This window comes from Thermobia domestica, chromosome 9, assembly GCF_964235325.1.
Source record: "Thermobia domestica chromosome 9, izTheDome1.hap1.1, whole genome shotgun sequence".
Lineage (NCBI taxonomy): Eukaryota > Metazoa > Arthropoda > Insecta > Zygentoma > Lepismatidae > Thermobia > Thermobia domestica.
Window position 1 is genome coordinate 246,704,742 of NC_137462.1, and position 144,179 is coordinate 246,848,920.

Genomic DNA, 144,179 nt, shown 5'->3' on the forward strand with positions numbered 1-144,179 from the left:
TTAGAACAAATGAGGTACGTTATTTTGTCAGGTTATTAATGAAATATTTATTTATATGAAATATGAATAAGATCACGTGAGTCTTTTTTGAGAAAATCGTCCGAAAAAAACTTACTTACGAAAATAAATCATCCCTCATAGATTTTTCTATCAAATGACTTATTCCATAATATAGGGTTATTAATTAAATATTTAATATGAAATAAAAGACAATCATTAGATCCGTTTCCGAGAAAATAGTGTTTTTTTTTTTTTTTTTTTTTTTTTTTTTACCGTCAGTAAACTACCCTTAATTTTGTGAGTAGGAAGATTTCGAAAAACCCTTACCTAGTCGTACCATAAATACAAGTCCAAAGTTTTAAGTATAAAGTGGTTAAGAGATATTTTAATATCCTAATAACGTATGTTCCATGGATACGTTATGAACCAAAATCACAAATAATTATTCAAAACAACCACCATTAGCATGCACACAGTCCACTCATTAATTGCATTACGCAACACATCAACTGGAGAATCTGCAGCTGCTTTCCAAAAGGGAACGCTCTAAACTTTCAATATTGGGATGCCTCTTCTTGCAAGTCATTTTCCTGAAGCTTGGATCACAGTTTGTAGTCCAAAGGGTTTAGGTCCGGACATGCAGAAGTCCAATCTGAAGTGGAAATGAAGTCGGAACATTTGCCTTCAGCCACAGCTGGGTTGTCCGTGCCTTGGGTGCTGGGGCTGAATCCTGCTGAAAGCTCCAGCTCTGTCTATGGAAGAGGGTGTTGGTGAGATTCTTGACTAGTCTCTCAAGCACTGTCTCGTGGTACACTTTGGCTCAAGTTTAGACCCCTTTTTACAGAAATGGAGCTACATTGTGCCCTCGCAGCTCACCCCACTACACCATGACTGAGGCAGGATGCTGACCTCTTTGAATCCTTGGAGACTTTTCACCAGCTTCCGGTCATTTTGAGCATTGAAAGTCTCCTCAACACTGAAAGTATTTTCATCAGTGAATTGAATTCGACGAGTTTAGTCTATGGGCCGGCCAAGATTTAAGTATAATTTGGGGGTACTAGATTTCCTTCAAACCACAATTGTATTGGTATCGTGAGGACCACGAAAAACTATGATGGCTGTCTCGGAACAGTAGCTTTTCAAGATGGCATCGAATCAAAGGTGGCGCCCAAGTAGATTTATAAAACTGTCAATATATCGGCTCCTAATTATCTAATTTTAACGTACAAAAAAAAAAAAAAAAAAAGATATATCATTATATTTGCAATAAGTAACGTCCTTATCATTTTGCCGTATCTTGGACGATACATAAGAAGAAGAATAAAAAATAAATTTCGAAGGGCTTTAAGATTTATTTAATCTATATTAATCGTGACAACAAAAGATTTTATGAAAAAAAAAAATACTTTGGGCAGAAGAAAAAAGACATTAATTAGCTTTCGTTTGATTTCTTTGTGAACATTCTATCAATAATACAGCCGGAAATATCAAGATTTGAATGTTCAAAGGTCCGCGACGTTAAGAATACTCAAGTAAAAATCGATCTTTATAATAGATTTTCCCTTCTGCAATAAGCACGTAACATGGGCTGCATTTCATATTATTTTACTCTTTTTAAATGTAAACTTATCTTGCAAATTTTAGTTCTCCACTGTCTGAAACCCAACCTCTTCGTTAACTGTATATTCCTCAGGATCTGTTTGATGAAGGTTATCACAGTCTGCGAACTTACAAGCAGGTGTATACTTCATGGTAGTAAGCAAACAAGAACAGCTAAGTAGCTTACAGGAACGAGAACAGTGGCAACTCAAAAAGCTTAAAACAGCATTATTCTCGTGTCAGCTTCTTCTTGAGAGGATGGCAGGTCTGGCACTTCATTGATATCTTTTCGTGTACTTTTTTCCAACACTTGTTTCCATACATTACGAACAAAATATTTTCCTTTCAGATCTTTTTTTTTCTTCTTCTTTCTTTCTTTCTTTCGCTGCCAACTTTCTGCTAGGAATCTCGTTAGCTTTTCTTGCAGTCACTACTTCTTAAGAGTCGCTTTCAGTTTCTTTTACCTTATGTACACTCTTCAAAACATGAAACGATATCCCTTCATCACCACCTCTCAAAGTTCTTCCAGCGGACTTTGATTTCTCTTTATAAGTATCAAAAACTACTTCTATTCTGTCACTGAGATGACCTACTTTTAAAAACTTCTAGCAGTATTAACTGAGATATTTCATCAAAAGTACATTTTCTCATGTAAGTTATGAATAAGCTCCATTGCGTCAATAACTGTTGCAGATTTACCTTGCGGACGGTCAGTAGGTGAAACCATATCCTCAAGAAAGTTCGCTAGTGTGGCTGTATTAATCTTCCTTAAAGTACCATCAGGATTCGCTAGACTCCATGGTGAAGGACCCAAAGGAAAATTTCTTCCATGTTTAGGTTACGGTTTCTGATATCAAAATCATATTCCCTAAAATATTTCTGTCTTTTAAATTATTTCTTCGTTATTGTTTTACGTTAAGTAGAGTCAAAGAAACATTTAATCATTTCTAAACGATCATGTTGGAAGTCTTCGTAAGCTTTTCTCTCCTTTCTGTCTTGCTAATAATAAATCATTTTGAACTTCTGTCTGCGTTTCTAAGCCTTTGAAATGTGCACAATGTTGAGGAATTTTTGTCGAAAGGGTTGATCCAGTCATTCTACAGAAGCTTAACTAAGGCCGAGACTTATTCTTCGTCTTTAGGTATACAGGTCTTCTGAAGAACCGGATGCTGGTATTTCTTGTCTGGAATGATTTCCACAAATTTTCGCATCTTCTCAAGTGCTGAAGCTCGATATTCTGCGGTTAAATAGTATTTACTGACTGCTCCAAGCTTTAAACTGAATTCGTTTGTCCCACCTGCTGTCTGTGTATCTCTGTTTACTGTCTCCTCTAAAGCCTGATCAACGGAAATTCGTGCGAATGGATTCTTTGATTTACGCTGGACAGAACATTCTACAGACATCTAGAACTCAAAAATGGAAAGATTTGTATTTTTCAATTGGGATAGTTCAGCCAGTTGAATTGATAAGTACCTGGCATAATTCATTTTATCTAAAGAAAACACCATGGGGTCATTTCTTGCAAACACGAAAGGTAGGGGGACCAATTACCTTCCTTACGAGTTCGAATCAAGCCCAATAGTAACTCCACTAAATCTATGTAAAACATTCAGAAAGACGAAAGTACTCTATTCTCATGTTTCAAATGATTCATATAGCCTTCGAAAAGAAGAAAAATTTCTTTGATTTTGTCGTCTCCGTACAAGGTTCAAAACTGTTCTGAGATACAGTATGTTTTCGACAAATGAATAAAATGACTAATTTAATTCTGTAACTGTTAGAGGAAAGCTGAATATTTTCGACTTCGACATTATCCAAGAACTCATTCCAATTTATTCTCATTAAGGCTTCGTAGACGCATTCGTGGAGTCTTACAGCACTCTTGTATTGCTTTCCGTCTAAAACTTGACAAATGAAGCCAATTGCAATTATTTGATTCTACTGCTAAGTCCAGCATTACCAATAACCTCCCAATATTAGAAAGTATGTTACAAAATATGTGAAAAGGTCCCATCATTATGAAAATACTGTCAAATTCATTGAGATGTATCCATTTACTTTCTTTTGCTTTTGAAAAATGGCCTAATCTACAACAACAAAAATATTTTCCAAATTTAGCCTTGACTTTATTTTGATTGCACTTAGTCAATATGACATAAACTGTTGACTTATTAGTTGCTGGGTGATTTATGGAAGGCAAATAAGCTATTGTATTTGGTTAACGTTGTTCCTGACTAGTATATTAAATCCTGTTCAAGAGCTAACTGCCTAATTTCCAGAGTTGTATGGCCGACTTAGAACCCAAAGTAAATTTTTCCGTTTAGATTCCGAAAACAAGCTAAGGCAATCAGGGATTGGGTGTATTGTATTGTTGGGAGCCTCAATCTTCTTACCTGCAATACATTTTGGTAAAGGTGAATGATGGACTACCATGCATCTTTTCTTCTTCTCATTAAATAAGGTCTCAGAGATAGACACGAGTCTGACACTTTCTTTTAATCACAACGCCATTAACTCGGTGAGTTTATGGAAACATTCCGCCTCACTATTCATTGTTTACTTTGAATTGCAGTGCTGCCGCGTGCACCTTTGAACATTCAAATCTTGATATTTCCGGCTGTATTATTGATAGAATGTTCACAAATATATCAAACGAAAGCTAATTAATGCCTTTTTTCTTCTGCCCAACGTATTTTTTTCATAAAATCTTTCGTTGTCACGATTAATGTAGATTAAATAAATCTTAAAGCGCTTCGAAATTCATTTTTTTGTTATTCTCCTCATGTATCGTCCAAGATACGGCAAAATGATGATGACGTTACTTATTGTAAATATAATGAGCTATCATTTTTTTTTTTTTTAAGTACGTTAAAATTAGATAATTAGGAGCCGATATATTGCCAGTTTTGTAAATCGATTCGGGCGCCATCTATGATTCGACGCCATCTTGAAAAGCTACCGTTCCGAGATGGCCATCATCGTTTTTCGTGGTCCTCAGGTACCAATACAATTGTTGTTTTGAAGGAAATCTGGTACCCCCAAATTGTACTCCTCTTACCTATACTGGCCCATAGATTAGTTAAGCCTTAAGTAAGCGCTTTGCGTTTAGGAGTCTCTGGCGTTTCATTTCATTTGTCAGTAGATGTCCTGGGATCCCAGGCCACTGCTTAACATGGGAAACATAAACACTTTCGCTATCTTTAGCTCACGAGGCATAACTCACGTTTCCTTATTAGATTTCGTTGGATACGCACTGCCACTGCTTTCACATGTTCCGATTTTTCACATTTCCAGTCTGCGTTGGATAGTGCAGTAAACGATTTTTTTCTAGTTTTCAGCTTCTGGAGGATTTTGGAAATCTCCCCTAGTGGATTGCCTAGCTTGTGCAACACTATCATGGCCACACGATTTTCATAGTTACCCCATTCAATCATGAATACTTAAAACCGACACTTTAACACTTTTTCAGCTCATCCAGCAATGACTTACGCTTCATGATACCGCTTTTGACGTCGCTCGCTTGTGCGGGCGGAAGTACAGCCACTCTCAAAAGTTGGGACAAATACTAGGTAAAAGCCTTAAGTTTAAAATTTAGTGCAGATACGTTGAACGCCTTCTAGGCGAGTAAACAGATTTACATCGAGACGAATGAACAGACATCCATAAATAACTTTTTCGGCTTATAGGGGCGTGTAAATACGTTCGGATCTTGAATTCGATTTCCTTTTTTCATGATCATAATACTTTCGTCTCGCATATCGTCGCTCGAAAGTAAAATGAAAACTGCTCTTAAAGAATTCGGGAGGATGAGTCATTTCAGAGATCTTGTCTCTCTTTTTGATAAATAAATAAATAAAAAGCACATAGACAAGCCTTATTAATGTTTATTTAATGAATGTTAGCTGCAATCACAATCCAATTATCGCCATATAATTGTTCCAGTGTTGACAACTGGGACATCACACCTTAAGAAAATTTGCTCACTTCAAAAAGCTGTAATTCGCGAAGCACTGGTCGATAATGAACTTTAGTATGTTTTTTATTCATGTTAAAGTAAACAACGTGTCAAAACTTCAGATATTTTATTTTATTTTATTTATTTATTTTAAAGAAAATGGTTAGTTTTGAGAAATCGACAGTTTCTCAATTTTTTTTTTTTAAAGAAAATGTTTGCCCACAGAGCCGATATAAAATTTGTTTCAGAAAGAGTTACAACGAGATCTTTCGAATTACGGAAAGAGAATTTTAAAATTCGAACCGGAAGTGGTCAATAAAGTTCGCGAACATCGACTTTTCGGATAAACTGACGTTCAGTTGTTAATTGCTTTTAAAAGCTACGTTTGTGGAAACCAAACTATAATAAAATATAACTATCACATACATATATGTATGTATTACAACAAGAACAGTCTTCACGGCTGAATAGTGGGGCTCCCAAGTTGACTATTTTCCATATTGACTTCAATTCACAAATCGTACTTATCGTCTTTGATGACCAGTTATTTGGTGAGATTTTTGTTTTTCGACGAAACGAGTATATATATATATATATATATATATATATATATATATATATATATATATATATATAGAGAGAGAGAGAGAGAGAGAGAGAGAGATTTTAACATTGTTGGAGGTGATGGTGATACATCCTCGGCCTGAATTGAAATTGATTTCTCTAGATAATGATAGTAATCTTAGTACGTATTTCTTTTTAACTGTTTTAATCAATAAAGAACCAAAGTAAAATATGCATATGTAGAATATACTATAATTTTGCAAACTACAAAAAAGTTCCATTGCGTTGCATAGCGAATATATATATATATATATATATATTGAATTCTACTCATCCCATTATTACTTTCTCATAATAAATATCATTATCCTTTGCTGTAAAATTATAAAATTATTCAAGGTAAACTTGCATATTAGCATGAATTGTGTATGAATATAAATATTTGATTTCAAGTTACCTGCAATCGGTATGACAAAAATAATATAATAATAAGTAAAATATTTGAGTAGTAAGATGTTTCTAATGAAGAATGGCTTTATCTTTTTAAATATATTTTTCACTTGTGCACACTGGTAACAACTAGCTGAAATATCCGTTCTCAGGACGGGAAGAATATGTTTATGGTAATTATGAAAGGTATATTCCAATCCTCTTTTCCGCCCCTTATGATGGTATTTGGATCGAAATGAAAAGATAGAAACCCACCCAATTCGATCGAATTGCTATTTTCAAAAAATCCTTTCATATGGTACGGCCGTTAATGTTTGCGAAAAGTCTACCCCTCCTCCCTTTGAAATACACATTTCAGTCTAAAGGTACAGCTAATGATAAATACCCAGGCCAACGTAAGCTATATTAAAAAAATAATTTTAAGCGTTCAGTTGTGTCTTCTCTTTCGCTATTTTATGAATACAAAATAGGGATTTAAAATATTACAGAAGTGTTCTTCTTTTAGACGGGGAGTTGTCAAAAACCTTAGGGTACATCTCAACATATTTTCAGTAAATATTTTATACACCCAAGTTCCATCTGCTTAACTTAAAGAACTCGTGAGATGCATATTTTTGTCATAAATTTTGAAGACCTCTCCACTTAAGATATGCAATATGGTGAAAGTGACAAAATAAAAGTCCGGCTCGAGTCAAGTACTAACTACTCAGAAACTCATTCGAAACGGTTCACCCGTTTTCCCCTGACGAAACAGACAATGTCGATGTTATTTTTATATATTGAGAATAACATAGAAATTGCCTCCTCCTCAGAAGCAGAATATTCTAGAATGCTGGAGCATGTGGCCACTTGCTTTTAGTAAGAATTATATATGTTCCGAACATGAGGGGTTCGTGAGATACTCTATTATTGGAATAAATTTTTCATCCCCTTTGTGAACTCTCTGTTTCACCCCCTTTGAGATACGCATTTTAATGAAAGTGACATGATCAAAACCCAGTTGAAGTAGGTACTAACCATGCTACAAAAATTAATTTCAAACGGCTCAGCCGTTATACATATATATGTCAAAGTTCCAATTATGGTAAAGAAAGACTATGATATGTATTAGCACGGTATGTACAATTCTGAAATAAAAATTGAGTATTGAATGTTAAGTAGATTCAATCTTTCTCTTCAAGTTTGCTGTACAATTTGAAATTATTAAATTAGTACGTTGTCAAAATTGGCCTGTTGACTGCAATTAATCAATCAATCAATCTATCTATCTATATAATATATATATATATATAAAGAAAAATATATTGTTTATTTAAACTAGTATTATTAAGATGCAAGTTTCAGATTTACCGTAAATAACTGTCCCAGAATGGTCAGAAATTTTGTTTGGGTTTTAGTTCTGTCGCTTTTTCACCCACCACCTTCGAACATCGAAATGTGACCTAAGACATACCTGGAAGATCAAAAATAGTCCCCTTTAGCATCGACGACCTTCTGCCAATATTCTGGAAGGCCATGGATTCAGTTATGGTAGAACTTGGTGGGGCGTGAAGCGAAGAAGGTATCAAGTGCATTTTGCATACCTCTACTAGAGATTTGAATTAGCATCCTCTAAGGTGATTGTCCAAGGAATGAAAAGTGATAATCGGACGGTGCAATGTCTGGGGAGTATGGCGGATGGTATAGTGTTTCCCATCCAAGGCGTAGAATGGTCTCCCGGGTCATCCTAGCTACGTGAGGTTTAGCGTTGTTCTATAACAAGAGGATCTCTTTGCGATTCTGAAGTGCTGGCTCCAGAGTTTTGAGTTTTTCTTGAACGCAGCTCAATTGCTGACAGTACACGGTTGCATTGATGCTCTGACCAGCTGGTAGCAGTTCCCGATGCACGATGCGCGAGCAGTCCGCCAAAAACACAAGAGGACCTTCTTCTGGTGTAGTGCTGGTTTCGGCTGTTTTGCAACCGGTTCATGGGTGCTAACCAACGATGACGGCGCCATGGAGCTTCGTACAGGACCCACTTCTCATGTCCCGAAATGGGTCCTTCCTCAGACGGGACAGCGAAGAAACATAATGTGTCTGTTCGCGTTGCCTTCTAGCCCGTAGTCAAATCATGTTAGACCCATCGACCCAACTTATCGTGCTTCCCAAGTTGATGGAGGTGGTGCAGGATGGTTTCTCCACTCACACTGAATTGTAGTCCCAGTTCCTCATATCTCTGGTTACTGTTCGCCTCAATTGCTGCCTAAAGATCTTCATTTTGTACATGTGTTGGTCTTCCGGCACTTGAGTGTTTCGTCACCGTGTTTGAACTTGTTAGCACTGTCCGCATAGTCACGACACCCTCACCAAAGGCCTGGCATATCTTCCGCCCCGTTGCAGCGACATTTGACCCTAGTTTGAACTTGTACAGCATACACGCCCTTATGACTCTCTGTGGAGGTCCCCTGTTCACTCTGTCCTTACGCAAATTCACGGTATAACTGAACTGCCACAACCAGGTAGTTTGTTGGATATACCCACACCAACAACTGACCTTCGCCTTATCTCCATTCGCATTCAGCTCACGGTGTGAGGGCCAATGGAATACAGACCTAAACAAAAAGTGACAGAACTTTCTTGGTTACCTTTATAAATCACGTTGATGTAAATTGATCGCCCCTGTTCGTATATGAATTAATTGTTAAAAATTAAGATTTCCAAAATATGCTGTTTTTGAGTAGATAAACTATAACATTATTATACATATTCATGTTACATTTATCTAACGTTGAATATATACTTGACTCACGTCATTATCTACAAGATCTGTCCGGAAAGAAACCGATGATAATTATCGTTTGTGTAAGTTATTCAGATTCATCTTCCTAAAAATAGTTCTCTGCACTATTAAAACATCATTCCCAACGCGTTTTATACTGGTAGAACGCATCCAGAAGAATACTACTCACAGACAAAGTTGAGTGATGAGACGCATCATTAAACATAGAAGGAAAATGTCATAGAGTCGCAGTTAATGCAACACACTAGCTGCAGAACTTAACTATCATCTCGAGTGCCTATTTCTATAATCTGTGCGACGAGAGCTGTATAACCTCAACGTTAGCTATAGGGTTGCAATTTCGAAACTTCTAGAAAGGTTGTGCCCACGATAGAAAGCAGGGACCGCCGATGATTGAGAGAGTTGGATGAATCTTATTTCTGAGTTTGTCTCCAACATCTGGGCGGCTTTAAATATTGCCAAGAGCTCCTCCGTGGCTAAGCGGTTAGCGTACGCGCCTATGGCGTGGGGGACCCGGGTTCGATTCCCGGCGGGAGCTCATGTGGTTCGGATTCCACGTTAATCAGTAGGTCCACGTCTCATATAGCCTCGCTGCTGAAAGGGACGCTAAACTAAAAAACTCAACTCAATATTGCCAATACCGAAAGAGGTTTATGGTCCGAATTGTCTTTCTGTACCGTTCAACGTAGTTCGCTTTCTCGTAATAGCTAACGAACTAACTTTATGTTGTAAAAATCTTGAAGGTTCGTCGCAACAGAGAAAATTTTCCCATTGAGTGTTATCCTTTGGCGATCCAAATTAGTTTGGATTATTACTCAAGTTTATCAAACACCTTGTTTTATACAATATTATTCTTCCCATTTGATAGTCTGTGCATAGGTCTTCTTCCGTCGGGCTTCCTAACTGCAACTCTGTGCATTATATATGTTTTTCTCTTGCAACTATACCGTCTATCTTAGAAGTCTCTTTTGTATTATCTGTATGATATTTGGTAATATGTAACTGTTGTGTAAGCATCTTAATTCAACTGCTTATTTGTTGCTTTGTATTGAACGACTTTCTGCCATTAAACTTGTATTAATATCCATGCTTACTTTGTCCTTAGTTACGTTATTTCTTGTAATAAAGATACTGTTATACACGTCAATCAAATATGAATATTTATTTAAGGAGATTACAGCTATTCATTCTTATAATGTTTTCTTATGCTTAAGGAAAGTAAGAAACCATTATCTGAGAGCTTGTAGACAAAGTTGGAAGTAAATATTTTATTGTTCCTCCTAATCTGTAATATTTTGTGCTTCTTTCCAGAAAAGTTGTGTTTTTATGCGACATAGCAAGCGGAAGAATTTGACGACTGCTGACGTTAATCATGCATTTCATTGGTCTGAAGTACCTCAGGCATATGGTTATTCATTGAATGAAGATATGAAATTTACGTTCGTTAAAGAAGCGAATGTGTTCGTTGTAGAGGAAGATGAAGTGGATTTAATAGCTGCAGCTTTAACTGATAAAATACCTTATGAAGAATCTAAATATTTTATCAAGGGTAGGTCTTAATCTTAGAAGTGTCTTAATTTAATAAGCTTTCGTTTATTCAAAATTTCAAGTACAGTCTAAAACCTACTTCGCACTGAAAGGTGTAACAATAAAAGAAATGGGATGTATTTAAGGTAGGAGGTAGACTAGGACGTACGTATTTAAAATACTATCACCAGGCTGCGTGCAAATCTTAACTCTTAAAGATTCCGAATTCTGAACAAGAGGATTAACTGGTCAACTGTTTTTATTATTATTTATTAGCGAACTTAAAAAGTTATTACTGAATTTTCTGTGTCTATATGTATATATATATGTGTGTGTGTGTTTATTATTTGCGAATTTATCAATTCTGAGCTCTCCATTCGACAGAGCATCAAAAACCATCTCAAAGAAGTGACGGAATTTTTCTCGTCACTCTTACCGTTCCCGAGATATGGGCAAAATGTTCCGATTTCGGGAAACTTAAGGAGCCTTATCTCGGGAACCGGAAGTCGTAGAGATATGATACTTTGCGATTTTTTAATTTTAATTTTTATTTATTTATTTATTTTTTGAGTCGTCCATTTTGAGCATGTGTCTTCGTAAAACAGCGTATCGTAGAACGTTTTAACAAAACTCTTGAACGTGGAAAAAATTTACTACTCATGGAAATTATAAATAAATAGATATATTACAAGAATTGTTTAATGAGTAGAATAATAAAGTATATAGAACAATTGGTAAAAAGCCTGTAGAAGTTAATAAAAAAAATTAATTCCTTTCAAGTTCGTTCTGGCAATGCTCTTGGAGCATTCTAAACTGGGTTTATTTTGCAAAGTATTAGAGGTATTTGTGCGTTTATTTTATATTTGCGAAGTATATACAAATTAAAAGGTTGCAGAGAGACTACAGATTGCGAAATAAGTTAATCTCTAAAATTAAATTGTAGCAGTTATGAAATGCGTACGTATGGTTACGTTGAAATATAGCTGTATTTAGAAAATATTTCTTTCCTGGTAGCTTAGAATAAAAAGATGGATTTCAGTGTAGTTTTCTGTAAATTAAAAGTAATCTTACGCACTTTGTCAGTGCATTGAACTGCAATAAATCATTTATTCAGAAAAGAAATTTAATTACGGTAACACAACTTTCAATGTATAGTAATGAGAGGTGTCCTCGATTTTTTTACGACATACAGGGATAACATAATCACTTTAACGTTTTATTGTAAACTTTATTGCGTTTAAAAGTCCTCCTGACACTTGTTTATTATTATTATTCAGAAGTCACGTGTTCATCCATTGCTTCTGGTTGATATTTTTACTGTAGATGAAATGAGATATGATTCTATATACGTTAAGATTTTGATTCATTACTTGAACTAGTTATTTTCTTACAGGAATGTGGATTATTCCTGATCCTCCTCAGGAAACAGTTAACCCTCCAACTGAAGGTGAGCAGAAGTGTTCCACTCAGCCACAGGAAGCAGAAAATCCAAAAATGCCGCCCGAATTGGTATCGTATTTTAAACAGATTACGAAAATCATTTGCGGAAACTCGGATGTTCTGTTACAGGTTCGTTTGTTGCTATATTATGTTGTACATTTGCTAGTGAATATGGGTACTAATACCTTTCGTTGTTTTTGGCGTAGAGAGAATATATTCTTTTGCATAGCACTCAAATATATATATTCTTGTGCATTCCAGTCAATAAACTCATTCTGAAGTTAAAGGGATTGATATGTCTTTTATACATAGAGAATATGAAGATGTATCGAATAGTCCGCTAATAGTGTATGTTTAAATGATTAATTTTGTCTTATACATCAAAAAGGTTAATTTCTAACGAAAATATAGTAACAATTTTATTGTTGAAAAAATAAACAATATAAAAAGGAGAAGATTAGAGAGATTGGCTGTAGACCTGTTTTCCGTAATTATTCTTGATTGACCATCCGCAGTCGAACATGCATTGGAGTTTTTAAACACAAACAAACTATTTGCTGAGCAAAACAATATATTCACATAAAAAACTACATACGTGTTACAGTTTCGCCAACTAACATTTTGGCTTCATCAGACACTATGAGATACATGAGAAATGTGCAGTCTTATATACAAACAAGAGCTGAGACATCTTGCTTCTGATTGCATTGGAGTCATTTAATAAATTGGATCACATTTAAATAATAACAGTGCATGCCCAAAATATCTGGTTACAAAAGTTCCAAATATAAGAAGTAAAAGTAAAGAGAATTTGCATACCAATGTCCTTCGTCTCGTGGTACTCACTACCTAATATTTTTAATTGCGGTTTTTTTTTTTTTTTTTTTTTTTTTTTCACTATAACTGCCGATTTGGTGTAGTGGTTCAAGTCACAGAGCCAGGATCGAAAGTGATAAACTGTATTTCGGTGTTCGTTGTATTCAGTGTTTCTATGCAGATAACAAGCACGTTAGTTTTCCAAATATTCCGAGACCATATTCAATCCTTACCTGGTTGTTAGATATAATTCATAATCGTGGATTTGGAATGTGCCACGTGACAAATGTTTTACTTGCCTCAACATTTGCCGATCGTTTTTTCGGTAAGGGACATGGGACTGCAGGCGTTTAAAAAGCATATACAGATGGTTGTGTCCATCTCAATATCAGTACCTGGGGGGAGGGGAAGGGGGTCACAATGGCTCAGTAATAGAGCGCTTACTTCTGGTGCATAGGGTCTCTGGTTCGATCCACGGTCAAGTAAGTTTGTGGTGAACAACATCGTATCCGTGGATTTTCTCGGAGTACTTCTGTTTCCTTCTACAATCTCTTTCCACCAATTCTTCCATTATCATTCAGGCCTTAATCACCCGTCTCCCTTTTCAGTATCAGTGCCTTCGTAAATCAAGGAAACAAGTCTGCACCTTCTGAGTGTCATTCTGTTTGTAGCTCATCTATGCTGAAATGTGGATTCTATGATGCAAATGAGGGCCGCGGTGGCTCAGTGGTAGAGCGTTCACCTCTGGTGCTTGGGGTCCCGGGTTCGATCCCAGCCCCCGCCAAGTGAACTTTGTGGTGGGGTGGGTTTTCTCGGGGTTCTCCCGTATCCTTCCACCTTCTTCATTCCACCATTTCATTCATTACTTATCATCACCGTCTCCTTTAGCCTAACCGGCATAACCGTAGGACGTAAAACTCAAAAATTTCATTTCATTTCCTTTTCTATGATGCAAATGGATTTCTAGTTGGTGGACAAAGCAAAGTTGTTGACAAGGATTGTTGGTAGAGGATATCATTACGAAAGGACAAGTATGGTGTATTCAAAGTATAATGACGTACAGACGTGTTCAAATTATTAGATTCAACATTCAGTTTCAGAATATTTTACTGTCCTTACAATATTACGTGAGAAAACACGTTCGAACTTAGTCCAAATTACTGCTTTGTAACTCGGTCCTAATTTCTACTGGGTGTGGCATATGCTTTTCAATATCAATAAAACAAACCTGTGCGTGACATTGAAATATAATTACTATACAGTGTGTATATCCAAATTGGAAACAAAAATTAAATGGAATATTTACAAGAAAATGATCTCTCACACAAAGATTAATATTTTGTATGAAATCCCTTTATTTTTTATTAAGTCTTTTATCCTATGTGGCATGCTATGTACGAGTTTAGCACATTTTGCCTTCAATTCAATATTATGATACCACCAACTGTTGATCTCCTCGATCAATTGATGTTTGGTTGTAATGTGTTTCTTCTTTAGCTTTTCCTTCATGAAGCTCCAAAGGTTTTCAATCGGGTTCATATCAGGACTATTGCCCGGCCGCGGAAGAATATTTATGTCGTTGTCCCCAAAGAATTTTGTCACGGCCTGCGTGGTTTTATTTCGTCAGCCCAAAGAATAATTCGAACACTTTCAGGCAAAATGTCTGCATCACACTCAGTCATTTTTACGCTTAAGTCTTTAGAAGTTGCGTTTCTGTTTCCCAGTGCCAATGTTTTTAGTTTTCTGATACCTCTTAGCGATAGCTTTGGTTTTCGCCCACACTTCCTAATCCAATTTTGCTGATACATTTGTTTCTTGTTCATTGCAGGGGGCACGGTGGCTCAGTGGTAGAGCGTTCACCTCCGGTGCTTGGGGTCCCTGGTTCGACCCCAGCTCGCACCGTGTGGACTTTGTGGTGGACAAACACCGTGCTCGTGGGTTTTCTCGGGGTTCTCCCGTTTCCTCTCACTTTCTTTATTCCACCGTTTCACTCATCTCTCATAATCACCGCCTCCTTTAGCCTAACCGGCATAACCGTGGGACGTAAAACTTAAAGATTTCATTTCATTTCTTGTTCATTGCTTCAGAGATTCTACTCACAATTTTTGCCCAACCCCAACTCTACTAACAATTTGTTGTTGTGTATATATTCCTTCCGCCAGAAATGTTTTGGTAACTTCCATTTTACGCAGAGAAATGTCTCTGGCTTCTCCTGTTATTTCGCGATTACAGGACTTCATAGAATAAAAGATTAGTACACAAAACACGTCATGATCACTTTAAACTGGCCCATTCGAACTGTTGAACGCTTTGAATGTCGTAACTGCCTACGACTGCAATCACAATACTTCAGACTTCAGTTGTTGATAGAAACCACAATAGCTGTCTACAACTGAAACACCACTTTCAGAACTCTCCTCCCCCTACTAATGCCATCTGCCGTTCAACGGTGATATCTCCACTTCAGCTGTACAGTAAACAAATGAAGGATCATGTATTGGTGGTTTAATCCTTAAATTAGATGTTCTAGAACTCCGAAATTAGGACTGCAACATCAGCTTTGCCGTTTGCGAGCGTGAGTAATAATTTGAAAACGTCTGTACGTCAATGCACGCTGTCCAAAGTATTCAAACTTATGGTCTTAGACAATGAGATTGCTGGGAAAATGCAGCTTTAATGTGACAAAATAGCATGTAATGCCTCTGCTTCCGCATGTGGATCATAGTCTTATAGTTCCGTATGTAGTTCAGTTTGATTTATTAATTATGTTCTGCGCCATTTTATGTGTTGTGAAGTGTATTTCAATGAATGCACAATGTGTAGCAGATAATTTAAAAGAACAGGCTTTAGACTGACGTATGATTCAGTGGCTTTTTCTGGTGACTTTGAAAAACTATCCATATGGAAATCGGTGAGTCGTTATGCACAAATTGCTCGTATTCGTTTTGTAGAAGCAACAAATCAACGACGAGAGGAAGAGGAAAAGAAACAAAAAGAAGCTGAAGATTAGAAAATAAAGATCATTCTAAACAAGCTTGCAGCTAAGAAGATTAAAATAATGGAAGATATGCGCAGTATTAATGAGGAAATGCAGCATTCAGATTCGATTTTTTTTTTTTTTTTTTTTTTTTTTTTTTTTTTTTTTTTTTTGAAATTTGATTTTAGAATGAAGAATTCAGAGAAGTAAAATGAATTAGAAAGTACGACTGATTTTGTTTTCTAAAGATAAGTTGTTAATCTATCGCAGCCGCTTTTATGTACATCCACCCTTTCTCGTTGATTATTTTACTGTAAATTTTTTCCTTCTTATGTGGCGAAACTTTGATCATGTGGCTGAAGTTACAGATTCAAGTTTCAGGGAAGATGTTTAATTTTTTTGATTTGTGCGGGAATTTTTATTATATAAATTGTGTAATTTCAAAATAAAATACATTGTATTTGTTTTTAGGAAAAACATATACTACATATTTATCATCGTTGTCATGTTTTCTTGGTCTTTTCTATCAACATGGGAAAGTCTATGTCTAACTACTTATCAGGCAAAATAAAAAAAAAAATGATAAAAAACTGGGAAACCGGGAAGAATCAGGGAATACCTTACCCGTAATTTTTGTAGCTACCCCGGATAGCAAAAAAGTAATCGTAGGCGCTATTGTAGTTTTTAAGATTAAACATAAGGAAGAGCATTTAATAATGAAAATGAAATGCTTACCTTTATCAATTATTATCCTCAATTTATTACGAAAGTGTTTCAGTTGACACTATGGTTAAAAAGAGACGTAATTTTGTTCTCCTTTTCCCAAATAAATCTAATTTTCTTCCCAATACAGTTTCTCCTGTTGAAAATAATGACCTAATTGTCGCATTTGTACAATCCGCGGCAAAAAACCTGCAACATGAGTATATAAGTTTATTGTGAAATGACGAAGTCTTTTGCTCCAAAATAAGTGTGCACAGGAGGAGGCCGAGGTTTATCCTGGCGTGATTCGTTCTACTTAGAAGTTATGTTCATTCCTTGTGCTGTTAGGCGTAGTTTCACAATAAACTTACATCCTCATGTTGCAGGTTTTTTGCCGCGGATTGTACAATTTCACAAATCTAGTAATTCTTGTTTGTAATTATATCAATTGTTTTTAAAAATATTTATTTACGGAACAGAGTTCATCAGAACACTAATTGTGCAAAATCCCGTATGTGAAACTCACACTTCAATTATTTAAAGAATAATTTAATTATAATCAGTTAAAAATATAGTGTATTTTAAAGATTCTTTTGTTAGATAATGGTCCCTGTCTCACCTCTTATTACAGTGCATTATTTCGATTTTTTTGTAACAAAAATTACAGAATGCAATGCAGTTGTATTGTTGGAGTCATTTAGAGGTTAATCGTAATTCATATTCATGAATGTGATGTTATGTGATAACCAGAGTAGCCAAATAAGAAATAAAATATTCAGTGATTGCACATTTATATATGAACCACCAGATCTGGCTCACCTTTTATCAGTTATTGAAAACTTTTACTTGAACACCACTCATTCTAGCTTTGGAACTTCTTGTATAAGATAAAAGAAAAGACAATTTCTGACCAAAGCATATACTATTTAATAAATAATAATACAGTTTCGGCAAAGTATCTTTGCCTTCATCTTTGCCATCAGATAATGTATCTGATGAAGGCAATGTCAGTTTGCCGAAACTGTAACAATATTATTTATTAAATAGTATATGCTTTGGTCAGAATTTATCTCTCACTTTATGAAAACTTTATTTTCATTAACGCAGCCCATATTCCGCTCTGACCCTATGCTATCACCAGTCTTTGGTGAAAATGTGTATTTGAATTGCAGAGCGGAAAGAAGGAAGAAAAGCACACTTATTATCTGTTATAATTTTGTGTTGTTAAATATACTGAGCTTACAGTTCTTTAAGTATTTTAATTTGCCACTTTGTGAAACAGTTGTTTGGAGTGTAACGTTTCATTTCAGCACCAAAGCGATATGAGACTGGGACCAACAGTTTAACATGAAATCTAATTGGAGTCGAAGCCGAGACCATGTATGGTATCCACTGAACGATGGGGAAGCCTTTTTCTTCTTATTGCAAATTCATTTGTAGGTATTATATAATTTCATTTTTTTCGCATTTGCTTCCATTCCCGTTTTTCTCCCCTCTACTGTCAGACTTTTCAATGAATTATACATGAGAAATACGTTAATTATACTGATGAAAGCATCTTATTAACACTTCCATGTCATATGTTAGTAAGATATTTAGTTCTATTACCTTCTATTAATCTATTTCATAGCATTAAAATGTCGATAAATACTATATTATATTGCTATAACGAAGGAAATTGATCTAAATTGTGTACTAGTTTTTTAAGTTTATCCTGCTTAAAATCTTGAGGTAGATTTCTATTTGCCAAAATTGAAAATGCCACTTCGTGAAAACTTGCTTTTAAACCGAACACCACATTATAATTAGATCTGAGTGTAATACTTTATTCGCTTTGCTTACTTTCATTTTGTATTTTAATTAATTAATTGCAGGATTCCATTTGTTTGAATAGTTTAATAGTTCAAGAGCAGTGGAAATATTTCAGAGTCGTTGTACGCGAAAATATTTGTTACTCAGTTATCACGTCATTGTTTCTTTATCGTGTTATATCATTTATTGTCACTTTCACTCTTCCTTTTAATAAATAACAGACCTACCCCTGTATCCTGTGAATTTTCTTTTATTCGTGAATAATACAGGTTCGCTCTGTGACCTGTTCTTGGCACCAATTTTTTGAATCAAAAGATCCATTATATTTCAGTCAAAAGTTTTCTTGTAGGCTTTATATCTGGAGAACTACATATAGTGTAGCCAAACCCAAACTATCACTTAACTCAATATGATGTACTTATTCCTTAAGAAATATGAAAACTCGATTTAGGGACCATTCAAAAATCTTGTGGCACCTGATCCAATTTTGGATCAAAAGATTCATTATATTCAATCAAAAATTTCTTCTACGCTTTATATCTGGAGAACTACATGTAGTGTAGCCAAACCCCCAAACTATCACTTAACTCAGTATGATGTGCTTATTCCGTAAAAAATACAACTCGATTTAGGAGCCGTTCAAAAATTTTGTGGCCCTGATCCAAAAAGTAATTATTGGCCAAGATCGCAATCTTTTGATGTATTTTTTGGATCATTCCTAAAATTCTTGTTTAAATAATAATTGTTGAAAGTCGTTAGCCTGGAAAATTTTAAGAATACAGGATCGTCTGAAAAACAATTACTGGTGTATTACTTGTTAAGAGTCTTCATCCTGGCGAAATTAAAATACCGCTAATTTCACAGTAATTATGTGATATCTTCAAATAGATAAAAGATAATTGAAATATGAAACAAGAGCACCCTAGACAATATTATTTTGCGTAAGGTACCGTTATCACAAGTGAACTAGTGGCTTTCCGTTTTCAGCCGTTTAGAAACGCGAAAATAAATGCCGATTTTCAAAATGGCTCGACATCGAAAGCAGATAAGTGAGTCGTGATAACGGTATCTCATGTAAAATAATATTGTCTAGGGCGCTCTTGTTCCACATTTCGATTATCTTTTATCTATTTGAGGATATCACATAATTACTGTAAAATTAGCTGTATTTTAATTTCGCCGGGATGAAGACTCTTAAGCGGACTGATATTCACGAGTAAAAGAAAATTAGTCACGGGACATAGAGGTAGGAGTATTGTTTATTTATTTATTTATGGATATGACATGTGTCCTATAGTCCCCATTAGCAGATATCTGTCTACTATTTTGATATCGAACATGAAAATCGTAAAAGTCAAGTTACACTCGGCCCGATGTCTATAGAACTGCTGTGATTAATCAAAGATGAACCAAAGTGGCAGGGTTCAACTGTTGTAAATTTGGTCAATTTTCGACATGTTATTTAGTACACTTGATAGAGTCAGAAACATGAATAACATTTGCATTTCAGTTTGTTCTGATAACGTGTAACTTACTACAATCTATGACCTAGTCCAAGGGAAGGCTTGACTATTGCCAATACGTAACGACTGCCTCCCTTGAACTCACCTTCTTGATCCCTGATTCGACGTCCTGGCAACCTCGAAAGGAACCAAGAAGGGAATTCTATGCGCAACGGAAAAAGAAAACGAAGAACCAGAAACTTACCTCCAGCGGATGTAGATTAGAGAAAAGAGTACTAGCTCCAGTTAGTTCACCCTTTTTAATAAAGCTTTACCTTAAATATATGTATATATTTATATTTTACCTTGATTTGTCTTAAGTACTTCGAAGAAAAAAAATCATTTCTAGATATAGTTTATTAACAATACTTCAATTCTTACTACTCCATCGCTGTAGTTAAACCCAAATATTACAATCAGAGTAAGGTGCCTTGACATATAAGATAACATATGGACATCAGAAAAGAAAAAAAGAAAAAATCAAAAGAATACAACTAGGATTCTGCCTGTCAGTTTCACACCAAATTTGTTTACAATACAAACCATTATCAGACTTCCATCATTCAATTTTCATAACAGAACTGTCAGTAAGCCAATAGTTTGGAGTAGATTGTACTGTAAGTGTTAGAAAAAGTTACTTGACACTTCGTCACGCCGCTTAAGAGAAACACTTGTATTTTAGTCACAGGAAAATTGAATAAACACTAAGAACTTCACATTACTCATCATATGTACGGCGCAATAACAAGAACAGAGTAATTCTCGCCTGAGCGAGCGCCAGCTGAAAGAAGTGTTACCGCTTCCTGGCTCAGTTCAGGTGCCGAAGTCAACAACCAACGAAGGAACGGAGGGAATATTTACTGAACATCCCCGCTCGGCAGCTCCAACCATGGGCGCACTTTACTACTAACTTTAATGTCATAATGATAACGAAGTCAAATATTATACACCTGAAATCTCAATCACCACTTCAGCATGATCGAACTCCTGTTCACACACTTCACATAGCTCAATACGCCGTAACAACTTAGATAATAACGTGTACAGCCGAACATTCAACCGGGCCGACACAGCAACTAGTGACTTGAATATTGATAATAATGTTCCCTTCCGGGCGGACAAGTTGGACGGACAATATAGACAGTAAACAGTAGGTGGACAATCTACATTTGGTAGACGATGGACAAGATGATATATAGTACACTTAGTAGACGACGATTGGATGAGATATATATGTATTGACTGGGTAGACGTTGGATGGATGGATGAGAAAATATATATATAGACAGACAGTTAACTGACAGATAGCGAATGGACTTAACGTAGCTTAGAATGTCTATAAATTCAATAAGAGGACAACGTTAAGTCTATTTACTCTTAACAGAGAATAACCCACAGGCGGACAAAACTTCTGGAAAACGTGTAAACTCTATTTAAGAACAACACCTGTAACTTGGCAACCTTACCAATCCAGCCATATGAACATATTACAGACAGCGATGAGCACTGGTAAATACCATCAATCTATGATATACGAAACTTTACTTAAATTGGAGCTTTTAACAGTAAGTAATAAACTGATAATTCGGTTCAACACAAGACTTAATAGACGTCACAGCAGAGAGAGAGAGAGAGAGAGAGAGAGAGAGAGAGAGAGAGATTAACACAACGTGTGACTTACATGATGAGAGGGCTGACTAGGACTGTTCGAGGCCGTGCACAGGCCAGGCCCCCCTGGGACAAGGTTCCTCCCATAGGAACTCTTTACTCGGACATCGTGTCGTGTGTGAAATACGGTTGTAAGCTATACATTTTAGTACCCACAAATATTATTTTGCACATATAGAGAACGACAGTACTTTATTTCCGTTTATCTCAACTCTGATAGACCACTGTAGCTCTCAAGAAGGAATAATAGTTTCATTTAGCACAATCTTGTTCCATAATAATTTAACTGAACTAAATATATCAATTAACTTCCCACGAGTTCTGGTTTCAAGATTCGATATTTCCAATAAAGAAATTTAAATTCACTTCACTTCGATGTTTCCAATGCAGAACAGTCACCGTAGATAGACTTAAAGTTCATCACATTACCTGGAATGCAGCTACAAGAGAGGGAAAATTGCCATTATCGCTGCATAAATCCGAAGTACAAAGGAATCACCATGTGCTCAGCTGGCTTACCCTCTTGACATTAGAATCATCCGCCTCTCACCAACAACACTGGACGAATAACATTACTTTCAGTAGCATGATTCCTTCGAGAATCATGTTAAATATAATAGAATGACAGGATGAGTCTTAACACTTCAAATAATTGAATTTCTTTCACCAAGGAAAGAAGACACAATAACAAGTTCAATCTGGTGTAGGTGAAGTACACAGTGTATATAAAAGCAGTCCGCGTCGCTCCTCTCTCATTCTTTCTGACGGAAATTTCGGTGAAGTCTTTACCTGCGCTTGGTTGAATGAAATAAAGATAGTTTACACAAAATACAAGACCTGAATGAATAAAATATAGAAAAGAAAGAAAACTACAACATTAATTCGAACTCTAAATCAACGTTAGAGACTGGCCTCATTCCGTACTTCCCTTATGCCTGTATATTCTCCTACTCTGTGCAACTCAAAGAGAAGAAGAAGAATAACATTGGCAAAACAGACTCAAGAGCAGTTTACCACGAAAGCCACCGTCCAAACACAACAAAATCTGCATAACAACGCAATTGTTGCGAAAGAATAATAAACATAGGAAAGCTTTGAATTGCGCTATTATAAAAATACGATAATAATATGAGTAATATAATCCAAAATTTACATTGAGCCTATTAACTTGTCTGTAACAAACAGGGTATGTTACACTTTCTTCGTCATAAATTAACAGATCGTATATGGTGATTCCTTATGCGACTTGTGTTACATTTGCAATGATGTTCTTGCCTTTCTATAAAATCCTGCTCAGGTATAAAATTTTCTGCATGTTACAAAAATCATGAGACGAATAAAAACCAACTGTAGCAGATATACAGGGTATTCAGCAGTAATGTCACATAATTTGTGAGGTGATTCTGCATGTGAAAATAAACCGAAAACGTCCTATGAACATGTGTCCGACTTTCGATCGTTACGGAATTGGAGCGGATTGAAGAATGGCGCTTTGGTGGACAGAATAATGGTGAGACAGTTGACTGATCCATCCTACAAAAGGTGTTCAAAAAGTCCTCCACTCATCTCGGTGCACTTGTCAACGCGTTGGAGGTTGTGTTATGTTGCACATTAAACATCATCTTGGTGGGCTTTAATGAGGGCAGCAGCGTCGCTGATACGAGCGACAAATTCTTCACATGTATTCAACTTCGTAGCGTACACATCCCCCTTTAACTAGTCCTATAAACAGAAGTCTAATGGAGTTAGGTTGGGTGATCTGGGAGACCAGTTAATGAGTCCGCCACGGCCAATCCACCGTAGAGGATATGTGTTATTCAGATACTCAGATACTGGGATACTTGTCTGGTACAGTGAATCGGTGCTCCGTCATGTTGCAGGTACCTTTGCCGTCGTTGCTCTAATGTTACGTCTTCCAAAAAGTACAGGTAGGTCTTCTGTCAGAAAATGTAAGTATGTTGGGCTGTCATACGATTTGGCAGGAACACAGGCTCCACACCTCTTGTAGGATGGATCAGTCATTTGCTCCACCTTTTTCTGTCCACAGCGCCTGCACAGCATTTCGGTAAGTAATATTCACACTTGTCTTTATAATCATTCATAGATGTGTTTAGTCTTCAACCCGCTCCGGTTCTTTAACGATCGAAAATCGGACACATGTTCATAGGACGTTTTCGGTTTATTTTCACATGTAGAATCACCTCACAAATTGTGACATTCCTGCTGAATCACCCTGTATATATGATTAACAGATTAACAGGCATTTTTTTTTTAAAGAAAAATGTTTCACGGTTTTATCGAATCTCGTAAAGTTTCTAATTTACTTTTTGCACGAATTGTATGGGGGTAAGGCCCCCTTTTTCACTCATTCAGTAGATTAATTTCACACATTTAAAACTGCGGAAAAGATAGTGCTATAGACCGTAGTAGTAGAAGTGAAATCTATTTTTTGGTAAACCAACAATCGTAAATGATCTAAATTTGTTCGGGACGGTTTTTGGAAGCTATATATCAATTTAAAACCAGGGCATCTACAGTCAAGAAATTCAGGGAAAAAATAAATGGTGAAAAATGAAATGAAATGAAATCTCTGAGTTTAACATCCCATGATTATGCTTGTTAAGCTAAGTGGGACGACGTACTAAGCAAGTGAATGATAATGGAAACATTGGTAGAATGAGAAAGTGGGAGAAAACTCACAAGCCACAGACTTACTCGTCCGGAGATTAAACCAGGGACTTTACACACCAGAGGTAAGCGTTCCACTACTGAACCACCGTAATCAGGTGAGTTTAAAGTTCAAGTCTTATTAAGAAAACCCTGGAAATTATTTTGCCGCTAAAGAAATACGTGGAAGCACCTGAAAGCAAATCAAAAACTGATAAAATAAGACATGCTTTAGACGACAAACTTTCTTCAGTTTGCGTATAGTTGCTATGAAACTATAATCATTCCTAGTATCTTTGCAGACAAACGGCTTTAACAAGGAACTGTATGTTGCTTTTCGAAACATTGCAGATCACTTCATTTAAAAATTTACAATGGACAATATATGTGTATATATAATCGTATGAAACCATTTGCTGTTGATATATCAGACACTAAAAATGTTGTTAAAGCATCTTGATTTGGATTTAATGCATCTTCTGGTCTAAAAGGTCTATAGAACTTCAGGTTGCTCATCTTAAAGATGATTGTAAGAGTTAATAAAATCAGATACCTTAGCGTATTTGTGTTGTATTTAATCATGATAATTTCGATGTCACACTGACATCATCATCAACGCGTCCATCTTGAATTATTTGTTGAGTTGCTGATATATAGTACATATATAGTGCTGTCTTCCTCTTCCAACTGGAATTCTATTCCTTCACGTTCCACAATATAAATTGAGTTTTCACACATTAGCGAGTAGACTAAATACATTTTAAATTAATATTAGAAACACTATTGCGTACAGTAAGAACTACGTTGCTTTCAAATCCACATCACCATCTTACAATGTTTCCAATACTATTTGAGCAATTATTAAAAAGTATGAAAAGTTGTTGAGTCAATTTGCACTATGACAATTCACGAAGATTGTTTATCTTTATTCAAAGTGTTGCTAAGCCTGATAATAAAGTTCGGTTTTAATGAAGTGCGCCCTGTAACATTTTCTTTAATTTTTATTTATTTATTTATTTATTGTAAGAAGTTTCTTCTTACACTGTTTACAAAGGTGTCACAGGAGTTCTTTAAAATAAAGTGCAGAACTGTCCGTGGTGCTTCATGCGTCTCACCAGAAATTATGGGTAGTGAATCTTTGGAAAACTGTTCATGTTTACTGCAACTCTTGAGGAGCTCAATTCAAAAAGTATGTGACATTATGAGCAGATTCCGGGTTCGATTTTCGGTGGGCAGGTCCAAGTTTCGTATAGCCTCGCTGCTGAAAGTTATGCTAAACTAAAAATCAAACCTTCAAGCGGCACTACGTTTGTCGTTGCGAAACATCAGTAAAAGACTCCTGGAAGTTGACCATAATAAACTGAGACTTAATGATTTCTTATTGAGTACTGTGAAGAAAGAAAGGTATCGAATAAAGCCTTGATAACATTTACCATCTTCTCCTTACAATGTTTCATGGAAAAGCTGCTGTTGAATAAGGATTTTTCAGTAAATAGAGGATGTTTAGTAGAAAATATATTAGAAAACTTTTTAATTGCTCAGTGGCCATTGTAGGTGGCTGTTGAAACAACTTGTAATCTTCCAAAACTAAACATATAAAAATCTATGATACAGAGCTAGAAATTCATCATGAAGAGAAGCACTGAAAGAGAAAAAATACTACAAGCTGGGAAGCAGAAAGAGCAAAATAAAATAGCATATGACCTAAAAGTCTTGGAAGGAAGGGAAAGAGCACTAATGGTTGCAAAAAATGAAGCCATTGAAACTGTTGACTCAGAAATGATGGTATTGAAGAAAAGCTTAAAAAGTATTTATTGAGTTATGGTTAAGATTTATGTTTATGTGAAGTTGTTCTGTAAAAATATTAAAGTGGTTAATTGCTAATTTCCAATTTTTCTAAATAGAGATTGATAAAAAATAAAGATAAAAAAGTCAGTATTTGTGGTTTTGTTCTTTTGGTAGACAACCTGAAACAGCATGCCAACTTGTAAACATTGGCATCAAGTGCGGGGCTGTTCGAAAGGATTTTCATGGCACCTTTAGCCCGTCCCCCAAATAGGAATCTTCCCTCTCATTTTCTACTCATTCCTTTAATGATTAGAAACAAAATAATTTGTAATGAGTAAGATGTGTTTTTTCCTGGTTATGTGACCAAACAAATTTACCAATTTACCTGTTTTATTATTATTTATTTATATTTCATTATGTATGCTACTGAATGGTGCCATCATTGTCATCGTAACTTTGAATTTGATGATTTTAGTTCAGCGTTATTAATCCTCTAAGTACCCTGAATTGGACTTAGATTGATCAGTACTTAGAAAATTGATCAGTAGTATCACTATATATAAACTAGTCAAATCACTACATAACCAAGTAATTGGCTTATGCGAAAAATTGGTAACATTATTATTATTACACTAAATTTGCAACAAATCATAATGTTATTAAAAATTAACAGTGTAGGAGAAATTAAAAATGGGATTAGCAACTTCCTTGCAGGTGTTCTATTACCTTGCTCGCGGGACTATTGACACAACGCTAACCAGCTCGAAGTGGTGGTGTCTGGGCTGTTATTCAACCCTCAGTGAAGTCTCCTTTTTATTTGATTATACTATAAAAATATATCCACTCTACTATTTGAAGCAAACTTCAGACTTAGAATGAATTGTTCCTTCCTTCAACTTCCTTCTTCTTTCTTCAGTTGTCATACCACTAACTACTACATATTCAGAAGAAACTCACCTATGTTTAGGGTTGTTGAGATCCCTCTTTCGCATTGTTTCTGGGCAGGTGCACTTGTTTCTCAGAGCTTGCGGACTCGTACATTGATGGTTAGGCTACACAGGAACACGATGTTTTTATTTTAAAGTATTTTTAGTTTAAAAGTAAATGTCTTGTATTTATGTTTCTTAAATAGTAACTCAAAAAACCAACTTATATTTGCAGATTGTGATCAATGACTTGAAAACCAATAATAAGATCAGTGCGATAGCACCATTTATTCTAAATGCCATAGCAATGGGACTACGGAAGTTTCAGCCTGGAGAAGTACAATTGTTTAGACTATTGCAAGTAGCTGATTCTTTAACACAGAATGTTTATATAGATCTGAAGGCATCAATGAGTGTGAGTATATTTTGTTTAATAATTCCCTTTTCTTCTACTTGTTATTCCTAAAAGCGAAAACCTTTTTGTTTTTTCTCTCTTTTTGTGGTAGGGAAGGGAACAATTTTTGCTATTTCCTATACCTATTAAATAAAACTCATGAATGCAACGAAATATTTGTTAATGACGAATTTTCAATGAAAATCTATCTTCGTCAGTAGCCTGTTTTTTGTTTTATTATTTAGGATTTTTCAAAATTTTACCGACAGGAATAACTTTACTGATAGGAAAGTTTCTCACAACACAACTGAAACCACAATAAGTGATTTAAACAGGAACATTAGTTTATTTGAAGTTATTATATTAGTTACAAATTGTCCATCATGGTATAATTGATATGTTTTGTTTTCAGAATGTTACACGTAAGTTTAACTATATGGACTTTTTCTCTTATGTAATAGAAGCCATGATATGATTAAAATAGCAGCGTGTGTGTTTATGTACAAAAAATAAGTCACTGACGAAGGTTGGGGATCCTCATTGAAAATTTCGTCATTTATAAGTATTTAGATGTATTTCTCAGTTAAAGCTAATAGTTTATAAACATTTAAATTTAGTTCCCTTAGTTGTATTTCCCGTTTAGTGAAATTAGGACTTTATCGTTCCTTTGAAAGCTTTTTTATCAAATTGTAACTTGTGTATACTGTTGTTATTATTATACTGTCAAATAAATAAATTGGTGTACACAGTTATGGCTATTGGAAAAATACTAAGTTAAGAAAGTAGATGATGTTGTATCACTGTGTATTGCGAGCGGTGATTTAGAAAGAAATATAAATAAAAAGCTTAGTACTCGCCGCAGACCAAAAATTCTAAGAAGCGGTTTCGGAAATTACGATTTTCATCAGTTTAGCAGTTGGAAAGAGTGAATTGGATTAAAACATTAAAAAGGAATACAAAATATCGAGTAAAAAACTCTCGTCAGACAAAAGTTAAAACATGTTGTTCATCTCCTACTGATCACTGTTCTAGTATTTCTGTTCAATCGGCGGAAATGCGTGATAAAAAAAACGGAAAAAATTCTACAAATTATTGTATGTCGCCTCTGTCTAAATTAAGTTCAGTCTCTCTTTGTGAATATAGTAATTTTCTTTAATTCTACGTTCTATCACCCTTTTTGATCTCTTTACCGAACGTGATTTAGCGTTCAATCCTATAAAAAATCCTACAAATTATTATATGTCGCCTCTGTTTAAATTAAGTTCAGTCTCTCTTTGTAAATATAGTAAGTTTCTTTGAAAACACATTTCCCTAACGTTATATCCGGGAATCCCTTCTCCCTCCATTGCACTTTCCTGAAATAGGCGTATTTGGACAGAGAGCGTTCCATGTCTCTCTGAATCGCTGCAGCTTCAGTTGAAATACACGACTACAAAATTAATTTTTCTACGCTTTCGGCAGCCTGTATCTCCGAAACGAAGCAGTTTTGAAGATGTGTTCACTGGATTTTTTTTTTTTTTTTTTAATGAGTAGAATCACCTTCCAAGCGTTGTAAGCGATATTTAGTTAGAAACATCCTGTGTATGTATGTATGTATGTATATGTACTAAGAGAGTAATTTAATTTTTCAGGTTCACAGATTTCTGTCGTCTTTGTTGTATTGTACTATGAACTCTACAGATGTAAATGGCCAGTGTTTTGATGATTACTATTTGAGGAGATACGGTGCACAGGTACTGAGAAAGGTATGCCTATTTCTTTCTTTTAAATTTGTTGAGAGTATCAGGGATGTACATCTAGTCATGTGAGTAGTGAACTCCATTGGTAGAGCACTAACATATTTAGTGCAAAGGATTGTCTTAGTGTGAGCTTGTGGTACTTAAGATTGCGTGCGTTTTCTCAAAGTTCTTCATTTCTTTTTATTGTAATATAACTTATTCATAATCAATTTTACAGCAGGTAGTACATTAAGGTGTGCATTTCAGCATTTTAATTTATATTAGAAACCAAACTTCGTTACCTGTGTAGTGCGTCGCGAAGTTTGGAGAAGATCTGTGATATTTCGTTGTACAGGTTATTTCCTTCGGATTATTTTCTGAACTACTGCTTTTCCATTATTTTATTTTATTTATTTTCTCCTTTTATGCGGTAAAAGTTAGCTTCTATACTTAAAGGCAAAAATAGAGTGCTGAGCCTGTCCCATTCTGAAATGAGATTACTAATTACAGAGAAAGTTAACTGTTTATATCCGACCGATTTGGAAACGCTGCTTTCACTTATGTAGTTAAACGGAGCCATGAAACCGGCGTCGTTATCAGTGTCAGCTTCGACGTGCCGGAGTATCTTTGGTGTTAGTGAAATGTAGCTGAAAGTGAGCTGTTATTATCGCTCTTCACGCATATTTTTCATTCAACGGTACAGTAAAACAGAATCGGGAAAGTGATTTTACTATTGGAAGGACCATACCCAAAGATATCGTGGCAAGACAAGCATAATTGAGACACATATACAAACATTCAACAAGAAGGGGCCTGCTCGAGGCCAGTAGCAAAAGTATTGACTGAGATGCTTCGTGGAATTCGTCGACTGGCAGATCAGACTCCATGACCTCTGTGTAACATGGCTGAGATTAAATCTGTCGGAGTTCACTTCAACCACGTCTTTCTTCACTGTCTTGGTTTGGATTCGTGCATAAAGCCTGGGTTCATAATCTTTCTTGTTACAGTACTGAACGTAAGACGAACTGTCGCAAACTACGAAAAACATTTGTCGGAGACAAAGTAGAAGATTGTTATAGTGGATGGGACAGTTATGTACCGTGACACATCATGCAAGGAACGTGTCTTTCTCACAAGAAATCTGGCTTGTCATCTGATACTCTTACGAGGAGAAGTTGGAGGTACGGAAAGATAACAAAAACATAAAGGTGAATTCTGCATCATCTTTACTATTATTACCTCCAGCTGTCCCTCGTTTGTATGGACTCAACAACATTGTTCCCGAAAACTCATTTACTGCGAAGTAGGAGGTATCAAATTAATTCTAATAAAAGCATTGGTTGCGTTGTATGGTCTATATACACAAAGTTTCTAACTCTTTAATATGGGAAATCAAAATACACACGGATATTGTTTGAATGAAACTGAGAAAAGCATAAAATAAATTTAAACCTTTCGTTCTGACTTGCCATCTGTAATACGTATTATCGAAGTAAGCAATTCTCGTAGGAACATAAAACAAAAACTGTTTTGACGGTTACAAATGATGGCACTAGAGTTCTCGAAACGCCATGGCCATCAGACAAGTCCGTGTGTTACAAGATTCATAAATTGATGAATAGGAATGGTGTGCAGTGTGTAAAGTGGTCACACAATAGATATTATAGTATTTTGCAATTATTGACAAAGTTCTTGGCCACACAAATTCAGAACTTCCCATTCATCTAACTTACATGTCGTAACATAAGAATAAACCTCTTCAATATATTACCCATACACTGCAGCCTATTTTCTTATAGTATGTTTCTTATCGTATAAGTATGTAAAAAATATGTGAATTCATTTCCTGCAGGGTGGATTGATTTAAATCAGTCTGATTTAAATCACGATATAAATCAAGATTTAAATCGCTTGATTTTTTTAATAAAAATCGTTGATTTAAATCAAATTCCGAAATAAATTAATTTAAAGTGAAAATAAGTAAAATCCCGTTTCTGTTCTGTTATTTCGATTATGGAAGTTAATAATCATAATACAATGAGACTCAAATGTACAGTATAGTATGAAAACAAGTGTCATGCAGAGGATGATGAGGGAAAATCCCGTTTTGAACAGGTAAGAGAGCAATCCTGCTTTCTTCTTTTCGTAACATTGGGTTTGGGTTTTAAAATCGTTAACTATTTCAACGGGGAAATCACCATCAACATTTAAGACGAAAATTCCTTTTTGTGCGTGTCTATTTATTTGTTCCTATCCCCTCTCAAACAAAAAAAAAAAAAAAAAGTTTTAGGCGAAATTTATGTATTTCATGTCGCAAGCTAGTTCTGAGTTTTTAAAAATAGGCCCCTGCCAAATATCAGTAACTTTTGTGAAAAAAAGTGTCATTTTGATAAACATTGCTGTACTTTTTCCTTAATGCTTAGCCTTTTAAATTATATCACCTATTTTTAGGTGATAAGATAGAATCTTCATTATTCGATCTTCATTTTTACTTCGTTTTCTTCAAGACTAGAGGCATTTAGAACACGTTACATATGCTTTCACGCCTTTCTGCGTTGAGGCTTAGTGTGTGATGACATCATAAATTTAAAAAGATATTTTTTGTTATGATTATTATTATTATTATTATTATTATTATTATTATTATTATTATTATTATTATTATTATTATTATTATTTTGGCAGGTTACATTTTGTATTCAGAAGACTGAAATTTTGCACACTCATTCAGTGCATCCCTTAACAATTTTCAGATGTTTTCAGATCTCTGCGTGGAAACAGCGGGGTCCAGAGGGGCAAAAATGTTTTAAAAAAGGATATTTTTAACAAAAATTGCTTTTTTCGTGATTTTCCCGCCTCAGATGGAGACATATGAATGGACCGTTTGAAATTCTGTTCTATTTTGAAGAAAATGATGTACATACTATGCTCCTAGGATAAATAGGGATGTCTCAGGAAACTGTTACCTGAGATCCTGTTTTATACGGGAATTTGAGGTATTTGGGGAATATTATTTTTCGCAGGCTTAGAATACTTTTGCACCTACAAGATTGAAATTTTGCACATTTACTCAGTGCACCCCCTTCAGTATTTTTCAGATTTGTTTCAGATCTCTGCCTTAAAACAGGGGGAGAGGTCCACAGAGGTATTTTTTTTTTTAAAAAAAAAGATTCTTTTAACAGAAGATTCCTTTTTTCGTGATTTACCCGCCCCAGATACATGATGGAAACATTTAAAGGGTACCATTTGAAAATTTGTTTTATTCTGAAGAGAATAATGTACAAATCATGATCCTAGGATAAATAGCGATTTCTGAGGAAATTTTTATATTACATCCGGGTCATCTGGGGCATTTGGGAATGTTCTTAGCTCACTGTTAAATAATTTCCTCGCCCTTACTACTCAAGATAGAAGCTTGAAATTTTGTACACACATTTAGTACACCCTTAGTATTTCCCAGTTGATTTTGAGATCTGTGCGTTAACACAGGGGAATTCAGAGGGGATCAAAATTTAAAAAAAGGTAAAAAGAAATGCCGATTTTTCTCAAAATTTCCCTCTTCAGGAACATGATAGGGAAATGTGAATGTTACCGCTTCAAAAGCTGTTCTATTCTCAAGAGAGTGATGTATGTACCATGATCCTAGGATAAATATGGATGATGCTGTAGCTGCTTGACTGTGAAAGTCCATAATTTACCTTTAAAAAGAGCCATAATTTAAAAGGGTTAAGAAGATTACTTGGGATTGATATAGGTTAACGATTGGAGATAATTCAAAATTCAACCCCAGTATTTTCACTTAAATGGCATAATTAGCATTTAATACTAATTCCTAATGCTTTTTCTTCAGTTCGCGACTTGTATTATACGAGGAGAAAGATTTGATTTAAATAAAAAAAAATCGATTTAAATAAAAATAATCAACAAAAATGATTTTTTTTAAAAAAATCATGATTTTTTTCCACCCTGATTTCCTGTACTCTTACTGACTAATCCGTTTGATTAGTTGTGTCTTCCTCCCCTACCCGTCTCTTTCAACCTTTTCTTCCTTCCACGTGCAACCTGGCAACACTATCATGTGACTTTGTACTGCAATATGGCATCAAGCTGGAAGCTTCATAGTTAACTTTCGTTGTTTCAGTTTTGCTTTCTGTCTAATTCTCTTCACATCGAAAGAGCATGTAGTGTATTGTTTCTAGTGTTGCGTGATGTTTTTGCTATTTTCTGGTAAGTGTATATTGTAGTAAACAAAGGTATTTTCAAGACAGAACATCTCGTCTTGAAAGTGTAGTAAAAAGAAGGAAAAAAAGAAGAAGATTGTAGGCGAAAACATCAAATTTCACAATCGATAATGTTGCACAAAATTTCAATCAAAAAGTCACCGGTCAGTCTGCTAGGACATCGCCGTAAGGAATCCAGAGCAACTTGCACGACACGAGTCATTTGTTTCGATGCAGAAGGCATTATCAGTTATCGTGCGTCATGCAAGGAGTCAGTTTGACTGAGAATGACGCACATAACAAGAACTTAGTGAGCTCGATAGGGGAGTCATCGTCGGCTGTCATATTGTAAGTTTGTCGAATCGTGTCTTTAATGCCCAATTACGCCACCCAAAATCAATGGTGGGTGATGTAATCCTGAAACGGAAACGTCACGGTGTCATCAGTATCCCTAAACGGCCCGGATGACCCAATAAATTGATGGACAGGGACCGGAGAGTTTTGAAACGAATGGTATCCGGTAATTGCCGTCAAACTGCATCTGTCATTCAGCACGAGTTCCACACTGCATCGGGCACATCAGTTTCGCTGAACACTGTCAGAACAGAACTGCATGCACTTGGTTTCCATGGTAGAGCAGCTGCCTACAAGTCACACATCACTCCAACGAACATGACCAGTAGGTTGGCATGGTGTAAGGTTCATCGAAATTGGACCCTAGATCAATGGAAACATGTGTTATGGAGTGGTGAATCATGCTACACGTGTTTCATATCAGATGGTCGGGTATGGATGTGGTGATAACCTGGGGAACGCTTCTTACCAGACTGCATTGTACCAACACTGAAATTTGGTGATGGTGGTGTAATGGTGTGGGGTGCATTTTGTTGGGTCGGCCTAGGCTCGCTTGTTGTGCCTGGTAAGATGACGAGTGCAAATTATCTGGACATTTTGGACAATTCAGTGCTTCCCACTTTGTGGAAATTCTTTGAAATGGACCTATGTTACTATCAAGATGATAATGCCCCTTGCCATAAAGCTGCCAATGTTATGTCGTGGTATGACGAGAACAATGTGTAACGACTCCAGTGGTCTGCTCAATCGCCTGATTTGAACCCCGTGGAACATCTGTGGGATGAATTGGAGCGGCATTTGAGGTCCATCAACACGGCAGCTACGGTGCACACGCTTCCATTCTAACCTTGGGGATTTGTAATTATGGAGTAATTGATACAGATGCAAGTCATGCGTGGTGGCTACCCTGTGTTCACCAGATGCCGACGCACTGACAAGTTCACATCCAGTACAGTGTTCAGACAAGTCCACATTGTTAAAACATTTTACATGTCGTCACAGCCATGCGGACAAAATGTCTTGTTATCCCGTGGTCTGGAAACAATACTAATTTACTGCCAGATCATTGCTACTTGCGCTTCCCTTATATCCATTGCTTCCACACAAAATCAGTGTTGTGGCGAAATGCCCTATACATATACCAATTCATAGTACGAGAAGCCAGTTTCCTGTAAACCGATCGGACGCATTAGTCTGTTTATATTGCTTCCTTTGATGTTATTGAGGCATAGTGATGTTTCCGCACACATTTTTATGTTCGCTTGTTCACGCTCCGCTACCTGAGGTCAACGTACCTACTCCCTCGCGTAGTAATTCAAGCATCGAACCGAGGGCCCTGCATGATCCACCCAATCTTATTATCGCTGAAATTGTAATCGTTCTCATGATTTTATGCCGTACAAATCTTAGTTTGAATGCAGTGATGCTACAATTTTCACAAATAGGAGTGTGTTATTGATTATTGTTTGTATCATTATTCTTACTCTTGTTAATACATTTGTAGGTAATTGTGAGATGGTGTCCAACAGAAGTAAGACTTCAAATGGATATTCTGGAAAGCTTAGTTAAAAACTTAACAAATTGGGATCTACCTCCTGTAACGCATTATGGTGCCTTAATGATACTCATAGAGTTAGGAAGTGAGGCTATTGAGCATTATCTACTGCCAAAAATTGAGAATTACCTTGGGTATCTGGAGCTGTTGCAGCCTCAGTCAATCAGGGAAACCTTTGATCTGTTAGAAGTAGAAGGTGCAGTATTGGTAAGTATTTTTATTATAAAAATCAGTGCGAGTCGAACTACAAGGTAACCAAAAAAGTTCTTGCCTATATTGACGTCGCATTAATCATACGACAATCAAGTTAGTCTGACAATCGACCTCCAGTAATACATTCACGTTTCGCACTCACAGCAGTCATAGCTTGTTCAGTGTGGAAGAGAAATGGAGATATCGAAGTAGCTTCTTCGCGTGTGGTGGGCCTGTCAGCTGCCGTATCAAGTCGCCGCATATTCACGCGTTTCGGGAGAATGTCGTGAACGAACGCCGCTAGGCATTGATTCTAGAAATTCCGAACGGGAGATGTGAGCCTTTTGGACGACCATATATATTGGATGACGAGGCCCTGAAAGCAGCCATCGAGGAGAGCAGTGGTCTGACGTATGATGAACTTGCAGGGACGTTCCATGTTTCCTCTGAACTTGCATGGGATAGGGAAGTAATACAAGTTAAGCAAGTGGATACCCCATACATTGTCAGCAGCCAACAACGAACAACAAGTGGCAGTCTGTTTATCCTTGCTCATTCGGCATTTGAATATACCCATCTTGGATCAGTTGCTCACAGGTGATGAAAAGTGGGTCTTCTGTGACACTCCCAAGTGTACCAGACACTGGTTGTCGCCACGTGACTCTTCCTCACACCTGAAAATTACCTCTACAAGAGAGATTATGTTTTCTGTATGGTGGAATTGTCGGCAAGTGATGCGTTACGAGCTCCTTCCACCTAGTCAGACAATCACTGCTGACTTCTACTGTCCATAGTTGCAAAGGGTGCACCGCGCATTGTGGCAGAAGGAGCTGGTGTTGGTGAATCGCAAGAATGTGCTGTTCCTGGACGATAATGCCAAACCACATGTGCCAAAGAGGACCTGGAAGACCCTTGAGCAACTTGGCTGGGAAACATTGTGCCATGCATATTCATCGGACCTTGCGCCATTAGATTATCACCTGTTTCATTCCCTTGACAACTACCTCCGTGGGAGATCCTTTGCAAATGAGGAAGATATGTGGAACACACTTACGAACTTATTTGCATCCAAGACCGCCGAGTTTTATCACTAGTGTATTGTGCAGCTGCAGGAACGTTGGCAGGAGCTGCTGATGGAGTTTACTTCGAAACCTAAAGATATGACTTTCCACTATATTGCTCTTTGTTTATCATTGTTTTAGAACGGCAAGAACTTTTTTGGTTATCTCCTATTTTTTTATTCTCAACTCTAAATGAGTTTTGATTGGCAGCATTGTGTTTAAGAGGTTAACATATATATTGCTAATAGATATCAATAATAGCAAAATATGTCACATTAATATTTATGATACATACGTCAAACATAACTTTCCAATGCTTTTTTTTCTTCTTCATTTATTTAATTTCAGCCAGTGGCATATATATTTGCAGATTGCCACAGTTACATGTTTTGCATTGTCACCATTGGAATTTTCAATTCGTAAATGTAAGCTTCAGTTTTTCAAGTCATATTTATAATTTTATTGTTTCAACTACGCTTATGTCTCTTTTCCATTATTTACAATGAAAAGATTATTCTGCTTGAGTTGTGTATAACAAGAGATTAGCACGCGACAGGGCAGAGGAGATTGAAGGAATCCTTGCACTATGAATCCAGAGATTGAAAACAAGGGACAAACGCTAGTGCGGTTCTCACATAGTTCTTTCCGAGTTGTTGTTGTGTTGTTAATTGCGTACTTTTGGAGTCAAATTTTGTCCTTGTGGAGAGGCAGTTTACATTCGTGATATTTTTCTATGTTCTATTGAAGCTCAAATATGAGAAAGCTTTAATATAAAGAAATAAGACACAGAAAGGTAATTACAATATTAGGGAAAATCGACTTTGCCCAATATTGCAGAGTAAACAGAATTAGCTTTACGCAAGTATGATAAAGCTAAAAATTAAAAAGGAAGAAAAAAATCTTAATTCCTCAGCAGTGGGTAGGGGTAAGATAGGTATTAAGTAGATAAGAATAGAAATATTTGGTATGATTTTCCTACTAACATAAGTAATTTTGATGGTGTTAGTTTGTTTCTTATCATTGTGAAATAATGTGAAATCGTGTAAATTAATAAACGATTACGTCATATTATGTTTTATTTAGTTAAGGATTTTATGATATATAAGCTCCAATAAGATTCGTTTTGTTCCTGAGTGTTGTGTGTGTTAGCTTTCTAACAAGTAAATGGAAAAACTTGAAACCTTGAAACAAATATCTATATATTAGAATGCTAGGTTTATATGTTTGTTCCCAATCCTTTCGACAATGAGTTCTCGAAAACTATATGTGTTAGAAACGTTCAAGTTTTCGCTGGTCGATTCCAAATTTTGTGTAGATTGTCCAGTTCTCATTCAAATTTTCAAAAACCATGTCGTTATTGTTCTATTGAACATTTTAGGGGCCGTTTTGAGCACATAAGATTAACATTATTGCACACCGAAACTACGGTGTTAGACAACTAGTAGAGAAATTACGTATGGCGGGTTGACGGACATTGCAGGCCCTTTGCTTAAATCTGCATAAAACCTATTGCATGCTGGCAACTTCAAAGACTTCAAGAGATGCAATGAGGCGTACTCGGACAGATATGGATTTATTAGAAAAAATATTTCCACTTGATATCGTGGTACTTCTACAAATTTGCTACAAACTAACTCCAACATTTATACATAGCAGTTCACTTCCTTTATGAGTCTCCTATCCTTTACTTGTGTGAGTAAGGAGATAACAGAACGATGCGCTGAGTAGGCAGCACGGGTTCAGCTAGTGCTTAATTAAAATATTAACTCTGAGATTCTAAGGTGGTGTTTTGTAATTCGTGTTTCATTATATCCTTTAGTGTTTATTCTTTTTACTTATTCGTATATTAATATACACTACCTAAACTTAAGATAACTTCATTTCGAGGGTGGCACGGTGGTAGACAGCTTACCTCTTGTGCATGGTGCCCCTAGCTCGATCCCCGGACAAATAAGTTTGTGGTGGACAACATTGTGTTTGTGGGTTTTCTCGGGGTACTCCCGTTTCCTCCTATTTTCTCATTCCATCACATCTTCCATCATCATTCAATTGCCTTCATCATCCTCTCCCTTAACTTAAAGGGCGAAATTGTGGGACGTTAAACTGAACGTTTTCATTTCATTTCATTTTCACTTCATTTCGAACGTTAAGTTTCTGAATGTTCTATTTTATGTGATTAAGAATTGATTTCTGTCGCTTTTTGTGGAGGTATGTTTTCACTTGGCCTTCACACCGTAAGTTGAATGCGAATGTAGATAAGACGAAGGTCAATTGTTGGTGTGGATATATCCAACATACTACCTGGTTGCGGTAATTCCGTTACACCGTAAACTTGCGTAAGGACAGAGCGAACATGGGACCTTCACAGAGCGTCATAAGGGCGTGTATGTGTACGAGTTCAAACTGAGGTCAAACACCGCTGCAGCGGGGCGGAAGATACACTAGGCCTTTGGTGAGGGTGACGTGACTACGCGGACAGTCCAACGGTGATTGAACAATTTTAAAGACGGTGACGAATCACTCGAAGACGGACCACGTGCCGGAAGACCAACATATGTACAAAATGAAGATCAGAAGTTGAGCTGTGCTCAAGAAAAACTCAAAACTCTGGAGCCAACATTTCTGAATCGCAGAGGGGTCCTCCTGTTACAGGACAGCGCTAAGCCCCACGTGGCTAAGATGACCCGAGACACCATTCTACGCCTTGGATGGGAAACACTATTGCATCCGCCATACTCTCCGGACATTGCACCGTCCGATTATCACCTGTTCCATTCCTTGGACAATCACCTTAGAGGACACCAGTTCAAATCCCTAGTAAAGGTGCAAAATGCACTTGATACCTTCTTCGCTTCACGGCCTACTAAAATTTTACCGCGATGGAATCCATTTCCTTTCAGAACGTTGGCAGAAGGTCGTCGATGCTGCTGGGGACCATTTTTGATCTCCCAGGTACGTCTTAGGTGACATATCGGTGTTCGAAGGTGGTAAGTGAAAAAGCGACAGAACTTTTTTGGTTACCTTTATAATATATTGTGTCTCGGGGAGGAATTTTGGTTAATTATGAAAATCATTGCTCAAATAACTCTTTAATACGAGAAATTCGCTGAATGTAAGAATTTTGATTTCCATGAAAGTCCTTTGTTTTTCTTTGTAATCAACACTTCTGCTTGAGTGAGAACTTGTACAGAAGGCTGTTTTAGCCTTATGGTAGTGAAGTACAGACCCGTGCCCTAGGGCGTAAAAACCCCGTTTCCACCAGCAATCATGTTCGATGTGAAAACACCGTTGATAAACGATTGCACGACATCGTAGTTTCTACTGAAGGAGATCTCTATTGAGCACTGCCTGATCCAATTGCGCCCACTCCTCCTTGCACACTTTCCAAAGGCTACCAAGTGTGGTCGGACGACGCTTATTGATGTTCCGTTTGAGGAGGCCGAAAGCACAGAAGTCCATAGGGGATGCATCTGGTGACTTGATGGAGATGTCTCGAAATGGGATAGCCTTTACACCTGGCTGCTGGCCTTGTCCTGGTGGATGAACACTGTCAGTGTCATTGCCATACAAAGCCGGAGCATGTTGGCGATAGATGGGTTCCAGTACATGCTCGATATAATACGCTGCATTCACCTTGACATTTGATGACACCCGGTGTATTGGAAGCTTTCCTTTTGCACAGAAACCCGTCACTACCATAAATCCCTTTGGAAAACTCCTTGCAAGAGCGACCGTACTTTGCATGATCGGTTCCATCACTGCGGCGATAGTAAATTGCACGCATCTGCTGGGATCCTGTCAAATAGACCCATGCTTCATCTAAGGTGATTACATAACGCCATTTGTCACCTGCCAGGTAACCTTCATACAGACTTTTGCATGCCACCCGCCGTTCTGCGATGTGCGTTGGCTTCAGAACATGGACCCGGCGCTTGTGTGCACTTCTGAGTCCCAAATTGTCGCGTATGATTCGGTGTACAGTTACAGTTGACCGTCCAACACGCCTCGTTATGTCACGTTGGGTGGATGGATTCTCCTGGGTCACAAACCGACGGACCTTGGCAATGACGTCTTGACTGCGTTGTGGAGCCGGTTGCTTCTTTTGCCCCTTTTGACGACTCATGGCAATGGTTTGCATTGCGATGGATGGCTGCATTAATTCCCTTATCAGACACTGTGAAACCTTTGTTCTTGTACTGTGTTCTTATTCGGCTATAGCTGCAGCCTATATCAGAAAGTGCTACGATGTAGCCCTCCCAAAAAGCGTCGATTTTCGGCGGCATTCTGCTCACACACATCTCTCCTTTGTACGGCTTGTACACAAGTGCCTGTCTACTCCGTATTGCGTGCGTCACGTTGCTGACGCGAAACTAGCGCCTCTGGTGGCGACTGCAAATTGCTACCATAAGGATGAAACAGCCTTCTGTATGTTTTCCTTGTTCTTTTGAATGGGAAAAATAATCCTTCGTGGTTTCGTAAATTCCTTCCTAGTGCTGAATCAAATTTCTCTCCTATATTAACTATTCTTAATTTTGAAAGGAAGGAACAAAATATTTTCTGGGGCAACCTGAAGACCACTCTGATTTTACTTGCAATGAGTCACGCCAGTCGACGGTATCGTTAGAGGATTAACACTTTCAGCCCCATGTGTATCTTTTTGATACACAGTGAGGGTTTACTGATGGACCACGTGTATCAAATAGATACACATGGGCTGACAGTGTTCATAGCAAACTGTAGTCTGGTCCCGGGATGAAATTTACTCAAACAGGGTTGGGGCTGAGAGTGTTAAGCTCCAGTCTCTCGATAACTATCGATTCTTGATCACGTTTTCCTTTTACGTCTTAAAATCAACACTCATGAATATAATCCAACTATCAGACTTAGTGAATAAGTTGTGTCTTCTTCAAGCACTTCGAGCACTTATGTTTCCATCCACTACTGGCTATGGTGTACCATTCCATAGATTAGGGCTGCACTACATCATAGCTCCAAACTAATGAGCTGGACACTTCTAAACGCCTTTCAAGCACCTCTGTTTTACTGTCGTCACAGATTGTTCCTTGTATTAATTCTTCAATCTTCTGGAGTTTTAGATAGTGGATTTTTATTGCCACGGTGTCTTCAGAGATACCATACGATGTTGTTCTTATTCCATAACTTTCAAACAGGTAATATTCCCTGTATTTAGCATAGGTCTGTTCTATATTTTGCTTGTGTCTTCCACGAGTAATGATCTTTAAAATATCCCTCGACCTCTGTTCTCCTGCAAAGAAAAGAACAAGATATTATTTTTCATCCTAAGCAAAGTAGGAAGGTTGGTGTAGGCAGATGTTGGTTGAAAGCCCCACAGCCTCGTCAAGGTCTCTGTGAGGGCCTACTTTTGCCTGGAGAGGGACGTAAGATCATATTCACCATACGATCTTACGCCGGAGAACTAGATTCTAGCAAATTCCTTGATATTTCACTTAGCAGACCCTTTGGAATTCCTTTAATGCCAAAGGTTTTGCTGCGATACTTTAGCAAGTAACTTGCTATTGGATGATGATGAGATGAAGGGTGGGGGAAATTCTAACAAATTCCTTGGTATTTCACGACGCAAACCCTTTGGTATTCTCTCAGTCCCAAAGATTTTGCTGCGATACTTTACCAAAGAATTTGTTATCAGAAAAAAGGGGGACAGAATGATGAAGTAGAAGTGAGTGAGTGAGTGAGTGTGAGTGTGAGTGTGTATATATATATATATATATATATATATATATATATATATATATATATATGTATGTATGTATGTAGAGGTTGTCGAAGATGAGGAAATGTGAAAGAAAGTGTAAGCAATGAGGAAAGATGAAAATAAATGAATAAAATGCTGCTATGGTTATAAAGGAACATTGTTGTATTTTTAATTTTATTTTTCCTCTTAAATAGACATTTTTTGTAATTATTGTTTCATCACTATTGTTGTTAATTTATTCAACGATTAGAGCAATAAAAATGTGTTGGTTCTACACGTGTGTTCTAACATAAAAATACACATTCTTACGAGGTTTGTAATTGATCTCTTGTAGTGCTCCTAGTATTTCTGAGACAAATTTCGCACCAATGAAACAAAATTTTCCCTTTTCAAGTTAAATCTCACATAGACTCTAATTGGTGGTATTTCTGCATTTATGACAACTAGTTTACGCGTGCTTATAAAGAAATATATTTATATTGTATTTATAAAATGACATATTCCCTAAAACACTATATCAGGAAGTCTAAAATGTATTTGAAAATGAAATGAAATGAAATGACATCTGTGTACAAAATCTCAGAGTATATGAGTCGCAGTGGGTCAGACCCAGGCTTGCCAACCATACGATAATTTATCGAGATATACGGTCACTTAAGCCTTAATGATATATACGATAATGCCCTTAGGATAATAGGTGAATATATGATAATTTTAGAGCGCACACGTTTTTGTAGTCTTTGAATGAGCAAATAAATTGCAGATGTGCACTAAATAATAATAAAACACATACACACATTAAGGATTTTAAGTCATTTCTGATCAAATAAATCGATAACGATTTGCGAATTGGTAAATGGCAACCCGGCATCCATTCTTTAAATTCAACTATGTTTAGAAGGGGATGGAAATAATGTTGTTCTGTAAACTCGAACAATATAATTAATTGCCAAATTTTGAGAATACAAAAAATAACACAAAATGAATTTAATTTAGATCACAAAATTGCACTTAGAATTCAACTATAAAACTCATTATCATTCAAATATCGACCAGCGATAGCAGAACAGAAACAACCACAACGTTAAATGGCGTATTAACTTGCCAAGAGAAATTCTAGAAAATAATTTACTTACAGTAGGTAATCCACTTTTAAACCAAAGTTTTCACAGCAATAAACTCGCATATTCACAATTTATCAAATACACTACCAACACTTAATTTAATTTGGAAGCCAATTAGGTTGAAACATATTCAATTTTGACACCAAAGATAATTGTCTTCCTTCCTATTTGATAGCAGCCTGTGATCTGACGATCCCAGGTAGCGCTGCACTTGAACAAAATTATCATTCCAAAAAGTACCACCAGAGGTCATTGAGAGCCATAACTTTTCTTGAAATGATGTAAATCTCCATTAGGATACTATTATTATTACAATTCGGTGGAAAACTTGTTATCTTCGTTTTAATAACAGAATAATCGAGGATAATTATGATTTACAATTATTATTTTAGAAAATTCAAAACCTTGACTATTTAATGACAAAGTACAGTAGTGTTAATAACGATTAAAAAAAAAAAAGACAGTGACGCCGATTTGGAGTTGAAAACTGAAGATTGCTAAATAAGTTTTTTTAAATATATTATTTATAGTATTATACTTGTTTCTACAATTATCACGTGCACAACGAATACACGATTTTTTGTAATATACGATAATTTTAGAAACGAAAATTGATAATTGTGTTTTCTGAGGTTGGCAACTCTGGCCAGACTTAAAGTCATTTGCCAGCTGCTAGTCTGTATATTAAAATGATAGATTTATATGTTTGTCCCCAATCATTTCGATAATGATATCTCGAAAACCACACGTGCTAGAAACGTGCCGTTTTCGCTGGTCGATTCAGAATTTGTGTGGATTGTCCATTTTTCATTCAGATTTTCAAAAACCGTGTCATTATTGCTCTGTTCAACATTTTAGGGGCCGTTTTGAGCCCATAAGAATAACATTGTTGCAGCCGAAACTACGGTGTTAGGCAACCAGTAGAGAAGTTACGTATGGCGGGTTGACGCATATTGCAGGCGCTTTGCTTAAATCTGAGTAGCAAAATCTATTGCATGCTGGCAACTTCAAAGGCTTCAAGAGACGCAATGAAGCGTATCGGACAGATATGGATTTATTGTCCTGTTACTTCTACAAATTTTGCTATAAACTCACTCCAACATCTATACATAGCAATTCTTTGTGAGTCTCCTATCCTTTACTTGTATGAGTAAGGAGACATGCAAAGTGGGAAGGAGATTCATGGTCATAACAGAACGGTGCGCTGAGTAGACAGCGCAGGTTCAGTTAGTCTATATGTTAAAATGCTAGGTTTATATGTTTGTCTCCAGTCCTTTTGACAATGAGTTTTCGAAATCCACAAGTGCTAGAAGCGTGCCGTTTTCACTGATCGATCCCAAATTTTGTGTAGATTGTCCAGTTCTAATTGAATATTTAAAAACATTTGGGCGTTATTTCTTCATTACATTTTTTTATGGTTACACTGGAAGTGTTGAAATTTTAAAAAAGCAAAGCTTCATATCCTATAAGTTATACATTCCAACACCACATATTCATATATAGGGGTGCATATCCCTCAGATCTTTATTTCATGGCCATGATAATGAAAATGAAAAACGAAGGATAACCATTTCACCAGTCTAAAATGAATCTTTATTGTTTAGAGTGTTTTGCCCAATGAACACCATATATCACTGACAGTATAATTAATTGTGTGTAATGTATTTGCTTATTACATACTGTGGGCAACAAGAAAGAAAACACTGATCATACATGTATTAGAAACTTCAACCGGAAGTAGGCTCAAATCTTACAAACGGTGCCAGATATTGAAAAAATAATCAGAAACGTCTCCCCTTTATGGTACCCCTTGCCGATTTTTATCAAGACGTCTTTCACTTGTGTCTATAAAGGGACATGTACAGATGTGAGGAATGACAAGGAGATTCATGCTCATATGTGAGTGATGCGCTTTGTAGAGAGCGTAGGTTCAGCTAGTAAGTACATAATAATTCGCATCACCAAAAAGTTTTTTTTTCTTTTGATGTTATATTTTCCTATACCGTTATAATTTTCTTGCACTGATAATAAGACTTAAACTCTGGCCTACATTTCAGGATATGTGTAGTTATATTTGTAGTTGATTATTCATAGACTTTTCGGAGGATGGAGGTCTATGGTAGATTGAAAAGATTCAGCATTGGGCAATAAACAAGTGAGAAAGGTAGAGTAGTATTAAAATAGAATTATGTTCATCTTTCAACATAGTTTTTCCTATTGGAATCCAAATTTGTGGGTAGTAGATCCTTTTCCTAAAGGTGATGCGCGGAAGGGAAAGAGATGTGTTTCCTGACAGAATCAGTGAAATTCATTCGTGTCTCATATATAGTAAATTTTGCTGTATTCTGTTGAGACATTTTCACAAGTGAAGTTATTGCATGGTTTGAAATTCTTATATTAATCATTGTGTTACTCATTAAAAAGAAACATTTTTGTTTCTTTTTAATGATTTTGGATTTAAGTAAAACTTCATCCATTCAAACCTGGTTTAGAAAGGTCTGCAAGAGATGCGTAATAGTGTATTTTCTGTAATGATGTACTTTGTTTTGCATCAGGGCAAAAAGTAAATAAATAAAATAATAAAAAAAGAGATAAGAAACGTTAACATTAGTAATACACAACTACGTCTTCAAATGAGAAAGGTTTGTACAAGACTTCTTTTTCCTAAAGAAATAGAACGAATCCATCAAATGCATGAAGTAACAGTTCATTTCACGACGAAAGATATCGATGCTTAAGTTTGATGCAGTAATTCTGTTACGAAAGAATGGTAAATCCTTCGAGTTGTTTAAGTTCAGAAAGCAACAAAGTTTCCAAATTCAGTTGCAATTTTAAATGTGTCGTTCTTGTTCACCGTGGAAATTATATTTTTAATTTGTAATGAAAAAGCACCGTTTTATGTGTACTAAAAATACTTCTCTTCGGCAGAGTATTTTATTCCACTCGTTGAAACTTCTGCAGCTGTGTGAATTACTAATAGAAGAAAGTACTGTACACTTATATCTATGAAGAGGTTTCAAGGAGTGGAATGCAGTATCTTGCAGAATAGAAGTATTTTTTTAGTGTAAAGCTTTTTTTCGTTGAAATTATTTATCATATCTTCTTTTAATTTTAAAATTTTCATTAGATAGATATTATCATTTTCAGCTAAGAATAGTAGGTAAATGAGTCTTATCAAATTCAAAACTGGTTTTATTGAAAAATTAAAACATTAGATGTACTCCCATGCGCAAAAAATATTGCGCGTATACTGTAACTCACGATTTTTCGCAATTATTCAATTTTCCTTATGTTTATGGGTAAAATTCAGTTATTAGTATGTGGAGATAATAGAAAGAAATCCATCTAAGGAGATATTTCCAAAAAAATATAATAAAATAATAAAAATATAAGCAAAAAACAAAATTATGTTCGGTTTTGTGTATACTGGCAATAATGTTTTCGAGGGATTTTTTGCAGTAGCACAGCACGATTGCAGAGGGAATAACTTTAGTTGAATCAAGGAACTGGAAAGTGGACTAATATATTGCATTTATTGGCTTAAATCTAGGGTGTAAATTGTCTACCAAATATAAATTAGCTTCTGTAACCAAGATGTTATATGGAAGTATAGAAACAAAGAGAAAAACTGTTGTCTTAAGTTTGGAAGTGACATGCTCTATAGCCATGAGCATTTATTTGTTAAGAAAAAGACAGGCAACAAAAGGTAGTCTGTGTGGTCAAGTGGGTAGAGTGGCGGACTAGTAATTCTTATATTGTTTTGACACCAGATCGAATCCCATGCGATCCCATCCAATTTTTTCTTTAAAAAACATTGTAGAAAGTGTATAATTTTTATGTTAATAAGAACCGAAACAATATAATAATGAAATAACATTTTGTTTTTTCTGATGACGTATTTATTTAGAATCAGTGTATGCTGTTGTATAGCTTCTTTTATCATCCTCTTTTCTTGAAAAAAAATTGTCTCCAATAAAGTATGAAAAATATATATAGACAGAAACAGACATCTTAGTATCAAACGTGATTAATCGTGATGAATTAAACAAGTTTCCCGTTGTTAAAAAAGAAAACTATAGAAAATTATTGAATTTCGTCTTTAGGATTTTAGCATGCTATATATATTCTTTATAAGACTATACTTTATAAGGGAAGATGTGTGATCATACCCACAAATTTAGCTAGTGAGTGAAAGATGTTTTCGGCACAAATATTTTACAGGTTTAGGTGCATGAAACACCAATACGCCATGGTCTCGACCTTCGTTTATTCCACATTATTATCCGACATATCATAGCAGGTAAAAAGCAGCATCAATTGGCAAGAAGAACTGCAAGTTGTGGTCTGTTTTCGATGCTCCGGACTCGATCGCCTAGCACGCCCGTCTATACCATGACTCATACGTCTATCATTCAGTGCAGGCACGTATCCAGCTTTTCTTTTCGGAGGGGGCCCAACACGAATTCTCGTAAGCATGTAATTCTAATGTTTCAAAAATATCAATAATAATAATAATAATAATAATAATAATAATAATAATAATAATAATGCAACAGTTCTGTATTTCTCTTAAACGTTTCTTACTTTTCATTTATGAACCGGTCAAACTGCATTGTAACACAAACGAAATCAAAAAATATTTTCTAGAGACATGTAAGGAAAACTGTCTGCTACGTATATCACATAAAAAAATAGCAAATGGCTATGAGTGTATCGTTCTAATACAGTAATGTTATAAACAAAACGGAAACGAAATTATAATCCCATTTAAAAGTGTGCTTTAATTCCACCTGGTTTCAATGGCATTACGGTATATTCTTATAAGTAACACTCCGATTTTGATAAAATTTGGCAGGTAGATACTTCACATAAAGTAAACAAATAAGTGCTTTTTTATTTTTTGCGGAAAAACGGTTTTAGGGGGCAAAAGCCCTCACCCAAAATTTTGAAAGTTGACGCCCGAAAGGCAAAAACAAGTGGACCAAAGTGAACGAAATTGTGCACAGATATGGCAGACGTAAAATGAAGGAATACGTGTTTTGTATTTTCCTGGAAAAAACGGTTAGGTGGGGCAGAGACTCCTCCAAACCTTTGATCATGAAATATCAAAAGTGCTAGTAACAATATGTCAGATGTGTGTAAAGGACGAAGAATTCCAACGACACTTTGTGTATATACGATACGCAAAAACCAAACGAATACCTGTTTTTTTTTTTATTTTCTGGCGAAAAAATGGCTTTTGGGGGCAAAAGCCCCCATCCAAAATTTTGAATGTTGATGCCCGAAAGGCAAGAAGAAGTGAATCTAAATGAAAGAAATTGTGCCCAAATATTGTAGACGTAAAATGAGGGAATACGGGTTTTGTATTTTCCTGGAAAAAAGAAAAGAAAAACGTTTGGGTGGGACACAGACCCCTCCAAAACTTTGATCGTGAAATATCAAAAGTGCTAATAACAGTATGTCAGAAGTGCTTAAAGGACATGAAGAATTGGAACGACACATTGTGTAGGGACAATACACAAAAAACAAACGAATACGGTTTTTTTTCTGCGAAAAAATGGTTTTAGGGGGATGAATTCCCCACCCAAAATTTTGAAATTTGAGGCCAAAAAGGGAACAAGAAGTGCACCGAATTGGATGAAATCGTGCACACATATTCCAGACGTAAATTGAGGTAATTGTGTTTCGTATTTTCCTGAAAAAAAAAAAAAAAAAAAGACGGTTGAGTGGGGCACGGATCTTCTTAGCTGGTTATTACGAAATATCAAAAGTGCAAATAAGTATACGTCAGAAGTTCCTAAAGAGTATGGAGAATTGCAACGAAACTTCGTATAGGGACAATTTGCAAAACAATAAATGAAATGTGTTTTAGTTTGTACGGAAAAACAGTGTTGGAGCCTAGAGCCACTCCGAAAAAAAAAATATTACCGTAAAAGTGCAGGAAGGAGTGGACCGAAAAAAATGAAATTGTGTGTAGATATTGTATAGACTGTATGTAAAATAAGGACTTTCGTGTTTTTAAGATGTCCCTATCAATTTTGGCACATCACCAGCAAACAGGAAATTAATCGGCACGTGTTTTTGTTTATGCGGAAAATCATTATAAGGGTTAAAGTTGCCTCGTGAAATACTATAAAATACGCTATACTGTTTGTGATTGTTGTTGATCTGCCAAATTTGAATAAATCTGATGGAGACACTTGTGAAACAGGAGAGGCTTTATTTATCATATCCAATATCTATAGACAATTTCATTGGCTTCGGTCCACTCAACAGTATTTTTCTTTTCAGGAATATACGAAACACGTATTCCCTCATCTTACCTCTACAACATTTGTGAACAATTTCATTCAGTTCGGTCGATTTCTTCTTCCCTTTCGGGCGTCAAATTTCAAAATTCTGGGTAGGACCTTTTGCCCCCTAAGACCGTTTTTTCACAGGAAATAAAAAAGCCGTATTTGTTTATTTTTTGCTTATTGTCCTAACACAAAGTTTTTTTTTTCCAATTCTTCATGTAAATTTGGGCACTTCTGACACTGTTATTAGCACTTTTGTTATTTCATGATCAAAGGTTTGGAGGAGTCTGTGCCCCACCTAAGCGTTTTTTCCAGGAAAATACGAAACCCGTATTCCCTCATTTTTCGTCTAAAATATCTATGCACAATTTCATTCACTTCGGTTCACTTTTTCTCACCTTTCAGGTGTCAACTTTCAAAATTTTGGGTGGGGGCTTTTTCCCCTAGAACCGTTTTTCCGCAGAAAATAAACAAAAACCGTATTCGTTTATTTTTTGCGTATTGTTCATACACAAAGTGTCGTTGCAATTCTTCATGTCCTTTAACACATCTTACATGTTACTAGCACTTTTGATATTTCATGATCAAAGGTTTGGAGGTGTCTGTGCCCCACCTAACCGTTTTTTCCAGGAAAATACAAAATACGTATTCCCTAATTTTACGTCTGCAATATCTGTGCACAATTTCGTTCACTTTGGTCCTTTTTTTTGTTTTTGCCTTTCGGGCGTCAACTTTCAAAATTTTGGGTGAGGGCTTTTGCCCCCTAAAACCGTTTTTCCGCAAAAAATAAAAAAGCACTTATTTGTTTACTTTATGTGTAGTATCTACCTGCCAAATTTTATCAAAATCGGAGTGTTACACTGGGGAAGTGTTACTTGTTAGAATTATAACAACAACGCATTGCCCACAGTTTGAACACTGACTCAAAGTAATCTGATATAAAAGAACCTCAAAAGGAAAAAAGTAGGTTTATTAAAAAGTGTTTGAGGTTTGGAAAGGGACAGCTTCCAGGACCTCACGCTGGATACGTCCCTGAGTCAATGCATTATATTTGTTTCTTGCAAAACATGAGTATTAGATGAGTAATATGTAAAATTATATCATAGTTTGACTTTTAATAGGTCTTTCCTTAACACACCCATATTATCCGGCATTCTGCCTGTCTGTTTTATGTCGGATAAACGAAACTCTACTGTATTTCCAAAGATAGCATATACACAGGGGCTAGCGGTCTGCACAGGCCGGAATTTTTAGAACGGACCCTGCCCGTCCCCTTTAATTTATAATCTATAGGCATTAGCGGATTAAGGGCGGAGCCAATGAAGCCCAGGCTTCGGGACCCCAAGCTCAGGGGGCACTTTAAAATCCCTCTGTTTAACAGTAAAATATAGTAATCAACTTATATTATAGGCTCCAGACCGATGCTAATTTTTTTCCGCTCGTTACGCTCGCGGTATCGCTAGATTTAAGTCTTTCCATCAGCAGCATTTAACTGTTAATAATGAATGCAATTATTTAATTGTTAATAATGGATTTAACTAAACTAATTATTGTAAACTTGGAGCACATTCAAATATTACAGCATAGTTCTCGGTAGTTCCATAAACCTATGAGGCTGTGGAAGGCAGCAAAGAAAATTTATGCACTGAAACTATTCTTAACATAGGGCCCCCTTAAAATAGTCGGCTCTAGGTCCCCAAAAGCCTTAATCCGCCCATGTCTATAAGCAATATTTCACGAAAAGCATGTATTTTTTAACAAATGTGTTTGTCATCAAGTTTTCATAAAGTAGTCCCTTTCTCCTTTAAGCAATTTCAGAGGCCACGGTGTTTCAGTGGTAGAGCGTTCTCCTCTTGTGCATGGAGTCCTTGGTTCGATCTATGCTCGCGCCAAGTGAACCTTGTGCTGGACACTGTGTGCGTGAGTTTTCTCGGGGTTCTCCCGTTTTATCCCACTTTCTTCATTCGACCATTTCATTCATTTCTTATAATCACTGTCTCCTTTAGCCTAGCCGGCATAACGTGGGACGTAAAACTTAAAGGTTTCATTTCAAATCATTTCAATCAAAAAACAGTTGTAGGAAGTATGTAATTTCGAATAGAACAAACTACTATATACAATTCTGAGTATATTATTCTTTTATCAAATTCTCGCGAACCTTATTTCTAAATCGAAGAGTAAGAAGACTAAATTCACTCTCTTATTGTTATAGATCCATTTCAATTGAAGCAGTTGGAATAGTTGGAAAAAATTAAAAAGCCATACCCTATATTCCAGTGTGGCACAATTGATATAACGCGGCACACTGGTGTGTCTAGCAAAGTGAACAGTGTGACGCAAACTGTTTCCTATTATTTGCAAGAATATTTGTCGAGTTTCTGTTATTTATTATTATTATTATTAATATTATCAACGATTCTTCCATGGACAGCTGTCTGTATACGGTTAAGCAACCACAAGTAACACATTGAGGGATAATGCAAAAGTCTATTTGCTTGTATATTCTATCGGGAATAACTGCATCCGTCTAGAAAGCTAGGACTAACAACAAAGGGATCCGATGTTCTGACCGCACACCGCCCCAAATCGTGGGTGCTACAAGTTCTCTTCTACGCCTTAGCACAATAAGGGCTGTTGCGTTAAGGGAGAGAGAGAAACAACTTAATTCCATTGCAGTTATGTGCTTATTAAATGTTAACTTATGTTTATAAATTATGTAAATGATCGTATCGTTTTCTGTTTATTATTATTATTATTATTATTATTATTATTATTATTATTATTATTATTATTATTATACATTTCTTAAAAGGTTGATTGCCACGTGTATGGAATTCCATACACACGGCTCTCCTGTGCAGCAGAACGTGATGATTTTCCATACGCAAACAATGTAGATATTCCAAGTTTGTTGTGTTCGTTTTATAGGTGTGTATGTAATTAGATACATATGGCGTAGAAATCAAAATTTAATATCCATGCCACGTATATGCAAAACCATACACAAAGAAATTTATGAACAAAGACATTGAGTTTCAGTTTATCGTCTCGTTCAGCAACGAAGCTATATGAGACTTCGGCCTACTGATTAACGTGGACTCTAAACCACGTGAGCTCTCGCCGGGAATCGAAGCCGTGTCTTCCACGCCAAAGGCGCATACGCTAACCGCATATCCACTAAGGAGCTCATGAACAGAGACATTTATGGGCTAAAACAAAGGCGAAAACAAAGATGTGTGATGTGATTTTGAGTTTATCGTCCCTTTCAGCAGCGAGGCTATATGAGACGTGGACCTACTGATTAAAGTGGAATCTGAACCACCTGAGCTCCCGCCGGCCGAAAACAAAGAATGTTCATTTCAATGCAAACCTATGTAGGCCTACGGACTTCAATATTCGCCCTCAAACGAAAGTGAAGACTATCCATGATTCGCAGTATTAAACTCTCTCTCACCTCTGTATTCTCCTAACATGTCTCCCAGCGATTACAACATTTTTTGGCGTCTCAATCACTTCTTATGTTAGTAGGATAGCTTTACCTAGAGGCCACTGATTAACCTGGCATTGTATTTTTCACTTTTTTACCTTTGGAATTGACAATCATCGTTTGGACATTCAGTCGCACCTACCTAATATTAACAATGTTTCTACGATAATTTCGTAACATTGTATTATTTCTTTGTTGATTAGCTTGGTTAGGCTTATTTAAACACTTTTTTTCTTTGCACCGACGTGTAACATCTCTTGGACGAAAATACACTAGCTCTCACTGGAAATCAAATCCAGAACCAATGCACTTGAACCATTTGACCACAACAAGGCACATTTAAAAAGAGGTTTCGATTTTGTTCGGAAAATTGTGATTAGGTGTAACATTAAAAATACATTTAAGAAAGGGTACGGAGCAAACGCACTGTACTTTCTCGCTTGAATTTCTTACACTGACTCGTGTTAGGCTGCAACTATTATTGAAACATTTATTTGGGAAATTGCGAATAAAATAATATTTTGGAAAACTTTGCTAGAAGAAACTTCAGGCCCAAAAGTAAAGTACCCATTGGTCATATTTTGGTTAGAAATAACTTGATCCATATATTAGAATTATTAAGGATATAATTGTATGCGAACTATAAGCAAAAGCGTCTGAGTAATTTCTGAGAAAATCATGAAAAAAGTCACCCCAAGAATAAATTATCCTTTGTGGATCTTTTCAGGACAAACAAGCTATGCTGTATTGTTAATGTTTTCATAAAACATTTATTTACGAAATACGAACACAATCGCCTGAGTCGTTCTTAAGAAAATCGCAGGGTAAAACTTACTGTCAAAAGTATTATACCACTTCTAGATTTTCCGGATGAGGGAATTATACCATATAGCTAGGTTATTTATGTAACATGTATTTATAAAATATGAACAACAAACATCTCCTGAGTTGTTTTTAGGAAGGTCATCGGGAAAAGCTTACCCCCAAAGGTAAACTCTTCTATCTGTAATTTTGACAGTATATCGAATAATTTTTAAGCAAATCGTCGGGAAAAATTTCACTGTCAAAGTAAACTCTCTCTTTTGGATTTTTCTTTTCGGAACAAGCGAGTTATGCATATTGTAAGAGTGTTACAGACAATATTTTTACTGAAATTAGAAGAAATTTGTCTCAGTTATTACTGAGAAAATTGTCAAAAAAAAAAAATTAAACCCTTGAGTAAACCACTTCTGTATGTTAACGGAATAAACGATTTATGCTGTATCTTAGTTTATTAATGAAACATTTCTTTACGAAATATGAACAAAATTGCCTGAGGCATTAATGGGAAAACCATCGGGGGAAAGCTCACCCTAAGAGTAAACTACTCCTTCGAACGAGTTGTCATATTGTTAGGTTATTAATAATACGTTTATTTATGAAATGTTGTTGAGAAAATTGTGGAAAAAGAACGCATACCATACAGTAAATTACACTATATATATTTTCTCAGAAAAAAGTATTCATATACGGTGGATATTTGTTAATAAAATATATATTTATAAAAAGTAAATAAAATCGTCACAGCTTTTTTTTCTTGAGAAAATTGAATTCTTTTAAATTTTAATCCTTCAGTAAATTACCCTTACTTTTAGGTGTCGAAGGATATAAAATTCGAAAGATAGTATGTTATTAAAACGTTATGTCTAGAATTCGGTCCAGATACGTTGAACAGTATGGCCTCTATTTGAGTGCATGTAAAAGCGTGACGAACCGAGAGACGAATAGATGGACAGACATCGAAAAATAATTTTTTCGATATGTAGGAGCATTGTAGCTTGAATTCATTCTGGTATTCGGTTTTTATAACTATCACCACACTTTCTTCTTTCGTCGCTCGACTCTGAAAACGAATAGGCCTATACCGACACGTAAGGTGATAATTTGTAATCCCAAAAATTTAATTTGTTATGTTTAATGTGTTGTCACGCTAGAAAAAAAAGCTTATGCATGTTACATCATTTTATTATCAGTTTTTCACGCTACTGTATAATTCGGTATGATTATAATTAATATCCATGGCATCTTTTGGAAGCATTCGTGTTCCTCACAAATAGAGCTGTTAATTTAGTTTTGTTTAAAGAAAGCATCCTTTATTTCCTTACACAGACTTATGATTGCATTTGTTGCACTTGTGGATATGAAACAAAAGGAGAGAGAGAGAGAGAGTCAATACTCTAAAAAGAAACACACACACTGAAACACTAGAACAGTAATTTAACATCAGCTTTTTTTTCTTCATGACAACGAGCTATCGCTGTGACTGTGTTCGCCACGCTGTGTGTAAGGCAGCAGGTCGCGCTTTTTTTTTTTTTTTTTTTTTTTTTTTTTTTTTTTTTTTTTTTTTTTTTTTTTTTACTGTTCCTGACTCACAGACACTCGCAGTGAGTTGAAGTTACTTCTGCTGACGGAGAGGGAATGATTAAGCATATCATACCATAAACTGAAAACAATCGCTATTAGTAATAATACACTAATTCTAAATAAATACGTCATCAGAAAAAACAAAAAGTTATTTCATTATTATATTGTTTCGGTTCTTATTAACATAAAAATTATACACTTTCTACAATGTTTTTTAAAGAAAATATTGGATGGGATCGCATGGGATTCGATCTGGTGTCAAAACAATATAAGAATTACTAGTCCGCCACTCTACCCACTTGACCACACAGACTACCTTTTGTTGCCTGTCTTTTTCTTAACAAATAAATGCTCATGGCTATAGAGCATGTCACTTCCAAACTTAAGAGAACAGTTTTTCTCTTTGTTTCTATACTTCCGTATAACATCTTGGTTACAGAAGCTAATTTATATTTGGTAGACAATTTACACCCTAGATTTAAGCCAATAAATGCAATATATTAGTCCACTTTCCAGTTCCTTGATTCAACTAAAGTTATTCCCTCTGCAATCGTGCTGTGCTACTGCAAAAAATCCCTCGAAAACATTATTGCCAGTATACACAAAACCGAACATAATTTTGTTTTTTGCTTATATTTTTATTATTTTATTATATTTTTTGGAAATATCTCCTTAGATGGATTGCTTTCTATTATCTCCACATACTAATAACTGAATTTTATCCATAAACATAAGGAAAATGGAATAATTGCGAAAAATCGTGAGTTACAGTATACGCGCAATATTTTTTGAGCATGGGAGTACTTGTGATTTAATAGGTCTTTTAGTTGTCAATCAATCGATTAATAAATCTCTGATAAGATCGAATTTACGAAAACTTCTATAATACTGTTGTCAGATAATTCGAAAATCGAATGCAAAACGAAATACCTGTCAAATCTATTGCTTGCACGAGTTTTCCTGTTCTCTGAGAAATCAAATTGAATGAACATAAAAGATATTCCAAAATGTAAAACAGATATTCTGTTAAGGCCTATAATTGCAGCTTACAGACATCCATCCTACAACTTAGCAAGTGGTTTCAAAAAACGGATTTAGTGAATTTAAATGTGTCATTAAAAATAGTTTTGAAGTAAAGTCAATCTTGCAGAATATTCAACATTCTCAAGACTATAAAATGACTTGTTTAGATATCGAAGACGTGTATGGTAACATTCCGCTTTCACTAGCTTTAGACATAGAAAGTTTCACCAGAAAAGGAAAACCTGCTCACGTAACCACATCGACAATTCAGCTTATAAAAGTGTGCCTTGAGCAGATTTCTGGGTTAGCTATGGGTAACTCCCTCTCACCTTAGCAAATCTCATCATGGACCACTTCGAAAAAAAAAAAAAAAAAAAAAATCTAACAAATCCATCTTTAAACAACGTAATCCATACTACGGGGACGATACTGTCTCTGTACAAGGACCCAAAAAACCTATCTCAACTCTTTAGAGGAACAATATTCTTCCCAAAATAAACTTCATAATAGAGCATGAAGAAAATTCGAAAATAAATTTCGTAGATATTTTCATTAAAAAATCAAATCATTGTTTTGATAGAACTATATCACAAAGCAAATTGAGGCGACAGTTACATTCATGTTACTTACTACCACCGACAAAAAATGAATATCTGGACAATTTTTTACAGAAGAGAAATCCTAAATGAAGAATGTTCAAATGAGGCATCGTAAAAGAAGAAATACAGAATATTACATACATCGCCAGAAAGAAAACGGATTTGAGGAGGATTACATACAGAAATGGAAAAGCCATGGTAGAACTCAACACCTTTCTCAAACTTAAATACTCAAACAAGAAAATCCGAAATGGAAAACGAAACAAACAGCATTGAATTGAATGAAAGTAATGAAGTGAACGAAACTAGTGTCAAATGAAAATAGTAATGAAAAATGGGTTACAGTGCCATATGTAAAATGCTTATCACCGGAACTAAAAAGGATTTTGCGATGTTTTAATTTAAAATTAGCTTCATCCTCCCCTCCCCCCCCGAACATACAACAATCTGTTTCGTTTCATAAAAAGATTTCGTAAAAGACCTTGAAAAATTCAGGTATATATGTAGAGACATATTCATGTGAGGAGCAATAAATTGGACAAACAAAATGGGACTACGATTTAAGAATAAAGGTACATATGAGGGACATTAAAGACGCTGAACAAAAGTCGGTCTCATCTCTAACGAAATATTTGAGTCTAACCACTGAATAGCAGAATCGAAATTAAAACATAAATTCAGAAACTTAATGAACAATTTAGTTGCTGAGACCTTTTTCGTTGTGAAAGAGGAACCTAACCTAAACTGTGATGCTGGTAGCATTTCGAAGGAACTTGTTCCGATCATTACAAAATACGTTACAATTTCTGTAAAATAAAGGTAATAAATTTGAAAATATAGTTGTTAACAATTTAATAGGAGAATAATACATATAATGTATTCAAAATTGGCTTGAATACATAAAGTTGTATTATATGCATATATACGAAGTGTGTTCAAAAATATCCAACTTTTGGTTGGCTAAAATACATTTATTGCTTTGGAAATCGGAAACACTAATACCTTTCAAAGTAGTTTCCTTGGTAATGCACACAGTTCACCCAGCTCTCCCACTATTTTAGAAACACTTCTGGAATGCAGTTTTTAGAATAATGAGCAACCGTGCGGTCGCTCTGTATTATGTCTTCTCTTGACTCAAATCGGGTCATACCCACAAACCCATGTTTCATCGCCTGTGATCACGGTGTTCAGAAAGTTGGGGGTCACTGTTTGCATTGTCCAACATGTCCTGTGCGATGTCCAGACGCCATTGCTTCTGCCTCTATTGTTAGCAGCTTCGACACAAATTTCGCGGATACTCTCCTCATGCCCAAATTCTCGTTCAAAATTGAATGTACCTATTCGATGCTTGTAATGTACCATTACAGTTGAAAGTAATGGCAATTTTTTTTTTTACGCACCCTGTACCTAGTAATTTTTTTTTAAATTCAATTTCGGTTTAGTTACACAATTTATTTACTCTCTTTACTTCGAATTAAATATAATAAACCCAAAGGTTTTGTTAGTAACCATATTCCCACTGTATAATATATTTATTTATATTTTGATTAAGTGTAAATCCCATTTACGGATATATAACTTGAATAGTTACAAAGTTTACCATTCTGACGTCATACCGAAACATAGTTCCGTTATTGGATATAAATTTCCTTAATTTCAGACCAATGTAGATTTTGGCCAGGTACCTAATCTTTCCCTCACCCCCTCTCACTAGTCCATAGTCGCTTTCAGATCCGGTTATATCTGGATTTGCCAAATTTCCATTCGCTTTGTAATTTCCGCGGCTAAAGTTTTCTTTCTGATTGGAGGAATTCTCCTACCTCTGGCTTTTTCGGCGCAATGTTATTAGAATAATAAAAGACACACTACGAGGAGCAGCCCGTGATGTCTTCTTCTACATATCTGCGGTAAAAGGATGGAAATTCTAACTATCTCAAGGTAATATCCAGTTAATTTCATTGATAAACGCCGTATAATGATTTAGGAGCTGACAAACTTACATTTTTCGTGAAGTGAACTGTAAAAAATAAAGGAGAAATGGGAACCAGCTTTACAGACGCCATATTGCTCGTTATCCAAGCCAAAGAATAGACAATATAGGAAAGTGATTTTTGATCTGTTAAAACTCAGTTAGGGATTAGGGACAATACGACCTGGTTTCGTACATATATTATAGTGTGTATAGTAAATGTGATTTTTTTTTATTAGTCAGTAAGTGCATGTACACAGTAGGTTTCATAGTTGCAATGTTAACTTTCGGAATGGCAGCTTAAGCTAACAAAAAGGGGCTCCTATTCATTTTCCAAATTGAACCAGTTCTAGCGGGGGAATGGGTTAGTTATTGTTCGTTTTAGGGCCTTTTCCCCTTTCAGGGGAAGGGTCCCTCCACAAACCTCGTTAAGGTGCCCCCAGGGCATCAATTTTTGGCAATCATTATGTAAACAATTGGTCAGGTCAATTAGACCTAGTGTTACTTTTCTCATTTTTGACCCCTTTTAAATTAAATAGAGCCGACTGTATATATCGACGAGGGAGTAATGTATTTTAAATTTAATGTGTTAGGTTATTTTCGTCAACATGCATGTAACTAAATGGTGCATGTTTAGTTTAGTTAGTTGTCTTTATGTATAGTACTAACAGTGGTGTATGTAGTTAGTAGTTTTGTGTGAGTGTGTGAATTTTCGATTTGGACAGTGTATAAATATGCTTTAATTTAGTACCATTTTGCTAACATAAATAAACCAGAGTAAATATTAAATTTCTGATTAATGAGTACAAGTATACATTTCAGTACACGGTAAATTATGCCTCCGCTACAGCGCTATAGCGTCAGTTTTCGGTAGTCAATTGTTTGTTGACAGTACGACATCGCATGACTTAGTGATTTAGATTGTTTGATTTTGGACAGTTATTCTCAAATTACTTCCCGTGGACATGGTTTTCGGTTCGGATGAGTATACCTTCGTATAAAATAGCATGAGATCTTACTGTACTGAAAATTTCAGCTTGCTAGGTCCAGTAGTTAATGAATAATCCGCTGAAATAAAGAACACCTATTTTCTTAATAGGAGTAAAGTCCATATGCTGTTACTGTTCGTTTGAAAATGTAATATTAAATTCTCTTTTCCCGTGGCTGTAGAAAATTCCATTGTTGCTTCAGTTTTATCAACAAATCAGAAATAGATTAATCGTTGACAATTTAACTTTCCGTAAATACATGTATGATTTTTTTTTAAACCTGCAAGGTAAATACAATTTGGGTGCTTCGAAATAGAGAGTACGTGGTTCGATGAATGTGATCGTGTGGTGGTTTGAGCGTGATAGATTGTGATAGTTGTATATATATATTTATTACTGCGTAATGTAAATATGTGTATGGCCTGCGTGTAAAATGTACGAAATAGGGTGTTTATAAAATATTATTTCGTGCGAAAATTAGTAGATAATGAATGAATGTAATGATATGTTAATAATATGATATATAATATGAATGAAATGATGACCCCTATATTTAAATGGATAGGCCTAGTGAATTTTATATAGTGAAAATATGAATATGTTTACGAAGAAAGAAAGAGAAAAAAAAAAAAAATCTCTCGCGTTTTGACTTCCACACCAGTGCATTCATCCAACCGAGTTTGCTACTTGGATAGTAAATTATAGTTGGGAATTGTGTGTTACTTTGCATTTATGTACCTCCTAACAACAGCCCCAGATCTTAAGCCTTTCAATAGATAGAGTAGCATCATGTGGGAATTACTTCTAAAGGTTGACAGAAATGATAATTAAGAAAACCAACTGCTATATCCTGTGATCATCGAAAAGTACAGGTTTTGGTCATTTGTACCTTTAACATTCATAGCCTCTCCGAGATTTTTTTTGTTGCTTACCTTATTTATTTATTGTGCAGTGTTCATATAACTCAGTTCGGACTATCCGATTAAATTAACTGCTACTAAATTAATATTCATGTCATTAGCGTACCCGGACGTCGACCCCTAGTCCCCTTAAGTATTTTTCATGTCTTTTCTTAGTTTAATTAGATGAGGGAAATTAACGACGTCCCAGACGGTGGCATGTCTGCGCTGGGTAGCCATCGGTGATGTTTCGGTAATTGAAATCACCGATCCAAAATTCAGTTTATTTATTTAATTTTTTTTTATTTTTGGCGAATTACTAATTAGGGATACCTTAGCTATTACTCTAATTTCATCCCTATTCTGGAATCTTCTAGTTTCCAAGAGGTCGGATGATTTTTTTTTTTCTTGAAATTCTAAATTAGCGCCTTCTCTAACCTTCCGGACGATTTCCGGGAACCTGCTGGTTTGGGCCGGATACGGGGATCGGATTTCAATCTTACAACCAAACTCTTGTGGGATTGGGATCTGATGGACACAGAACTTGCATCCTTGGCAGCAGGGCGTTCCTTGAGTCTACGTATTTGAGTAGACCACCCTTTTGGCATGTTAAGAATATTTTGGCTATGGATTTTGTTGAGAGCGAAATTCGATTTCTGTCTTTGTAGCGTTAGTTATTTCTCACTTAAGTCTTTGGCGCCCCTATTCTTCGTCTTCCTTCTTCTTCTATTTCTCTCTCTGTCTTCATTACTTCGAGATTTTTTTTCCAAATTTTTTAACCTCCCCCCCCCCCCCGGTTTCTGAAACTCATGAAAACGTACAATATTCATATCACTTATTTCGATCGTATGTACTAACTGAGACATCGAGGGATGCAATTCGTGGAGGTATTGCAGCACATCTCGGGACCATTTTCGCGATATTCAATCCACCACGGGAGAAATTGACGAGAAGGTACACTATGCTTTCAGATTCCTAGAAACCTTCGTTATTCATTGATCATACAACTTATATCAATTGATTACTGATTTCTGGTTTTTATTTCTATTGATTGGTCATATAGTGTGTATGTATTAATAGTTTGGGCCCACTAGTTTCGAATAACATTGATTTTTTTCCTGTATATACATCTATATATGTACTTACATAGTGTTAAAAGTTACGTGCCTGCTCTATTTGTTGCATTTTCCACCTCTTATGTCAACTCATTAAATAACACCAGCTATTTTGTTTTTTGTATATATACGCGGATCTTTAGTAAACTGAAAATGATTATTGATTATCGGGTTTATTCATATGAAATACAATGTTGCAACCTTATGAAGGAAAAAGGTGAATGTTGATAGTCAGGGTTTTTGTTTTGTCTTTGAGCCAAATAAATATAAATATTTATAAAATATGAATACTTGTCGAATATGAACGGTGATGTAGAATTTAAACGTCGATGAAATATTAAGATAGATATTAAAGTGAAATTTATTGTATTGATTAATATGAATACATATATATATATATATGCGAGTATGTATGTAATGGGCTCGATATTTACCCTGGTCTTGTTAGGTTGCCATAGATTTTTGACACCCGGTATTAACTAACTATTTGTGATATATAGTATTCCCGCGTAAATTGTCATAAATTACTTTTTGTTGAGTTGTTATTAATTTTTGTAACTATTAAAGTGGAATATAATGTTAACTACTGCATGTGAATAAAACAAGTAGCGGGTCGTAAGATAAATAAGAATAACCCTAATCCTTACCCAAATTTACTTTGCGAGTGAAATTAGCAACCTACGAAACAGTGCGCCCCTCCAACGACTTTTTCCATCAGTAAACATGAAACAAATCCTTCCCCTGCGATCGGAAACCAAACTATTCAATATTTAGAATCTTTTGACTACAAGAGCTATACTAGGAAAAAAATTAGTGATCTTAAATTCAACGAACTGAAATCTGTTTAATAAGTTAATGTGAATACCGGAATATGGAAATATGTTCCCAATATCTGTGACTGGATTTGATAATTTTTTCCTTAATATTGACAAACTTTGAAATTTTAGATAAAGTGCGTCGAGTGACGAAATGAGAAATATAGATATACATATATGTGATATGAAGCAATTAGTTGTCTATAGTTAAAACAAAAACAATTGAATACTCTCATGGACACAAACCACAGTGCGTAAAGAGAGTTGAAAAAAAAAGGAGCTATTATCGACGTGAGAACAAAGACTCATAAAACTGTCGATATGTCTCCTCTTGAGACAAAGACTCAATAAAATATTACTAAAGTGTTTTTTTTTAAATGATTAACCAATTATTTTTTTTCTTTTCCTGCAATGATATGTATTCATTGCACTGAGTTTTAAATATATATTGACCCTTGAATTTTTTTCTTGTCTCGTCTTTGGTTTAATTCTTTTCCATGTAATCCAACTTTTAATATATATATAAAAAGAGAAATGTGTTATTTGATCTTGTTGAAAGTAGCGAATTTCTGTGCATGTTTATGAAACATTCTTTTCATGTATTAAATTTTTTCTGTTATGTCAAACTAAATCTTCTTCTATTGAAATGTAATAAATGTCTATAGCAATGTAGTTAGGTTAGTTTAATTCAACCAAATACAACCCGAAATATACATTGTCCTGTATGAATGTGTGTGTGAGTGAAATGTAGGTTTAGTATTAAGTGCACCAATTATCTTGTCATACATATGTGACTTATTATAATTATTGGTAGTTATCAATTGAACTCATTGAATGTTAATACTAACTTAAGTTGGCTCTATGAAGGAAGTAAAAAGGACTGAAGTAGCCTGAACGAATGATCATCATGAGAGAACTGTGAAAGTCAAAATCTTCGACAAATATGTGATATTCTGATTTTTTTTTTTTCTGTGGTCGTTTCTAACATGCCATCAACTTCGTCGTTTATTTTTCAAGTATTGGATATTAGTCTAGAACTTCTGGAAATATTGAATAAACTGTAAACTTAAACTTTCTCATCTATCTCGGATCTAGATCGGGATAATTTGGTAGTTGGGGTTAAATGGATCTAGATCGGGGATGTATGGGTTAACATGTGTCTACCCTTGATCACCTGAATACCAAATATTAACCCAATAGCTATTGGAATTCGATAATTATTCACTTTCTTTACCATATTTTTCAAAATATGCAGTAACAGTTTCCTTTTTATTACCTTCTTACTTTACCTCTTTCCTCTTCTATTTTCCTTTTTTTTTTTTCATCTTCTTCTTCTATATTTTTATTTTTTAATAAAACTGAAAAGGGGGGTCGTGACTGGGAATCCTAGAGATAATAAACACGGTCATGTATTTAGTTATTTTATTTCATTCTCTTTAGAAGTCCGATAAAAAGTTTTTTCGTTTCGATCGAATCTAGTATGTTCGAAATTAAGAAATTAAGAAATGGAAATTATATTCCAATATAATTAGGCATAAGCTAATAGCTTCATGAACATCCTCACCAGGGGTGAAGGGTTCCCACTCACGACTTATTCTGTGCATCACATTTGTTGCAGCTTCCTTTTTCCTCAATCAGTTTTAGATTGACGAGCGGTGACAGGATTCGTTGTTATGGCAACAGTGGTTGCTGTGGCAACGGCCCCCTTTTTTTCAGTTTTAGAATGGCGACACGTGACAAGACTGTTGCCATGGTAACGCATGTTTACTGTGGTAACGGATCTGAAAATGCTTATTGAATAATACCAGTTATCATGCCAATCAGCTTGAATTGGTGAACCGCGACAAGAATGTTTGTCATGGCAACGTTTGTTCCCATGGCAACGGATCCCCGTTTAAATGGCGACCGATAGATTTGAAATTTTTTTAAGAATGTCAAAGAGTGAGGTTGAAGGCATGTTGAATTGATTACAACATTGAAATTAATACGAGAAATTTTATAGTCAAGTGAAACAAGTAGAGTCGTTGGCTACTTTGTCATTTTTGTTTCCTTTTCTAAGGGGGAAAAAGAGAAGGAGTGTCAAAATTTTTCTAAAATAGAACTAAACGCTAGAAGGGTTTCAAGGAAGGAAAGAGAATGGGAGTCCTTTAATTTATGAATAGTACTTGTTTGGATAGCGAATAAGTATTTTATAGTATATGTGTATTTCTGATATATATCTTGTCTTTTGTAAAGTGTAAAGTGTCTCAAAGCTATGGCAACAAAAAAGGTTGTTGTGTCACAGGACGAGTGTGAAATCACGTGCACTCAATGCACATTAAATGAAAAAGAGAAAAGATCTCGCGCCCCGCGGAGACTTATAAGATGTACCGGTTGTGGACTAAAATGGATCCACTTTGCTTGCTCCAATTTGGACGATACTGCTGAAAATGCAGAAAAAGTTCAAACCGGCGAAATAATGAAATATTGTGAGGAGTGTGAAAGGGACCGAGGCCAAATATCTCCAGCGGAGATATCTGACCTCGACGATGAGGAAAAGAGTGGAAATCAAAGTGATTCTCGGGATCAGACGGCAAACCCGAAGGAAGGAACGTCATCTGGAGGGTCTGACACGTCTGCATTAATTCGCCAGATGATGGAGATGATGAACGAAAGATTCACTAACATGGAACAAAATAATACAGAAATGAGACGTGAAATAAATGAGAAGTTTGATACCTCGAAACGAGAGACCGACGCTCGATTCGAGGTATTAAACAATAAAATTGACCAGATCTGTTTAGACTTTGCTTCTTCGATGAGCAAATTGAAAGAGCAAACATCTACTGAACTGGAGCAGGTTAGATACCGGGCCCAACAGTCCACCGAGCAGCTCAGAGACGAAACAAATGAGAAATTCAACGAAATAGATATAAGGTTTGAGAGTACAAACAAAAGATTTGGTGACATCGAACAAAAAGTTGAACAGCAGCAGGCTGAAATAAGTAGATTGAATGTTGTAATATCCGACCTATCAATAGAAACTAAACTAGAGTCGGTTGACCAAAGAATTAGTCGAATTCAAACCGAAGTAGACAGTATTAAGGGGAATATTACTAAATTGCAAATCGCCAAGTCTGATATCTCCTATCCTTTTCCTGATGGCGATTCTCCAGGGAAAATTTTCCCAGAAACAAGTAATGTCCTCCCGGGTAAGAGTCAAGTGTTGCCTGATGCACGGGACACAACCATGTATTGTCCCCCGCATCAGCCAACCTCGAAATCATGGTTGAGTAATTTCGATGTACCGATGCAGTCGAGTGTTGTGACTACAACAGTCACTAGCGTAAATGCTCACTCTACCTTTGGAATGGTACAATCATACAGCGTGCTGCCAGGAGGGGAAAGGAGATGTGCCGGACCGTCGGTTACTACCGTGGTGGGTCCTAAGTTTGAACCTTACATGGTCAACACAAATTACAAAACCTCTCTTGGTCATATGGGAGCGTTCAGTTCAGTGACCACTCCGTCGGTGGCAAATCCGGTGACAACCCCAACTGCTCAGGATAACGCGTTGATTCCACTGGATTATTTTCCTGCCCCGCATAGTATGAGCTCTAAAGTTTCCCTCCGGGATATTGAACGTTTTCCCACTTTCGATGGGAACATTACTAACGGGTTACCTCGAGTTTTCCTGCGGAGACTGCAGCAATATTTAGACATGTACAAACTTACAGATGGGGAACGCCTACAGATAGTTGAAAAATGTTTGATCGCCGCTTCGGGCGCATGGTTTGCTTCGGTTAAATATCAAATCCGGACGTTTAGTGATTTTTTGATTCTTTTTAAAGAAGAATATTGTAATGAGCACATCGAACGGCTCCAAAAGAGAAACTTACAATCACTCCGGTATGATCGCTCCAAGTATGGGTCCCTCTCGGACTATGCTTGGAAAATTATCGAACTATATTATCAGATAGCTGAACATCCCTCTCAGGCTGAACTTGTAGATATTATAGTTAACGCTCTTCCACCCGATGAGTCCCGGGCCATAGCGTCCCACTTGTGCCAAACGGTACGAGAAGTCACCTCACGTTTAGCTGCCTTGTGCGGTAAGGAAGTTGGTGGTCCACCAAAACGATACTTCGCCCGACAGGCAAAGATTCTAAAACCGACGAAGACGAAGGTAACGGCAAGTTGCCAGACGGATTTCCTGAGTTATACCCAAGCTGGATCTCGTTATCCTAGTGGGTATGGCTCAGAAAACAACAATAATGGCCGGCGACTATTTAGGAATCGGCCCATGTTCAACAATCGCCGGAGTCATCGTCCCTATGACCGTACCGACATGGAATCGAACCCGGGTAGGGGCGATAACACCAGGAGGAATTTTAACAGGGCGTACGGAAGAAGGGAGAACGGTAATAGTCAAAATAATAGTAACAATAATGTAAATCGACCCCAGAATTCAGTCCCTTCGCAAGCGCGTGGTAACGGTGAGCCTAGAACAATATTAAATGGCAGTGATAGACGGGAAACTGCGGCCTAATGTCATCAGATATACTAGTCGACGGCTGAAGCCTTACGAATTGTTTCTACCGATTTCTCAGTTATAACTTCTGTCCGCTCTATTGCTATATGAACACTGCTGAAAAAGAAGAAAAACAAAAAAAAAAGTATCGGAACTCACAATTTTCGAAATTTAAAGATTTTCAATTGTACAGAAGATAAACGTAGTGAATTACTTGCGCAATACCCCAAGTAGATATAATATACTGTCCTAGTGTGACTGGTAATGTTTGAATGAGATGAATGAGTGTGTTAATTTAACAAGCATCAGTAGTTAGTATTCCCAATTAGAAAAATTTTGTTATTCTAACAAAATTTTGTTAATGGGCCGGGGAAAACTGTAATGTACCATTACAGTTGAAAGTAATGGCAATTTTTTTTTTTACGCACCCTGTACCTAGTAATTTTTTTTTTAATTCAATTTCGGTTTAGTTACACAATTTATTTACTCTCTTTACTTCGAATTAAATATAATAAACCCAAAGGTTTTGTTAGTAACCATATTCCCACTGTATAATATATTTATTTATATTTTGATTAAGTGTAAATCCCATTTACGGATATATAACTTGAATAGTTACAAAGTTTACCATTCTGACGTCATACCGAAACATAGTTCCGTTATTGGATATAAATTTCCTTAATTTCAGACCAATGTAGATTTTGGCCAGGTACCTAATCTTTCCCTCACCCCCTCTCACTAGTCCATAGTCGCTTTCAGATCCGGTTATATCTGGATTTGCCAAATTTCCATTCGCTTTGTAATTTCCGCGGCTAAAGTTTTCTTTCTGATTGGAGGAATTCTCCTACCTCTGGCTTTTTCGGCGCAATGTTATTAGAATAATAAAAGACACACTACGAGGAGCAGCCCGTGATGTCTTCTTCTACATATCTGCGGTAAAAGGATGGAAATTCTAACTATCTCAAGGTAATATCCAGTTAATTTCATTGATAAACGCCGTATAATGATTTAGGAGCTGACAAACTTACATTTTTCGTGAAGTGAACTGTAAAAAATAAAGGAGAAATGGGAACCAGCTTTACAGACGCCATATTGCTCGTTATCCAAGCCAAAGAATAGACAATATAGGAAAGTGATTTTTGATCTGTTAAAACTCAGTTAGGGATTAGGGACAATACGACCTGGTTTCGTACATATATTATAGTGTGTATAGTAAATGTGATTTTTTTTTATTAGTCAGTAAGTGCATGTACACAGTAGGTTTCATAGTTGCAATGTTAACTTTCGGAATGGCAGCTTAAGCTAACAAAAAGGGGCTCCTATTCATTTTCCAAATTGAACCAGTTCTAGCGGGGGAATGGGTTAGTTATTGTTCGTTTTAGGGCCTTTTCCCCTTTCAGGGGAAGGGTCCCTCCACAAACCTCGTTAAGGTGCCCCCAGGGCATCAATTTTTGGCAATCATTATGTAAACAATTGGTCAGGTCAATTAGACCTAGTGTTACTTTTCTCATTTTTGACCCCTTTTAAATTAAATAGAGCCGACTGTATATATCGACGAGGGAGTAATGTATTTTAAATTTAATGTGTTAGGTTATTTTCGTCAACATGCATGTAACTAAATGGTGCATGTTTAGTTTAGTTAGTTGTCTTTATGTATAGTACTAACAGTGGTGTATGTAGTTAGTAGTTTTGTGTGAGTGTGTGAATTTTCGATTTGGACAGTGTATAAATATGCTTTAATTTAGTACCATTTTGCTAACATAAATAAACCAGAGTAAATATTAAATTTCTGATTAATGAGTACAAGTATACATTTCAGTACACGGTAAATTATGCCTCCGCTACAGCGCTATAGCGTCAGTTTTCGGTAGTCAATTGTTTGTTGACAGTACGACATCGCATGACTTAGTGATTTAGATTGTTTGATTTTGGACAGTTATTCTCAAATTACTTCCCGTGGACATGGTTTTCGGTTCGGATGAGTATACCTTCGTATAAAATAGCATGAGATCTTACTGTACTGAAAATTTCAGCTTGCTAGGTCCAGTAGTTAATGAATAATCCGCTGAAATAAAGAACACCTATTTTCTTAATAGGAGTAAAGTCCATATGCTGTTACTGTTCGTTTGAAAATGTAATATTAAATTCTCTTTTCCCGTGGCTGTAGAAAATTCCATTGTTGCTTCAGTTTTATCAACAAATCAGAAATAGATTAATCGTTGACAATTTAACTTTCCGTAAATACATGTATGATTTTTTTTTAAACCTGCAAGGTAAATACAATTTGGGTGCTTCGAAATAGAGAGTACGTGGTTCGATGAATGTGATCGTGTGGTGGTTTGAGCGTGATAGATTGTGATAGTTGTATATATATATTTATTACTGCGTAATGTAAATATGTGTATGGCCTGCGTGTAAAATGTACGAAATAGGGTGTTTATAAAATATTATTTCGTGCGAAAATTAGTAGATAATGAATGAATGTAATGATATGTTAATAATATGATATATAATATGAATGAAATGATGACCCCTATATTTAAATGGATAGGCCTAGTGAATTTTATATAGTGAAAATATGAATATGTTTACGAAGAAAGAAAGAGAAAAAAAAAAAATCTCTCGCGTTTTGACTTCCACACCAGTGCATTCATCCAACCGAGTTTGCTACTTGGATAGTAAATTATAGTTGGGAATTGTGTGTTACTTTGCATTTATGTACCTCCTAACAACAGCCCCAGATCTTAAGCCTTTCAATAGATAGAGTAGCATCATGTGGGAATTACTTCTAAAGGTTGACAGAAATGATAATTAAGAAAACCAACTGCTATATCCTGTGATCATCGAAAAGTACAGGTTTTGGTCATTTGTACCTTTAACATTCATAGCCTCTCCGAGATTTTTTTTGTTGCTTACCTTATTTATTTATTGTGCAGTGTTCATATAACTCAGTTCGGACTATCCGATTAAATTAACTGCTACTAAATTAATATTCATGTCATTAGCGTACCCGGACGTCGACCCCTAGTCCCCTTAAGTATTTTTCATGTCTTTTCTTAGTTTAATTAGATGAGGGAAATTAACGACGTCCCAGACGGTGGCATGTCTGCGCTGGGTAGCCATCGGTGATGTTTCGGTAATTGAAATCACCGATCCAAAATTCAGTTTATTTATTTAATTTTTTTTTATTTTTGGCGAATTACTAATTAGGGATACCTTAGCTATTACTCTAATTTCATCCCTATTCTGGAATCTTCTAGTTTCCAAGAGGTCGGATGATTTTTTTTTTTCTTGAAATTCTAAATTAGCGCCTTCTCTAACCTTCCGGACGATTTCCGGGAACCTGCTGGTTTGGGCCGGATACGGGGATCGGATTTCAATCTTACAACCAAACTCTTGTGGGATTGGGATCTGATGGACACAGAACTTGCATCCTTGGCAGCAGGGCGTTCCTTGAGTCTACGTATTTGAGTAGACCACCCTTTTGGCATGTTAAGAATATTTTGGCTATGGATTTTGTTGAGAGCGAAATTCGATTTCTGTCTTTGTAGCGTTAGTTATTTCTCACTTAAGTCTTTGGCGCCCCTATTCTTCGTCTTCCTTCTTCTTCTATTTCTCTCTCTGTCTTCATTACTTCGAGATTTTTTTTCCAAATTTTTTAACCTCCCCCCCCCCCCCGGTTTCTGAAACTCATGAAAACGTACAATATTCATATCACTTATTTCGATCGTATGTACTAACTGAGACATCGAGGGATGCAATTCGTGGAGGTATTGCAGCACATCTCGGGACCATTTTCGCGATATTCAATCCACCACGGGAGAAATTGACGAGAAGGTACACTATGCTTTCAGATTCCTAGAAACCTTCGTTATTCATTGATCATACAACTTATATCAATTGATTACTGATTTCTGGTTTTTATTTCTATTGATTGGTCATATAGTGTGTATGTATTAATAGTTTGGGCCCACTAGTTTCGAATAACATTGATTTTTTTCCTGTATATACATCTATATATGTACTTACATAGTGTTAAAAGTTACGTGCCTGCTCTATTTGTTGCATTTTCCACCTCTTATGTCAACTCATTAAATAACACCAGCTATTTTGTTTTTTGTATATATACGCGGATCTTTAGTAAACTGAAAATGATTATTGATTATCGGGTTTATTCATATGAAATACAATGTTGCAACCTTATGAAGGAAAAAGGTGAATGTTGATAGTCAGGGTTTTTGTTTTGTCTTTGAGCCAAATAAATATAAATATTTATAAAATATGAATACTTGTCGAATATGAACGGTGATGTAGAATTTAAACGTCGATGAAATATTAAGATAGATATTAAAGTGAAATTTATTGTATTGATTAATATGAATACATATATATATATATATGCGAGTATGTATGTAATGGGCTCGATATTTACCCTGGTCTTGTTAGGTTGCCATAGATTTTTGACACCCGGTATTAACTAACTATTTGTGATATATAGTATTCCCGCGTAAATTGTCATAAATTACTTTTTGTTGAGTTGTTATTAATTTTTGTAACTATTAAAGTGGAATATAATGTTAACTACTGCATGTGAATAAAACAAGTAGCGGGTCGTAAGATAAATAAGAATAACCCTAATCCTTACCCAAATTTACTTTGCGAGTGAAATTAGCAACCTACGAAACAGTGCGCCCCTCCAACGACTTTTTCCATCAGTAAACATGAAACAAATCCTTCCCCTGCGATCGGAAACCAAACTATTCAATATTTAGAATCTTTTGACTACAAGAGCTATACTAGGAAAAAAATTAGTGATCTTAAATTCAACGAACTGAAATCTGTTTAATAAGTTAATGTGAATACCGGAATATGGAAATATGTTCCCAATATCTGTGACTGGATTTGATAATTTTTTCCTTAATATTGACAAACTTTGAAATTTTAGATAAAGTGCGTCGAGTGACGAAATGAGAAATATAGATATACATATATGTGATATGAAGCAATTAGTTGTCTATAGTTAAAACAAAAACAATTGAATACTCTCATGGACACAAACCACAGTGCGTAAAGAGAGTTGAAAAAAAAAAGGAGCTATTATCGACGTGAGAACAAAGACTCATAAAACTGTCGATATGTCTCCTCTTGAGACAAAGACTCAATAAAATATTACTAAAGTGTTTTTTTTTAAATGATTAACCAATTATTTTTTTTCTTTTCCTGCAATGATATGTATTCATTGCACTGAGTTTTAAATATATATTGACCCTTGAATTTTTTTCTTGTCTCGTCTTTGGTTTAATTCTTTTCCATGTAATCCAACTTTTAATATATATATAAAAAGAGAAATGTGTTATTTGATCTTGTTGAAAGTAGCGAATTTCTGTGCATGTTTATGAAACATTCTTTTCATGTATTAAATTTTTTCTGTTATGTCAAACTAAATCTTCTTCTATTGAAATGTAATAAATGTCTATAGCAATGTAGTTAGGTTAGTTTAATTCAACCAAATACAACCCGAAATATACATTGTCCTGTATGAATGTGTGTGTGAGTGAAATGTAGGTTTAGTATTAAGTGCACCAATTATCTTGTCATACATATGTGACTTATTATAATTATTGGTAGTTATCAATTGAACTCATTGAATGTTAATACTAACTTAAGTTGGCTCTATGAAGGAAGTAAAAAGGACTGAAGTAGCCTGAACGAATGATCATCATGAGAGAACTGTGAAAGTCAAAATCTTCGACAAATATGTGATATTCTGATTTTTTTTTTTTCTGTGGTCGTTTCTAACATGCCATCAACTTCGTCGTTTATTTTTCAAGTATTGGATATTAGTCTAGAACTTCTGGAAATATTGAATAAACTGTAAACTTAAACTTTCTCATCTATCTCGGATCTAGATCGGGATAATTTGGTAGTTGGGGTTAAATGGATCTAGATCGGGGATGTATGGGTTAACATGTGTCTACCCTTGATCACCTGAATACCAAATATTAACCCAATAGCTATTGGAATTCGATAATTATTCACTTTCTTTACCATATTTTTCAAAATATGCAGTAACAGTTTCCTTTTTATTACCTTCTTACTTTACCTCTTTCCTCTTCTATTTTCCTTTTTTTTTTCATCTTCTTCTTCTATATTTTTATTTTTTAATAAAACTGAAAAGGGGGGTCGTGACTGGGAATCCTAGAGATAATAAACACGGTCATGTATTTAGTTATTTTATTTCATTCTCTTTAGAAGTCCGATAAAAAGTTTTTTCGTTTCGATCGAATCTAGTATGTTCGAAATTAAGAAATTAAGAAATGGAAATTATATTCCAATATAATTAGGCATAAGCTAATAGCTTCATGAACATCCTCACCAGGGGTGAAGGGTTCCCACTCACGACTTATTCTGTGCATCACATTTGTTGCAGCTTCCTTTTTCCTCAATCAGTTTTAGATTGACGAGCGGTGACAGGATTCGTTGTTATGGCAACAGTGGTTGCTGTGGCAACGGCCCCCTTTTTTTCAGTTTTATGCTTACCCCTATATCGTTCGCTATTTCTCGGACGGTCCTGCAAGACCACAGTCCGCACTTGCTCATTGCATTGTCATTCCGGGTTGTTGAGGACCTACCTGAACGTGGTTCACTGTCCACTGATGTGGTGTGGGGCCATTTTTGAAGCGGTTGTACTATTCCTTTATGCGTGAGGTACTCATGGCATCGTCCCCTCCTCACATGTATCGCCGAGCTTTTGGCAAAATTTGATGCAATATTGCTGCTCAAGTTTTTCTGTCAAAAACTGAAATCTGACGACCACTCACTACACGTCTTCACTCGTTGGCCGACTGCCAGCGACTGGGCTTTCTGCGGGCGGGAAAAAATCACGGCTGCGCATGAGTGTCCTTTCTATATCTACACTGAAGAAAGTCTCCTGCGTTTAATTGGTTTATGCGAGAAAAAATAAGGTGCGATACTTTTTGAACACACCTCGTATGTAAAGCTTTAATATTTTGCTTAGGTTATCATGCATTTCCGTTTGTTTTTATCTGATACTATTGCTATTTGTGAATAATATATGTAAATTAAATGTGTAGTATGATATTCATTGTGTTGGTCCTGTGATAGTTATTCTGAGTTGGTTTGATAGGTTGGAAAAGAGCGGATGAATGAATTCGAAACGTATCGAATTGTTAAACAATTGTTTTATGAACGAGTACTTTTTTTCTTAAATTATCTAAAGGTAGGATGCTCTTGTGTATCCTATTGTATGTTGTATAACTCAGCAACCACAGAAGAAATTGCATAAAGATTTAAGATGTGTATTCTTTGGCAAGAAGTTTTTATTTAACAGTGTACACATTTGTTTAAAGTTGATTACACTAATTCCCACATAGCTTATCTCCATCAAAACCTTTGTTTTGACAATACTGATAGTCGACGTTTAACATGAGTTTTTAAGTAACATATAATAGGATACAGAACAGCAAGGTAAGTGTATTTTGAGTTTATTGATAAGATTCCGTTTAAGTTAAGTGACTTACATTATAATTTCTATTCACGTTTCTATGTATAATATTCCAGACAGCAGCTGAGGCACTTCTTCGAGTAGAGGCTGAAACTCTTTCCATTTCTGGAAGTTCTTCGAACTCCACAGCGGTGTTTGAAATATATAAATTGTTATATGAATATTATGGTGACAGCGCATGTGCGAGATACTTAGTGTTACAGTCACTTGGAAGAACGAATTCTGTTAATAGAGCTAAAGATACATCGTCGTTGCTTGTGCATAGTAACTGTGATTTTGAAAAAGAGTACCAAAACTGGACAATGATAGCAAAAATGCCCCGAAAATTTTCGGCTTTGAGCAGGTGTACAAATGATTTCCTACTTTTGAGAAAGCCAAGTAAAACTGTGCCTGTGAGTGTTGCATTTGATCTACAAGGTGAAATAAAAGGACCAAAAGAAATCCAGTTTTGTTTTGCTGGTGCACTGCCAGTTCCGATGGATCACTTAAAACACCGGCGCGTGGATTCCAGACAAAAACAATTTGTGACTCCAAGTGTATATCAAAGTATTTGTGCTCAGGTAACATATGTAGGGAAAATCTCCCGCTCCCGTCTTCGACAGAGACAGTTTCCTATAACTGGAAATATTTTAGTACATACGTGAAATGAGTTTTAATCATAGGAGAATAGTATCAATGCAATTATATTCAGTTGTATTTAAATATATTTTTTGTTGCTTAACATTGTTTACGTCTTATGCTTTCCATACTTTGCAGTCCTAGAAATTCCATGTTCTTTCTGATTGCTATGATCTTCGAGAAGAAGAGGAAAGCTTTTATAGTGTCATCAAAATAGTATGATGGTCAGTTTATAAGAGGCAAAATCTAGTCTAGAAAACACATGGCAAACAGAAAGAAAACAAAAATATTACTGTTATGGTCCTTGATGTACCTTTCTTTAGATCTTGCTTATATTTATAAGTAAGTATTGGATTGCTTAAAATAGAACATTATTATGAACTATCAGTGAAGCCAATATATAGGATAGAAGTATTCCAAAAAGTACACCGATTAGGAACCAGCCGGGGCCCACAAACTTCGTAAGTTTAATATATTTGTAGTTCGACTGCACCAGGAACACACTCACGAGGGAGCTACCTGGTGAGAATACTCTCCAGTCTTTCGACTTTGAACCCACTAATAAACATTTCTAGTGCACGCCTGTCGAGCGTTATTCTGTATTCAGAGTATCACCCCAACTTTTGCCTGATGTTAGTAATCGTGAAAAAGTAGGGCATGAGCGGTGCAGGAGATTGAACCCAAGATTCCCCGAATGTAGAGGGCACGGTAGCTCAGTGGTATAGCGTTCATTTCTGGTGCTTGGAGTCCCTGGCTCGATCTCAGCTCGCTCAGTGAGCTTTGTGGTGGACAAGCACCGTGTTCGTGGGTTTTCTCTTTCGTGGTTCTCCCGTTTCCTCTCACTTTATTCGCTCCACCATTGCATTCATTTCTCATCGTCACCGTCTCTTTTAGCCTAGCCGGCATAACCATAGGACGTAAAACTTCAAGATTTCATTTTTTCCCTGAATGTAGGACAAGCAATTAATCACACGTTACTATTCTATGTCTTGTGGCTAATATGGCTATGTAAGGTCAAATCCCGTCTTGGAGGCTCTTGTGATGTTTCGACAATAATATTAATACGAAATCTATATTTTTGGATTTCAAGCTATTAAGTTATTCGATGAAATGATAATATTGCATAGTCCTACCCTCAGCAAGTACAACTTCCTAGAAAAAGGGATAGTTTCTATATTGGATAATTGTATTGTCTGATTTCATGGTTTTGGTCCTAGAAGAATTATTTTGTTGTAGGAAGGTACTAAACGCGACATCAATTTAGGTGAACATGTATTTCAGAAAATTACAAAAGTAATTACGTGTGACATGAAGACCCGCGAGGCACAAGAATAATTAAAAGTGTACCTTGCATAAGTAAACTAAACTTGAGTAGTGAATAAAATCTAAAGCTGAAAGAATTCCGTAAATGTTTGAGTTCAGAAAAGAAAGCCATTCAAGAGAAAACAAGCTTTTAGAAGTTTGTCCCAGAATAATCGGTCTCCAGTGTCTGGTTCATGATATTATACATGTTTACTTTTGACTTAAAACAGCAGAAAATGAAGATATTTATTTAGCATTTTTATCTTGTTCGTATACCAAGGCTATCAGCAGCAATAGCTGAAGTCAGTTGCTTTCAAAGATACAACGAAACATTGCCTCTCTATACTCCTATTTAATACGAATTACCGAAGCTCAAAAAAATGTGCAAGTGACTAGATTGTTGTTTGCGACAAAGTCATCATTCAGGCATGTCGAACATTCCCATTTTCGTACTCTTGTCAATCAACTGCACCTTGGTCACAGTTCCTCTAATAGGTTTAATATAGGAAGTCCTGTTTTTAGAAATTGTATACAGAGGAAAAAAGTGCAGCGTACTAGGAAAAGAATGCATATGTAATGGGATAGATGATTGGTCCAACATTCACATTGAGCCAATAATATTTGTAACGTATACGACTAAAGATAATAAAATATACTCACCATTGATACATCCGGCCATCGTCACACTTCTGAGTAATTTAAAAAATCGTAATTAAGAGCATTCGAGACTCGAAAAAGATTTCAACTGCAAAATACGTTCTTTTGTAACAGATAATATGTCCAAAGTTACGAAGATGCAACAACAATAGAAAAGGTAGGTGAAAGAGATGTTATTCCTGGTTGTTCAGCTCATGTGTTAAACTTACTTGCTAATGATATTCAGTCATTGTCTCCTGATATAAAGGAACATATGTTTATAATAAGTATTGTTAAATACTTCAAGTACAATCACTTTGCGAGTGCAATGTATACAAAATCTGGGGAACCAAAACGTTGTTTTAACAGAGGTACGGTGGAATAGTTTTGTAGGTTGATTGGAAAAGTATACTATTAACAGTTGGTCAAAAATTATGAAACTATGCGAAGAAAACTGACTAGTAATTGATTCAGCTACACAAAAGGTATCAATTCGGGTACTAAAGCGAAATGTTGAAGGTATGTTAGTTCTTCTTAAGCCTATAGCTACTGCACTTAATCAAGTGCAGAAGAATAATTATAATATATGTATGGAAAAAATCTTGAGCTTCAATTGCAGGATATAAGACACAAGCAGGTTCTTTCCAACTTAAGAAATCGCTACGATGTGTGTCTTTCTCAATCTCATTTCTTGATATTCTTGTTAAATCCAAAAGAAGAGCCTTTAGAAATTGATTTAGCATATAAGGAAAAAGATGATGCTTCAGAATTTGCAAGAATCCTATATTCCCAAACGTTACTTCCTTTGGTTTTGAAGTTTGAAGGTAAAAGGAAGCCTTTTAACGAATTCTACACCCTCCATTCCAAAAGAAACCGAACTTTTGAAAACAAATAGTACCACTAGTGCCATCTGTTGTAATATTTTACTGGTAGATGGCGCAGTCCCGTATAAATGTCATGACATTTGGATGCACGGCAACAAAGTTATTGCGTTTCAACTGTCAGTGTGTTGTGTACATCGGTCGGAAAATGAGTTTCAAACAACGAGCTGCAATTGAGTTTTGTGTTAAACTGGGTAAAACTTTTAGTGAAACGCACCAAATGCTACAAAATGCATATGGTGATGAGTGTCTATCCCTTACGCAAGTTTACGAGTGGTTCAGGCGATTCAAATCGGGTAGAGAGACGCTGGATGATGACGAAAGATCAGGCCGTCCCAGAACCGGATTATCGGAAGAAAACATCGAAAAAGTGCGTGAATTCATCAAACATAACAAAAAATCGTCGGTGAAAGTTATTGAAATGGAATTAGGCATTCCTCAAACAACCGCATACCGCATTTTGACCGAAGTTTTGGGACTTAAGAAGGTTAATTCGCGGTTTGTACCCCACAAACTCACCGAAGACCAAAAAGTTGATCGAATTTCGCATTGCAAAGACATCGTTAAAAGTGCTCGGCAGGATCGAAACTTCTTGAAATCGATTGTAACTGGTGACGAGACGTGGTGTTTTGAATATGAGCCCGAAACAAAGCGGCAAAGTGCTGAATGGAGAGCGCCGGATGAAGGAACACCCAAAAAAAAGTCGCTTGGTGAAGTCAAAAGTTAAGGTGATGCTGATTTGTTTTTACGATTCAAAAGGAATTATCCACAAAGAATTTGTTCAGCCCGGCCAGACAGTCACTGGAGAGTTTTACTTGGGCGTCATGAAGCGTTTGCTGGCAAGAATTCGTCGTATTCGGCCCGAATATCGTGAAATTGGCAGTTGGACTCTTTTGGACGATAATGCACCATCACATCGTTCGCGACTTGTAACTGAATTTTTGGTCAAAAATCACATTATTCGGTTGCATCATCCGCCCTATTCACCAGATCTCGCTCCGTGCGATTTCTATCTGTTCCCGAAACTGCATTTGGCGATGAAAGGAAAGTGGCACGCATCGATTGATGCCATTGAGAAGGCGACGACCGCCGTCCTAAATACCATTCCAATAAAGGACATGGAGAAGTCGTTTGACAACTTGTTGGAGCGCGCAAATATGTGTATCGATGCAGAAGGGGAATACATTGATTAATAAAAATGATTTGTTCCAAAATGTACATTGCTTTTTTGTTTTTTTAAAACGTTCGGTTTCTTTTGGAATGGAGGGTGTATTTTGACCTATAGTGTCAGTTATGAATGTTAGAAAAGCAATAAATCTCAAATAGAGAAATACAAGAATGATTTATTTTTCCTTATCGAGCAGTTGCTAACAGCACAAACGTTGAAAGACTATTTTTCCTCGTGATTAGTGTTGTTGAATCATCGCTAAGATATTATTTGGGAATCGAGTAGGCAGCTAAGCTGGAATTTTTGTTTAAAGTTTTTAACGACAGAATTGAAGCTGAGGGCTGGTTGAATGCATAACACATGATATTAGACTATTATTATTATTATTATTATTATTATTATTATTATTATTATTATTATTATTATTATTATTAGCAGAATACCCGTTCTTCGCACGGGGAGAACACGTTTCATTTTGGACATAAAGGGGTAAATTTGGATTTAAACGTCATCGGAAGTGCAACTGTTCACCTCAACGACCCCGAAAATCGGATTCGGCACTAATATCGGTCATTTTTTTAAATCATTTTTTATATTTCCCCTCCCCCAAGATGCGGGGCTGAGTTTGGATTTAAACGGCAGCGGAAGTGTCACTTTTCATCTCCGCGACCCCGAAAGCTATGGATGTGACACTAATATCGGTCATTTTCGACCATTTTTAAATATCTTTATGTCCCCCAAGTTGCACCTTTAAAATGAAATGATTAAAAAAAGAATTCTAGGCCCGAACCTCATCTATGTTCAAAATTTGATTGAGATCGGTCGAGCGGTTCAAGAGATATGAAGTCACATACATAGTCATTTCCTTTTTATATTATTATTATTATTATTATTATTATTATTATTATTATTATTATTATTATTATTATTATTATTAGTAGTAGTAGTAGTAGTAGTAGTAGAAGATAATAATAATAATAATAAGGAAGTTGCAAGTGGTAGTGAAAAGAAATGGAAAAAGTGTAAGAATTATAGTTTATGGCCTCTATTAGTGTCATTGATAATATTGTTTGATGTATTATGATAACGTACTAATTGTATTACTTTCAATGTGATTACAAACGACGTAGTTATAATATAGACAATTACACTTGAAGTATGGTGATTTTTTTATTGGCTCTCGAAATAAGCATACGGGAGTTTAAAATGGCACTACAGGTAGGAGAGAGAGAGAGAGAGAGAGTGAGAGTGTGTGTACTTTATTCTTTGGTAATTACTGGTGGAATCTAAATCACGTTTGGCGAGCAAATAGCCCATCATCTAAGGAATATATTTGACGACGGAGCTCCACCAGGGACAGGCTTGACTCGCTTGCATGTGGGGGGCGCGGTGGCTCAGTGGTAGAGCGTTCACCTCTGGTGCTTGGGGTCCCGGGTTCGATCCCAGCCCCCGCCAAGTGAACTTTGTGGTGGACAAACACCGTGCTCGTGGGTTTTCTCGGCGTTCTCCCGTTTCCTCCCACTTTCTTCATTCCACCATTTCACTCATCTCTCATCATCACCGTCTCCTTTAGCCTGACCGGCATAACCGTGGGACGTAAAACTCAAAGATTTCATTTCATTTTTTCGCTTGCATGTAGCACTTTATTTCTCGGTGACTGGCTGGATTTGAACCAAAGGGTCTATCCAATCCAGTTGCAATGATGTGAACAAACTTTAGGGGAGATGGCTGAAATTCAGCTCAAATGTAGGACAGACTATGTAGATTCTATATTCCAAAAGCAAATTGTCCTAAAATGGATGGAACAGTCAAAAAAGGGACGAAATATTAACATTAGTGTCAATGGAAAAAGTGGAATGATGTTTCAAATGTCCTGCTCTGAATAGAGTATCACATAAATCAATTAAGTTAGGGAGATGAAATTCGGCATAAAGCTTTTCATTAAAGATAAACTGACGCGTGTCCCAGCGTTTTTTTAAAATTCCTTTTTAAGAGGAAATAGAGATTTTCTATTATTTTTTCTATTATAGAAGTTGCAATTTCCTTTTTTTTTTTTTTTTTTAATTCACATTGATATAGATGTTGTCTATTGTTTGTGATCGCTAAAAGTTGAATTGGCAGACGCTAATAACATTGCGCTAACAACAGACTGTTGGACGTTGGCCTCCGTTTATGGCCGTTACCGCACACTTGATTAACAGCAGCTTTGAAATGAAGAGTATTGCCTCAACTGTACTTCTCTGGATGTTGATCACATTGCAGCAAATCTTCTGAGTGCCTTGACTTACAGCCTGGAGTTGTGGTAGGCTATACCGCAGGAAAAGGTTTCTTGTGTAACAACGGACAACGGATCTAACATTGTTAAAGCCATTGGTGAACTAAGTGCTTACCGCCATTTGAATTGTTTCGGTCACACATTAAATATTGGAGTAACTAACGCTTTTAAAGAACAACCCACATGTGGTTATCGAGAAGATAAAAAGAATTAGGGGAATCATCAGTCATAGTCATAAAATGAAACGTGCTTTACAAAAGGAACAAGAAGCTTTAGGACTACCATATAAAATGATACTGTCAGTGACACCGACATGGTGGTGGTCTCTTATTCTATTGATTCAGTTCGTTATAGAACAACAAGGCGCATTCGCCAAGTTCCTTTCGCAAACAAAACGCAGGTCTCTTATTCTGCAACAGAAAGAAGTTAAGCTTCTAGAGACGATTTTATCGCTAATTTTATACCTACAAATGCTGAGTGACAATATGTCTGCTGAAAAATCAGTGACAGCTTCAGCAATCCGTCTTCTTTATGAGCAAGTAAAAAGTGAATTTCAAGCAGATGATGATGATGATGATGAACAAACGCTGACGTCCAGTGAGACTGACTTGTCTGGTTATGATTCTCTTCAAGAAGAAGAAGAAGGTAGTGAAGTGGTACTGAAACTGGCTTTGAAAGATGTTCAAGTTCATATGAAAAAGGTAATTTTAGAACCCTTGCATGATAGGTATGACACCAAGGAAGAAACCAGAACCCTTCTTAAGATTTGTTCCTTTTTCGACCCAAGATTTAAAATTGAACCAACAGGAAACGACATCGCTGTAGTGAAGCCCACTGTTTTAGCAGAATTAAAAGACATTGTCACAAATGATAACTCTGGTAGTGTTCAAAGAAACGTTGCAAAGAAATGATTTGCAAGTTACTTGATACGGAGAAAAGTTGAACAAGGTAGTGTTGAACAAAGTGAAATCGTTGAAATGAATAGACACTTAAATCTTGGAAATGCTGAATTGGAAGATGATCCACTTACTCTGTGGAAAAATCATTTTTATCTACATCCCAGGTTAGCACAGTTGGCAAAAAAATATTTGAGCATTCCTGCCAGAAGTGTACCTAGTGAAAGAGTATTTAGTTGTGGAGGTAATGTAGTGACAGACCACAGACACTCTCTTACACCTGAACATGCCGAGCAGTTGATATTTTTGTCCATGAACAAATCCATTGTTCCAAAAGCTCTTTAAGTATGTTAAGTTAAAATGCATTCTTTACTCAACATTATAGAATCTTCAGAGGATGTAATAATTCTGTGGTGTTATGGCAAAGCTTGGTAGGCCTATGTTACTTTCAACAACGATTCATTAAATTAACTTTCCACTTCAGTAGAGGATTTAAATCATCGTAATAGTTGGTTTTTCATGTGCTTTAAAGGAATATTTGCCACCATTGTGATTTTTTTCTTTTTCCATAATTAAAACATATTTTCTAGCGTTTATAATTGTAAGTAAGAAAGTACATAATTATGAACTTTGTAATTGAAATTTGAAAAAAAAAAAATGTTAAGCAATTCCAAGATGACTGCTAACTAATTATACATTTAACTTTTTACTTTTCAGCCCAGCAAAGGAAATTAAAACAACCAAGCCTACAGAAATTGATTAAGCTTATCTTCCTCTATGACTTAAAGTAATTTGGAAAGCTTTGTGTACAAACATTCGTCTAATATTTAATATTTAATTGTATTAATCAAGGATCACGTAATTAAAAATTTAATATTAGACGAGTGTTTGTAAATCAGGCTTTGCATTTTTTTTAAGCCATAGAGGAAGAATAACTTTTGAATTTCCGTCGTTGGGCTGAAAAGTAAAAAATAAATTAGTAATTATCTTGTAATTAATTAGCATATTTAAAAAATCAATTACACAATACATAATATTACTACCTTCTTACTTGCAAGTATAGATGGTAAAAATATGTTTTAATCACGGAAAAAGAAAACTCAAAATGGCATGGCGAAAAATCAAAGTAAAAGAAAAATCTCCTTAACTTTTATTAATGAATAAAGTAGAGATAATATGGGAAAAGAAAGCACTGAGGTCATGGATCGTCTCATCAGGACTTTAACTATAAAGAAGTATTCAAAAGTTACGTATAAAGCTGTACGGCCAGGACTCTGCCTTTCTACATCTTTGCACCTACGCCTCTCGCGTGACCTAGGCCTTAGTCGCCTAAAAATAAACCTAAATTCAAATTTAGTCAATCAAGTTCAAACTCAACCAGTCAAAATTCAATAAAGTTTTTTCATAACACCACAGAATTCTAGTAATGATAGTTTAATACTGTGATGTTAAAGTCATCCAGTACAGATAGCTGGTAGGCAGCTGTTATTGTGGTACCGTTTAGCATCTTACATAATTTGTTACCAAAATAATGTTTAATATTCTTTTATCTTCAGATATATAAATGTACAATTATTATGCTGCTGCCCGTGTTATGTAAAAATATGCGTTATTGATGTTACATGAACTTTTTGGAAACTAGAATCAGTATTTCATATTTCAGGTTCAAATCATGCAAAGCTAAAATTAATAATGCATCGCTTGTATTCTATTTAGTATACTGCATGCTGTAAACAACAAAAAATTTCTTAGAACAAGGGATTACTGTTTAATGTTTTTTGTAACTTCTATAATCATGATGCCACTGCTGTTTTTTTTTTTTTTTTTTTTTCCAATTTAAGCTTTATCAAGCATTATTTGCATAAGTGTTGTCAAAATGTAGAATGAGAGTAAATCAGATAGAGGTGCAAGCTTTACATAATATCTTATAATTATTCACATGTACACGCTACTCTTTTCTTGTCCTGCGACACTTATTTGAATTACTAACTAAATAAATAAAGGAGTACCAGTTAAATACTAAGCGTTGGAACCTACATACGAAGATTAGTTCTTACTCTACTAACGAACATTTTATGCAAAGTGATAAATGAATTGTGAGAGAGTGAAAAACTATTAACAAAAGCTTCAAACACACCAAAAAAACAACAAAAAAGAAGTCCTAACAACCTTTACTGGAAGATAAAAAGGAAAATTCCCAAGGATTAACCTATAGTAAATCTTTATTCATACTAAGAGGAAAAAAGTCTCGGATCATTTATCTGGAAGTAATGAATCCAGCCATTTATAGGAGAGAACCTTTTATCGGGCATATCCCCTCAAAATTGGCAGAAGAATACTAAAGAATCGCGATTTTAATGAAAGCATCAGATTAGTCTAATTTCGATTCCTTAGTGAGGCGTCAATCGGGACTTGAATCCTTAGCCTCTCCTCCCTCTAAAGGAGTGACGTGGCCCAAAAACCAGTTTAAAGAACGGTTCAGCGACTTAATTCGCATCCTCCTTCACACAACCCTCTTGCTGTGTGGTATAGTTTATAAACCAACAACCTCCCTAGCCCCCCAGACTGTCTTCCTCTTAAGAGAGTCGTGGTCTGAAAAATATGTCACAACTATATTTGTTGTATCCCGGCGATACAGCCCTCTTGCTGCATCGTGCCATTCTCCAGCCGCCTTTTCGACTGAGAAAAATAATAATTCCAGAAAAGAGGTTCCGTCCCCTCTTAGACAGAACCCTAACCATCTACCTTTTTAGACGGCCGAGCCGGAATCCTTCCCCACCTATGATTCTCCTGCTCTTATATAGTAGTTACGGCCAAAAGTCAGCAGCCATAAGCTTGGTTTAAAATATTTTAAAATAAACGAAAAAAAATACAAGATTACCGTTCGTTTCTGGCTCCCCCCTAAGTGAGCTGTTAAAAAAGTCCAGTTTCGGAAAGAAAGAAAACTGCTATTAGTTAACAATTAATTACACAAAAAACAAAATTATACTAAAGACAAGAATAAATATAGGTTATATGTACTGTAATAATAAATTTACCCCGCCGGGATTTCTTTCTAAATCTATATTAACTAAGAATACATAAGATATACAAGAATAATAAACAAATTAGTAATGACAAATATTCCTAGCAGCTCCCTAAGAGAACACTGCATGTTACTTACGTTTCCAAAAAAAAATCAATTAAAAACACAACTTTGCACTTAAAAGGAGAGAAAAAATTAGAGCTATTAGTCCAAATCACTTGTTCAGACTCTTTTAGTCCTTTAAAATATTGAAAGACACTTTTTTCTTTTTTAACATACACAAAAACATAAACAATCGAGAGCCTATTGTCCGTAAAGCGTGCACTGTCGGGGGTCATTTTCGAATATATATATATATATATATATATATATATATATATATATATATATATATATATATATATATATATATATATATATATATATATATATATATATATATATGTGTGTGTGTGTGTGTGTGTGTGTGTGTGCGCACAAAAACAAACTGATGTGTCCAAACATTAAAACACTTCACAATTTGGAGTTTCGTTCGGTGATAGTCCTTTTATATTCAGAATTTTAATCTCTTCTTCGCCGGGCAGGCTTCCCTATGGTCCCCGGAGTAAGCGGGAGTCCCTCACAATTAGTGAATATTTCTATGTAGTCCATTGGCTCATCCTCCTCCGGGCAACTTGCCGACGGTTCAGAATTCGAACCCGGAGCCTCCGCTACCGATGCAGGCATCTTTCGTGGGTTTTTATATTCTCTCAGGTCCTTGAGAGAAAAGTTGCTCGGGTCTTCTTGCAGAACACGTTCTGGGTTCGGGTCCGACTTCTGTCTCGTGGCCCGGTATTGGTCTCGCTTCTTATTACTTTTCTCATCGTCGATATTAAACATCAACTGGAGCTCGGTGGGATTCCACGCTTTTGGTCTGGCCCCGCAATAAACACTTCTAATGGAGTTTTTAGGCTTCTTGAACTTGAAATCCATCGGGAACCAAGCGCGGGCAACAAACAAACAAACAGAAATCTTTTAAAAAACGATCTTCTTTCGCGGAGCTGAATTTAACTGACCAAGCCAACTATCTTTTCCTTGTTCATTCCCATCTTATTTATTTATTTTTTAATTCTCTCTCTCTCTCTCTTCTCTCTTCCAGCGTGGCTGGGCCAATCTGTCACTATGGGTCAGTGTCTCGCTCTGATGTTAAATTAGCCACTAAAAACGAAGTTCCAGATCTCAGCGGATAGTCCGAAACAAGAGCTAAATATAAAAATACGAAGAAATAAAGAGTGCTTTGCAGCTTAAGCGAAATCTTCGGAAATCTCTCTAACACAGGAGATCTATTGTTGTTTTACATTCCTGGCAAAAGCAGGGGGCGGAATAACTGTTAAAGGAATCCACATTACCTTTTATTTCTCGGTTACTGAGAGAGTGTCGTAACATAAATGTCTTCTCTGCTAATTTCTTACTAATGACGTATGGTCCCCGATACTTTGGGAGCATTTTTGCGGTTATCCCCTTGCTAGCATCAGAAAATTTAACTCCACGGAGCCAGATAAAATCCTCCTCTCTGAAAGTGTAGGGTTCCCTGTTCTTGTTGTATTCTCGACACATTTTTTCCTGCGTTCTGTTGGCTACTTCCATGGCTTTCCTCATGCTCTCGATTCTTTCTTTTACAAAGCCAGGGATCGGATTCCTCTTCACTCTTCAAGGTTTCAAATGGCAGTTTCACATGTCTTCCAATATGCAAGAAAAAAAGGTGTATGGTGTGTGGCTTTCGAGGCTCTACTCCGAGTGTTTTTTACAGTACATGGACATTAGTTTTTTTAACTTCCTTCACCCCCTCTCGGCCGGTAAGCAGATATGAACGTAACTTTTGTTCTTAAAATTGCGAGCAGGTTTCCCCAGATCTTCTCCATAAAAACACTCTGGTTGTCATTCACGATACGGTCGTACCACCCATTTCTCGAAAAGAAAGTTAACAAACAGACTGAGCTATTACCTTTCGAAGGGGAAACAAAGAAACAAATCGACTGAAAGCATTAAGGATTATCAAGCAGAACTGATATCCTCCTCCCTTTGACCTAATTAAGGGCCCCATAAGATCAAATTTTCTTTGCCTCTCTTCTGGCAAACCACACATGTACAGAATGATCTTGCAATTTTATTCCTAACTTCGACCATTTTTTCGCAATCTCTTCATCTACAGCCGATAGCGAGCTTCCCGTATCCATATACAATTGATAATTATCATTTAAAATTGAAGAATTTATTAGTAGCGGCCTCGGGGAATGGACTCTTTGTCCCCCCTCGGCAGCGCCATTCCAGTTTTTTGAATTAGTCTTAACTTGACTAGGTTTGGTTTTCTTATTCAAAGAATTATTTTTGCTGTGGTCTGGGAAGAGTTTTCTTTCTTTTTGTATTCCTCTCCAAAACGATTTTTTCCTGTTCGCAAGTCTTGATTTACGACGCGGACACTCTTGGGTGGACTGACTGTCCTTTTCCCCTCCCTGACCGCTCTTCTTACCCCTACCCCTTCTCCGTCCTGTTTTATTTCCAACGACCACGGTTTGGGCGAGGGTGGTCGACAGCATATGGTTTTCAGCTAGAAGATCCTCACTTTGGTCTGTCGAATAAACAAATTGTGTTCTTTCTTTTTCATTGTTAAACATCCATGATCTGCTTGTCATATCCAAACTTATTTTTGCTTTTCTCAGGAGATCTTGGCCAACGATAATGGGAGTTACGAGGCGGTCTAGCACGTAGAAGTGAGAGAATTTTCTTCTCTTGATGCAGATATCTACAAATATCTTCCCCACAGTCTTTACTTCTCCCATTGCTACACTGAGAAAAAAAATGTAGGTGGCATACTTAAAAACGTAGGTTACATTCGTAATTCCTGTAGTTTCCGGACTTAACGTACAACCGTATATAACATCCTGCAGCAAACGTATAGCTGAAAAAGTATGTATTATACATACTGTCTGCATAAGTGCAATGACGTCATTCGTGTGACGTCATCTGCAGTAACAAGTATATACGGAGGTAATATCTAGCTTTGTGACGTCACGATCGTATGTAGCATGTGGGTTAATAATGACGACACTCACTGACTATCAGGACGGAGCATAATTTCAAGAAGTATGCAATATACGTTCTGTACGTGTGTTTCTTGCGTTCAACCCCGAGGCAGCATCTATATTGTACTTGTGCCCCGTACGTACGACTAGATACAGTATGCGTCATGTACGTATGTATTATACAGATTTTCCTTATGTCGCACACAGCTTGTCCCGATAGAGCATACAGAATATCCGTATGCACCATACAGAGTGCACATATGCAGCTTACAGACTGTGTGCATGCAGCATATAGATTATACGTATGTCGCGTACAGGCTGGCCATATGTAATGTATGGATTGGATGTATGTAGCTTATAGATTGTCCGTATGAAATATACGGATTTTACCTGTATCGCATACGTATTGCCTTGTTGTAATATATGGATTGGACACATTCAGGATCTAGATTGTACGTATAGTGCACCGTTATTGAAGTGCTGCAACATACTGAGAAATGCATGATACATTCTTACTGTAATGTTGTCACATATTGTTTTTCTCTGTATGGAAACAAAAATAGCTTAAAATATGGTTGATCTCCTTTGTGCCAATAATAATAAAATTAAAAATACTACACTTTTCAATCTTAGTTTGGAGCCGTGAAATGTCCAGAGAAATGTATTTACCTGCAGGGTGTAAGTTTGGACTTCCTGCTAATTCTTTGGAAAGCTACTGCAAAGCCAAGGTTGAAAAGTGGCACAAGCGTTAATTTTAAAATTATTGGCACAAAGGAGGTTAACCATATGTTAAACTATTTTAGTTTTCATACAGAGTAAATCAATATGTGACAATATTACTGTAAGAATTTATCATACCTTTTGCAATAACTTAGTTGCAGCACTTCAATAATAATGCAAAATGCACAGCCATGTACAATCTTATGTTCAAACTCAAACAAACTTACGTACAGTCATTTATTAAGCCGTTATCATCCATTGCTTGTACAGTCACGAAATTAAATATTCTTCAGTTGACAAAATTTGTTTTCCTAAAAACTCAACAATAAATTAACCTATTAGAGTACCGACTTTGGCAGGTTGTCAAGTTATAACTATTCGAAGAATAACAACAAAAAGATCCAAATAAATTAATTTGTTCCCGAGCTATTGGCAAAAGAAAATTTGTCAACTGTCAAATACTTTCTTTTCCGTGTGTACTATATAAAGACGACTTTACCTCATTCTTTTCCTTAATAATATCCTCTTCCAAAATGCAGAAGTTGTTACCACAAGAGGCGTGAATAGGATTTTCCAGAAATAACTTCTCTGCACATTTTAATTAACAGATAAGTTATTTTTTAAATGACGCTATAATTAAAAACATGGTGTCAGCTGAAAACGTGTTCCCTCACAAGATGATTCCTACACAGTACTTGCCATTAAAAATGCAACTTCAGGGAGACAGGGTAGCTACGCCAAAGTTCCCAAGCCGATATCTAATAGTAAGTGTCGAATATGCTTAACCCTTAACATACCAAGCGGGGTACTCTAGGGACCCCAGAGAGTGATATTTAGTGATACTGCCGCAATCATAAGAATCAATTTATACTCAATTTTTATATGTATCCTGCAACCCTTTGAGATATTAATTACATGATTAGATCAACGACTCGTTTCTTTAAAAAATACAAAAAATAAAAACAGACTTGAAAATGTAAAAACTCCATTGTTAAACCTGTGTTTCAGATTTACGAACACAAAAATATAAAATTGTGTGAAGAACTGAATAGTGCTCAAATATACATAATATTTGATGTCAACAATGTTCATTTAACTTAAGTATGCTTCTAGACATCCAAAAAATAATAGTTGGAGTAACCCTCTGCAATACTATGTTGAGAAATTAAAATAATACTTGGGGTCTCCAGAAGACTCCAGCTTGGTAAACAACTTTGACGACTTAGGCTTGGTACGTTAAGGGTTAAACTTACCGCTGTTTTCGCTGTGTGACAACGTGGTGACAAAGGAGAAGAACTGACCCAACATTGACAACCAGAACGACTGTAACACAGCAAGACATCGAGAGGATGTTCTCTTCTGGTATGGTAAGCCATGCGTCTTACGATCCAATGCCACAGCTCATCAACTGTAGCTGGCGGAGTTCACAGGTATGAGAAGCTGTGCAGCCATCGACCAAACATATTTATCCTTCCCTGCTCTATACATTCTGCAAATTTGGACTTTCCTGGATGTATCCTTCTTAGTTTAACATATTAAGTAACGAGCAGTGTAATAGTCTCATACATTATTTAAAGAAAGAGCGATGATTCTCAGAACTACTCGGAAGTTTCTAGTTTACAATTTTATATGATATATATATATATATATATATATATATATATATATATATATATATATATATATATAGATAGATAGATAGATAGATATACAATAATTTAAAACGGTTATATCAAAGTTTGCAATTCAGAGTACAAAAAGAAGTATAGCTCTCGGAACACTGATTATAGCCAGATAATACCACTAGTAAACTCAACCACACTCAGTACCGTTAGTTGCTTGGTATTGTCTATGAGGCAAAGATCATCGTATCTCATTGCGTGTAGATTTTTGTATTTGTTTAACGCTAAAAATTGTTTGTCGCTAATCGAACCCAGTAACATATATATACCGACAGGACGTATGTTAGTCACAAGGTTACATGAGTGAAACACTAAATTATTCGATTGACACTTGCGGCCTTGTCAACACTAGAGAAAGGTACAAAGTGATTAAATAAATACGAAACATAGTTCATACAAAATATAGCGATGTATGAAGTCTCCTTTTCATACGATTTGGATAAAGGATACATCTGTAGAGAGCAACATAAATGATTTCTCTGGATAATTTGGATTAGTCCAGAATTCGAACAAAAATAATTTTGAAATTCGTTGTTAAGTCCAACATTTTTTCTTTCTTTCTTCGGATTCTCAATAAAGTTGACTACTGAAAAGCTGAGTTACAGATTTTATGTTAAAACATGTTCACTATACCATTGCCTTATTCACAGAACAATACATTAGTTATTAATGTATGTCTGAAATAATAGTGCTTCGTGCAGATACTTTATCCAATCGGAATTGCACAATGATAAAAAAAAATGTTGCAAGGTATAATGTTCTTATTTACAGAGAAAAAGAGTTGAAAGGACTTAACAATAACAAACATTTTCTTTAAACAGACATACATTTATTCTAATTTATGGAAGAAAGAAATAATTTGTGGAGCAGTATATTTATTAAGGTTACATATTCGTACAAAAGAATGTAAATATAATCGGGTCTGTCTTCAGAAAGGACGTGCTTTTAGCCACAAATTACACTGCTTCTTTTCGCTGTCTTTCATGCAGAATCCTGGTTTTGTTTTGATGCATGAAATACCTGAAACAAAAATCCAAAAAATATTTAAAATGTTACATTTTAAAATATTTAACATTTTTTTAAATTAAATGGACAAAATCTGTTCAGTCAGGTATGGACTTTTGGGTTTCTGGTAGAAAAACGATTAATTAAAAAAAAGTGTTTATTGATGCTGAACAACTCGAAATGTATTACTATGCAAAAGTAAGTGGGTACCCAATGGCGTTCGAGGTACTATGGGGTACCTAATGTCTGCATTTTTAGATATGTGGAAATATATGTCTCTAAAATGTAAAGAACTGATATCTGTTTAGTACAGAAAACCGCAACTCGGTAAGCCTTATGGATACCGAGGTATGGGAAAATAAAGAACAACACCATAGAAGTGTGAGGTTTGCGTACCAGATTGTGCAGTTTCGAAAACGTAATTACTGAGAGCTAACAACAACCTCAAAAGTAGTTTCAATTCAATACACTACACACACGTCCTTATGGGGGTTTTCGGGTACTATGGTATTCACAGACCTCCCATTTCTAAACATTCTAAAATATATCTTAATAAACTTATAAAGAAAGTTACAGGTGTGTGTTTACCGAAACCGCAAGTCGCTACGTTTGACAGTTACCGAAATATGGTGAAATAAATAGGAACACCATAGGTATGTGGGGCTTCCATACTTGACAGTACAGTTTAGAAAATTAATGAAAATATGACTAATGGCTATCAAGATATTGTCAAATAAAGGGAGGACCCACACAGTTATGGGGTTTTGGTGTTAGGTGGTAAAATTTCCGAAAACGGTCATGAAATCTGAATAAGCACCAGTAGCAATTTCATCCTAAAGTAACTGGGTATTTCCATGGGGTTTTAGAACATCATGGGTCTAAAAAGATTAAGTTTGAAAAGCTTTGGAAAATATAATTTGACATTTGTAAAGAGTATTAGAAAAGAGAATAGAGTTACCCAAAACTTCCAGCCAGTACATCTTACAGCTAGAGAGACACCGTGAAATAAAAGAGTATTAGATCTTGAAATTTCATAAAACAACTTTTGATCTTAATAAAAGTTAAATAAGATGGTACTTATATGGGTGAAGTGAGTACCTCACACTCGTCAAGGCAATTCCAATCGAAAGATTAATTCAGCTCGAAGTTTTCTTCGGGTAAATCCAAGCGTGATAATTCCTAGCGTACAAAAAGAATGAAAATTCTTTGTCAATATCTAATATAGCAACCGAGATATAAGTAATTATGTATTTTATGACGTCGTAAAAATGGAGACCCACATGGATTTGTACTGTTGAGTCTTTGCTGTAAGAAGAAGAAATTTCAGAAAATTACCGTATATACCTTAATAGACAATTAAATGGGTGCAGGCACGGTGGCTTAGTGGTAGAGTGCGTACCTTTGGTGTATTGGGTCCCTGGTTCGATCAGCGGCCAAGTCAGTTTGTAGTCGACATCGTATTCGTGGGTATTCTCGGGGTACTCCCGTTTCCTCCCACCTTTGCACTCCATCAATTCTATCATCAACATCATTTGCCTTAATTTCATTTTAAAATTAAATGGGCAGTTAAGTGTGATCGTATCTCTGTGGATTAAGAGAATACTCCAGTGTAGTTTCTGCAAAACATACTAGGTAAACACCCCACCACGAAGTTACTGTGTCCTCACTGATTTAATTGTCTATTAAGGTATATACAGTAGGTTTTTGAATTTCTTTCTTATAGCAAAGACCCAGAAGTACAAATCCTAAAAGATCTCTATTTTTACGTCATAAAACATATGACTCGTTATATTTTGGTTACTATATTAGATATTCACAGGGAATTTTCACTCTCTTACACAGCTCGATGAACCTTTGGAACTGCCTGAAGAAAACCTAGAACTAATCTTTCCATCGAAATTGTAATGAGGTACTCACTTAACCCATAGAAGTACCATCTTATTTAATTTTGTTGGGACCAATAATTTTTCCGAAGTTTCAACATCTCATACTCTTTTATTTTACGGTGTTTCTCTATATGTTAGATGTACTGGTTGGAAGTTTTAGGTAAACATATTTATACTTACATATTTCTAATACTCTTTACAAATGTCAAGTTATATTTTCAAAAGCTTTTAAAATTTAATCTTAGTAGACTGTAAGATGTTCTAACACCCCATGGAAATATCTAATTACTTGAAGATGGAATTGCTACTGGTGCTTATTAACTTTCCATGACCGGTTTCGGAAATTTTATCATCTAACACGAAAATCCCATACTTGTATTGGTCCTCCCTTTATTTGACAATATCTTGAAAGCCTTAGTCATATTTTAATCCATTTTCCAAATTGTACCTTCAAGTATGCAAGCCCCAAGCCCCACATACATATCGTGTCGCTCTTTATTTTCCCATATCTCGGTATCCGTAAGGCTTACCGAGTTGCAGTTTTCAGTAAACAAATATCAGTTCTTTACATTTTAGACACATGCATTTCCATATATCTAAAATGCAGAAATTAGGTACCGCATTGGAACCCCATTGGAGTACCCACTTACTTTTGCATAGCAGGGTAAAAACGCCAGTGGTTCTCACTTTAAGGTTGAAAACATACTATTTTGTCTCTTCTCTGAGCATCGTGAATCTGTCGGAGCTGTACCATAGTTGGAAAGACTCACTGATCCTTCCTATAATGACCATGTAGTCAGAATTCAAAAAGGAGTAGCCGTTGAAGGAAAAACAATATTTTAAAATCCTTGCACCAGTAGTCGTCAGCTTAAAATCAAAATGTTCCAGTAGTAGTCAGAATTTTCTACCAGTGTTCGTCACTCAAATAGCTTGACATAATTTATTCAGAAACGCACTGTTTATCAGTTTAAAATTAAGAATAGAGTATAAAGTACTAATGTTAATAACTGTGCATCACTTTTGGCACTCAAGAAAGAAAATAAAAACGTTTTTACATACTTTTTTAAAGCAATTTCAGTAAAAATGTTAACTGAATTCAAAAGTTAACTGTATATTATTTTAACGTTAAGAGTACAATATTAAATACTATGTTTAATAACTATAGTGACTTTAAGCACTCAAGAATGAAAATAAACATGTTTGTACATACATTTTTAAAACAATTTGAGAAACAAAATCAGTTAACCGAATTCAAAACTTAATTATACATCACCTTAAGATTAAGAAGGGACTATAAAATACTGAGGTTAATAATAATGCATTACTGAAGAATGAAAACAAAAATGTTTTTAACTACCTATATTGTATTTACATGTTGTTATTTCTCATTAACATGCTTTTTGATAACGCACGATATGGGCTAGGGGTGCGCACGAGAAATGATTTGAGACTGTCACCTCTCGCAAAGATGTCGCGAAAGTTGTCTCCTCTCGAAATCTGTATCTGTTTCTATTGGAAGAGCTATGTCTCGTCTCGAATTTCGTAACAAAAATTCTGTCTAGTCTCGTGCCGTGCGCAACCCTAATCAGGCCATAGACAAAAACTTCATTTCGGAGGGGTTTCGATAGGGCTTTGTGATATCCAAATTTTGAAATAGATAATCGATATTGAAATACTATTGAAACTTGTTCGAAATATCAAAAAATACAGCAATATCAAAATATAAGCAATATCAAAAATCGAAAATATAGAAATTGATAAAGATCAAAAACATCGATATATCGGTCAAAAATTTCGATATCGATAGTTTGATATTTGAAAATATTAATCGTTCGATCGAAATATCGCACATCCCTTGGCTCCAACTGTTACCACCTTAAAAAAGAATGTGAAAATTGCTAACTACCTAGGTAATCTGTAAGTACCTTAAGACGGGGTTACTTTGCACTTCAGGGTTAACTTCGCACAAAATACGAAAAAAGTTACACAGTCTTCCGTCGGTAAACCCATGAACTGTAAAGAGAAAGTTTCAATTGCCACCGTAAGATAGAACATCTAACTGGATTTTGGCTATAATGTTGGCGGTTAACATCAGTTCTAATCACCTGAAGGGTTTGTTGTTGTAGAGGTATGGAAAGCACTCACTGTAAATGCAGACAAAATTTGGAAGATATCACCTACAAGAATTTCCGTCAAAGTTAAGTCGGTTTCGTAGAATTCTACTGTGTATGATGGGACTTCCAAGCAATAGTTGAAACTGAAGGGTGAAACATTGTAAAGTCATAGAAAAAATAAAACTGGGAGAAGGCTGTTTTGAGCCTCAAATCGTGGTTACTTTGCACCGGGTCAACGTAACCCCTTAAATGGGAAATTCTTACTACTGGCACCTCCTCCCGTCTAACTTTAGGAAAATTTCCTCTTTAGGTAGATGTCGAAATGGATTTCTTGTTGGAAAACAAATTACGAACAGCGGCGGATTCAGAAGAATAGTTTGAGAGGGACTTCACACAGAAATACTTCGTTTATTTAGAAATCACTAAACTTTTTGAAGGGCTTGACGGGCATACGCATAGGAATGACTAAATTAGATTTTTTAAAAAAGAAATCCTGCAATTTGGGTGGGCTTCAGCCTGAAAGCCCCAAATCCCGTAAATCTTCCACTGATTACGGTTGAGATGATATTCTTGGATATAAAGAGCAACCAAGGCAAATCTGTTCACGGAGATTTTTTCTGTTTTTCAGTTGCCATTTTTGTGGGTCATGCTAAACTATCAGAATGTGGCTCCTATTTCGGTACCAGAAAATACACAATTTTCTTTACAAATATCGATAATTCATACTAAGTACTGATACCGGTACCATAATTCCAACATCAATATTTGTAGACTGCATGCAGTTTTGTGTAAAAAGTGAAATGTATAAATACAGGAGAGAAAACATTGCAGACAAACATTATGTTAGTATGTTGAACATACTTTTTTGTATGTGGTGCAAAATATCTTCATCTATGGGGTTACTTTGCACCAAAGTTTATATGAAATGAAATCTTTGAGTTTTACGTTCCACGATTTTGCCGGGTATGCTAAAGGAGACGGTGATGATGAGTAATGAATGAAATGGTGGAATGAAGAAAGTGGGAGGAAACGGGACAACCCCGAGAACACACGGTGTTTGTCCACCACAAAGTTCACTTGGCGGGGACTGGGATCGAACCCGGGATCCCAAGCACCAGAGGTGAACGCTCTACCACTGAGCCACCGCGGCCCCTCATATAGAGAACAAGTAACAATATGTTGTAAAAAAAATGGCCCGTCTGGAGGTCATGTAAGCTAAACACCAATACAATTGTTACAGATTTATTTACTAGCACTGTTTAATTATCTACGGTGCTGAACATCGCAACACCAATATCATTATGTCACGTCCTTTCAAAACTATGCTAACTGCAAAGTAGACATGCTTTGCTTCGTAATGTCCAAATAGTTTATTACTGTGCTCGAATGCAGGCAAGTAGCATACAAATTTATGATGTTGAAGGCGTTATTTTTCACAGCTATGAAGAAAAGACATGAAAACGAAAAATAAAAATAAATCTTTGTTTTACGTCCTACGGTTATGCTGTGTATGCTGACAGTCACAAATGAGTATTGAAAATTGATGATCTTGGAATACGATTTGGTGGAATAATGAGGGGGAAAAATAGACATTGATTAAATATAAAATTGAAAAGAAATAAGGGCCTGACGCTCAAATATTTATCTATCTGGCAGCCATCTTGATCCCTCTAAAATATCATGAAGTACTTGATTGATTCTAAACCCAATAATAGTAATAGTAATTATAACAATAAACACAGAATATACCTAGATATAATTTACGCACCTTGAAGTCTAGAAATTAATAATTGCAATCCTCAGCATTCCAATAGAACTTTGGTTTCTCCAAATGAAGATTCGGACATCGGTTTTCTTCTCAAGCAATAATGGGGTACAATAATCAGTTGCAGTCCAAAGCCAAGTCACTAAGCATGAATATAAAAGATTTTGTGTTAAATATTTCAATGTAAATTTCCTGAAATACAATTCATTAGTTAGTTACATACAAACTCTTACGCATGTAAGTCAGAATCTACTTGTAATAACTTGTAAATTTAAACAAAATTATACTACAGTTATAGGGACATCAAACATATATTCCATAAGATATATAGGGTGTCTCAAAAGTTCCCTGACATAAAGTAACTCGGTTATTATCAGAGTTACAACAAAATGTAATTGGGAAACCGTCTCCAAATATGATGTTTCCAATGTAAGTTGAAGGAATTTTCGAAATCGGAAGAGTCGTTTGGCTGTACACTCTTTATGCGTCCAATGTTAAATGAAAATGCAACGTTGCCATTTACCTGTACCCACAACATAAGTGAATGAAGTTATTGTCTTTTACGTTAACATGTCGATGGCCCATTTCAAACAGTAACTTCATTCACATATGTTGTGGGTCCAGGTAAATGGTAACATTGCATTTTCATTCCACATTGGGCGCATAAAGAGTACAGCCCAAACGGCTCCTCCGATTTAAAAAGTGTTCACTTTAGATTGAAAACAACATATTTAGAAATGGTTTTTCCTCTTACATTTTGTTGTAACTCTGATAACAGAGTTACTCTGTGTCAGGGGACTTTCGAAACACCCTGTATACATCATACGAAGTTCCTTTCTAAATTCTACACGGGTGTAGTTTAATTGAATGTGAGATGGATGATACATCAGGCCGTTTGGGAATACTCACACAGATGGCCGCCATTTTGGATTAAATTTGTTTGTTATAAATTGGTGGGTAATGTGATACATATATATGGCCACGGGCTAGAATTTTCTCAGTATGTCAAATATGCAATCAGATTCCATGGAGCTTAATTTGGTGAAAAGTTATTGTCAATTGAACGTTGTATTTACCTCTTTCTTCTAGATGTAGAACCATACCGTAAGAACATGAGGAATGTATCGAAATGTTCAAACTGTGGGGCGGGAGGAGTGCCTGTGCAGTGGTTACCGATTGCAAACAGAATCATCCACAATGTGACTGTGTTACATGTTGCAGTGTCACAGTAATTAACTAAATTTGAGGAGACGGGCACATTCGTGGACATACGTCGTAGCGGACGATCGTAGACAGCTACAGATGAAGCAACGCCTACGGCAGTGCTGACTTCCTTCTCGATGTGGCCCCAAAGGAGCACACGTCATTTATTAATGCAATGTGGGTTGAGTCATAGGGTCTGCGCGTGTATAAGTGCATCCGTACAAGGTGCAAATGAAGCAACATCTCCACGAGAATGATCTTGGTCGCCAAGTGCAGTTTTGTGACCGAGTTATCGAGTAATTATGGTTCAACTCTAACATTTTTATGCAAATACTCTTTTCAGATGAAGCTGACCTCTACGTAAATAGGAAGGTTAATAGGCAGAACATGCACAATTGGTCACCTGACAACCCCGCGTGCAAGACCCCTCCAACATGACCAGCGTAAAGAAAATTAATTATGGTGTTGGCAGATAAATGAGGAATACGTCTAATCAGTCACTTTTTCATTCCATAAAATTAACTGCGGAATAATACCTCACGCTCGTACAGGGATAGATATTGCGAGCTGCGATGCCCGAGGATGGTACATTCTCGCAGTTTTTTCAACACCATGGTGCTTTCTTCATTATGGATTCGTGGTGCGTCACTACTTGAACAATTCCCTAAAACATGGGTTGATCGACGAGAGGCAGTTGAATGGCTGCCCGATCACCGGACCTAACGCTGTTCAATTTCTAGCTTTGTGGACATGTTAAGCCTGTGGTTTGTGCAGTAAATATTCATAATTTTTATCATCTAGAACAAAGTATCGCCATCGTCTGTGCACGAATTTGACCCTATATCCTACTTTGTGTCCACATTAATTGGAAGAAGCTTCTGCAAATGTTTATTGCTCAGTAGGAACATGTGGAACATATACTATAACCAGGGGTAAAAGTGGACCTGAAAAGGTGGGGGGACGGTAGGTAGCGGCATCACTCCACGCCGTTCCTCCTGCCTATCTTTGCCCATTGTACCATTTTAGGGTCTGGGAGACGCCGTACATGTTTTTCGAGGTGAGGAACTGTGTCCCCCGCGTTCCCCCTCGCTTTTACCCCTGACTATAACAGGGAAATGTGTTCGAAGTGGGAACAATCAGAGGCGGTGCGTTTTATTACGATTTTGGCTCGACATATCGGCTATCTAAATGTTCAAATGCAGTGAAGTGTGAAGCCTACAAGATTGCATTTCTATTTACATAATGTCTGAAAACCACTGGAAAGCCTCTTTAGTTACGGAGAAAAAATGGAGAGACTGATCCATCCATCGTGAACAACTTTCTAAAAAAAAAAAAAAATAAATAAAAATAGCCCCTTACCTTGTATCAGAGAATTATACACGAAAGTGCTCAAAAACCGACTTTTAATATTAACAATTTCCAGCGGGAAAACTCCTGGACCACACACTCGAATGAGGGGTATTTCAAACCCCACTGCAATCCCCTAAATCCGCCCACGCTCAAACCACGACGCTTATAAGACTTCAGACAAGACGACACATACCAACATACGAAAGAAACAATTCAATATGGCACATCAAAATATAAACTAATGAACTTCTTTGAAAACACCTCATTTTACAAACAAAAGGTAGAAAAAGGTAAAAAAAATGTCAGTATTGTCAACTTAGAAGTTACTTCTACATGAGAAATAAAATCTTTGTCAATATATAAAAATGGATTTATTAAAGGTATTTAGCATGTATTCTTCCCTGAAGGTATATCTTGATCACTAAAACACCAGAAACGGTATGTCTCTATCACTGAAAAAAAAAAAAAAAAAAAAAAAAAAACAGAAGGGTATGACATACCACTACATATAGTCTCACTTGGTTCACTGCCAATAACATTTCACCAGAATAAGTTAAATGATATCTGATCGCACATTTGACATCCTCAGAACATTTTAGTGCATGGCCATATATCACACTACCCACTTATCATCCGTATTACAATTTCGAATCTAAGATGGCGACCGTCCGCGTGATGTAATCCGAAAGTATCCCTCTGGGCCTGGGTCTTATCTCGCATTCAATGAAACTACATCCCTGTAGTTTTCAGAAAGGATGACAAGGGACTTCTGATGCATCCTGTATATAATAGTTGTATCAATAATGAAGTTGGAAGTATGTGATCTAGATCGTTGTTTCCAATTTAACCTAATGTCTTGCTGAAAAGGGAATATTTGTTGAAATCTGAGTTTTACGTGAGACGGGTATACCGGCTAGGCTAAAGGAGACGCTGATGATGATATAATGAATGACATGGTGGAATGAAGAAAGTGGGAGGAAACGGGAGAACCTCGAGAAAACCCACTCACACGGTGTTTGTCCACCACAAAGTTTACTTGGCGCGAGCTGGGATCAAATCAAAGACCCCAAACACCAGAGGTGAACGCTCTACCACTGAGCCATCGAGGCCCGACAGGAATATTTGTTGAAGTCTACTGTCTTCTTCACTACCAAGGTTACACAAAAATGAGCCTATGGTTTGATGGAATTCGAACCAACATTATAGGTATACTCTCTCAGCGAGAATCAAAGCTGGCACCAAGTTTACATATGCGCGCTCATTGTATGTTACTTATATAGCTCACAGAGCTATGGGCGAGCAAGCAAGGCACGTGCCCCGGACGCGTGGTTGGAGGGGCTACTAAAAGAGAGGTTATATATTAGTACTTTTCCGTTTTGGTGTTTAATACTTTTCATCAGAGTGCGAAATCATGAAATCAAAGTGGGGGAGACTGAAGGACTGAAGAGAGCGAGAGAGAGGAAAAAAAAAAAAAAGCTGTGCAGTTTTACACTTCAAAGAATTGTAGTGAAATGAGAAGGTCAGAATTCAAGATGACATTCGGATGCTTGGCACGAAGAAAAACATTGCAAGCAATTAAAAAAAAAAAAACTTAAATAATGTGATATATTTTGTAGGCTTTGGATATGTATGTTTTAGTTGGCATCAACAATTATTGGTGGGTTTTGTCACAATTGACAGTTTAGCGAGAGACTAGGCTAACTGACAATTTTAACTTTCTGAAAGAAAAGGAAACAAATGAAAACAGCACGTTACAAAGGATACGTCTGATATTCATAGTTTGGCTTAGTATACAACAGGGGTGGATCCAGGATGGACTACTGGTGGGCGGTGGGTTGTAATGCCACTACTTACAAGCTATCGCTACTTTTAAGAGATTCAACTCTGGGTGGATTTTATTTTATATTAAAATACACAAAGTTTCCTCTTCTTGGGGGCGATAGACCCTCCCTGGATCCGCCCCTAACTCAGGACAAGCTACACCGACAAGTGGTTGAGGCAAAGGTCAATTAATGACATTGGTATGCTGTTCCGTCAAAATCTCAATCTTGACCTGGATGTAGGTTTGCCTGGTCCTCACTGAACCCCTCAATTGAATGTTTAATATGTAAATTAGGCACTCCTACATCACAAACAGTAAATATAACCTACCTTATTCTACGTTTTTAAATGCATTTCTACAACTGATTGTAACTTTAAAGGTTCTCGTGAAGATTAGCTGGCGGAGGTTACCTAACATAGCCATGAGTTATCAAATTAACAGTTGTGCATCGTGGGTGATGATAATGATCCTGAGGTTAGATGTTAAATTGGACTCGAGAGCGGAACAAGGGCTGATGTTATTCGTGTCTCAGACAGGGCATGGAATGGAACGAATATGAAAATAAGGTTCCTGTAATAGTTTTCCACAGGGTTTGTAAGATTTTCGAAACACTTGGCATTTTTTTTTTTATCAAGACTTGACATTTTTTAAAGAAAGAAACCAAGACTTGGCAATTTCAAGTTTCATCTCCCTCCCAATCTTTTAATGCTCGCTACGCCGCTGTAAGCAATACATATTTTCGACAATATTCGTTGTTCATCCGTTTCCGCTGGGTTACAACGTGGTAAGCTGCATATGGGACTTTTAATAGTGTTATTATAATGAGAAAGAATTGCAAATTATGTTGATGTTCCTAAAAGAGGGAAATTGAAAGAGAAATTAAATTAAAAATAAATAAGGGAGAGAAAAGTAATTACTTGAAAATAAAAATAAAGTCTTTGAGTTTAATGTCCCACGATTATGCTGTTAGGCTAAGGGAGGCGGTGATTAAAGCAAGTTAATGGTTATGGAATATTTGGTGGAATGAGAAAGTGGGAGGAAACCAAGTCCCCGAGAAAACCTACAAGCACGTATATGAAAATGAAGTAAAACATACACTGGACTATGCTTTCTTTGTCTAGCAGAGTCATAGTTTGGAATCGAAAATGTGTTCTGAATCCTTGTATTTAGAGATTGAGAGTGTAAGTAACGAAATCACTTAATACATCCATTAAGATTTCGGAAAGCGAAATCTAAATTTAGGTAAGCTAACTCCATGTACTAACTGCTTGCATCCGCTTCGTACATTGTTCGAAGGGTCACGAAGCAAATCACCTCATTTAGTCTACACATACCTAGTACTAGTGTTAATTACCTGCTTCGTTTGGGTTCGATCATTCTAAACTATTTTACTGGTAGCATATATTCGTTCGTTTAGCCAGGATTTCATAATGGAAGGGGGTGCGTGACTTGAAATACTGTGGTTACAACACCAGGGGATCGATCAATCTAAACTATTTTACTGACAACATATCCATATTGATTTGTTAGGACAATAAAATGAGGATATGTTAGTAAGTATTTTAATTAAAGAATTATGAAGAAATCTTGCGTAAAAGAATAGAAAAAAGTATTAACAAAGACATAGTCTTCCGAGGTCATTCGAACTCGGTTCTTCTCGTCTTCTTTCTATTTCTCTTATCTTAGTTTAATGCCGTCAAGGATAGCAACGAGATCTCTTTCGGGAGTAAAGACATCCTATAAAATGGATTAGTGTTGCCGCGAAAATCAAAATGGTTCATATTATTGGTAATTCTGGGCATTGCTTAAGTTCTAACTGACAGGCTATCTGAAAGAACCGGTTTATCGATCGTCATTTTAGTCCATAGGGTTACCGGCGCAAATCCCGGGGGGATGAGGACATGTCCCCTCCAATCTTAGAAGTGTGGGGGGGACTTTCCCCTCAATAATCCGATTTGAAATGCGTTTTTGGGGGAGAAATGTGATGATTTGTGTCCGATTGCCACAAAGGAAAGTAAGATGAAATGATGTCCCCACTCCAGAATAAGCCTTCAATCTGCCCGCCTCACAATTTTGAAGACAACTCTGCTCCCCTGATCCTCCGCAGCATTGTTTTTCAACTTCATAAATATTTTGAACATCTTTAAAAAAATTATGAGAACTGTCTTACGCGTCCCTCTCAATGTTGAAGACAGATTTGCGCCGCTGCATAGGGTTAACATGGAGCTAGATGGAATTCGGAATGTTCCGTTACAATAATATCCAATTTCAACGTGATCCCCCCCGTTTCCTCCACACAAAGCTCCTCGTAAGAAAGAGTAACCAAACGCTTCTTGTAGCTTTATATTTTTGAGGCTGATTCATCTGTTTCATCTTTCCTTAATATTTTTCATTTCTGGATCCAAAGGGGGGGTCTGGACCCACCCCTCGGCTACGTGCCTGCTTCCCGTAAAAAGCTTCATTCGAACCCTGAATCAAACAACTCCATCTGTAAAGCAGTGCTGAGTTGATTTTAATATCCTTTTCTGCAACGAGGCTGTATGAGACGTGGACTTACTGATTAACATGGACTCCGAACCACTCCCGCCGGGAATCGAACGCGGGTCTCCCACACCAAAGGCGCGTACGCTAACTACTTAGCCATGAAGGAGCTCATCTCTAAAGCAGTGTAAGCAACAACAACAAAAAAAAGAAACAAACACAAACACACACACACACACGCACACACACACACACACACATATATATATATATATATATATATATATATATATATATATATATATATATATATATATATATATATATACATACATACATACATATACTAGAAGTTTGCGCAATTGGGGATCAAAACATTCTCAATGAAGTATGAGAAATAGTAAACGTTAATCAAAGTGGGCTTCTGCTTATTCTTTACTTCGTTAATACTTAATTCCTTCTAGAAATAGTGAAACAATACTAGGAAGTCACAGTACTTAAACATAATCGAAAGAATAAGACGAGGAAACAGAGTAATTTCCGACTGATTAAACTAGTCATATATACTATACCTAACTGTTACATTATATTTCTTACCATATTACGAAAGCGATATAACTTTTTTACCAGCGATAGAAGCTGGACGCAATCCAATACTGCAATTTAGACGCTGTAACGAAAGCTGCAAGTCAAACGCCTGACACTCCTAACTCTTCAAGCTACGTAGTAGCTGTTTCAAGCGGTCTGCAACTTATGACCTTGAAACTAAGTGCTAGTAACCAAATTAATGCCAAGGTACGATACAAACACCCCAACTTGCCACAATGACGTCAACACAAGGAAAAAAAGAAAAACATCTAATTTTTGGTTCCAAAATTATGAAACAATAATAATAATGTTTTAATTCTCAGTAACTCAAATATTAGTTAACTAGAGAACATAACAAGCAAAACAAAACAAAACAAAAAGAACTGAATGCTGTTTTTAAATTTCAGTGAGGCTGTAAAATATGTTTTGTTTTATTGTTAAAAAACAAAAAGAAAAATAAAAATAAACAAAGAAATGAAATAAATTTTGTTGCAAATATCCTATTAAAAATAAATTTTCTAGACACAAGTGGCTCCGCGTAGCGTAGTTGCTAACGCTCTCGCCTTCGGTACGTGCGGACCCAGGTTCGATTCCGGTAGGGGCACTCGGTCGAAAAAAGTATCAAAAGCTTTTAAGTCCATCCTGAATGAGGCTTTCTTGGGTTTTCCTCATTTCACACCAGGCAAATGCCGGGTGGTACCCAACATATAGGTCCCAGGCCGTTTGCTTCCTTCCCTTTCCCCGGATAGTGTGCTCACCGAGGGACGTCATAACTCACATGTGACGGGCTAACAAGGTCATTGATGCCGAAAGCCCAGAAATCTAAATCCTAAATCTTCATTCACTACACAAGAAAATGTTCGCGCTGAAAACGGTTTCTTAGCAATTATGTTAAGCAGTCCTGTAGTAAATCTCCATCAAGTAATAAACCGTCACATATAAAAAGGAATGAATAAACACATAACATTCATTTTGAGTACATTGAAATGTAAAAAGTTACAAAACACTAATATTCAAAGATTTCTCAAAATTCAGATTAACCCATTCCTTTCTCCTCAACCATTAACGAGTTACAATAGTAAGAATTGTAGTCATAAATCACATTACTTGTTTAGTACTATATTAAAGCAAGTTATACTAAAGGAATATATAATTAATGGAATATTTAACTAAAGTGATAGTTTACTATTGCACTTACCCAGGCTTTTGTTTCCTTCCACTCTTCTTTTCCGTTTGTAAACAACCTCGTTTATAAACCAACTCGCAAGCAAACGACCGTTGTTTCATGACGTCATCTATGGTGCAAGAAAGAGGTGTCTATAGGAGGTCAGGACCTCACACACAGATGGACGTATATAACATATAGCTGAAGTATTTAACATACGTATACGTATGTAAAATACAGAAGATTGTTAGATGTCAGACATCCTGCAGCGACATGATGTAATATCTAAGCGGGTAAAAGGCAATACCTGTGTAGCATATGGATAAAGTACGCTCCGTACAGATTTCCTTAGTAAACATAACAAATCCTTGTATTTGTACAATATACCGCTGTCCGGATAATGGATTTTTCTCAGTGTAGGCGTAGAGGCAACGAACAAGATTCGAACCGGGCCCCTCTCCGTCTCCACTGATCCACTACTCTCTTGTGGACGATGCTAATTTCAGATTCAGAGTCAAGGTAAAAATAATAGTGTTCACGATGTATAAAACCGTAAATAAAAGGGTTCTTGTTCCCCCTTCCTCTCCTTTCTCTTTTTTCCTCTCTGTTACGCACTACAGCCGAGACGGGCTTCGAATCTGTATCCTTTTTCTTTAGAGCACAATCCGCTGCTTGGTGATTCAATTCTTTACAATTGTAACACCTTATGGCTCTTTTCGGCTGACTTTTTCCCCCACCGGGCTTTATATCCTTTTGGTCTCCCCTTCGGGACCATGCTGGGTCGAGGGCGCTTAATGGCGTTATCGAATCTCTCGAAACTGCTGTGGCAGCCTGTCTCGTAAAATCCGGGGCCGAATATCCCTGACCTGTCCGACCACTGGACAGCTCCATGTAAGACAATTCACCCAATAGAATGGACTGAATATGCAGGAAATCTTTTTCCAACACCTTAACGTCCTCAAATTCTCTTCCATACAGGAATTGCCTAAAACGAGGATGTGTCTTAGAAATTATTCTTCTAACCTGATCCTTTTGAGATGTTACGGATTCTAACCTCTGAAAAAGTTCACTCATCTTTCTAATAAAAACGGACAGACTTTCGTCTGTATATTGAAGTCTATTGGCAATCATATTCACAACTTCCTCGGCATAATTGCAACTAAAAATCTCCTTCAAAAACGAGTCTCTGAAGGTCCCAAAAGACTCAAATGCCCTCTTAAACTCCCACCACCTGCGAGCTGGCCAAGGAGTACCCTAGGTATTAGAATATCCAGCGGATCACTTTCGCCAATGTCCTTCTGAAAAGCATAAGACTTGAGCGCCTCTAAAAACTGAAAAGGACAATTATCTCCTCCACCACTAAAAACCGGAGGTTGTAACCTAACTTCCTCAAGACCCGATTTTTGAGAGCAACACCCTGTATGAGACAGCCTATTTTCAGATCGACTTTTTAGTCTTCTGATAGCGTCTACTGCTATATCAGAATTAAGTTCGACGTTCCTTTCTATATCCAATAGGTTACGTACTGTTTCCTCTTCAATCGCTATGATGTTCTGTCTGACCATTGAAGCGGCATGCTTCAATCTCAAAATTTCAGCCAAAAAGCCTCCCGATTCAAATCCTGTTCCTCAGAATTCCCTAAGACCTCTCTAAGACTATCTACTTCAATATGAGAGTCCATCTTCCAAAAAATGCACCTTCCTGATCTCAATAACATAAACGTAAGAATCCAACGGAAAATTAAACAAAACTCCAACGAGAGAGAACCAAAAACAACAAAACAAATCCAATCCCAGACGAGCTAATCCAAGTTTTGCCACCTTCAAGGTTCGTCCCCCAATCACTAATCACCATTCCTCGTTTAATGAAAACATCCCGAGAACCGAACTTGTGTCCACAGAGTAAAAGCGGCTCATTTAACATCTGTGTGTACCCAGAAGGAATAGCATAGTTGAATAAACAGAAAATAAATAAAACGAGTCCCCTAAGTATCTCTCTCTAAGCAATGTACTGAGACTGGTCTAGATGCATTGGTTTTAAACAAAAGTTTCAAACACATCAAAAAACAACAAAAAAGAAGTCCTAATAACCTTTACGGGAAGATAAACAGGAAAATGCCCAAGGACTGACCTATAGTAAATCTTTATTCTTACTAAGAGGAAAAAAGTCTCGGATCATTTGTCTGGAAATAATGAATCCAGCCCTTTATAGGAGAGAACCTTTTTTCGCTCATATCCCCCAAAATTGGCAGAAGAATACTAAAGAATCGCGATTTTAACGAAAGCATCAGATCAGTCTAATTTCACTTCCTTAGTGAGGCGTCAATCGGGACTTGAACCCCTAGCCTCTCCTCCCTCTAAAGGAGTGACGTGGCCTAAAAACCAGTTAAAAAACGGTTCAGCAACTTAATTCGCATCCCCCTTCACACAACCCTCTTGCTGTGTGGTAGTTTACAGACCAACAACCTCCCTAGGCTCCCAGACTGTCTTCCTCTTAAGAGAGTCGTGGTCTGAAAAATATGTCACGACTATATTTGTTGTATCCCGGCGATACAGCCTTCTTGCTGTATCGTGTCACTCTCCAGCCGCCTCTTCAATCGAGAAAAATAATAATAATTCCAGAAAAGAGATTCCGTCCCCTCTTGGACAGAACCCTAACCATCTACCTTTTTAGACGATCGAGCCGGAATCCTTCCCCACCTATGATTCTCCTGCTCTTATAGTGTAGGGTGGAGCGTTTTGCACTTTTGTTGGAATTTCGATGACGGCTAGCGCGGAAAAGGTGCTATTAGTGGCACCAACTGTACTGATTTTTTTATATTTTTTGGACAACCCCTTACATGCCTCAACAGACTTAGAGTTGTTAGGCAACACGCACAACACCAGACAGAAGAGCTACTTGTGGTCGTTTTTAGAGTTACCTAATGGCTATATTATAATTATTTTACTATAAGAGACTTGTAGCAATGCCATTAAATAATTTTAAAATGTTTATGAGTCAAAGTACAGTCATATTAGCTCAGTTGTTGGAATTAATATCCAAATTTTGTTTGGAATACCACGTTAACGATGATTGTAGGCATAGCTCTTGATATAACATGATTTGTTTTTGGCAACTCTTCGCTTGTTATGTACACCGACAGCAAATGCCATCTAGTGGCTGGCTACCCAACTTCGTGGTTGCTTAGTTTGGCCACGCTCTTCGAGCGTCGTCGCAACGTCCAGCTACAGGTAGAAGATTCGCGCACCTCTTGCTCGCTTCGTTGGCTCCAGAACCTACGCCAACGTTTATAGAGTATTCTCGCTCGAAGTTTGGCGGTGGTATGTATATTGCGTACTTCGGCCAACCAATTCAACTGGCCAGTTTATTGCAGCTTAAGCTTTAACGGTTTCAGTTCGCTACTGTTTTTGATAAGAAAGAGAGTTTGTGTATTGTACCTAAAGTTATAGTCTTTAAAGCATTACAGCAATACGATTCAGATACATTTTGTATACTTTGGTTTCCAAGTTCGGAAGCAATGGAAAGCAAGATGAAGAAAAAGTTTCATAGCAGACCAACGCGGGAAAGTGTGAAACGAGGATTATTTGGCACTCCAAGTAAAATGATCGCAGTGCAGTTACCCATGTACGTTGACGTTATGCAACATTATTATTGGTTGCAAAGTGGTGACGAAAGTGTAGCTAAATTACCAGTGACATACATTTGTAAACTACTTGGACAGATTTGTACATAATTCGTGTAATTCAAGCATTCCTGTGGTTTCAAAAAAGAGAGTTTTTGACATGCTGACAACATTTTATAATAAGTGTCGCACCAAGGAAAAACATTTCAGTCGACAAGGACAAGAAGCAACACTTTGTGCATGTTTTGTTTCACACGCGGAAGAGTCTGTTTTTGATATTACGTCTTGCAAATGTAAAACCGCCGAAGATTGCAACTGTGTGAGGATACGCAAGATTCCAAAACGAGAATTCAAGTTTCTTTTGGTCAAGAGAACATCACGGAAAATGAGCATTGGTAACATTGACGTTCGAACAAGCAAATCTCTGTAAAAGATGTTTTCCCGTAAAGTGAGCAGATTTAAGGGGCAGACAACCAAGAAAGACGCTGGAAGTGTTGAAGCAAGCCCATCAACTAGTGGGATTATGCATAGGCACAGGTCAAAGATACTGGCGTCTTCAGGGGAATCCAGCGAAGCTGTAGAATCGGGAAGCAAGTCGGGATCTGACTTCGAGGCGCGACCAAGAAGGAAGCAACCTAAAGCGCATCTGTGTTCAAAATACAGCGGAGGCAGCGTTTAGAACTGAAGCTTTAGACAGACAGGTTGCTTTGATCGCTTCTGCCGTACGTCAGGACGCGAGACTTATAACGCCAGAGGACAAAAATCTTGTTGTTGACAGATCTAAGGTACGAAGAGGAAAAGATAAACGGGATGAGAAGATCCAGAAAGAAAAGGCTCACCTAGGCCGGGCGATTTCATGTATCTATTTCGACGGAAAATAATGATGCAACTCTTGTACAAGAATAAATTAACGGCAAACTACGAAGACGAGAGGTTACAGAAAAGCATATCACAGTTCTATCGGAGCCCGGTTTAGAATACTTGGGACATGCCACACCTAAGTCAGGCAGTGGCAAGGATATTGCCGGATAGGCTCCATATTGGATCTTTTAGGGAAGAACCAGTACGGCGTGTCAAGTCTTGAGGCAGTCGGCAGGGATGGTGAAGCCACGAACGCAGGATGGGATAACAGCGTGATAAGTCAGATACAAAGGTCCCTAGGAAAGGAACTGCAGCATCTAATTTGTCTTCTTCATACCAATGAGTTGCCATTTCGACACCTGGTTACCGAATTGGATGGTGGGACGACCGGACCCAACGCTATTTCCGGCCCCATCGGAAAGAAATTAAAGGATTGTGAACGTTCACCGATCGTCTCCTTTACACCCATTCCCATTGAATGGGTGTCTGAAATGGAAAAAACCAGATGGTTTAAGCAGCGACCAGAATTATCTCTTTGAAATTTGTAACGCTGTTGCTACAGGAATGTGTACTACCGATCTAGCAATCAGAAAACTAGGACCATTATCACATTCACGATGGCTTACATTGGCCTGTACGATGCTTCGCCTCTACATCAGTACTGGTAAACCTAGTTCAAGTTTGTGTCTACTTTGCCACTATATTGTTAAAGTAATTATACGCTCTCGTCTGGTTTTCAGTTCGGGGAAATCCTTCGTGCGAAATGGGCGCCATGCATCTGTTTAGCATAGTTAAGCTATCACGTTTTCTGCCAGAAAATCTACAATACGTAGTTCAGTCTGTTCTACAAACAAACGGATACTACGCTCATCATGAAACCCTGCTGATAGCGATGGCAGCAGATAAAAATCCGCATATTCGAACGTTAGGCTGGAGAAGGATAAAAAAGTGCCGCAACCAGAAGACGGTCGGTGCCACTAATGGCACCTTTTCCGCACTAGCCGTCATCGAATTTCCAACAAAAGTGCAAAATGCTCCACCTTATTATATAGTAGTTACGACCAACGGTCACCAGCGACAAGCTTGGTTTCAAAAAAATTAAAATTAACAAAATATATATATAAAAAGGCAAAATTAGCGTTCGTTTCTGGCTCTCCCCTAAGTAACAAATTACTAACAAATTAGTAATTACAAATATTCCTAGCTGCTCTCTAAGAGAGGACTGCACATTGAACTTTCCATGGTAAATTGCACATGTTTTACCTTGTTCGGAGATAGAAAATGTGCAGTCTACCATGGAAAGTTGAATTCTAATTTTTATTACGGGAAATAATTGGAATGCATGGTTCCTAGCATGCAAGATTGCATACAAAATTGCCTTGTCTAATATCGTCTTAAATCTACTTCCCCTAATTAAAAAAAAAAAATCATTGAGCATAAAACTGACATTTAATACCTGCTCTTATAAGATTGTATCCACATCATAGTTCTGTAACAGTATCATTTTGTAGCACAGAAACTTTGCTTTTTCTTTCAATAGTAATTTACATTTACACTTGTGTTGCATTATTTGATGACGTCTCAGGTAGCATCAATTCAGGGTTTCACTTATCAAAATTTTCGCGAGTATGTATTACTCATGTGTAATCCTTGTACTATAGATTAAAAGTTCATTAATATAATTCCAGATGACATAACTACAAATGTTTCGTGTGTTCTTGTATTGTTTGCTTAATAGTAAAACAAATATTTTGGAATTAAAATTCCAAACATGTAAATTGTTTCGTTGCTGGTACTGCAAAATACAAAATGGTAATCATTGAAAAGAAATTGTAAAAGCTAAAGATAAAATAACTTCGTTTGATGAAAGCTGTACGATATTCCAATAATTGTAAATAGGAGAATGCATAACTTTAAGACATGTTACTATATTGCCTGTATGAATTCCGAATTCCGGAATACGAAATCAAATTCCGAACACCCCTATTTAATATATAACTTCACGATTTATACCACAAATTTTGCGTTGAATTGATGCAAACCAATAATAAATGATGTCTTCGTAAAATTATAGTTCGCAACGTAAGTTATACAACTAATAAACTGACACCTCGACTATCGCAAAATAAGTAGATTTATTCATTACGTTGACGCTAACAGCTAGGGAATGAAGTCCCATTTGAATACTCCGGAATATCCGAGGAAAATAAAAAACTGAAACATTGTGCGAGTGTCTTGCAACTCATCAGGAAGAAATGCCATGGAGTTCGACAGTTGCCGTTACGGCGAGTGCCTCGTGTGTTAGGGTACTCTATGAGGAAGAGAGTAGAGTGGGATTTCCTGTACATCTACACTACACTTACATTTTCTTTTACATTCACACATACATACATCCCCTTCCTTTTTATACTCTTTCTTCTTTTTTCATTTCACACTTCCCAATTTCCTCTATCTTTTTGCCCTATTCAACTTGGCTTTCAGCCCTCTTTTACTGTCTGAACTTCTTTCCCAATTTTGACTTTTTCCTGACTTTCCCCCTTTTCCCGATTGTGTCCTGCCATCGCAATTGTGTCCGTATTTTATTCAATTTTATGCCTGAATCATAAATCCTCTGTATAAGGTACACAGACAAGAATTTTGTATTTGTAGCACATATGACTTTAATGCTGGTTCACCCACCTATTTGACCAATAATGGTCTGAAGAGAAGAGAAGAGAAAAACGACTGGAGTATGTTGATGTAAGCTGTGGTTAGCTGTCATAAAAGGATTTGTAATTCTTTTTGTTAAATTTACAAGTTTTTGTATGGGATACTTTGGTTGAAAGTATAAGATTATTTTGTATTTAAGAGAGATATTTTCTGATGAGCAAAGATGTACATTAAACAATGGGAAGAGTTCGAGAAAGCAGCGGAAAGGTTGTACCTGCAAGATCCTATGAAGGTAAGTTTCAGCACAGTTGCACGTAGGAAATAGGTACTGAGTACGCAAAAAGCTAACACGGAAAGAATAATAGTCCGTATTATAAGTTATAATGTTTCTCAACTGTTACTATTAATTGATTTCGAGAGTAATATTACGCCGTAAAGTAGCCCGACACTTTTTCAGCGTGGCAATACTTTTATTAAGTACAGGCGATGTTGGAACAGGACCAATGTCAGGTCGTAAGACATAACATTTTTGGTAATAGTTAAGAACAGCTACTTCTCATCTCCCGTGCACGAGGATACATCTTACTGTTGCACTACATAAACACCCTAAGTACAAGGGCAAGAACTCAGTCTATTACCTACTTTTTAACATCCTAGATAGTCATTGAATAATTCCTGAAAGTATGGCGTTTCTCGTCCTTCCCTAAATGGGAAGTACGACTCCTTAACTATAACCACATTTTTTAATTGATCTGTGGATTTGGGCGTAGTTAGTGGGGAAGGTTCTAGATTACTGGTCCCCCTATATTTTTCATAAAAATTGTTTGCTTAACTGATGCATGCTCCTTTTTCTTCTTGATTCTATTGTATTTGTATGTTGTTTTTTTTTTTTTGGGGGGGGGGTTAAATTCCAAAGTTGGGTGTCCGTTTCCAGCAAAATTTTTAAAATTTACAAGAAAGATATGGATAATTTGATCATTTGTGTGCTTGATAATATATAAGAGTCTCGAAAAATTTGTTTATTTGTTATATATATACGGTTACAAACATGGGACTATACGGCGAGCGGAGGGAACTACTTGGCGCAAGGTAACAGAACAGTTGCATTGTGGGAAAGAAACGAGCATTTATGTTATCAACATGGCGAATGTACAAGGGCAATGAACTAATAGTTATAACATTTGTGAAGCAATACGTTGATAACGAGGAAAATCTTTTAAAAGTTTGTGAAGAGCACGGATTAATGAACCTAATAACAAATTGCAGAAAGTGTGGAAAAGAGATAACAGCGAAAAAACGTGGCGAAAGCGGACGCCCAACTTCGGAATAAATGCCTTTTTTTTTTGATCTACGAAATGTTTCTTATGGCATACTGTCTGGTGCTGTTTAAAACTCATTTGCAGGGCCGTGCCGAAGGGGGGGGGGGGGCGACGGCCCCGGGCGCCGAAGTAAGGGGGCGAAAAAAGGATAGGAAAAATTGCTTACAATATATGTGTGGGGGCGCCGTCGTATACTCTCGCCCCGGGCTCTGATTTTCCACGCACGGCTCTGATCATTTGTTCAAAGTTTTGGTACTGCTTTGCACTATCGGATATTATGGTTGTACCGGGGCTTGCCCCCCTCTGCTTTGAAGAAGTATTTAACATTTTGTAAAATAATAATACTTTAGGTTTTTTTTAAATAGTCGATGGCTGTCCTGCTATACTCTTATAGAAAATTGTGTTGTTGTCGAGGGAAAGAGGGTAGGGAGATGCGGTCAGTGGTATGACCCGGAAGATCCGAAAAAGTGTATTATTTTCTTCTGGTCATCCAATAATATGGTTTTTCGGCTCTTCTGGATCATCTATATCACTGACCTGTATCCAGGGAAAGGGGACCAGTAATCTAGAACCTTGCCTAGTTAGTGTGTATCCGGAGGTACGTTGCTACGATACTACTTCGGTAACGTTGATGTGTTGTCCCTTTTAAATCGTTAAACACACTTTAATATTGACTGTAGTAGTAATACAATTGATATTTAGTTGGTGGCAGGGCTCGTTATGTTTATAGCCTACTTGAAGTAAAATATGAAATTTTATATTTTAGAAAATACTTTCCGTGAATAGTGTGCTCGCAGACTCGGTGACGTCGGGGGACGTTACCCCCATACATTTGACGAGTTTAAGGTCGTAGGTGCCTGTACCAGCAGTAAATATGTAAATACATTTGTATTATTTCATACATTTGGTGGTAACACAAGTATTCTTACGTAAAACTTTGTTTTCCAACAACAGTAGTTTAGTTCCGTCATTAGTTGCCACTCTTCAAATAAGCATTCTGTGGAATGAACACCAGCAATAGCGTAAAAATTTTTTCAGATTTAAGAAGCTTAATGCTCGAAGACTACAGGGTCGTATCCAGAAGTAGTAGAACTGATTATTATTATTTTTTTTAAATATTGAACATTTTGGTACATTGACTTAATACTCTTCAAAATAGGCCCCTTGGGCAGTCACACACTTCTGGTAGCGAGTCTTCCAGGTCGAGAAGGCCTTCTGGAAGTCGTCCTGCGGGATGCCGTTCAGCGCCCTCGTCGTCGCCGCTTGGACCGCTTCCACCGAGTCGAAACGATGCCCCTTGAGCTGCCTCTTGATACGGGGGAACAGGAAGAAGTCCGGCGGTGCCATATCAGGGCTGTAATGGGGGTGAGGCAACGTAAAAACGCCGAATTTGGTCAGAGCATCCCTCACAATCCACGCGCCGTTGTCATGGTGGAGCTTCCATTTCCCCACCAGGTCTGGTCGCACGCGTGTGATCCGATTTCGCAGCCGTATGAGCACTTCCACGTAAAATCTTGCATTTACACTCTGTCCAGGAGGTACAAACTCCTTATGGACAATGCCACGACGGTCAAAAAATGGAATCAACATAGATTTCCACATTCTGGCCTTCTTTTTACGGGGTGATTGTGCGGCTCATGGTATCCTCCTTGTAGGCCTGCGTAAGCATGTCCTTGGTTTCGGTCGCTGATTTTCCCAGTTTGACGCAAAACTTGATGGCGTATCGCTGCTCCAAATTTAGCTCCATCGCAGCTGACGACGAGGCGTCACAACAGGAGGTCATTAACACAGTGGTCCACACTCAACTAACGCACGCAGGCGACTGCCGCTGATCGACACCTGTTCCCAAGGCTCCCCTCCATAACATCCGCCCTTACAGCCCCCCCTATATTGCTCCGCGCGCGCGGGAAAAAAATCAGTCCTACTACTTCTGGATACGACCCTGTATGTAACTCTACTATTTCAAGTGCTGAATTCAAACTTCCGTACTAGTGCAAGTGTCGATGTACAGTAAACAAAGCTACATTTTCGGGGAAAACACGCCGTGAAAGAAGTACTCGGGAAATTCCCGCAATTGAATGCACAAAGCATCGGAAGTGAATACTTCAACAATAAAACTATTTATTTTAAGCTGAAAGATATTTAATTTCATTTAAAGCAGTTTGAAAAACTTACTTTCACTCAGACAAATGATCTGTGTACATACTGGTTGCGACCTTGCTAACTTTGTGCAAGTGTATCACAGACCACCAGTTCATTAGATTTGGTGACCCATTGTTTCTTCTTGAGTAAACAACACCGATATACTACTCTGACAGACCTTAGTGCGTAGAGTCAATAGCAGCAACGCATAAACCAATGGCTAGACGCCAATCACAATTTACATAATTTTCATCATCGTACTACTAGTATAACAATAATTATTATTATAATCCTGTAGAAAAGAAATATACACAAGCATACACCAGTGCTAGACAATTACATGGACACATCGAATGACACGATCTAGTCATCACAACTTTGGTGTTTTCCATGGTTTTCCGCAGTCCCACCAGGCGAATGCCGGGATGCTACCGTCTCTACACTGCCCAGGGCTGCTGCCTTCCCCACTTCTCATCTTACCTAACAGGGCCGCTGTGACCTCGGCGTTTGCGGCACGAACCATTCCCTTTACCCTTTCCTTCCACACATTTCTAAATCAATAAATCAAGGGTGTGACCCGGCCACAGAAACAGGCGGCTTCAGTTGGGATATTCGTTTCCGCACTCTTACCTCTCACAGTAAACCTGTCAGAAAACGACACGACTTATTTTCATTTGTTTGTCTTCCTCGTATACCTCCTCTCTCCTACCTTGTGGTGCTGACACCGCTGTCGTGGACCCTGCGAATAGGTCTGCTCCTTTGTTCTTTAATTTGCTCCCCTTTGTATTCTCCTTGGCCCAGGGTACTACACGCTCCAGATTATTTCATTCCATCTTGTTCTCCACTGACGTGGCAACGTTACATTTTTCTTTATTATTGGGTGCTATACCAGTTTCGAGCTTAAACGGTTAGTCCGATTACGACAGTTCCATCATTTTAGATTGACAACCCACACTTGGCAATCAAAATGCTCTCTTATCATTTTTTCATATCTTTGATAGTTACCGAGTTGGCCTATGGCAAGTGACTTTTGACTCGCTGGGTATATACACAAGCAAACACCAGTGATATATATATAAAGCTGTCCAAAATCGCGAAGAAGCCAACCTTCAAGAGTCCCTATTTCGAATTGGAGAAACTGCGGATGCTGGTCCTTTTCAGTGTAAAGGAAGTCCCGCATACGTAATCCAAAAATGCATATTTCGTTAATGTTCAATGGGTGAACAGAGTATTCCATGCAGGATGAAATTCCCAGACATGCCATCAACCGAATTTTGAGTTATGCTCTGACTTTATCATTGGCCCAAAGTAGGCAAACGATAAGCCTTGATAACAGTGATCATGAAATTCTTTGGCGCGATGTCGGAAGTGTTGAGGATCATCAACAGCACGGTCTCATCTTCTCGGGAAAATGCATGCTGCAATGCGTTCTTTCACGCTTGTAAATGAAGAAAACGTGAAATATACTGACACGAAATACATCGCATTACACGTTATTCCGAATACAAAAAGAATGGAACTAGCGGTTCCTAACACTTCCGACTTTCCTCCGAAGCATTGGATGTCCATTATTGTCAAGGCTTACTTCCTGCCTACTTTGGACCCTCCTTGAAATCGGTATATCTGAAAACTCTTAAGAGCATATCTGAGAATTACACCCTGTAGGAAATGCCCTGTACACCTATTGAAAATTGATGAAATATGCACTTTTCGATTGTGTTTGTATGGCTTCCTTTACGCTGATAAGGATCACCATCCACAGTTTCTAAAATTCGAAATAGGGCCTTTTGGAATTTGGCTTTTTCGCGATCTTGGACAGCCATAACTCTGAAACTACGCACTTTTCGCCATAGGCCCATATGGAATTTTTATTTTATTTTGATGCGAGGAATCAGCTCTTACAGTTTGTTGGTATAGTTCATTAACACCTTGCATACATATATATTATTATTATTATTCCTCTCAAAAAAAAAGAAAGATATATAGTTGATATTTGATGGCATTTAGTATCTCTCCCAAATCCGTGTATAAGGTAAGTGTTTTATGACAAACTATGTTTTGCGTTGTTCAAAATTGTGTATACCCACCGTCACTGACGCGCCTGCTCGCTACGCACGCACCCCTCACTAATGCTCGGTCGCCCTGCTCCGCTCCTGCTCTGACTGTTGGGTAGCGTTCATGCTTTTTAGTGGCCATTTAGCAGAAGGGGATTAATATCTTTTGCACAATAATTCTTATCGCGTACGTACACTGAAGTCCACCTAAAGTGAATCTGCACAGAGGAATACAAGTTCGCACCCTCATCAACGGCTCCGGAGTAGTATTTGAGCCAGAGTCATTGCCAAGTAAGCTGGGGGAAAAACTTGATATTTGCGAAAAGAAAGTATTCCTTTTTTCTTCTTCTTTACTCACAAATATCACCAGATCGTTTCACAAATCTTGAGCTATGATGATCTGGTTTGTGTGCATCTGAAATGTACACACCACAATAGTGTCGTGTTGTAAATTATCACTTACGATATACACACTGTGACTGAATAATGTTCCATGCAACATATAATGATACACAAAAGGATGTGGAGTGGCTGAGAATTTTTGTCAATGATAACTGTCTCGTCTTGAATTACGAACGTATACTTTTCTGCCAAATCTGCCAATCTATGTAATCAGTATCACCGAGGTTGACTCACATTCTTTTAAATATCCATACTTACCTTCAGTGATGTTGTTTGGGGGCCAACAGTTTCTTATGAGACTTTCAAAGAATTCACTGAGACTCAGAACAAGGTTTGTTATGGTGGACCCGTCTCTACTCATGCATTGTTTAACGTCGAGTTTCATCCGTTTCAGTGTTAAGCATATCATCAATGATTTCTGCACCAGGGGAACTAGAATACACATCCATCATACACTCGTATAAAACATGTCATCAGTTTCACCAAGTCTTGGAAGTCAACATTTAGATACGCTCCTTTTAATATAAACTTGACATTTTGATGGCAAACTTATGCAAACTGTAGGTACTTCCGGACGCAACACGGACACACTATTAACGTAATTTGTATGGTTGGGCACATAGTTTTGAAGTGAATCTAGGGCTCTTTCAAATTACATAAAATCAGTCATTTTTGACTGCTTTCTTTCATACAATTCACTTTCACTGAAATGCAATCCCTTTTCCCGACAAAAATTTGGCTGTATTCGTCGAGCTGGTGGAAGTCTTCAACGGCTTTTATTACTTCCATACATAACTGCTTTTGTCCTTTCTTCTCAAGGTCTGCAAGAATACTACCTTTCTTTATTAGTTCCCAACTGATTCGCACATGGTATTTCTACAACTGCAGTCCTTCGGAAATTTTAGACTTCGACCAACTATCCGGTATTAAATTATCGTAATAATTTAACTTTTTCTTCATTTGTAGCACGGGCGCACTTAATCTTCAGTTTTTCAATCAGGATATCATATTCTTTTCACGAAAGATTAGTACAGTTCCATCTTTCACCTATGATAACACTCTCTGAATACGATTGTTCTAAGATTTTTTACAATTTGTTTATTATTCTCTTATACTTCTTTCGTAATGCACCAGACTGTATTTCGGCACTATGTTTTCGTAGTTTTGATACTGATAACCTAATATAGAACACACTTCATCTACTTCTTTTAGGTTAGATTTTGCTGGTACATACTCTAGGTCACCCCGGGTTACGTATTATCTACATCTGCACAAATTGCTCTGTAAGCACGTTGGGCAAAGAAACATGCCTAGTTGCACCGGTTGGCATTCCTTTCTTTTCAGATGATCACGCGTTATTTCCACACAGCCCCCCCCCCCCTTCCCTTGTTCCGACTTTTCTGGTATTGAAGAGGATTGCAACACACTTGTGCAAAAATATACTTGACTTTTCGTGATACGTACATATAGCTTGAATCCTTTTTCCCTATTCTTAATTGTAGAAGCTGTTGATCAGCCTCACTTAATTCATTCATTGGAGTTAAACGTCTACTCACTTTCCCATATGTATTCTTATGATGGTACAGCAGACGTACAAATTTTGATCATTTCGAAACCCTGTGAAATTAAAAATGCTCGAAATCACAGTGTTTGTAAGAGGGTTTTCAGAAAAAATGAAATATAGCTGAAGTTGAAAGTTCTTCATGCTAATTTTATGCTCTGGAAAAAAAAAAAAAAAAAAAAAAAATCAAATTTCAAGGCCTCAGAAAGAGGGGACAAAGAAATTTGTAATTTTGGTCCAAGATACTTTTACTAGTTATGAACAGAAACTGGATTTCATTTGTGGTTTACACTAATCGTCGATTAACAGGCTTTAAAAGTTCTTACATACAGGGTAAGTTTTTAACCCGAGACTGCAAAATATCTGGAGGAAGAAGCATCGGACGAAAAAAGAAAAGAAAGCCTGAAATATTAAGTTAATATTTTATATTTACCTATAATAAAATAAGTAAAATAAAATATAAGGTAAATAGGAAATCATCTATAATAAAAGTACCCCTCTCACCCCCTGGAGGTGAGAGGAGTTACTCTAAAACTTAAATGGAAACCACATTTTTTATTTCAGATTCAGATTCCATGGGAAAAAATAAGTAAATATTATTTGAAACCACTTTTTCGACTCGTGATGGATGGCACTGTAATCAGTGAAAACTAGTTTCACTAATGTTTTCTTCATTTGGAAGCTGCCACGTTTCGTTCCAGAATGAATCTGCGATGAACAGTAACAATGTTTTTTGTAACATGTTCTCTCGACTCGTGCTAGGTGGCGTGGAAGATTGCTTTGCATTCGGCGTGAATTCAGTTAATTCAAATGGAGCAGTGAAGTGAGGTGCAGCGTTCGCTGGTAATCTCAATAAAGAATCTCAATATGAAGCAATTACGCAAACGGAGAAATCCTCGATCCTTTTTAAATTACGAATGTTAAAAGTTCAAAATTGAACAGATTTTGTAGAAAGTTAGAAGTAACCATTTCTTGAGAAGACGCTTCATTTTTGGTATTTGGCGGGTTTTTTGGGTGTCCAGCACAGTGATGAGGTCAAAACATACGCATTTTATAAGATAAGGGCATTTATTGGGGAGTACTCTAACATGTAAATGACCAGCCCCCATTTCAAACAATAACTTCAATCACTTATTTTGTAGGTCTAGGTAAACGGCAACGTTGCATTTTCATTTAACATTGGGTGCATAAAGAGTGTACAGCCCAAACGACTCGTCCGATTTTAAAAATTCTTTCACTTTAGGTTGAAAACATATTTGGAAATTGTTTTTCCTCTTACATTTTGTTGTAACTCTGATAATAACAGAGTTGCCCTATGTCAGGGGACTTCTTAGACACCTGAGGATCGGGCAAACTTCCCCCGCTCCGCCCTTGTTAATTTGACATGGAATGATCCATTTACAATGTTTAGGAGATGATTCTATACATGAGAACAAACAGAAATGTCTTTATAGCTAGAAGTCCATCATGGCACCTTGCCCGAGTTATGGGTGTTTGAAAGTGTGGGAAAATTAATTTCGTAGGTAAATAGTGGCTAAACGACAAGACATAGAAGTGCGGCGTTAGGCGACTCACCGAGAAACATAACATTGACTGTACTATGATAAAAAGATAAGATGTGTACAGTGAGAGCGCAAGTGATTCACTAAAGGACGCGAGGAATTGCGTGGACGTTGTAAGGAAAAAGTGAGTTGAGAGAGTGTGGGGGAAATAACCACATACACATAGGCTCATATTGTTATAGTGGAAGGAATAACCTTGTGTAGTTGCATAACCATTCAGGAAGGAAGGGGTGCCGCTGTATACGTAAGACAGAATGTCCGTAGACTATTTTTGCGAAACATCAGACATAAAGGAAATTAATTCTATAAATAGTGCACTTGTAGTACCGGTAAACTAATATTCAGGGTTCCTACTCGTCCTGGAAATCTTAGAAAACTTGGAAGTGTCCTTGAATTGATTTTGTCCAGGAAACGTCCTTGAAATGTACAGAAATACTGAATGTCAGACTTTTCATAATTATAAGAAAGATTTAAATTGATTGCTCTTCCAGTTTTTGTGCTGAATAATAATTTGTCATGATCCAACATGTGTGGTGGTTGGTGAGCTTTCTCCCAACAGGGTGGTTGTCTGAGAGAACTTCTCTTTTTTTCTTTCATCCACTAGCCTGTCAACCCATTCGTAAATGCTGTCTTTACTAGCACTATCCTCCAGAAACTGTGCGTTGTACCAATATCAATCCTCCATAGTCAGTCTATTTTCGCATCAGTACTTACTCTTCAGTAAAAATTCATATGAATGCTGTTTCTGACAAGAGCATACCTAGGTGTAACTCAATTCTTTGCTATATCAAAGAAACTAAGTTTTCCTGAGTTGTTAGTTGTTAGTTTAAAGAAAAGGAAATTGATGGGAAAAAGTGAAGCTTTGTAGTCTGAGTTAACAAGCTTGCACATAAAGTCCTACGTTACTTTATTGACAAAGTTAAATGCTATCCGTAGAGGAGTTTCCTAAACAAGAAAGAGATTATGACTATAAATGAGGAAATCACACAACTCCATACTTAGTTGAAAAGCTTGTAATATAATTCCTTTTTTTTCCCCTAATTATATCTATCACACTGCCACGAAATGAAGATGCCATGTACGAAAGCTAGATTTTTGTTGTTTGTAAATCTTTTCGGTGCACAGTTAAAATGGCATTTAAAAAGAATGAAAATACATGTGCTGGATATGGGTGGCTATAAGGGGAGTTGGGAGGAGAAAAAAAAAAGCAGATTACGCTCCGCTATGTGTGTTTAATTATTGTCTATTAATACTGTACTTGCATTGATATTCACTGCATAAGCATCTGTACTTTTCATTTCACTCTTGTGAGTTTTGAACCTACAGTTGCAATCCTGTTACACCTTCCTATGTCGAAGTCCTAGAAACTTGGCGATTAGTCCTGGAATTATTGGGGAGAAAGAGAGTGGGAACCAGGGTTGGCAAAAACCATAGTTTTTATTGAAAAAAACAAATAACAGTTTTTTTTTTATTTAAACCCGGTTTTTTGGTTTAAATAATTTGCTCTATGTATTTATATCACATATGGACAGAAATAAGTTTTTTTCGCACTGGTGTTATTATGCAACAACCGGGTTATGCTGGAAGGGGTCACATAAGCTTAAAGTGGAATCCAAACTGCTTCTCGGCTTACATCCGAGAGAAATTGTCCTTTATTTGAACTCGAAACCGGGACTAATTGGCCACAAATGGGATGCGTCTGCCAACTCACTCACGAAGAACTCATGATAAAAATATGTTATACTGATCTTTACATACTTCTTAATATAATTGTTACGAGTTATTTCAGGACAAAAAGATAAACAATTGCACAATGAAACCATTATCCAGAATTACATATGGACAATTTCAAACTACTGCAGAGTACAGTAGAACTAATTTAGTCCCAATTAGTTTACTACAACTTTTATTAGTCCAAGTTAAAGAAATACAAAGACTTACTTTGCATATCAGTAAGAAAAATGAATAAAGATACGAATTATTTGAGTCCACTGTGGCTCTGATCCATTTATACATAAATAAATACCAAAGATACTTCTGATTTCAATAAATGCCTCTCGTGGAGTTTGTATGACTCCCTCCAAAAATAAGTACAGCATTTCGATGTATTTTATCAATAATAAACATTACTAAAACGAAACATGTTTAGAATTTTCCTTTGATTGCAATTGCATAGCAATAATAACAAACTATAAAAAAAATATTAAAAAAAAAAAAACAAAAAACATGCATACATTTCTTTAAAAAAAAATCTTTTGTAGTATAATCTCTTTGAATAATGAATGGGGAATTTAGGTCTAAATATAATACGAATAATATACAGGAGTGAAACGTGATAACCCACAAATGTGTGTTCATCAAGATTTTACGAATAGTTACACTTCTACGAACATTTTTCGTTTTTTGGTTTAAACCAGCCAACCCTGGTGGGAACCCTAAATATCATATCCAAAATGATAAATGTAATTGGATTTTATAAATTGAACCTGTATAGGTTCTAATAGAATATCTAAAGCTCACAATAAAAGGTTTCCCGAATGGAGGACGAGAAATGCGGGTTCCAATATGACGGAATTAATTTACGCATTTTTTGTTCATTAGTAGATGGTTGCCAACTCATGTTGTTATTTTTATTATATCATTGCTTACAAATTTTGAAATTACTACTTTCCATTCATTACTTAACCGTTCCCTGTCTAATTTTATTCACTTATTTATTTTAATAAATAAGCACAATTTCGAAGGTTAGTCTTTCTACTTCCTTTTTAGCTTTCCCCCGTTTTTCTTTTTCTATTCTGTGTTAAGTTTCCTTTAAATGTTTCCTGACAGTAAACTTTCCAATTTAGATCTCAAACGTGTTCCTTCACTCGGATCTCGAGGTTTCTTTTAGTGCTTAGTGTGTACCTCTCATGGCAACTGCATTTTATTTCTTAGGTACGTGATTTATCATTGGAATCTCTGTAATAACTCGTAGATTGGGTGATGTTCTTATCGAATTTTGGGAAGAGGGCTTCAAACGTATACCTTCTTTAGTAGTGTTGTCAGTCTCTGGAAAAACATGTAGTCCCACCCATTTTGGGTCATTAAATTTCGGTTTTCGGTCTGTCTAAATCCACGTTTAATCTCAGAGACTATTATGATAGCTAACCAAGATATTTTGTATATAAATATTTCGCATATACACTAGAGTAGTAGTACTCAAAGTGGAGTCCGCGAGACCTAGCCAGCGGGTCCGCAACGCCTAAAAATTGAAATGTGTTGTAATAAAATGGAACTGAGTCACAGCTGTTATGCAAAAAGTATTTTTTCGCTTATTAAAATGAAAGTAATTAGAAATTATTCCTACGTTTGTAAATTTATAAATGTTTTCGTACTTTACTAAATTTTGGCCCTGTAAGTGTGAAGAGTTGTCTAAAAAAGCATTGGATCATTTGATGCCTTTCCCTAGCACTTACTTATGTAAGCATACCTTTGCTTTGCAGTATTAAAACCTTAAAGCGAAATCATCATAATGTGGAATCGGATCTAAGATTGATGGTGGCAAAACTTATTCCAGATTTCAATGCAATTAAAAAAAAAAAATCCTCACGTGAGTGACCCCAGATTTGAGAACATTGTTTATCAAGTAGATTTCCTTTAAAAAAAAAAAAAAAAAAAAAAAAAAAAAAAATCTTGGAAGTTACTGTATTATTTTCAATTGAAATTTTGTTCACTAGAAAACAATCATGTATCTTTAAAATAAATTACTTATTGCATTATTTTTCTTGATCTTTTTCTTGTCAATGGTAATTCTAATTAGTATTTTTTTAATACCATGTGAAATTTCAGATAGCATTGCAAGGGGGTCCGCAGACCATTTTCCGACTTACCACTGCTCTAGAGTAAGGAAGTAAAGAAATTCACAGGTTAAAAGGAAGATTGAACATTTTCTTCGGAAATTTGCCTGAAGAACTTAACATTTTGTACAAGTGTTGTTCTTGAACTTTAGGCCGAAAGTAATGTAGTGTTACGAAATGTCTCTCCTATAGAAATGAAGGAGTTCTTAAACCTTTCTTCAACTTGTATCAGATCTGTGGAATTCTTGCGTGTAGAACTTAAAGTTTTGTACAGATTTGCTCATTGAATCCTACGCTGATGATAGAATGGTGTTAATTACGAAAAGTGGATGTAAGAGGAGAAAGCTAATGGACTCTTGTTTCTTGCTGTTTATCATATGTCTGAAGCAGTTGGGCGTAAAAACTAAATATTTTCCTCACATTCTAGATTGCAGATAACGTAGAGGCTTAAATTTGCGATCTTTAAGGGTGGAAAAGAAAAACCTATTCTTGTCTAAGACAGAGCTTTTGAGTAATTCTACTCGGAGGCGTACCGTACTGAAATTTTACATTATTGTGACGAATTTCTTTTGAAACATTCAGCATATAATCATAAAATTTGTGTTCCAAATTTTAGGTAATTTGATATACATGAAATGAATATCTCGTATAAGAAGACAATTTTGCTGATTATCGTGACTGGAAGAAGACATAATATTGAATTTGGAAAAATTCAGTTTGAGGGATATAAATTTTGAGTAACTATTTCTACGAAACAGAGGACATATTCCGATTGTGGGTGTAAGAAACCAATTTTACAACATAACTTTGACAAAATGGACACCGTTAAATTTGCGTAACGATTTCTATGGATTTGAGTGAATCCACTATTTGTGGATGCCAGAAAACGACTTGACTCGGTCTGGATGTAGTGAAAAGTTACTTAGAAGCTAGTTAGTGAGCATTTGTGGGCATAATTTCAGTGAAATCAAACTTCCATTGACAAGTATTTGAAAACAGAAATACGTTGTATATTACTTTCAGGTATTTTCTATAAAACTTATTCTTCTTGTGCGAAGAACATTCTGCTAATTATTTATAAATAAAAAGTAAAAAATGGATGAAGTGTTGCATTTTTATATATGTACTCGTGTATGTGTGATTAGTTTATGTAACCACATGACTTGTATTTTACAGGTGCGCTACACCATTAAGTACACCCACAACAAGGGACTGCTTGTACTCAAAATGACAGATAATGTTGTGGTATGTATAATATTCAATAGTTTTCACAAAGCATTGTTCTCAGTTCATGTATAATAACGAAAAAGCGAACTCAGATTGGTGTAAGACTTAAAACAGAGGGACAATAAGAAAGAAAAAAGTATCTATTTTATAGTAGTCTTTTAAATGACAACTGAGGGCTATAAATAAAATCTGTTTTACGCAAGGTTGTAAGAATTTTTATATATATATATACAAAAAATCCCAGCCCAGTGAATTTAAGTGGGTAAAATTGGGTTTTATTTGGCAAAGTTGGGTTGCATTAAATTTTGAACGTATATTTCTATTTAAAATACCATTTGAGCATTCGTGTTCTATTGTGCACATGAAACTGGAATTCCCTTGTTACACAGAGTGAATTCTTGAAGTTCCATGCGCGTTTCGTAAAACACACTTTGCACCATTGCATGATGGACAATTTTGTAGCTGGACAAAGAGTTCGGTAATTCTGTATAATGTAAAATAAAATCCTCTATTACACTCAGGATTGAAATCCCTGTGCCTGCCACCCTGAGTGGAGAATTCTTTAGTTTCCTTCAAAACACACCAGGCAAATACTGGGATAGTGCCTGAAGATCAGGAGCTGGAGGGGAAAAAAGAGGCTTTATAAAACGGGCGGTTTTAAAACAAATAAATAAGTCGAATGTGATAAAAGTTGTTCGTCTCAAAAGGGGACATCCAATGATACCACACTCGAACCCCTATCCCCACCCTCCGAGGGCGGGACGGGGGTCAACTTTGAAATCTTAAATAGGAACCACCATTTTTATTGCATATTCTGATTCTCCGTGAAAAAATACGTAACTTTCGTTTTGAACATTTTTTTCGTTTCGTGATAGATGGCGCTGTAATCGACAAAAATCAAAATGGCTTACAAACGAAAAATGAGGCATTTAAAACTGTTTTTCAGAATATCAGGAAAACTACAAATCGGATTTTAAAAAAGTTGTAATAAAAGTTGTTCGTCTCAAAAGGGGACATCCAATGATACCACACTCGAACCCCTATCCCCACCCTCCGAGGGCGGGACGGGGGTCAACTTTGAAATCTTAAATAGGAACCACCATTTTTATTGCATATTCTGATTCTCCGTGAAAAAATACGTAACTTTCGTTTTGAACATTTTTTTCATTGCGTGATCGATGGCGCTGTAACCCTTTGGGAATGCCGGGTTTTTGGGGTATTTTTTAGACTTTGTCAAACAGCTACTGCATCGTCACTATTTATCCTAGGATCATGGTTCATACCTCATTCTCTTCAGAATGGAGCTGGCTTTCACATGGTACCACTTGCATGCTCATGCCATCTACGAGGAGAGGGAAAAATGATGTCAAAGGGAAACTTTCGGAGGGAAATTTTCTCTCCACTTTGGGTCTCTCTGGAACGGCCCTGTGCGAACATAGAGATCTAAAAAAAAATCTGATAAATAGTATTTCGTATACTGAATGTGTGTGCCAAATTTCAAGTTTCTATCTTGAATACTAAGGGCGGGAGAAATTTTATCAAGAATTCCTACAATGCCCCAAATTACCGTAAAACACCATGATCTCAGGTAAAAAATTTCCTGAGACATCTCTATTTATCCTAGGACTATAATCCGCCAATCATTGTCTTCAGAATAGAATTGCCTTTCAGGCGGTACCATTCACATGTCTCCATCATGTATCTAAGGCGAGAAATTCCCGAAAAAATGGAATTTTTTAGTCTAAAAATCCCTTTTTTCAACTTTTAGCCCCTCTGGACCCCCCCCCGTGTTTTAACACAAAAATCTTAAAAAATCTGTTAAATACTACTCGGTGGACTGAATATTTTTGCACAATTTCAATCTTCTAGGTGCAAAAATAACCCCGCCAAAAATATATATATATAGACAATGTCCCATATTCCCGTATACAGAAGTATATTTTGATAAAAAATCCCTGACACGTCCCTAATTACCCTAGGGTCGTGTTTCGCCCATCATTCTCTTCAGAATAAAACTGCCTTTCAGACGGTATGACTCACGTGTCTCCATCATGTATCTAAGGCGGGAAAATCCCGAAGAAAGGGATTTTTTTGGATAAAAATATCCCTTTTTTTCAACTATTTGCCCCTCTGGATCCCCCCTGTTTTAACGCAGAAATCTGAAAAAAAAAATCTGGTAAATACTACTCGGTGGACTGAATGTATGTGCAAAATTTCAATCTTCTACGTGCAAAAATAAGCCTGCCAAAAAATAATGAACATAGGCTTAATAAATGAAAATATATATTTTAGAATTATGACGTCATCACCTCCTATGTCTCGACGCAGGAAGGTGTGAAACCATACGTAAGGTCTTCTACAATGCCTCTGGACTTGAAAAAAAAACGGACGAAAAAGCTCAAATAGGAGAGTTATAACGCAATGTACCATGAAACACCCGTATGGTACAAATTGTACCATGAGATCCCCAAAGGGGTAATCGCCAAAAATCAAAATGGCTTACAAACAAAACAAAAATTGAGGCATTTAAAACTGTTTTTGGGAATATCTGGAAAACTACAAATCGGATTTTGAAAAGTTGTTGTAAAAATTGTTCGTCTCGAGAGGGACATCCAGTGATACCACACTCGAACTCCCATCCCCACCTCCCGGGGACGGGAGGGAGGTCAACTTTGAAATCTTAAATAGGAACCACCATTTTTTATTGCATATTCTGATTCTCCGTGAAAAAATACGTAACTTTCGTTTTGAACATTTTTTTTTTCGTTACGTGATAGATGGCGCTGTAATGGACAAAATAAAGATGGGTTACAAACACTCGGCAAAATTAAAGTAAGTTACAAAATACACATCAGATTAGAAAAGTTAATACTTGTGATATTTTCGGAAATGCTACCAAATTACACCATAGTTGGTTCCCCCTCTACAATCTCATATTAGAAAGGCAGTTATTCGAAAATCTGTAATGATAAACCGGTGTTTTATAGCAAAAACACTTGATCCCCCAAAACTTAATACATTACTATGTCCACATTGTTAGTGTAATTTCTGCCACAGATGTCACTTAAAGAGAGAGCATTTGGAAACGCTTAAGGTTTGTTTTTATCAATGTATTAAAATCTAGTTTTAGCGTTTCTCAGGAACAACGACGTGGATGTAGTAATAATTTGTTCCCTTCGGGATGCTTTTTTAATGTGAGTTCCCTTGCCTCTCACCATCCGGAGCAGGACGTTTGAGCGGAAGGCCGTTTCGGCGCAAGATGTTTGGGCTCAAAGCCGTATATCTAAATAGGTTAATCTACTTAAATGGGTTATAATTATAATGTATTTCATAACGAGAACCCGGATGTTTTCGCACTAAAAGCCTTGAAAATAGGCACTAATATCACAAATACTCTGTCATAAAACTTACTGCACAACTTAAGAAATTCAGAAAGATGAAATTTGACATCAATTTTCTAAGAAACAAATCTTCAAAAACTAAATTTTCGTACGTTATTACAGTATGCCCTATGGTAAACAGTCTCAGTTGCATTAAATGCTTAGGCCTAGTTTTGTTCTAGTAAATTTTTGTGTATGCCTAATGCAGAAGGAAAAATATCTTATGTTACATTTACCATGACATTATCATTGCATGACGGAATTATGGGCCAAACCCAGCAAGTACCGTAAGTACCGTACCATACTTTGCACAAGATTTAAGCCATTTTAAAGGAAATCGAATGCAACTTACAAACGTAATGATTTAGAACACTGTATTTTAAACATATAACACCTATAAGGAAAACATTAGTGCAAGTTTATTAGTAAACATTCAGTATAACCATAGTTATTGAAATATAAACTTTGATGCAAAGTAACCCCATAGCTTTGCACAATATACAATAAAGTATGTTCGACATAGGAACATAATTTTTTTGTGCAATGTTTTCCCTCCAGTATTTATACATTTTACTTTCTACACAAACCTGCATGCAGTCTACAAATATTTATATTAGAATGATGGTACTGGTATCAGTACTTACTTTGAATTATCGATATTTGTAAAGAAATTATGTATTTTCCGCTACCGGCACAGGAACCACATTCTAATAGTTTAACATATGTCCCACAAAAATGCCAACTCAGGAACAGAAAAAAATCCCCGTGATCTGATTTGCCTTGGTTAGGGTCTATTCCTTATGGCCAAGAATATCATCCCAACCGTAATTAGTGGGAGATTTACGGGATTTGGGACTTTCAGGTTGAAACCCACCCAAAATGCACGATTTCTTATTTTTAAAATCTAATGTTAGTCATTCCTATGCGTATAAGCTGAAATCCTAGTCATTTCTAGTCTAGTCATTAAATAAAAAAAAAAAAAAAAATCTTTGTGAGTAAAGCCTCTCTCAAACTACTTTTCTGGATCCGCCATTGTTCATAATTTATTTTCCAACAAAAAATTCATTCCAGCATCTTCCTAAATAGGAAATTTACCTAAATTTAGAATGCAGAAGGTTCCAGTAGTAATAGTTTCCTATCTAAGCGGTATTTTGGACCGGTGCAAAGTAACCCCGAGTACAGACTGAAACTCCCTTTTCACAGTTTCATTTTTTTTTTATGACTTTAAAACGTTTCACATTTCAATTTCAACTATTGCATCAAAGTTCCATTGTACACGGTAGTATTCTACGAAACTGACTTAACTTTGACGGAAAATCTTGTACGTGATATGTTTTAAATTTTGGCGGCCTTTACAGTGACTGCTTTCCATACCTCTACAACAATGAACCCTCTCGGTAATTGGAACTGATGTTAACCGCCAACATTATAGCCAAAATACAGTTAAATGTTCTATCTTACGGTACCAGTTGAAACTTTCTGTTTTCTGTTTATGGTTTGGCCGACAGAGAACTGTGAAACTCTTCATATTTTGTGCAAAGTAATCCCTGATGTGCAAAGTGTCTTACGGTATTCTACAATATCAACAGTTTCAAAATTTCTGTACAACAGTACGAATTTTTCATCTGCTCGAATATATTTTCTTCTTTCCATGGGAGGGTTTCTTCTCGAAGCATTTCCTCGTACATTAAGTTCTGCTTTTTTCTGTCCTTCGAAGTGCATCAATAAACTGCCAACTCGATCAATATCGTTCCTTTATGTTAGATATAGGCTATATAAAGGACAGAAGTTTAGTTTGGATGTCACAGGCTGCCTACAGTAAATGTTATTTGGACCATTCCTCCTATTTCAATGAATAACTAGTGCCTATTTTTATGAAATCTGAAATAACTTTCTGTTAATACAATAGTCACAAGTATCCGGCCTAATGGGCAGATCGAAGAACAAAAAAGCATACAATAAATACTCACTTCCTGAAACACCCACCCATAGCATTAAAAACTTAATTTTTATTCCAAAAGCAGCTCTTATTCATTTTTCTGATCTCTTGGTACAGACCAGTATGTGGCGGGCCGGCGGTATGCGTTTGCGTAGACCGGCACCCACACAAGAGAGTTTTGTAATTTACCAAAATACTTCTAATTAGTCAACCAAAGTTTCTGCAAAACACCAACTATAACTCGAGCGGCAAAGTTATACTGGAAACAGGAACTCAGCTAACAAAACAGTCTGAAGAATCTTAGTATTACACGGTAGCGTTGGCCTGGGCCAAGACTTAACTTCTAGTGGAAACAATGGAATCGTTATCCTGATTAAGGTTTGATAACCAAACAATCCTTTGGGATATCTCTTGAAACAAAACTCGAAAAATATGTTCCTTGCAGTAAGCCTGCAGTTTATTGGCTCTAAGCAAATTACAAGAACCAGAGCCGGGGCGATAGTGTAAGTACTGTGTATATATATAAAAGAGTTTAACTTACATGGCGGTGTTCCAAAGATAGTTCTCACTAAATAACTTCACTGATAAAAAAAAACTTAACTGTTGCACTGTTTACAATAAAGCAAGGCTGCACTAGACTGGGAGGATACGAATCAGTCCTAGTGGGTAGGTAGGTAAGGGGTATACTATTTGATCTACCGGTCTGCAGAACAGACATCAAATAGGGTAGGCTACCAGAGGTTAGGAACAGGTTACCGTTTGATCTACCGGTCTGCGAACAGACATCAAACAGGGTAGGTGTAAAGGTTACCGTTTGATCTACCGGTCTGCTAAGCAGACATCAAACAGGGTGTAACTATTTGATTACCCGTGTGTTTAGCCAGCTAAGCAATAAACTTAGTCTGTCAAAACACACATCAAATAGGGGTGCGACAGAACTTTAGCCGTCAACTTCCTAAGCTTGCCAGCAGTTTCTGGAGCGAGTCCGGGCTGTAGCGAAACTTGCGGAAGTAGATTGCCAAGTTCGGAAGGAGGTAACTTTAGCCGTCAGTTTCCTAAGCAGACCAGCAATTATGGGAGAACCCTGGCTGAACCGTCTTGCTTTCAGAAACAGATTGCCAAGTTACCGTGAGGATTAGGTAGGGTAGTACTCTGACCGTCAGTTTCCTAAGCCGACCAGCAATTATGGGAGAACCCTGGCTGAGCCATCGAGCTTTCAGAAACAGATTGCCTAGTACTGGGTAAACCAAGAGAGTGAGTAGGCAGGCCTCCGTGGAGGCAGAGAGGTTGGAAGGCAGAGGGTTGGACAACTAGAGACTTCTTCGTGATAAGTTCCTGAACTGAGACGTACCTAACGAATTGCGTACTCCTCGTAGGCCGCACGTCTCTGAGGGGTTCAGGAGAGGGACGTTGTCCGATGAGAGAGCCCAAAACACGCGTTTTTAAGGGCCTCGATCGGGGGTGCAACCGGCACCAATTTACGGTCTGTGTGCAAAATAGTAACGTGTGCAAACGTTGCACCAAGACCGTGAGGTCAGAGGTTGAGCATGCGTGGAGATCTAAAAAGTACCGAGGGGGACCAGTATCCTGAAAAGAAAGATTATTGGCTTTGCACACGGTTTCGGGTGCATAGGAGCTCGGAAGAGTTCCACTCTGAGGGGCGGAGATACTAGCTATTGGAACAAGCCATGCCATTAACATCTAGATTGGCTAGAACAAGGTGCCTTGGGCGGAGCCAGGCAAAAGATAAGATTTTGTGTGTGCGCATGCGTGTGCGTGTGATGTGTAGTCCTTGGGTTTAGGTGTATGAGCCCCTTTCTCTGGAAGAATGATTTTACATCGAGATTTACAGAGAATTGTACAAACAGTATCTTAAACTATAAAACAGATACTAAACATAAAAGATTTCAAGTAATAAACTTGAAAAGTTTTATACATAATGAACTCAAGACCCTTCGACAGTTTATCTACTTGTTTTCTACCAAAGACACATATATATTTAATGTTTCGAAGAACGAAAAAGAATCTTTTTAGAAGCAAAAAATGACATTTAAAAGATACACAAAACTATATGGATTTTCTTAACAGTATTCTACCACTAATAATAATAATAATCTAACTTGTTAAAAGACTACATAAATATAGAAAAAAGAACCAGGCTTCTGTATAGAACCAAAAGGGGAGAATGTTTATCTTAACTGCTCTTGACCTACAGGTCAGAAAGGGGGAACTCGCGTGCGAGACTTGAAGGCAGACAGGATGTCTGGCTTCCAGCTAGGAAAGATAACAGCAAAACTTCCCAACAGAATTCGGAGTTTAAAAGAAGTGAATGAGACGCGAATTCTGTTACAATAAAATGCAAAGAAAAGAAAAAAGAAAAAATGGGGGGGCAGATATTGAATGATATTTGCGGACGCTACAGTCCTTCCTGATAGGGAAAGAAAAATTTTTAACTGTAAGGCAAAAATTTTTCGTACTGGCTACAATCAAAATTTGAAAAATTTCCAAAATTATATTTTAACGATATTTCATAGACCCAGTAACTCTCTGATTGAGATGAGGTGAATCATCATCTTGTGATTCCTCGTTAAAAGTTATTTCACCAGAAGCAGCTCGATAAGTAGCATTAAGAGCTGGACTATTTGATTGTACACCTGCAATGATTGTTGGCTTAAAACATATGGTTCTGATAGTCTGAATTACACCATTTATTCCTATGTCTACAACAATTAAACTTAAAGCTACAATACACACAAAGAACTATCAGAATAGTAAACATGGTTATATAAGTCAAAATAGAATAAGAAAATACATGATTACTTTGTCTTATCTGCCATTCTTGTTCATTAATTAATTTTTCAATATCCTCAACACGATGGCTGGCATATTGTAAATCTGTAACTTTGTGTATGATATGATTTAACGGCAAAGTAAATTCCATATTCTTTATATTGATCTTTGAGTTTGAGAATATACAACAATCAATGCTATCATTTAGTAGTGGAAGCAAATCTTTACTTGTACTGTTACTTACATATATTTCCTGAGAACTGATTAAGGAATTTGGACCATAAGCTTTACAGTTTTTATCTAAAGTTACTTTTCCAGTTTTATGAATCAAAGCAGTTTTCGACACATCATATCCACAAACTATTGTTAATTTTTCTGGGAATGGCGAAGCAAATAGCCATTCATTATTATCTAATGAAATCCATAAAATATTTCTTAATTCTACTATACGTTTGTTACAATCTGCTGGAATTGATTTAACAAAATCCATAAGTTTTACTTCACAGTCTTCATTACTATGTGTAGGTTTTAGCGGAAATGTTTGCAAACCCTTGAAAATGAAGTTAATTCCTTACAAGTATTAAACATATGTTCATCAATCTTACCATAATATTGCTTTGATACTTCAATAATCAAATACGGATTTTGAGGCTGTATAAAGAAATACTTATTGTCTTTAAGCACAGTTGGAAATGGAATTAATTTATACATATTAAATCTTAAACCATCAGTCAAAGGTGAACTAATAACATAACCAAGAATTTTCTGATTGATAAAAACAATTGATCTAGATGTCTTTATTAATGTATGACATGCAAATTCATATATATCTGACTACGAGTATTGACTACGTTTAATAGACAACACAGTGTTATTAATGGTTTTCAAAAGAGTGTTTGATAATAATTAACATCTGAAATGTCATCTGATTTAATTATCGTAAATAATAAAGTTGAATACTAATCTTAAATAATAGTCCTTGATAATTAACATCTGAAATACCAAAATGAGAATTTTTAGATTTCAAACAACCAAATTAAATTTATGAAGTTAATTAACACCATTCATTATTCGTCTTTGGTTTTTCACCATGTACTTTTTTTAATTTGCTCAACCTTGTAGTTTTCGAGTAATTGCACTTAACATATAACCAAGAATTAAAAAAAAGAATCAAGCAAGCAGACAAGGAGAGAGGATGTCTCATGATGGCTGCGAACAAAAACGGAAACTACATTACCTACTAATAAAGTCTACTAATATTCTCTACTAATAATATAACTTTAACCTATTAGCATGAACTACAAATGTTTTTCTTCGATTAGTAATAGTACAATTAACACCTTTAACTACTTTGTATGGACCGATCCACTGTGAACCCAATTTCTTGGATCGTCCTCTTCTAACAGATTCATCTTTAAGTAACACTTGATCTACTTTAAACAATTGTTCTTTATGAGAGGCTGTCTTATCATATTGTTCTTTGTTTTTAACCTTAGCTTGTTTCAGTTTTGATCTAGCTAACTCGTAACTGTTCTGAAGCTTCTGCTTTAGGGTTTTGATGTAATCATCATACGCGTAATTAATGTCGGTAGTTTGTTTCTGTAATATACCAGGGATGTTAGCCATCCGGCCAAACATCAACTCGTGTGGAGTATAGTTAGTTACTGAATGTGGAGTTGTATTGTAAGCAAAAGAGGCGTATGGCAACCAGACGTCCCAGTCCAGTTGGTTTTCAGGCACATAATGCCTCAGATACTCAGCAAGAGATCTATGAACTCTTTCAACGAAGTTAGTTTGAGGGTGGAATGCACTAGTATGTAGTTTCTTAATCTGGAACATGCGACACATTTTCTTAAAGGTATCGCTCATAAAATTAGTACCTTGATCGGTTAAAATGGTTTGAGGTATACCGAAAACAAACAAATTTCGTCACAAATGCTTCAGCTACGGTTTCTGCATCTTGTTGCTGTAGGGGAAGGTCACTAAATATTTCGATAATTCATCTTGGCATGTTAAGATGTATTTGTTTCCGAGAGAACTCTCAGGAAACGGTCCTACAAGATCTAAAGCGCATTTCTCAAATACTACATCAGGAGTGGAGGTCAAAACCATGGGAAGTTTGACATTAGGTTGGGTGAGTTTGTTCTTTTGACACGACTCACATTTCTTTATGTATTCTTCGACCTCGGTGTTTAGTCTTTTCCAAGATTTCGGATCGATATTGTTCAATTCTAAGTACGCTTTGATTTTAGCTATAGTTCGATGAATACCTTGGTGTCCACCGGCAGGAAGGTTGTGAAACTCTTTCAGAATCCTACTCTTTGTTTCTTCGTCAAGGGTAGAAGGTTGACCTGGATCGGGGTCTAAATATGCAATGCGACTTAATGCATCAGCATTGGTATTACGGACACCTGCTTTATAAACAATCTTATAATTATATTCTTCTAGCTTAATTCTCCATCTTAAAAGTCTACTACTAGGATCTTTTACACTAAACACCCAAAGCAAAGGTTTATGATCAGTCACAAAGGTTGTTTCCTTTCCAAAGATGTATGGGCGGAATAGTTTGACAGCCCAAACTATCGCAAGTAATTCACGTTCGGTTGTGGAGTAATTTCTTTCAGCATTATTAAGTGTACGACTAGCGTAAGCGATTGGTTTGTCTTGGCCAATTTGGCCCTGAGACAAGATAGCTCCAATGGCGACTTCTGAGGCGTCACAGGTAATAATAAAGGGACGGCTCATGTCAGGATATTGAAGGAGAGGTGGTGATGTCAATTTTTCCTTCAAAGCTTGGAATGCTAGTTCTTGTTTAGTTTCCCACTTGAATGGAACATCTTTCTTTAACAAAAGAGTGAGAGGTTTGGCTATATTGCTATAGCCTTCAATAAATCTACGGTAATAAGAACTTAATCCTAAAAATCCACGCAATTGCTTGACATTTTTCGGATGCGGAAAATGTAACACTTTCTCAATTAAGCGAGGGTCTGGCTTCAGACCTTGATCTGTTATTTGATGTCCTAAATATGTCACTTCCTTTCTAAGAAATTCACACTTATCAGGCTGAAGTTTGAGGTTGTAGGTTCGAAACCTATCAAATACAAGTTTCAATCTTGACATATGTTCCTTTAAGTCTCTACTATAGATACAACAATCGTCTAAATACGAAAAACACTTAAATCCTTGCAATCCGGATAGAACAATATTCATCATTCTCTGAAATGTTGCGGGGGCACTGCATAATCCAAAGCTCTTGCGATTATACTCGTAATGACCATATGGTGTACTGAAGGCGGTCTTCAGGTTTAATTCTAATCTGTTGGTACGAACTGGCTAAATCCAAGGTCGTAAAGTACTTCGACTGCCCTAACTGATCTAGTATTTCTGTAATATTCGGTAAAGGAAAGCTATCTCCAATAGTAATCTGATTAAGCCTACGAAAATCTAAACATATACGAATCTTAGGTTTGCCTGATGCATCCATCTTTTTCGGCACTATTAATATCGGAAAATTCCAAGGACTCTTGCTTGGGGAAATTATGCCTTCATCTAACATCTTATCGATTTGATTTTGTACTTCTGCCTTATGTACCTCGGGAATACGGTACGGTTTCTGAGTCATGACTGTACCTCATTTGTCGGGATGAATGGGGATGCTATGTTCAATCACATCAGTATAGGAGAGTTTGTCTCCCTCTAAATAAAATAAATCATGATATTCTTCACAATGCGACAGTATTAACGCTTTCTCTTCTGGATTCAAATGGTCTAATCGCAAGTTCTGCGTAAGTAATTCTAAACGCGATTTTAACCCTTTAGTTTGACTTGCATTGTCAGATTTGCTCAATGCATAAACACTATGAGATTTTGTCATATCAAGAAGTGGTTCAAAATCTAAAGAGATTGGAGGAATTTGTACGTCTACCTCATTTTCAGTCAAATTCAAAATGCTAGTAACACATTTGTTATCGGATGCTTTAACTATAGCGTCTGGCAGGAATACACCGTCTGCCAAAGTACGTTTGGACAAAAATCCTATCCCATTATTTTCAGTCTTAACTTCAATTAGCTTTTCAGTACGTGCTGGGATCTTTACTTCCTACATCAATTTTCAATTCAGCTTGTCCGTCATACGAAATTACACAATGATGTTCAAGAAGAAAATCTCTGCCTATTATACCGGCTACATTAGGAGGTAATAAATCACTACGCATTACATGAAAAGTATGAGTCACTCTATTCTTGCCTATTTCTAATCTAAGATCTAATGTACCTAAAGTATGGGCATAAAAATTATTGAATCCATGCACTCGAGTGGAGTCATATCTATGTGTCTTTCTCAACATTGACTCACGTAAATGGCTATACTTAATAAGCGATAGATCTGAGCCTGAATCTAATAACATTTCGTAATTCTTCTTTAAATCCATCATTCGCACTTTAATTTTACCCTTTTCATCGATTATACTCTTAGTGGAACATTCGCATAATTGAGCGTAACGTCCAATTGTATCAGACTTAACAGAATTCCGATCAGATTTCTGTGGTGGGGACACCTTCGTACAATTATTACTCGTTTGTTCAGTGGAACAAAGGAAAATCTTAACATTATCATTCTGATTTCTATTACTATCAACACGTTTCTCTAATTTAACTTTTGAGGAGTTGTGTTTCGATAAACAACATAAAGACTTATTCTTGCTACAAGATTTTGGCTTGGTGCTGTGGTCAGCACGGCATTTCTCTTTCAATTCACAATCATGCGTGTCAACGACGGGATGACGACGCGGTGAGACATTATTCGGTTTTGGTCGCGGAGAAAGTTTGCGCGGTGTACGGCGCTGGGGACACACATACACTGGGCGACGCGGCGAGGGACTATGCGCTGGGCTTTGCTGAGTGCGACGCGGAGAATGAGCACACGCTGTGCGATGACACTGAGAACGGCGCGGAGAAGGATCTCGCGCTGGACGATGACACTGAGGATGGCGCGGAGAAGGATCTCGCGCTGGGCGACGCTGAATGCGACGCGGGGTACTGCTTCGCGTTTTGCGGCAACGAGAACTACGCGAAGAAGAACTGCGCGTTTGGCGATGATGACAACAACGCGGAGAACTATTGTTCTTTCGGGTACAAACATGGATGCGTTTCTTAGCACAAGTATGGGTACGCTTTTCACGACAATGATAAGAGTGTGTACAACGTAAAGCACAACAAGAATTGGAATCCTCAATTTTGTCACTATTTTCACTACAATGTTTATCATGCGGTTCTTCATGCGAGTCTACTGAATGATCGCAATCTTCTAAACAATGAACCTTTTTCTTAAAATTTCTCCTATCCTTACGGGAATGAGAAGAGTTATGAGAATCTCTAGATTTACTTTCAGAAAGCTTTTTCTGGGAAAATTTCCTATTTCCTTTCTTCTCTGACTTATGGTTATGATTTGAAGAATTTGCCCTATCTTCATTCTTAGAATCTAATGGGTTTCGTCTCTGAGACAATATGTGCGATTCTTCAACTAGAGCGAAATCTACTAATTGAGCGAAACTATCATCTTCTGTACTTTTACCACGAATTACTGTTTGAATGCGGGGATCGCTAATTCCCTGGACAAAAGATGCTTTTGTCAAATGATAAGTGAATGAGCACCAGCTCTTTCAGTTTCACTACATATTTTCGAAGCAGCAGCTTTCAGATCAGCTCGAATTGTATCTAATTTGCTAGCCCATGAGCTAATACCCTCATTTTTGCCTTGCCTGGCAGAAAACAATAAACAAGCATAATAATCAATAGATCTATGTGTAGCATAATTGTCTTCTAAAATTGTCTTAACTGCTTCCCAAGTATCTACGTTCAATCTAACTAAAATACGATTTCTAGGTTCTCCTAAAATTTTCCACTTAATAAACTTCAATGATACAGGTTTATCACGGGGGTTAACTAACCCTTGAGCAATTTCACAACTATCAATAAATTGCCTCAACTTAGAACGATCTCCTGTAAATGGTTCTGCAATAACTTGAATTGCCTGAGAAACTTTAACATATTCTGGCTGTACGTTACGTCCGTCAGCTTCTGCCATGATTAAAAATTCAAATTACGTTTCTACGTGGAAACAACAAATTAAATAAATGAGTGAACCTCTTAGATTTGCGAAAACTCGAAGGTTTGAGCAATAATGGTTTCTGAGAGGAATTTCTCACTTAACCTAACTAAATCTAAATTCACGATGAGTTTATTCACCTGTAAGTTTAATCACGAGGGATTTATTCACCTATTCGGGCTTTAAAAAAGGCCTAATTTCAACACTAAAATGCACTGCACTTATTTAAACACTAATGAACTGAAATCACTAATGTGCGTTTGCGTCACGATACAGTGAGCAGGATGTTTTGCTGATTGATGGCCAGTCAAACAACAAAAGCGTCCTTTTCCCTTTTTCGCTTCCGCCAAGGAGGATGGAATGAAAGTTAAACAGATGGAAAAACTTTCAGCACACAATAAATATCACACATGCAAAATGCACATGCACAAAACACAGTTCACTTAAATAACAAACTGGTATCAAAGTTTACGATGTCACGATTATTCCTGATATCCTAAGGCTGTGCAAAAAGTTCACGATATCCTAGGTTGTTCAAGATATCCCACAAAGCTGACACCAAATTATGTGGCGGGCCGGCGGTATGCGTGTGCGTAGACCGGCACCCACACAAGAGAGTTTTGTAATTTACCAAAATACTTCTAATTAGTCAACCAAAGTTTCTGCAAAACACCAACTATAACTCGAGCGGCAAAGTTATACTGGAAACAGGAACTCAGCTAACAAAACAGTCTGAAGAATCTTAGTATTACACGGTAGCGTTGGCCTGGGCCAAGACTTAACTTCTAGTGGAAACAATGGAATCGTTATCCTGATTAAGGTTTGATAACCAAACAATCCTTTGGGATATCTCTTGAAACAAAACTCGAAAAATATGTTCCTTGCAGTAAGCCTGCAGTTTATTGGCTCTATGCAAATTACAAGAACCAGAGCCGGGGCGATAGTGTAAGTACTGTGTATATATATAAAAGAGTTTAACTTACATGGCGGTGTTCCAAAGATAGTTCTCACTAAATAACTTCACTGATAAAAAAACTTAACTGTTGCACTGTTTACAATAAAGCAAAGCTGCACTAGACTGGGAGGACACGAATCAGTCCTAGTGGGTAGGTAGGTAAGGGGTATACTATTTGATCTACCAGTCTGCAGAACAGACATCAAATAGGGTAGGCTACCAGAGGTTAGGAACAGGTTACCGTTTGATCTACCGGTCTGCGAACAGACATCAAACAGAGTAGGTGTAAAGGTTACCGTTTGATCTACCGGTCTGCTAAGCAGACATCAAACAAAGTTGGTTACCAGAAGGAATTAAGGTTACCGTTTGATCTACCGGTCTGCTAAGCAGACATCAAACAAAGTTGGTTACCAGAAGGAATTAAGGTTACCGTTTGATCTACCGGTCTGCGAACAGACATCAAACAGGGTGTAACTATTTGATTACCCGTGTGTTTAGCCAGCTAAGCAATAAACTTAGAGTCTGTCAAAACACACATCAAATAGGGGTGCGACAGAACTTTAGCCGTCAACTTCCTAAGCTTGCCAGCAGTTTCTGGAGCGAGTCCGGGCTGTAGCGAAACTTGCGGAAGTAGATTGCCAAGTTCGGAAGGAGGTAACTTTAGCCGTCAGTTTCCTAAGCAGACCAGCAATTATGGGAGAACCCTGGCTGAACCGTCTTGCTTTCAGAAACAGATTGCCAAGTTACCGTGAGGATTAGGTAGGGTAGTACTCTGACCGTCAGTTTCCTAAGCCGACCAGCAATTATGGGAGAACCCTGGCTGAGCCATCGAGCTTTCAGAAACAGATTGCCAAGTACTGGGTAAACCAAGAGAGTGAGGTAGGTAACCAAGAGAGTGAGTAGGCAGGCCTCCGTGGAGGCAGAGAGGTTGGAAGGCAGAGGGTTGGACAACTAGAGACTTCTTCGTGATAAGTTC

General features: G+C 36.6%; 2 protein-coding genes across 2 annotated transcripts in view; both read left to right on the forward strand.

Annotated features, from left to right (window-relative positions):
- Positions 1–10,661: 10,661 nt before the first annotated feature.
- Positions 10,662–75,880, forward strand: LOC145660659 (TAF6-like RNA polymerase II p300/CBP-associated factor-associated factor 65 kDa subunit 6L). Its single transcript, XM_081725974.1, has 6 exons — positions 10,662–10,896; positions 12,268–12,443; positions 27,408–27,587; positions 29,198–29,311; positions 35,363–35,620; positions 75,211–75,880. The coding sequence occupies exons 1-6, from the start codon at positions 10,674–10,676 to the stop codon at positions 75,796–75,798; spliced, it is 1,539 nt and encodes a 512-aa protein (XP_081582100.1). The 5' UTR covers positions 10,662–10,673; the 3' UTR covers positions 75,799–75,880.
- A 38,117-nt stretch (positions 75,881–113,997) lies between these two features.
- Srp9 (signal recognition particle 9) overlaps positions 113,998–144,179 on the forward strand; it is a 42,711-nt gene continuing 12,529 nt past the window's right edge. The window contains exons 1-2 of the mRNA XM_081725975.1: positions 113,998–114,222; positions 127,983–128,051. Of these exons, the coding sequence (XP_081582101.1) occupies positions 114,154–114,222; positions 127,983–128,051 (138 nt within the window). The 5' untranslated portion in view covers positions 113,998–114,153. The remainder of the gene's footprint in view (positions 114,223–127,982; positions 128,052–144,179) is intronic.

What these genes read in the sequence shown, in the direction of transcription:
- LOC145660659 (XM_081725974.1), top strand. Translation starts at nt 10,674, where the DNA reads ATGCGACATAGCAAGCGGAAGAATTTGACGACTGCTGACGTTAATCAT. An exon ending in ACTCGGATGTTCTGTTACAG is followed by an intron (nt 12,444 to 27,407) that starts GTTCGTTTGTTG and finishes TTATATTTGCAG; the next exon opens with ATTGTGATCAATGACTTGAA. An exon ending in ATCTGAAGGCATCAATGAGT is followed by an intron (nt 27,588 to 29,197) that starts GTGAGTATATTT and finishes TTAATTTTTCAG; the next exon opens with GTTCACAGATTTCTGTCGTC.